General features: G+C 42.8%; 4 protein-coding genes, 1 long non-coding RNA gene and 1 pseudogene across 57 annotated transcripts in view; 2 read left to right on the top strand and 4 right to left on the bottom strand.

The window, feature by feature from the left end:
• The first annotated feature begins 3,383 nt into the window (after positions 1–3,383).
• Positions 3,384–23,829, top strand: LOC144300824 (cytochrome P450 2C41). The gene is made up of 9 exons (XM_077877035.1): positions 3,384–3,608; positions 5,718–5,880; positions 6,050–6,199; positions 10,223–10,383; positions 12,852–13,028; positions 15,897–16,038; positions 16,198–16,385; positions 21,501–21,642; positions 23,459–23,829. Exons 1-9 carry the CDS (start codon positions 3,444–3,446, stop codon positions 23,638–23,640), a joined length of 1,470 nt encoding a protein of 489 aa, XP_077733161.1. The 5' UTR covers positions 3,384–3,443; the 3' UTR covers positions 23,641–23,829.
• Positions 23,830–34,668: 10,839 nt separating this feature from the next.
• LOC144301362 (cytochrome P450 2C21) lies at positions 34,669–68,686 on the bottom strand. 2 transcript variants are annotated; one of them, XM_077878318.1, is made up of 10 exons: positions 68,550–68,686; positions 58,285–58,373; positions 56,231–56,393; positions 54,363–54,512; positions 52,068–52,228; positions 50,086–50,262; positions 48,990–49,131; positions 46,137–46,324; positions 41,876–42,017; positions 34,669–35,325 (listed from the first exon to the last, which is right to left on the bottom strand). In XM_077878318.1, exons 3-10 carry the CDS (start codon positions 56,349–56,351, stop codon positions 35,144–35,146), a joined length of 1,263 nt encoding a protein of 420 aa, XP_077734444.1. In that variant the 5' UTR covers positions 56,352–56,393; positions 58,285–58,373; positions 68,550–68,686; the 3' UTR covers positions 34,669–35,143. The 2 variants fall into 2 exon arrangements, with proteins under 2 accessions (XP_077734444.1, XP_077734443.1); XM_077878317.1 differs by lacking the exon at positions 68,550–68,686 and having other exon boundaries at positions 58,285–58,508.
• LOC144300850 (succinate dehydrogenase cytochrome b560 subunit, mitochondrial pseudogene) lies at positions 64,602–65,698 on the bottom strand (annotated as a pseudogene).
• Positions 68,687–78,654: 9,968 nt separating the features above from the next.
• On the bottom strand, positions 78,655–125,434 carry PDLIM1 (PDZ and LIM domain 1). 3 transcript variants are annotated; one of them, XM_077878314.1, is made up of 7 exons: positions 125,247–125,434; positions 108,582–108,733; positions 106,267–106,351; positions 101,848–102,047; positions 86,272–86,423; positions 79,608–79,725; positions 78,655–79,169 (listed from the first exon to the last, which is right to left on the bottom strand). In XM_077878314.1, the coding sequence occupies exons 1-7, from the start codon at positions 125,340–125,342 to the stop codon at positions 78,983–78,985; spliced, it is 990 nt and encodes a 329-aa protein (XP_077734440.1). In that variant the 5' UTR covers positions 125,343–125,434; the 3' UTR covers positions 78,655–78,982. The 3 variants fall into 3 exon arrangements, with proteins under 3 accessions (XP_077734440.1, XP_077734442.1, XP_077734441.1); XM_077878316.1 differs by lacking the exon at positions 125,247–125,434 and adding an exon at positions 124,778–124,918; XM_077878315.1 differs by lacking the exon at positions 125,247–125,434 and adding an exon at positions 117,511–117,602.
• Positions 125,435–128,814: 3,380 nt separating this feature from the next.
• On the top strand, positions 128,815–132,570 carry LOC144301360 (uncharacterized). Its single transcript, XR_013368188.1, has 3 exons — positions 128,815–129,707; positions 130,301–130,405; positions 132,410–132,570. It is a non-coding gene; the product is annotated as an uncharacterized LOC144301360 (long non-coding RNA).
• Positions 132,571–142,220: 9,650 nt separating this feature from the next.
• SORBS1 (sorbin and SH3 domain containing 1) overlaps positions 142,221–144,179 on the bottom strand; it is a 228,098-nt gene continuing 226,139 nt past the window's right edge. For all 50 annotated transcript variants that reach the window (XM_077878259.1, XM_077878263.1, XM_077878261.1 and 47 more), the window contains one exon: positions 142,221–144,179. This exon is cut by the window's right edge and continues 1,318 nt beyond it. The gene's annotated coding sequence lies outside the window, so the exon portion shown is untranslated.

Genomic DNA, 144,179 nt, shown 5'->3' with positions numbered 1-144,179 from the left:
CAAGGTCTTATACTGGATGAATTGATGACAATTCACCTCACCAAGTCACCAATTCCTCACTCCAAAAATGAATGTAGGGATGACACTAGGGATTTGATTCCTTCCATCTTGAATCATCTGTCACTCTTTTGTTTTATAAAGAGAAAGGGCCAGGCAGGAGCCTCAGCAAGAGGAAGGAGGAGCTAGCAGGGACATCCATCTCCCAAGTAATAAAATGATTGCTATTAAGAGAGCCATGGAAGGGTGCCTGGCTGCATCAGGCAGTAGAACATGCAACTCTCCATCTCAGGGTCGTGGGTCTAGTCCCACATTGGGTGCAGAGCCTACTTTTAAAAAAAGAAAGAAAGAAAGGCTATGGAGTTCATTAAGTAGTGTGGCTCTTGTAGATCTAGGGCTAGGTGAGTGAGTCAGCAAATTAATGCTTCTCTTTTGTCTTTGGTAAATTACAAAATTTCAGCAAGCCCTGGACTCAACTTTTAAAGGTTATAAATCTTTTCTGACCCCTGTTTTAATCAATGCATTCTGCCATTATTGACTCAAATGTTTATTTGAAAGTCACTGACAAAGATAGTTCATGGAATAGTGAATCATACTCAGTGTACATTCAATAAATGTGGAGAAACTTAGTTGAACTGAATGTTTTTCTTGTTGGGAAGCATGCACCGCTCAGGGCATGTGAGCTCTGAACTCTACCACCTGCAATCTGTGTGTCCTTGGCAAAGGTGCTACAGCCCTGAGGCCCAGCTGCCTCATTCTTAAAATGGGAATATTATTTTAGGCAAAGGTAACTGAGAATCAAAAGAGAGATGATAAGAGGCACCTGGGTGGCTCAGTGGGCTAAGCATCTGCCGTTGGCTCAGATCATGATCCTGAGGTCCTGGAATCTAGCCCTGAATCCAACTCCCTGCTCAGCACAAAGTCTGCTTCTCCCTCTACCCCTCTACCACCTCCACTCATGTGCTGTCTCTCTGTCTCTCAAATAAATAAATACAATCTTTAAAAAAAATATGATGATAGGTATGAAAATTCTGTAAATTATCAATATCCCTGTAATCATGAGTGATAAAACGTAACTGGGGTCTTGATAAAACTTGTTTAGTAAAAGAGCTTAGAAATAACTGCAGTAATCAATTTAGAGGAAATATATTTACAGAACATCACTTTGTACAAGCATTACCATTAGTGATCTGATAATGCACATCTATTATTCTAGTGATATCTAGACCTTCAGGACCACTGAATGTCGTCCATTCAGGTCTTCATGTTGTAGTGCTTCTGAGGACTTTTTTTTTTTTTTTTTTAAGATTTTTAAATACTAGGGATCCCTGGGTGGCACAGCGGTTTGGCGCCTGCCTTTGGCCCAAGGCGCGATCCTGGAGACCCGGGATCGAATCCCACGTCAGGCTCCCGGTGCATGGAGCCTGCTTCTCCCTCTGCCTGTGTCTCTGCCTCTCTCTCTCTCTCTCTCTCTGTGACTATCATAAATAAATAAAAATTAAAAAAAAAAAAAAGATTTTTAAATACTCTTTACACACAATGTGGGGCTCAAACTCACACCCTGAATATCAAGAGTCCCATGCTCCACCCACTGAGCCAGCCAGATGTCCCAGTTTTGAGGGTCAATTTAATGAATTCCCTGAATTCCATTCTCTGGCTTTTATTTTAAAATCTTTCCTCTTGGGGGATCCCTGGGTGGCACAGCGGTTTAGCGCCGCCTGCAGCCTGGGGTGTGATCCTGGGGACCTGGGATTGAGTCCCGTGTCAGGCTTCCGGCATGGAGCCTGCTTTTCCCCTTTTCCCCCTCTGCCTGTGTCTTTGCCTCTCTTTCTCTCTCTCTGAATAAATAAATAAATAAATAAATAAATCTTTAAAAAAAAATAAAATCTTCCCTCCTTTGCTGTGCATACTTCATTCCATTATTTTACAATGACAGGCCAAAAAAATCAACAGAAGGTGCTATGTCTAGAGGTCACTGTGAGGTGGAGGAAATATTTTCTCAAACCTCCTAAATTACTGGAGATTGGCTCTTCTGTTATCTGAGCAAGTTTCACTCCACAGTGATGGAAAGGGAAGAATCCCTATCTTTTATTTTTTTTCTCTTGAAAACCTATGGCCCTTTTATCTGTAGACTCACTCTGCTTAGTGAAGCCTGTTATTTTGTGAACAGTGAGGTATACATACATTAGAGGAACTAATGTTTTGGGGGTTTGATTTTGTTTTCCTATAATTGTTGAGGCAACTGTGATATAAGCCATAGTGCATAACAATGGGCATCAAAAGATCTAAGTTCAAATCCCATTTTAGTCATTTATAAACTGTGCAACACTGGTTGAGTCTCCTGTTGTCTCCAGATTTCCCTTTCTCCATTTGTAAAATAAAAATAAAAATCCCTTTTCCCTCTGTTGAGGGATGAGGATGCCAGAGTTTGATATATATAAACTTACTTAGCTAATTACTTGATACATCTTTGGACATTCAAGAGTTACATTACCTAGCTTATGGTTTTGTTTTGTTTTTTAAGATTTATTTATTTATTTATTTAAGAGAGAGCAGGCGCAGAGGGTGGGGCAGAGGGAGAGGGAGAAACAGACTTCCTGCTGAGCAGGGAGCCTGATGCAAGGCTTGATCCCAGGACCCTGAGATCATGACCTGAGCGGAAGGCAGACAACCAACTGAGCCACCCAGGCACCCGTCTAGTTCATTCTTAATGTTAGTACAATACACTAAAATATTTCAAAAGGCTTTCATTTTCTAGGACAAAATATACTGGTGTTCAAGAAAACATCCAAGGATAAACTTTTTTTGTATATAAGGATTTCCCTCAAATCATGAATTCTCAAGTGGTCATTAATCTGAGAATCCAGAATGTTTTAAAATTCTTTTTTTTTTTTTTTAAAGACTTTATTTATTTATTCATGAGAGACACACAGAGAGAGAGAGAGGCAGAGACACAGGCAGAGGGAGAAGCAGGCTCCATGCAGGGAGCCCGACGTGGGACTCGATCCCGGGACTCGAGGATCACACCCTGGGCTGAAGGTAGTGCTAAACCACTGAGCCACCCGGGCTGCCCTGTTTTGCAGTTCTTGTGATCAAATAATTTACCGGCTTTCAATTGGAACCACCTAAAGTGTTAAAAAAAAAAAAAAAAAAAAAAAAAAACCAAACAAACAAAACCCAAAACATTACCAGTACCTGGACTCCATCCCAGACCTGTTAGATCAGAACCTCGGGCATAGTATTAGATAGAAGCAAAAGAAAAGAACACCATAACAAAAAAACAAAACAAAACAAAAGAACACCATAGTTTTATCTTTATCAGTGGGCCAAAGTCCCTTCAAAAGAGAGATTAAAGTAAATCCAGCTGATGGATTATGAGTCACATGTTGCAGGGAGTGTTACAAAAGCTTTAGACTTCAAGCTCACAGTTGTCCAAGAAAGCTTCCATGGATTCAGTTGTGGTTCTGGTGCTTTGTCTCTCCTGTTGCCTTCTCCTTTCACTCTGGAAACAGAGCTCGAGGAAGGGGAAGCTCCCACCTGGCCCCACACCTCTCCCTTTTATTGGAAATATCCTACAGTTAGATAAGGACATCAACAAATCCTTAAGCAATGTAAGTATGTTTTATGCTCCTTCAGCAGTTTGCAAACGGTATGTATGTTAACCTCTACTTTTAAATAAAATGTGTCTATTAAAATTAATATATTAAAAATATTAGGATCCCTGGGTGGCGCAGCGGTTTGGCGCCTGCCTTTGGCCCAGGGCGCGATCCTGGAGACCCGGGATCGAATCCCACGTCGGGCTCCCTGCATGGAGCCTGCTTCTCCCTCTGCCTATGTCTCTGCCTCTCTCTCTCTCTGTGTGACTATCATAAATAAATAAAAATTAAAAATATATATATTAAAAATATTGAGATATATCTGTAAAGCAAATACTCCTTGAGAAGCATAGTCAAGAATAGCAGAAAAAGGAGCATCTGGCTGGTTCAGTAAGTAGAACATGCAACTCTTGATTTCAGGGTCATTATTTCAAGCATTACATCAGGCCTAAAGCTTACTTTAAAAAAAAATTACTGGAATAGGGGTGCCTGGCTGGCTAAGCTCTATGGACTTAGAGCTTGCAACTCTTTTTTTTTTATTTTTATTTATTTATGATAGTCACAGAGAGAGAGAGAGAGAGGCAGAGACATAGGCAGAGGGAGAAGCAGGCTCCATGCACCAGGAGCCCGACGTGGGATTCGATCCCAGGTCTCCAGGATCGCGCCCTGGGCCAAAGGCAGGTGCTAAACCGCTGCGCCACCCAGGGATCCTGAGCTTGCAACTTTTGATCTCATGTTCATGAATTTGAGCCACACATTGGGCATTGAGATTCCTTAAAAACAAACAAACAAACAAAAAGGAATAGTGGAATAACATAATGTGTTCTATGAATAGAGAAATATTTAGGCTGTTCTGGGTAGCTTAGGTGATTGAGCATCTGACTCTTGGTTTCTGCTCAGGTCATGATCTCGGGGATCAAGCTGTCATTGGGCACCGAACTCAGCACAGCTCAAGATTCTCTCCTTTGCCCTATGCCCCTCTGCCACTCCCACTCATGCTCTTTCTCTGTCTAAAAGAGAAAAGCCAGGAATTCTGCCTTTTTTTGTTTGTTTCACAACCTTTTGCTATGATTTCTGCCTGAAGATCAATGGTAAGAGAGGTGTTTTGTGATTAGAGATTTCATTCAAGAAGTCATCTACTAGTCTGTGTGTTTAGTTCAATAGCCATGAAATTGAAGTCTGGAGAAGCAATTGTGCCTGATATCAAGGAGAGAACTCTAGGTTCAGAACTAGCATGAATGAATGAAAAACAGGAAATCATCAGGGTCAGCATCCTCCAATTCTGTACAAAGCTGCTGTCCATATCCTGTGAACGGTGCAGAATAGAAGAAATTGTTCTTCCATGAGATACTGTGTGCCTTTTCATGTTAGTAATACCAGCAGGTCTCAAGCTGGAGTGGGCATTAGCACTATCTGGGGTGATTTAAAACAAACAAACAAACAAACAAACAAACAAACAAACAAACATTTCTAATATCTATCATAAGGCTCCTGAATCAGAATCTCCGGGGGCTAGGGGTTCCTGGCTCAATAGAGCTTGTTACTCTTGATGTTGGAGTTACGAGTTCAAGCTCCATGTTGGGTGTGAACATTACTTAAAAATAAAATCCTTTAAAAAATAAAATAGAATAAAAAAATAATCTCCAGGGGACGAGCTTTACGGGTGATCCTGAAACAGTTCGGTACTGGTCCCAAAGCTAGGCACTGGGGACTCGTAAGTTGCTCAGACATCAGAGGTTGGCCAACCTAAGTAGGGTTGAAATTTGAGTGTTCTGTTATTAGACACTGGAAATATACAGGAAATTCTTTGAGCTTCAACCTCTTTATCTGTATAACAGGGTAAATAAGCCTAGCTCAAGGTGTTGATGTGATGATTAGTTGTAATAATCTGAGTACCAATTGCGCAGGCCATTGCCTGTCACATCAGAGGCCCTCTATATGTGTCAGCTGTAACAATCTTATTCATATATAAGATCCAGAAATATTGAAGCCACGTGCAGAATAAAAACATCGACAATATGATGATATCAGGCTGGCTTAATCATGCACACATACAAAAATCATGCACAAAATATAAATTGTGACTTCTTTTGCTAATATATATTTTTCCTTTGAATTTCTCAGCTCTCAAAAGCCTATGGCCCTGTATTCACTCTGTATTTTGGCATGAAACCCACTGTTGTACTGCATGGGTATGACGCAGTGAAGGAAACCCTGATTGATCTGGGAGAAGAGTTTTCTGCAAGAGGATGTTTCCCAATAGCCGAAAAAGTTAGTGAAGGACACGGTAGGTGTGCATGTACACATGTGTTCAGCACCGGTTATAGGGTTGGGAAGGATGGAAAACAGGAATTTGAAGAACTCAGCAGAACTTGGCCCATCATGAGTCGCCCAAGTATCCGCTTCCTCCTCCTTGCCTATGGCCTTCCCTCCAGCTTCTGTTCCCCCTTTGGTAGGAGTCATTTTCACCAGTGGAAACAGATGGAAGGAGATGCGACGCTTTGCCCTCACGACCCTGCGAAATTTGGGGATGGGGAAGAGTGACCTTGAGAGCCGAGTTCAAGAGGAAGCCTGCTACCTTGTAGAAGAGTTGAGAAAAACCAATGGTGAGTGATTCTATAGCTCTGGCCTTGGCTGATTGTTCTCTTGTCTCCTGATGTCCTTGGAAACATTTCAGCCTCGTATGGCGAAACGGGTGTAGCAGAGAGCCACAGGAGCTTCTATGTATCTAGGCTTGCTGTGTGGGTCCTTTCATGACTTGTGCATACAGTGTGGGTATAAAAGTTCATTTAATCCTTTTCTGTCCCAAGTGTGTTTATTTCCAAATCATTACATCATAAATGTAAAACATTAGGGGACTCATTTAAAAAAAAATTTTTTTTAAGATTTTATTTATTCATTCATGAGAGACACAGAGAATGAGAGAGGCAGAGACACAGGCAGAAGGAGAAGCAGGCTCCATGAGGGGAGCCCGATATGGGACTCGATCCTGGGGCCCGAGGATCACCCTCTGAGCCAAAGGCAGACGCTCAACCGCTGAGCCACCCAGGCATCCCATGGACTCATTTTTTTTTTTACAGAGTTAGAACAGCATTTTTTCCTATACTGTAAATGTGGGTTACCTATTTCAGAACATGTCACCAGGGTATATTTGTCAAGTGGACACAGTGGAAGCTACCTCATCACACCCTTATGGTGCTCATGAAACCAGTGACATGTGCTTTTACTTAATTGGTCTATATGTGTTTAGTCAACTTCATTGATCTTCTGAGGGTTTTTTCTAAGGTCTATGTCTACATTTCTGGCTAGTAATGATACTTTTTATGGTTGTAATTGCTTAGGCATCTTTACTGCTGCCCTCATTAATTTTGATGTCCCTGTCAACAACTATTTTGTTTATTTACTTATTTTTAAAAGATTTTATTTATTTATTTGACAGAGCCAGAGAGCACAAGCAGGGGGAATGGTCGAGGGAGAGGGAGAAGCAGGCTCCCTGCTGAGCAGGGAGCCTGATTCAGGGCTCAATTTCAGGACACCAGGGTCATGACCTGAGCCCAAGGCAGATGCTTAATGGACTGAGCCACCCAGGTAACCCAACAACTATTTTTTTTTAAGTTTTTATTTAAAATTCCAGTTATTTAACATACAGGTTTTTTTTTTTTATTAGTTTCAGGTGTACAATGTAATGATTCAACACTTCCATATGTCACCTGGTGCTCATCACAAGTGCCCTCATAATCCCTATCACTTGCTTAACTCATCCCCCCACCCACCTCCCTTCTAACCATTAGTTTGCTTTCTACAGTTAAAAATCTGTGATCTATGAAGTGCTTGTCACAATGAATCTGTCAGTCTGGATTCCAAATTACTCTGTTTTTAAATTCTTTCTCTCAAATGAAGTGAAAGATTAAAAACCAGATTTTTTTTTAAAACCAGATTTTAGCTGTGAATTTCACAGGCATGCACACACACACACACACACACACAGAAATCTCAAGATCTTCCCAAATTATCCCTAAGGTTTTAAAATAAATTTTTCTGAAAGCTTAGTGTCCTTGCGTGTTTCAGCTAACAAGGGGTCTGGAATAACAGCTAACTAAAATTCCCTCTCCTTCCTCATTTTTTATTCTGGTCACCTTTAATTACATTGATGATATGAAGTTGAAGGCTTTTACAGATAAAGTTTATTGATCATTTGATTATAGAAATTTCATTGAAAGGGCACCTGGGTGGCTCAGTGATAGAGCATCTATCTGCCTTTGGCTCAGGTTGTGATCCCAGGGTCCTGGGATCAAGTCCCACATTGGGCTCCCCGCAGGGAGTCTGCTTCTCCTTCTGCCTATGTCTCTGTACTATTAAGTTTTATATAGTTGTTTGCCTGCTTATTTATGTTCTCTGAGTCTCTCATGAAAGTGTTTATGTGCCTCCTGTGGTAGAATCCTGTTTCTTGGGACGCCTGGGTGGCTTAGTGGTTGAGCGTCTGCCTTTGGCTCGAGTCATGATCCCGGAGACCCTGCATGGAGCCTGCTTCTCCCTCTGCCTATGTCTCTGCCTCCTCGGGTCTCTCATGAATAAATAAATAAAATATTTTTTTAAAAGAAATTTCACTTAAATACTTCTCACTAAAAACAAAACCTTTCCTCTGCTTTCTCTGTAAAATGGCAGAGTTGACCTAAATGATAGTCCAGTTAAAAATTTAGAACTATGGTCTTCTAATGTTTATATATAGAAATACTCCAGAATTCCACAAGAGGGCAGGCTGTCCAAATAAGTCTGGGGCCTGACTGGTGATGATGGACATTATTTCCTAGAGAAGAAAATTATTATTATTTTCTATATTGCAGTAAAGAAATACAAGGACCCTGTTTATTGCCTTTTATTTATTTTTATTTTTTTATCTTTTAAATAAATTCCATGCTGAACGTGAGGCTTGATCTTATGACCATGAAATTAAGAATCAGATGTTCTATCTACTGAGCCAGAGGCAACCAAGGACTCTATTTACCAATTTGTTCTTTTCTTTTTGCCTTGGTAGTGATTTAAGTTTGACATGGAGATTTCTTGTTTTACTTCTATTTTAGGCAAACAAATCTGTACTATAATTTATATTCATTTGTGTTAGTTTTTCTTCTCATGCAACATGGATAGCTTTTGCTTTTTTAAGTTTATTTTGTTCATCAAAATACCTGAATTTTTCCATGATCTTTCTTTCTTTGATCTTTTCCTCTGCTGGTTTTACACATGGTTCACGTCAACTATTCATTATATATAAAAGGTTTCCAGGTCACTAGCTATTTTCTTCCTACTTGAGTCTACAAGCTTAACAGGCAGGTGTGATTCTGCATGGATAACTTGAATTATTAGTTGCTTTTTTTTAAAGGTTTTATTTATTTATTCATGAGAGAACCAGAGAGAGAGGTAGAGACACAGGCAGAAGGAGAAGCAGGCTCCCTGCGTGGAGCCGGATGTGGTATTTGATCTCTACCCCCGGGATCACACCCTGAGCTGAAGGCAGATGCTCAACCACTGAGCCACCCAGGCATCCCCGGTGTTTTGTTTTTTTTTTTAAATTTCTTTTTATTATTATTTTTAAGTAATCTCCACACCCAAATTAGGACTTGAACACTTGACTCCAAGATCAAGAGTCACGTGCTCACTTCACCTACTGAGCCAGCCAGGTGCCCCCATTAGCTGTTTTCATTTTTTTTTTTTTTTAAAGATTTTATTTATTTATTCATGATAGTTACACAGAGAGAGACAGAGAGGCAGAGACACAGGCAGAGGGAGAAGCAGGCTCCACGCAGGGAGCCCAACGTGGGATTCGATCCCGGGTCTCCAGGATTGTGCCCCGGGCCAAAGGCAGGCGCCAAACCGCTGCGCCACTCAGGAATCCCCATTTAGCTGTTTTCAAAAGTGGTTTCTGGGCAGCTGGGTGGTTCAGTGGTTGAGCATTTGCTTTTGGCTCAGGTCGTGATCCCAGGGTCCTAGGATTGGGTCCTGCATTGGGCTCCCTGCATGGAGCCTGCTTCTCCCTTTGCCTCTGCCTCTTTCTGTGTCTCTCATGAATGAATAAATAAAATCTTTAAAAAAATAATAATTGAAAGTGGGTTCTTTATTTTTTTTATTTTTTAAAAAAGATTTCATTTATTTATTCATTCATGAGAGACACACACAGAGAGAGAGACAGAGACACAAGCAGAGGGAGAAACAGGCTCCATGCAGGGAGTCTGACGTGGGACTTGATCCCGGGACTCCAGGATCACGCCCTGGGCCAAAGGCAGGCGCTAAACCACTGAGCCACACAGAGATCCTAAAAGTGACTTCCTTAAAGTTTTTCTTTTGCTTTTCAAAATAATAGTTACCTTGGGTCCGAATCAAGTAAACAAAGATAGTGATCTAATTGGAGTATTTGGAGAACTATTATTAAACAAACTAGGATAGAATGGACATTGCACTTAAGAGAAAAGTGATGTGTTGATTTTAAGCATGCTGAAATTTTTGCTGATAAAGGGGATTGCTAGGTAGATATTGCTTTAGAGATTCTAAAAATTGTCATTACCTATTATCAACAATAAAGACTTTTATATGCGTGTTTTAATGGTATTTTATAAATTTTTCCTATTCTTTAGCCTTACCATGTGATCCCACTTTTGTCTTGGGCTGTGCTTCCTGCAATGTGATCTGCTCCATTATTTTCCAGAATCGTTTTGACTATACAGATCAGACTTTAATTGGTTTCTTGGAAAAACTTAATGAAAACTTCAGGATTTTGAGCTCCCCATGGATCCAGGTGAGGTCAAGATCCTCTCTTTTCTCTGACAAGTCCAAAATTGTGTATGGATCATTCTGTGAAGTGAATGAAAACTGGGCATTTGGATATTATAATGTGGTAACTGTGGAAATGAAATTCTTCATCCTCCCTGAGATTTGTTTTTTTTTAATTTGTTTTGCTTGCTATGGGTTTATTTTGCTTTTTGCTTTCTATAGGCTATAGATGTTTACTTAGTGACTTTTCTGAACCGGTTTGCTAAGTCTCTTCTTTGTCATATATGGTCTCTGAAATCTTTGATTCTTTAACTTGTGTTCAGGTAGTGTTTTGATGGAGTTTTCCTTGAATGGGACAAGTGGAAAAGAAGGGAGGAGGAGGGGGTGTGGGGAGAAAGAGAGGAGAAGGGAGAGGGAGGGAGGAAGAAAGGGAGGGAGGGAGGATGGAGGGAAGGACAGACTAAAGAACTCTTCCAAATTGGTTCTGTGCTGGGGCACTCCCTTCAGTGCTTTTATCAGACTGTTTTCAATTCTTTCTCAATCCTGTTGCTTACACACTGAGCCAATATCAGCCAGAGGTGAAAGCTTAAGGTCTTTTGAGGTCTTTTCTTAGCCTATGTCCTGTTTTCTGAATTTTAAAATGTCTAAATTCCTCAGTATACATGGGTACTTTTGAATGCCCTGATTTCTAGAAGATATTCTCTCCCAAGCTTTTCTTCCCAGCATCTGGTGCTCTATTTTAAATAATCTTTGCCTCAGGAGGCTGTGGATTATTCATTTGCCTTACAGAAGTTTTGAGACATGCCTGTTGCTTTCCCACCCTGAGTTCTAGGTTAGATGAAACAAAGACAAGAGTCTGTGTCAGTCCTTCAGATTGCCCCAGAGAAATTGCAACAGAGTAAAAACACAATATTTTGTAAAAATCTGCTCTAGTCTCTTGAACTAGAAACCAGAGTCCCACACAAGGAGCTGCCCTTGTTAAAACCACTGCTAAACTGAGGAAGGAGGTAGGACAGGAGCAAATTAAATATTCCACAAGCTTCCCCACCATTTTCAAGTTGTCTTTTTCTTGATTCAGCATTCACATGATGGCTATAAGCCTTTGTTTTCTAGAGTTCTGACAAGTTGATTCTTATGGTTTTTGCTAAAACTTTTAAAAAATATTTTATTTATTTATTATGAGAGACACAGAGAGAGAGAGAGAGAGAGAGAGAGAGAGAGAGAGAGAGAGGTAGAGACACAGGCAGAGGGAGAAGCAGGCTCCATGCAGGGAACCTGACGTGGGACTCGATCCAGGGTCTCCAGGATCACACCCTGGGCCATAAGGCAGACGCTTAACCACTGAACTGCCCAGGTATTCTGGTTTTTGCTAAAACTTTTCGGCCTTTTTTTTTCTTTTTAAGAGGTTTTTTTTGTTGTTGTTGTTTTTGTTTTTGTTTTTGTTTTTTGTTTTTGTTTTGAGAGTCCTGCCTTTGAAGGTGTGTACTCTGACATTTTCACTGGTCATACTCAGTGGAGTGAATTTTTGAATACCATACTCCTCTCCTGCCCAGGGCAAGTGTCATGGAGTGTACATCTGGGAAGGATAGTTGAAACCTTTATTTCACAGACAAGAAGACAAATGTCCAAATGTGGAGCTGGTGGAATTCAAGCCCATTGACTCCCTGGCCAGTGGTCTTTCCAAGGCCCAGTTTTGGTAACTGTCAGAAACATGCCCACAGCAGTTAATGGGCATTCAGGTCCTTGCTGAAAGGTTCCTTTTGCCCACAAGGTTTGTCCTCCACTCACACTTAGTGACCTCTTCATCATATTCCTTCACAGAAATATGTTAATTTAGGAAGGAGGAGCATATCTCCTTCGAGCAGAGAAAACCTTTGGGACCATGGATGCCACCAGGGAACACTGATGAGGAGTAGCTTGTACTATGAATTAGGTTTTGCCCAAACTCCCTTAACTTCAGTCTTTTTTTTTTTTAAGATTTTATTTATTTATTCATGAGAGACAGAGAGAGAGGCAGAGACACAGGCAGAGGGGGAAGCAGGCTCCATGCAGGGAGCCTGATGTGGGACTCGATCCCAGGTCTCCAGGATCACATCCTGGGCCGAAGGCAGGGGCTAAACCGCTGAGCCACCCGGGCTGCCCAACTTCAGTCTTCATCTATAAAATATGAATCATAGTAATTCATGGCATTCTATATTTTAAGGTTGTAGGGAAGAATTAATATTAAAAAATGAGAGAATGGATGTAAAGATGCTTTAATACTATAGGGTTGATGTATGATGTATAGGAGAATATCATGTATCATCATCTGGTCAGAGTTTCCCCTCAGGTTCTCTATGAGCACAGAGGATTACTTTATACACACAATGCAAAATGCTCCCCCAGAAGACAGAGACCATTTTGTCTTCATCTCATTTTTTAACCAGGGCTTGGCACGTTTTATATATGCTTTCAAAACTTTTTAACTTTATTAATTTTTTTTTTATCTTTAAGGCCTACAATAGTTTCCCTGCTCTCCTTCATTATCTCCCAGGAAGCCATAACACAATATTTAAAAATTCTGCTTTCATAAAAAGTTACATTTTGGAGAAAATAAAAGAACACCAAGAATCCTTCGATGTTAACAATCCTCGGGATTTCATTGATTATTTCCTGATAAAAATGGAACAGGTAAAATGCAGATCAGTTATTTGTTTACTTGTGGTTTTTGGTTTACTGATTTGTTCTCTCCTTATTGAGGATATTTAAATTGTCAGGTAAGAAATGCTTGACAAGCACTTTAGGTACTTATGTATGCATAGATCTGGATTGAGCATCATAGAATGCGTTGTAAAGAGCTAATTCTAGAGAAGGAAGTTCCTTCATCTGAGGCCATCATTACTTTATCCAATCACTTTGTAGCTCTGCTCAGAAATGAAAAACCAGTGAGTAGCCTAACATGGCAAGATGTCAACGATAATGATGAAGATGATTGTCAAAGAATTGTCCCTGGATTTCAATTGGACTGCTCAAATCACATATTCTAGGTAGAATGAAGTGAAGAAACTGGTCAAGTGGTTTGAAGAAACTAGAAGAGTGAAGAGAATTAACTTCCACTCTCTGCTTTCTCTGCCATTAGGGCAATGATTTTTATCTTTCTAGCGATCAGCTGATTTGAGAATCTGATTAAAAGTATGGTCACCTTCCCAGAAGAATGTACCTATGTGCATGTTTTTGTATTTTGCACATATTTTGAGGGATTTCCGTAATGCTAGTAAGACTCTCCACTGATTCTAGGCTAAGGAAGTTTCTGACATCTCTCATACTTCAATTAGCAGTATTTCCTTAATATTATATTTAAAAACTGCATTGCTCCTCTGGACTTCATGATAGTATTTAGATTCTAGCTTATTATTCCTTTTGTTGTTGTTAATATCTTCACATAGTATAATTCACATACCATACCGTTCCCACATCTCAAGCACAATTCAGTAATTGTGTATTTTCAGATTTGTGCAACCACCACCACAATCAATTACCGGACATTTTCATCACCCTCAAAAGAAGCCCCATAAGATTGAGTACTCATTCCATTATTCTCAAAGCCTTCCAGCTTCAGGATTCACTATTCTACTTTCTGTCTCTATAGATTTACTATTCTGGATGTTTCACAGTAATGGATTTATACAGTATATAGTCTTTTGTTCTAGCTTCTTTCACTTCATTCCTTAGGCATAAAATTAGGCATAAAGTTGATAACCTATGTGTATGGAAGCACTGATTCTTCAAATTTACTTTAACAGATGGAAATGCTAATAATGTTTTATAACTGACCTATTCCTTTTCCTGGCCTTCAGTAATTTGGGGTTGGCAAGGTTAGACAAGTGTGTGATGTTGATGTTACCAATGGGTCTAGCAGTAGAGCCATTGAGGTTAAGCCTGCCTTAATGGAGTTGATGACATGTTAGGCATGCCACAGGTCTTGGGGATTGTAAGAATTTTATTAATGTTGGCCTAGAGGACTAGATAGGAAGAAATTTTTTTGTGTGTATTTTAGTGACTTTCTTAGTCAATATTTCAAATGGCCACATTGTTGTTGTCAATTTCATGTCACCCTTATCTTAAACCAACTTCAGTTGTCCTTGTGAGGTGCTTTTACTCCACTTAAAATTTATGAGATCTCTTTTTTTTTTAATTTTTATTTATTTATGATAGGCACACACAGAGAGAGAGAGAGGCAGAGACACAGGCAGAGGGAGAAGCAGGCTCCATGCACCGGGAGCCCGACGTGGGATTCGATCCCGGGTCTCTAGGATCGCGCCCTGGGTCAAAGGCAGGCGCCAAACCGCTGGGCCACCCAGGGACCCCAAACTTATGAGATCTCTTTGTAGTCAGTCTCTTATCCTCAGCATCTGCCTCACTCTCCTTCATCCACTATGGGTGGTTAATGCTCAAATTTTCTGTCTTCATGTCTGTAATATTCTATTTGTATCCCCATTAATTCCTGCACTTGTTTCCTAAACCAAATTGCCTCCTGCCTCACATCTGGAATACAATAGCAGCTGGCCCCCTTTTGTCTTTGTAAATCCATTCTCACAATAATCTGTTCTCGGATATGCTGCCATGTTAGCTTTTGCATATTTTCAACTATATAATGAGTTTTTAGGCAATATAGAGTCCATAGAAATTCTATAACAGAAGAGGAGAATTGCAAACTCTTGATCATGGTTTATGCCATTTTTCAAGATATGACTCTAATTTACTCATTTCTATCAGTTAAGATTGCATTTGCCTACCAACAAGAGAAAACCCAATTAACAATGTTTTAAAGAAATAGTGGGTTTATTTACCTCATGTAGAGAGGATATCATTTTGAGCAGTCCAGGACTTGTACAGTAGTCCTGAAGTATCATGGACTCAGGTGCTTTCTTCCATTTTTATTTAGCATTCTTTTTTTCTTTTCTTTCTTTTTTTTTTTTTTTAAGATTTTATTTACTTATTTGAGACAGAGACCGAGATAGTGAAGGAGATCGCAAGAGAAAGTGGGGAGGAAAGGGAGAAGCAGGCTTGCGGCTGAGCAGGGATCCCCATTCAGGCCTTGATCCCAGGACTCCGGGATCATGACCTGAGCCAAAAACAGATGCTTAACTGACTGAGCCACCCAGGTGCCCCTTTATTTAGCATTCTTAGTATGTAGGCTTCATGTTCATGTTTCCAGATGATATCTATACTGCCTCCACCTATATGTGTGTGTAGCTCTGCAGTAAGAAGAAGGAAGGAAAGAAAGTGACATCAATAGGCTATTGGTAAGAAATGGATTGCTTGGCCAATTTAGCTGCAAAAGAGGCTAGGAAATGAAATTTGTAGGAAAGCAAAGGATAAGGGAATAGGAAATAAAGATTGGGTCAACTAATCCAGACCATTTTCCATACCACACAGTTGTTATTTTAACACTGCAGTTTCTAAGTTTGCTTAACTTTATAACGATGTGTTACTTTGGATTAGTTGTAATCACATATCCTGGTGAACCAGTAAATACTTATGTCAAATAATTCCTAGGAAAAGCACAACCAGCCATTGGAATTTACTTTCGAAAACTTGAAAACTATTGCCACTGATTTGTTTGGAGCTGGGACAGAGACAACAAGCACAACCCTACGATATGGTCTCCTGCTCCTGCTGAAACATCCAGAAGTCACAGGTATGGCCAGCATGGTGGGCAGAGTGTGCTTTGAGGCATAAAACTGATGTTTATAATGATGTTGGAATACCTTCAAAGAGTTCATATTACCTGAATTGGCATGTAAACGTATGTATGCATTTGTCTCTTCGTTCATCAGTCTCATTTGTATTTTATCAGTGAAAGTCCAGGAAGAGATTGACCGTGTAATTGGCAGACACCAGAGCCCTCGCATGCAGGACAGGAGTCGCATGCCCTACACGAATGCGGTACTGCATGAGATCCAGAGATACATTGACCTTGTCCCAAACAGCCTGCCTCATGCAGTGACCTGTGACGTTAAATTTAGAAACTATGTCATCCCCAAGGTAAGATGTGTTTCTCCTACACCTGACTTCAGCGCTCATGAAGTTCCCATATGCACAGTATGGTTTCAAACCTCTACCAATATTTATGAGAAAAGTGTGTAAATCATACTTGTGGCAGCTTGATGGTTTTTGTGCTGTTTCCAGTTTGAGACTATAAATTTTTTTTTAATATTTTATTTATTTATTCATGAGAGACACACAGAGAGAGGCAGAGACATAGGCAGGGGGAGAAGCAGGCTCCCTAGGGAGCCTGATGCGGGACTTTATCCCAGAACCCCAGCATCACAACCTGAGCCAAAGGCAGACGCTCAACCACTAAGCCACCCAGGTGCCCCAGGCTATAAATTTTTACGACAGGTTTCAGTATCTGGTTGTGTAAATTTTCCAAATTTGTTCTATTTCTTTAATATTGTTTTAGCTACTCTTATCTGTTTACATTTCCAAATAAATTTTAGTATCAGTTTAATCAATTAATCAAAGCTCTTGGCAGTGATTTTTATCAGGGTGATAGTAAATTAATTTGGAAAGAATTGACATGTTGAATCTTTCAATTCATGGATATGGTATATTCTCCAATTTATTTGGGCTTTCTTTAATTTTTTTCAGTATTTTCCGTGCAGTGGCTTGTACATCTATTAGGTTTTTCCTAGATAAATGATATTTTTGATGTTATTATAAATAGTATAATTTTTTAAATGCCTATTCTACTTTTTTGGAAATATAATTGACTTTATTATTTTGAATGCCTTATCTCTAGCAACCTTTATTACTAGACTTAATTGTCTTTATTATTTAATTGGCTTTATTATTTTGAATGCCCTATATCAGCAACCTTTCCAGATACACTTATCGTTGTTAATAATTTGTGGATTTGTAATTTCCATGTACACAGTTCTGTGATGTGGTTTAATATTTGTTTTAGGGACCCCTGGGTGGCGCAGCGGTTTAGCGCCTGCCTTCAGCCCAAGGCGCGATCCTGGAGACCCGGGATCGAATCCCATGTCGGGCTCCCAGTGCATGGAGCCTGCTTCTCCCTCTGCCTGTGTCTCTGCCTCTCTCTCTCTCTGTGTGACTATCATAAATAAATAAAAATTAAAAAAATATTTGTTTTAATAACTACTATTTGAGTTTTAAATTTTATATAGTTACAATTAGATTTAAATTTTTTTTTAAGATTTTTATTTATTCATAGAGACACAGCTAGAGAGAGAGAGGCAGAGACACAGGCAGAGGGAGGAGCAGGCTCCATGCAGGGAGCCCAACGTGGGACTCGATCCAGGGTCTCCACGATCACGCCCTGAGCTGCAGGCGGCGCTAAACCGCTGCGCCACCAGGGCTGCCCTAGATTTAATTTAAAGATAAGTAACCATGGATCACTCACAGCCACTGTGTTGGACAGGATTGTTCTAAGTTTTTTTTTTTTTTTTTTTTTTCTGTAATACTTAAAATCTTATCTTAAAACCATCCTTTTTTTTTTTTTTTTTTAAACCATCCTTAATTCTGCAATACTAAAAACTCAAAAAATTAAAAATAAATATGTTTGCTGCAATTTCATCCAGGGACCAAAACCTAACTTGAACTGAAGTGAATCTATTTATATTCTTGTTGATGCCACTTTGTGTAAATATCATGTTTTGCTAAAGAAATATCAATGTGGGGGCACCTGGCTGGCTCAGTTAGTGAAGCATGTGACTCTTGATCTTGGGGTTGTAAATTCAAGCCCTATGTTGCATTTAGAGATAACTTAAAATAAAATCTTAAAAAAAAAAGGGAATATCAATGTGTTTGATTATATGGTACTACATTATTGGGAGTATTTTACTTTATTTAAAGATTGATTTATTTGAGGGAGAGAGAAAGCAAAAGAGCACAAGTGGAAGGAGAGGTGTAGAGGAAGAGAGTTCCAATTGCTCTAGACACCCTCCACCACTTGCCATTGTTGGTGTTTTTACATTTTAGATACTAAAAGTGCTTGCGTAGTGGTATCACATTTTGTTTTACTTCTATTTTCTGGATGGACAATGATGTTTTGCTTCTTTTCATATGCTGATTGACTATTCATATATATTTTTTGGTAGAATGCGAAGTAATATTCCTATAAGGTAAGGTCATTTACTTATTTAATTATTGCAATCCTTTATATATTTTATATGTAAGTCTTATATGTAGGTGTTGCTAACATTTACTCTCAACCTGTGAGTTGTTTTTTTTTTTTTTCTTTCTTCCTTATGTGTTCAAAGAATGTCTTTCAAAGAGCAGAAGTTTTGGATTTTGTTGGAGTCCAATTTATCAATTGTTTCTCTTTTGACTTGTGCTTTTGTGTCCTACCTTAAAAATTTGTTGCTGACATGTGTTCCCAAATACTTGCCCTTATGTTTTCTTCTACGAGTTTTATACTTTCAGTTTTTATATTTAGGTCTGTGACCCATTTACAGTTCATTTTTACTTATAGTGTAAAGTGGTAATTGTATTTTTTTGTTGTTTTTCTGGATATCCAGAACTTGTCCCAGAATCATTTATTGAAAATATACTTGCTTTTTAAATCTTACAGTAACACTTCTACGTATTACTTGTCTTAAGATATATAAAGCAATAATTTTGAAAACAAAATTATAGATTTTAAATATGAGAAACTTAGAAGATGGAATTTCCTTCTAATTTTTAGTTTAAAAAATTAAAAAAATATAAATAGCATTTAAACACACACAATGGCTCTGTAATGTCTTATGTATATATAAATAATATATATGAAAATGTGTATACATTTATATTTTAAGTGCATATCTACCTATGTCCATCAATCTTTCTCATTCCTAAATACTGCGGTATGTGCCTTCTAAGAACAAGGGCTTCCTTCAGAGTAATAACAGCATTCACAATTAAGGATTTATCATCTATACAATAATTTTATCTAATATATAGTCTATAATTATATTTTTTTCAATTATCCTAAAATATCGTTTATAGCTTTTTTTGAGGGGGCATCTAGTATCTTTTTTTTTTCCTAAAGATTTATTTATTTATTCATGAGAGACACAGAGAGTGAGAGGCAGAGACACAGGCAAAGGGAGAATCAGGCTCCCTGTGGGGAGCCTGATGCGGGACTTTATCCCAGGACCCCAGGATCACGACCTGAGCCAAAGGCAGACACTCAACCACTGAGCCACCCAGGTTCTCGTGGGGGCATCTTCTGTCTAATCAAAGAATAAGTATGTAATTTGATTATCTGTCCCTTTTGGCCCCTTTTGTGAAGATCAGTTCCTCTTCCTTTATTTGTTTCATTTCAGTACGCTTAACAGTTTTGAAGAGTCCAGGACAGTTGTCATGTAGAATATTCCTCAGTCTATTTTGGTGTGGTTTTGGTTTTGTTTTGAGATTAGATTCCAAAGCTGTGTTTTGGAGAAGAAAATTACATAGATGATGTATATGTCCCACTACATCACATTTTGGCTAGAGACATGTAATATCAATTTATACCATTATTGGTGATGCTAAGGCAATCACTTATTAAGGAGGTATCTGCCATAATTCTCTACTGCTGAGATTCTATTTTTCTTTTCTTTTTTTAAAAAGATTTTATTTATTTATTCATGAGAGACACAGAGGGAGAGAGAGAGAGAGAGAGGGAGAAGAAGAGACACAGGCAGAGGGAGAAGCAGGCTCCATGCAGGGAGCCCAACGTGACTCCATCGCAGGTCCCCAGGATCACACCCTGGGCTGAAGGCAGGCATTCAACCACTGAGCCACCCAGGCATCTCAGTAAATACATTTTAAAAATAGAATCTCGGCAGGCTCCCTGTATGGAGCTTGCTTCTCCCTCTGCCCATGTCTCCGCCTCTCTCTCTCTCTCTCTCTCTGTCTCATGAATAAATAAATAAAATCTTTAACAACAACAACAAAACAAAACAAAACCAACAAAAAAGACTCATATGCTGTATCACCTGAGCCAGCCAGGTTGCTCCACCAGAGTCATTTCGAATCAGATCAGACCTCAATTTTTTTTTTTAAGGATTTTATCTATTTATTTGTCAGAAAGAGAGCACAAGCAGGGAGAGTGGCAGGCAGAGAGATAGGGAGAAGCAGGCTCCCCACTGAGAAAGGGTCCCAGGACCACGACCTGAGCCGAGGATAGACACCCAACCAACTGAGCCACCCAGGTGCCCAAGACCTCTATTTTCAAAAGTCCTATGAACAGATTACTAATACTCCCGACTTTTCAAGAGCCAACAGAGGCTTCAGTTTTATTTATTTATTTATTTATTTATTTATTTATTTAATTATTATTTTTTTTAATCTTTTTTATTTATTTATTTTTATTTTTTAACATTGTATTTATTTATTTGAGAGAGAGAGAGCATGAGCAAGGGGAAGAGAAGAGGAAGAGGCAGAGGGAGAGAGAGAATCCCAAGCCAAATTTGTGCTGAGCTTGGAGCCCAACTTGGAGCTTGATCTTATGACCTTGAGATCCCAATCTCAGCTGAAACCAAGAGTTGGACACTCAACCAATTAAGCCACCCAGGCACCCCTAGACACTTCCATTTTAAACCGTAATCCACATGAGGTCCATGAAAACTGAGGCGATGAAATAGAGCAGTGAGTGGACAGACACAAGTGTCCAAACATTGTGATCAGTGGAGGTGATTCAGAGGTCTGGTACCCAAGAAACCAAGTGCTCAGTATTTCAGACCCTACTGGAGGCCATTTTAGCATCCTGACTAGCATGGCCTTAATATCATCCCAGTTTATTACTTGGTCTGTCTAGCTGAAAATGCCATTGCTCTTCTTTGGACCTGGGATTCCTCACATATAGATCAAAATATGGAACTAAGGGATCCCTGGGTGGCGCAGCGGTTTGGCGCCTGCCTTTGGCCCAGGGCGCGATCCTGGAGACCCGGGATCGAATCCCACATCGGGCTCCCGGTGCATGGAGCCTGCTTCTCCCTCTGCCTCTCTCTCTCTCACTCTCTCTGTGACTATCATAAATAAATAAAAATTTAAAGAAAAAAAAACCACCTCTTTAAAAAAAAAAAAAATATGGAACTAAGTGATTTGCCACATTTCTTCCAGTTCCACACCTTCTTTATAACCCAGCTTATCTTCGTCTGTTCATTCCAGGGCACAACTATATTAATATCACTGTCTTCTGTGCTATCTGATGAAAAAGAATTCCCCAGACCAGAGATATTTGACCCTGCCCACTTCCTGGATGATAGCGGCAACTTCAAGAAGAGTGACTACTTCATGGCTTTCTCAGCAGGTAATAAGAATTAATTTCCTTAGGTGCTGAAGGGGAGAAAATATTTTGGGGGAATCAGTTGAAACTTACATGGTACCTGCTCAAGGCTGGATAGAATTGTTCTTTGTCCACGATCAGAAGCATCAGTCCCAATGCCAATGCACTTTCCCCTACTCACCATACATCCTCATTATTGGAACTTTGGCTCGGTGACCCCGTTCTTCCAAAGTGAGAAAGCTAGAGAATTAAGTTCATTGAATTCTGCCTCTAGATATATCACTGAACCACCAAGAGCTCCTCTTAGCAGATGAAACTCATTTAGACTTTACTCTCTGGCCATATATAACTCCTCAACTTTGAATTAAGTATCTTCTATGTGGGATGTCTGTGTCTGACTTCAGCTCAGGTCACGATCTCAGGGTCCTGGGATTAAGTCTTGCCTTGGGCTCCCCACTCAGTAGGGAATCTGCTTGTCCCTCTGCCCTTCCCCACCACTCATACTCTCTCTCTCTCTCTCTCTCTCTCTCTCAAATAAATAGATAAATAAACAAAATCTTTTAAAAAAGATATCTTCTATGCGATATCCCTTACTGCCCAGTTATGTAATATATATAAGTATCCATAAGCACAGAACAGACACCAAAGAGGCTCACACTCTAGTGAGGAAGGCAAATTAGTAAATCTATTAAGACTAGTGTTGTGGGAGAGAAAAACACAGGCTGCTCAGGAGACCAGAAGAGGGGGACGCCTGGGTGGCTCAGTGGTTGAGCATCTGCCTTCACGCCCAGGGTGTGATCCTGGAGTCCCAGGATCGAGTCCCACATCAGGCTCCCTGCAGGGAGCCTGCTTCTCTCTCTGCCTATGTCTCTGCCTCTCTCTGTGTGTCTCTCATGAATAATAAATAAAATATTTTAAAAAAAGGAGACCAGAAGAGGAAGCTGCCTGCTTCCTGCTCATTCATACTCTACAGTGAGGCATAAAGTGGAATAAACAGCATTCTAACAGCAGAAAAGGAATTTGAGGGCAGCCTGGGTGGCTCAGCGGTTTAGCGCCGACTTTGGCCCAGGGCGTGATCCTGGAGTCCCGGGATCGAGTCCCAGGTCAGGCTCCCTGCATGGAGCCTGGTTCTCCCTTTGCTTCTCTCTCTCTCTCTCTCTCTCTCTCTCTCTCTCTCTCGAATAAATAAATAAATAAATAAATAAAATCTTAAAAAAAAAAAAAAAAAGGAGGGCAGCCTAGGTGGCTCAGCGGTTTAGCGCCACCTTCAGCCCAGGGTGTGATCCTGGAGACCTGAGATCGAGTCCCACGTCGGGCTCCCTGTGTGGAGCCTGCTTCTCCCTCTGCCTGTGTCTCTGCCTCTCTCTCTCTCTCTCTGTGTGTCTCTCATGAATAAATAAATACAATATTTCTTAAAAAATGAAATCACATGAAGGGAAAAAATCTTTGTCTAAATTTTATGCCCAAGGTAGAAAGGGAAACACAGATATATGAGTTCCCTTCTCTTAGTCCTCCCTCCAATGCACTTGGACAGGTGGATTATTTCTACAAGAATTTGTGGAAACTGGAAATGTGAAAAGAGCAATTATAATATGGGAATACATAATGAAGTGCTTGATATAGGCCTGATACTCAAGAGATATTTGTTGAATAAAGAGTTCCCGTGAAGATACTCAGTGAATAGCAACCATTTCTCTCCTTCTATCCATCTGTCCCTCTAACCTTCCTTACGGCTATCCATCAGTATAGTCATCCATCAGATAATTTTTGTGACATACTTTTTGGGGCAGTTCAAAACATAGCATTCAAGAAACAAATCCCTTGTGTTTGTTATTTTCAGGAAAACGAATTTGTGTGGGAGAAGGACTGGCCCGCATGGAGCTGTTTTTATTCCTGACCACCATTTTACAAAAATTTACCCTGAAACCTCTGGTCGATCCAAAGGACATTGATACCACCCCACTTACCAGTGGGTTTGGCCATGTCCCACCCACCTACCAGCTCTGCTTCATTCCCGTGTGAGGAAAGGCAGACCACCTGCCTGCTGTTGTGCTATTGTCTGTAGATCCTCTTCCTCTGGGGTATCATTCATCTCCCTCTCACTACTGGGGATGCTTTCCCCGACCTTATCTCATATTTCCCCATTCCTTCCATTCCCAGTGAACATCCAACCTCCATTAAAGGAAAGTCTCCAGAATTTCTTTGCACAAATGCTGTACTGTTTTTTATACTCTGTTACACGTGTATTTGCCACCACATATGCTAATACTTATCTAATATAGAGCTGTTATTATGTTATCCCTGTGAAATGAAACAAAATGATTAGTATAAGCAAACACAGAGCCATTTGTCCTCTGCATGTTCTAAATGGAAACCATTATCATTTGCTGTGCCAGTTCTTAGACTTTCCTTCTTTTGTGCACAATACTGGTAAGAAATGGAAGAAAATAGAGTCCAAAGAGGCCACTCTGTCCTCATGATGATAAGCACAGAGAGGGGCAAAGGGGGAAGGGGGAAAGGGCAGGAAAGCCCTTTTGGCTTTGTGTCATCTACAGTTCCTTAAGCTTGGATTTGAAAGTGAGAAAAGTTGTGTCCAGGAGCCAGGTAATAGTGAGAAGATCAGTGATAGGGAGGAAAAAATAATCAGTGTAGAATTCATTTCTCTGCTTTGGGCCAGTGTGACCACCAAAGATTTGACATTTTCTTAGTTTGTGTTTCAAACTTAGATTTAAGTATTAACATATGCTTTCATATTGCTAATCAAATCTTCTAAGTGTCATTCTTTGCTCCCTGACCTAGAACAGAATCCCTGGGGCAGTGGGTGGGGGACATCACTTCCACCATATTGTTTTATATCTAACACATGAGTGATGCTATGATCCTAAAGTCTTTATTTTTTTTTTATTTTATTTATTTATTCATGAGAGACACAGAGAGAATGAGAGAGGCAGAGACACAGGCAGAGAGAGGAGCAGGCTCCATGCAGGGAGCCCGATGTGGGACTTGATCCGTGACTCCAGAATCACACCCTGAACCAAAGGCAGACGCTCAACTGCTGAACCACCCAGGTGTCCTGCCACGGAAAATTTTAAATGATAAAAACATGGGCAAATGATTTGGATGGACAAATTACAGAAAAGGAAATGAAATGGCGACTAGGTAGATGAAAATATCTGGGAAACAAAAGGTACACTTGACCTTAGCCAAAAAGCTGAGAAGCAATAGAAATAAAAGGTACAAATTAAAACTACATTATATTCCTTTAAACCTTGATTAGTAAATGAAAAGATTTAATGGTGGGCATCCTGGGTGGCTCAGCGGTTTAGTGCCGCCTTCAGCCCAGGGCGTGATCCTGGAGACCTGGGATCAAGTCCCACATCGGGCTCCCTGCTGGAGCCTGCTTCTCCCTCTGCCTGTGTCCCTCTGCCTGTGTCTCTGCCTCTCTCTGTGTGTGTCTCTCATGAATAAGTACTTAAAATCTAAAAAAAAAAAAAAAAAAAAAAAAAAGATTTAATGGAAGTATTAACAAATGTGTGTGCCACTAAGCAGTCTTGTGTATTGTTCTAAAGTTATCTTCTTTGTGAAGCCTATACCCTGAGATTCTTTTTTTTTTTTAATTAATTTGTTTATTTATTTGAGAGACAGAGGTGAGGAGAGCAGAGGGAGAGAGAAACTTTAGCAAACTCTGAACTCACCAGGAGCCCAGCATGGGCTCAATTCCATGACCCAGAGATCATGAGCTGAGCCAAGTGGAAATCAAGAATTGCACGGTCAAATGACTGCACCATCCAGGCATCCCTGCCCTGAGATTATTGTAAACTTGTAAACTCTACTCCATCATAACTTTCCCTCTCTTTTAGCTTTTGAGGCTCCTTATGGTATTTTTTGCCACTTTGCATGTTTCATGTTAATTAACCTTTCTCATAAACCTAAGGGGTGGATAATATTTGTATGTGTTTCCTAATGGTGCTATAACAAATTACCACCGAGTGTCTCCAAACAACACAGATTTACTATCTTATAATTCTAGAGTTCAAAAGTCCAGTATATGTGACCTTGGGCTAAAATCAAGGTGCTGACAGGGCTGCTTCCTTCTGAGACTCTAGGGAAGAATCCATTGCCCTGCCCTTAGCTTTGAGATGTGACCAGCATTCCTTGGCTCATAACTCCTTCCTCCCATCACTCTCATCCTCTTGCTTGTCTTCTCCTCACTCTGATCTTCCTGCCTCCCTCTCCTAAGGATTGGTGTGATTACATTTGGTCCATCTGGCTAATTTAGGATAACTTTCTTATTTTAAAATCCTGAACTTGGGGATTCCTGGGTGGTTCAGCCGTTTAGCGCCTGCCTTGGCTCCAGATGTGATCCTGGGGTCCCGGGATCGAGTTCCGCATAGGGCTCCTTACATGGAGCCTGCTTCTCCCTCTGCCTGTGTCTCTGCCTCTTTCTCTGTGTCTCTGTGTCTCTCATGAATAAGTAAATAAAATCTTGAAAAAAAAAAAAGTTAAAAAAAAAATCCTGAACTTAATCATATTTACACAGTTCCTCTCACCCTTTAAGGTATATAATCACAAGTCCTGGGGATTAGAACATAGACATCTAGACAGGTAAATATAAGATACATTTCCCTTAATTCCTAGCCCAGACTCTGGTATTAAAATGTCCAGTAAATATTTACTGAATAAACATAGATGAAAGAGTAAGCTTAGACCTTTAAAGAGGGTTTTAGGATATAAGAAGTTCCCTCAACTCCTGTGAGAAGTCCTCGTATATCTTTTTTTTTTTTTTTTTTTTAAGATTTTATTTATTCATGAGAGACACAGAGAGAGAAAGAGGCAGAGACACAGGCAGAGGGAGAAGCAGGCTCCATGCAGGGGAGCCCGATGCAGGACTTGATCCCAGGTCTCCAGGATCACACCCTGGGCCGAAAGCAGATGCTCAAACATTGAGCCACCCAGGGGTCCCAAGTCCTTGTATATCCTAATTATTTTTTTTCTATAAGGAAAAATACCCAAATTTCAGTAAGCCTGTTTAAAAAAGAACAAAACACAATAAACCACAGCCGCAAAATGGTGTCACTTAGGCTAAATTCCCAAACTGAGGCTAAATACATAATCTAATTGCAGTTTCAACCTCAGAAATGTAGTCTTCACTAGTCACCCAGAATTTTTCCATCAGCAGCAATGAGTCTGCCACCTGGGGTCCTCTCCACCCCCCTCAAAGAAAGTGAATCCATCTGCATAGTCAGACTTCTTGCTTTTCTCCCTTTAGGAAGCAGCCACATGTTGAAACAATCCTTTTCTGCAGCTAGTAACTCTCTTCCCCCACCCTGCTTCTAAGAAAACCTTCTATTTTGTGTATGTCTTTAGAGAGCCACCTATTTGGTAGATGGGATGCTGCTTGATTCATAAATCATTTAATAGGGGCAGTGGTTTAGCACCATCTTCGGCCCAAGGTGTGATCCTAGAGACCCGGGATCGAGTCCCACGTCGGGTTCCCTGCATGGAGCCTACTTCTCCCTCTGCCTGTGTCTCTGCCTCTCTCTCTGTGTCTCTCATGAATAAATAAATAAATTCTTTTTATTTATTTTATTTTTATTTTTTTAGATTGATTTTTTTTAAAAAATTTATTTATGATAGTCACACAGAGAGAGAGAGAGAGAGGCAGAGACACAGGCAGAGGGAGAAGCAGGCTCCATGCACCGGGAGCCCGACGTGGGACTCGATCCTGGGTCCCCAGGATCGCGCCCTGGGCCAAAGGCAGGCACTCAACCGCTGTGCCACCCAGGGATCCCCTAAATTCTTTTTTAAAAAATCATTTAATAAAGCCAATTAGATAGATCCTCAAATTTCCTCAGTTGGATTTTGTTTTTTAACAAGGCTTGTTTAAACTGATTTTTTTTAAAAAGATTTTATTTATTTATTTATTCATGAGAGACAGAGAGGGGCAGAGACACAGGCAGAGAGAGAAGCAGGCTCCATGCAGGGAGCCTGATGTGGGACTCGATCCCGGGACTCTGGGATCACACCCAGGGTTGAAGGCAGGCCCTAAACCACTAAACCACCCAGGGATCCCCTAAACTGATCTTTTTTGAAGTTGTTCTTTAAAAAGAAACAGATGCAAATCACACCCAGACTTCCCAGTAATTACTTTCCCTAAGTTTATTAGATGTAGGATACCCATATCTTATTCTTCTGTTATATGAATATAATAGCATTTGATGGTTGAGTCATGAGACTAATCTCAGAGTATCTAGGTAGACTTCCAAAACTAGAAGGTTTCGTTCAATCGTTTTTAATTTTATTAAAAACAATTTTAGGGATCCCTGGGTGGCGCAGTGATTTGGCGCCTGCCTTTGGCCCAGGGCGCGATCCTGGAGACCCGGGATCAAATCCCACATCGGGCTCCCGGTGCATGGAGCCTGCTTCTCCCTCTGCCTGTGTCTCTGCCTCTCTCTCTCTCTCTGTGTGACTATCATAAATAATAAATAAAAATTAAAAAAAAAAACAATTTTAAAGACCTCTAATACGGTGTTTGCAAAGATCCAATTTCATCATTCAAGAATCTCTACTACTATGAAGTTCTAAATGAGGTCAAACTAATTTAATAGAGTTAGAAACCAGAGCAGTGTTTGCTTCTGAGAAGGAGGATTGCCATGAAGACATGTGAAAGGAGTTTTCCAGGGGGATAAGATTATTCTATACCTCGATAGGATGTGGTTACTTGGGTGTTGGTGTTTGTGAAAACTAGGCTGTAACATCAGTTCTTATCAGAAGGCCCCAGGGCCCCCCAAAATAAGCAAAATGTTTAAGGCTATTTCAAAAAGGGAAGGTGTTTCAATTCCTTGAAATTAATTTCTTACATCTATTCTAATCTAGTCTGACCCTATGTTTATACTTGTCCTTTGAGACACAGAAATTGAAGGGACCCCATGAAAAAAAGCCATTTTTCCCTCTTAGCTGCTTTCCCTGCTTATACTCTTGCTAAGACCTGCACCCCTACCTTCCACATGCCTTAATGTGTGTCCTCCTTGTAAAGATCAAGGAGTTAATGATTTCCTTGGAGTCTTCCGGCATAATAGGTAACATCTAAGGAGTGATGACACAGGATCATCATAAATGTTCTCTAAGACCACTGACTCCAAACACCTTGACTGCAAAACCCCTGGCTTCAAGGAACAAGTGACATAGGAAGGACTCCTGGACCCTGTCCTTGTTCTGAGCGGTTCTTGGATGCCTGAGAGGACATGTGCACCAGATCACAATCACCAATAAAAACTCCAGACTCCAAACAAGGACAAGACTCCTTCCTTTCCTTTCTGAGTCTCCTAGACACTCAATTTGTATCTGCTCTCTCTATATCGCCAATAAACTCTGCTTTCACCTCCTGTTGCCTCATGTTTGACTTACATCCTGAGTGAAGCCAAGGACCCTCTTGTCTGGTCCTACTGGACCCCCTCTGGGTCTCTGGACCTGGCCTGCTTGTATTACTTTCAAGATATAGTTTGGCTTCAGCTTTGCATTGTGGTTAAAATATTAATCTTGATAAACATGATTTCTGATGCCAAATAATAAAATATTTAAGACAAGATGGTAAGTGCATATGCAGAAACTTTTTTTAAAAAGTCTTTTAAAAAATCAAGCCATTCTTTCCAAGTAACTTACACTATTTTTTTCTTTTCAAATAAACTAATACATGTCCCAAGGGCACCTGACTAGCTCACTAGATAGAGTATGCAACTCTTGATCTCAGAGTTTACATCCAAGCCCCACATTGGGTATAAAATTACTTAAAAGAAATATTAAACTAATACATGTTCTGTGCTGAAAGTGTCAAAACATCAGATACTTAAAAAGAAGAAAAGTATCACACATAATTTCACCACCCAGTGACTTCTTTTAAAAACTTAGAGGAAAATCCCTTTTTCTTTAAAATGGAAGGTGTCTACACATTTGTTTGCAACATGCTTTTTGGCTTTGTACGTTCTGAACATTTTGTTGCTAACAAAAATGTTTCCCTGAGAGGAAAGCAGTGAAGCCAGATTGGGAGCTGCTGGGAAGGGAGTGACAAGACAGGACTGACCCTGTAGCATGTTGCTGTCATTTGGCCTCTCCTTGCCACCATCTACAGAGAGGACTGTCTCCTGAGCTGGGTGCCTGGAGTTCTGTTAGACATGGAGGAAAAGTTGCTTTTTTTTTTTTTTTCATAGAATCCTGGCTGCACTGAGCTATAGGAAGCAAAGGGAGCATATCTATGGGGAGAATCTGTTTGCCTACAGAGTGTTTTAGCCAAATTTAAAATACTTTTTTTAAAACAAATTTAAAATACTTAAAGCCTTTGTCAGAGAGATAAGAAGCTTGAGTTACAAGCTGTTATAATCATCCAATGGGTGATGTTGTTATCTACACGAAATCTCTCTTTTTTTGGTTAAGATTTCATTCATGTATTTGTGAGAGAGAGTGAGCAAGCGAAAGAGCACAAACAAGGGCAGAGGTAGAGGGAGAAGCAGGTTCCCCGCTGAGCAGGGAGCCAGATGCAGGCTCAATTCCAGGACTCTCGGATCATGACCTGAGCTGAAGGCAGATGCTTAACTGACTAAGCCACCCAGGTACCTCTAAGTCTTTAAATATAAATTATTACAAGCCATCTGTGAAGGATAATTCCATGTCAGAGTTCAAGTTACCAATCCAATATGCTTTTATTTCTTTAAAAATCAGAGCATATCAAACAACAGCAGAATGATTCTCTACTACCAGCTTTTACTTTTACGAATTTTAGGGAGTGATGGAGATTGGTGCTGTCTTTTGACAGATTTCTACTTTAATTACTTCCTGATTTTTGTTCACTTTGTCTTCTGTGAATCTGTCCTTAAGTCTTATTTCTTTTAAAGAAATTGCATTGGAGCTGTATAACTGGTCAACCGCTCTGTTTAGGCCTCCAGCTAAGTTGGCTCTTTGCACCAACTCCCCTCCCAGCATCATGACCTCTGTGATTACTGTGCCTGTGACCATCTCTCACTGGCCTGGGCTGAGTTTGGACTAGAGCCACTGAGTGGCTCTAATGGTCAGCTTGGCTTCTGAAGTGTCTCTCAGGCCTTTAATTTTTCACTTGACAATGAAAGGAAACCATTTCTTAGTGACTTTAGTCTTTTTCTCCAAAGAATATAAAATTCTGCTCCAAACTTAGAATGTATAGTATTTCACTTGAAAAGGAACTTTCTTTAGGAGTTGGTTGACTCGGGCAGCCCGGGTGGCTCAGTGGTTTAGCGCCTGCCTTTGGCTCAGGGCTTAATCCTGGAGACCCGGGATCGAGTTCCACATCGGGCTCCCTGTGTGGAGCCTGCTTCTCCCTCTGCCTGTGTCTCTGCCCCTCTCTCTCTCTCTCTCTGTCTCTCATAATGAATAAATAAAATCTTAAAAAAAAAAAAAAAGGAGTTAGTTGACTCAAAAGATTTCCTATTATTGATAGTAGTGGTTCAGTAAATACACTTTATTTTATTTTTTAAAAAGATTTTATTTATTTATTCATGAGAGACACAGAGAGAGAAAGAGAGACAGACAGACAGAGACACAGGCAGAGGAGGAAGCAGGCTCCACACAGGGAGCCCGATGTGGAACTTGATCCCAGGACCCCAGGATCAGGCCCTGGGCAGAAGGCAGGCGTTCAACCACTGAGCCACCCAGGCATCTCAGTAAATATATTTTATTTTATTTTATTTTATTTTATTTTATTTTATTTTATTTTATTTTATTTTATTTTATTATTTTTTAGTAAATACATTTTATTGATGAGTTTTAACCATCCCATTTCATAAACTTTTCTTTGCCTTGGTTAAGTGACATGAAATCAGTGGAGGCCCTCTCAAAGTGTAAGCTGGAAGTTAATCTCAAAAGATAGTACTGAAATGTATACTGAAAACAATTATATATGGCAATATACTAAAGGGGGACACTTGGCTGGCTCAGTCTGTAGGGCATGTGACTCTTAATATCAAGGTTGTGAGTTCAAGCCTCACATTGGACATACTTAAAAAAATTTTTTTTAAATAGCTGAACTTTGGGGTTCTAAATATGATTTCAAGGAATCTTTCCACATTATAGGACAAAAATCTCAATTTATTTTGCCTGTTGAAATTAAGTTGAAAGTTATTCTATAAATTAAGCTGAAAGTTATTCTATAATTTATCTTTGCAATGTCTTACAGCTTCCTGTGTGTCTTTCAAATCATTTCTTAAATTATTTCTAAATCTTCTATTATTTTTGATGCTATTGATAGACGGAATTCTTTTTGAAATTTCATTTTTTTAAAGATTTATTTATTTACTTATTCAGAGAGAGAGAGAGAGAGAGGCAGAGACACAGGCAGAGACACAGGCAGAGGGAGAAAGAAGCAGGCTCCATGCAGGGAGCCCGACGTGGGACTCGATCCCGGGTCTCCAGGATCACACCCTGGGCTGAAGGCGGCACTAAACTGCTGAGCCACCCAGGCTTCCCTAAGCCCACTTTGTTGAGAGCTTTTATCATGAGTGAATGTTGAATTTCATCAAATGCTTTTTCTGAATTTATTGAGATGACCATGTGACTTTTTTTAATCCTTCATTTTATTAATGTAGTGTATCAGATTGATTTCTGGATATTGAACCATCCTTGCCTCCCCCAGAATAAATCCCACTTGATTGTGGTGAATGATTTTTTTAAAAAAGATGACAGATTGATTGATTGATTTGAGATGCACAGAGAGAGGCAGAGACATAAAGAGAGAAGCAGACTCCCTACAGTCAGCCCAATGTGGGACTCCATCCCAGGACACTGGGATCATGCCCTGAGCAGAAGGCAGATGCTCTACCACTGAGCCACCCAGGTGCCACATGAATGATCTTTTCAAGGTATTGTTGAATGCATTTTGCTGGTATTTTGTTGAGGATTCTTACATCTATGTTCATCAGGGGTTTTGGCCTATAGTTTTTGTGTATTTTGTTAGTGTCTTTGACTTTGGAAACAGGGTAACATTGGCCTCATAGACTGAATTTGGGAGTTTTCCTTCTATTTTTTAGGAGTAGTTTGAGAATAGGTATTAACTCTCCTTTAAATATTTGGTAGAGGGATCCCTGGGTGGCGCAGCGGTTTGGCGCCTGCCTTTGGCCCAGGGCGCGATCCTGGAGACCCGGGATCGAATCCCACGTCGGGCTCCCGGTGCATGGAGCCTGCTTCTCCCTCTGCCTGTGTCTCTGCCTCTCTCTCTCTCTGTGACTATCATAAATAAATAAAAATTTAAAAAAAAAAAAAAAATAAATATTTGGTAGAATTCACCAATGAAGCTATCTGGTCCTGGACTTGTGTTTATGAGGAGGTGTTTTTTTTGTTTGTTTGTTTTTGTTTTTTAAGATTTTATTTATTTATTCATGAGAGAGAGAGAGAGAGAGAGACAAGCAGAGGGAGAAGCAGGCTCCATGCAGGGAGCCCGATGTGGGACTCAATCCCGGGTCTCTAGGATCACACCCCGGGCTGAAGGCGGCGCTAAATTGCTGAGCCACCCAGGCTGCCCTATTGGGAATTTTTTGATTACGGATTCAATTTCCTAGTAATCAGTCTGTTCAGCTTCAGGCTTATTCTTGATCCTTGGGTGACTGTCATCAAGACCTTCAGGCCTTCAAATCAAGGGGTTTGCTTGGTTCTTCTTATTTGGCCAGCTCTGAACGCCTCATTTTTTTTTCTTTTAGCCCAGAGAATTTGCAAAAATTCTTTCCAGATTCTAAGGCTCCTAAATGATATTTTATATAGTTAGCCTTTCAGCCTCTCAGCACCTGATTTCTTTTTTTTTTTTAAGATTTTATGTATTTATTCATGAAAGACACACAGAGAGAGAGAGAGAGGCAGAGACACAGGCAGAGGGAAAAGCAGGCTCCATGCAGGGAGCCTGATGTGGGACTCAATCCAGGGACTCCAGGGTCATGCCCTGGGCCGAAGGCAGGTGCTAAACCGCTGAGCCACCCAGGGATCCCCTCAGCACCTGATTTCAAATCAGTAATCACCTCAATGGTAAAATCACACAAATATCAGGCTTCCCAATATGGATTTCCCAAGCCCTCTGTCATTTTGTCCCCACGAATCTTCACAGCTTTCATTGCCTTCCCATGCTGACAAATATATATATGTACATTTGTGTGATAAATCAGAAGGAGACACAGACATAGGTATAGATGTTATATTTGGAAAGTTCTGGTTATTTCAATGAAATGTTAACAGATGATAAGATTTCCTACTTGAAAATCTAAATTTTTAGTTAAAAATTACTAAATCTGTCAAAGAATTCAATCCTCAGTGTACACAAAGGTTTGGTCAAATAGTCTTTTTATTACACTCATGATAGAAAAGTAAGCAGATCCATAACTTTTCTTCTGTTATGCTTCAGTATCTATAAAAAATAAAGTTCACATATATGTGCAGCCACTTCATATCTATTCCTGAAGAATAATGAAAGATATATGCATATGGGACTTTTATATTAACAGAAGTTCAAAAATAATCTATTCTTGAATAAGGAGCCAATTTAAAAAATTATTATAGCCATTGCAACAGGGTATTATATTTATACCACTTGTAAAAATACCTATAATGTTATTATATAAATTTCACCACCAAATCATAGGTATATGATATATAAATATATAGGTATATACACATACATAAAACACATATTTCTGTATATGTATATTCAAATATAATCATATATACATATAATCCTCCCCTCTTCTTTGCCTTACTATGTCTATGTATGTATGTGTCTCCAATTGTGTGTTTAACCAGTAGGGGGAAGCAGGAAGGGCATCCTTGGACAGAGCAACAAATTCATATTTTATCACACATTATTGCCCCTGCCTGGAATGACCTTCCCCTGTTTTCTACCTGCATGGACATACTCATATATACATACCTATACAAATGTGTATCACAATTATTTTTTAATAACCACTGGGAAAAAACAAATTACACATGCTAAACTATCAAGAGATAAGAGGAAGAAATGAGTGAATTTCATGCATTTAAAAAAAATTTGTTTTTAAAGATTTTATTTATTCATGAGAGACACACACACAGAGAGAGGCAGAGATACAGGCAGAGGGAGAAGCAGGCTCCATGCAGGGAGCCCGATATGGGACTTAATTCCAGGACTCCAGGATCAGGCCCTGGGGCCGAAGGCAGGCTCTAAACTGCTGAGCCACCCAGGCGTCCCAATTTTTAATTTTTAATGGAAGAAAATATGACAATAAAGTACCTTACATTGGTATACACTGCATATGAGATACAGCATGAAATCTTAGGACTGGATTACAAAAAAGAATTTTGTTTCATACAGGGAAATTTGAACTGAATCTTAAAGGATAAAGACAATGAAAAGAAAGGGTCAGGAATGTCCTTCCTGATGTGAAAGGAGAGGTGGATGGTGGCTGACACACAAGACAGAAAAGCATCTGGCTTGTTCAGGTGAGGTCAGTGTGGCTTTGCAATCTGGTGGCCTGGCCTTTCTTCAGACTGGAACAAAACAGAGCTTATAGGAAGGTGGTGTAGCACCCAACCCATTGGCAATTGGGGTGGTGTCAATGTCCTTTGGATCAACCAGAGGTTTCAAGGTGAAATGCTGTAAAATATTGGTCAGTAGCAAAAACAGCTCCATGCGGGCCAGGCCTTCTCCAACACAAACTCTCTTCCCTAAAAACAACATATAAATTCAATATTCATTTAATTCTGTTTCTGAATTAGCACACAGGGAAGCTTAAATAAATATGGACTGAGAAAATAAATATGTTAATAGACTAATTAATCCATGGCTTCTTTTATCTACACCGAAATTTGGCTTCCTTCACTTCCTCAGTACGTATTTTTGTGTGCACGTGTAGAGGCAAGGGCAGCTTGCCCCTAGATGGGCCACTTTGGCATAAAGATTATTTTAAATTAAAAGCAATTAAAACCCAGCAAATTCAAAAAAGCTCCTTACCTCTCCTTCAACTGCCTGTCTGTACCAGGAAGAGAGCAATTAACAGATTATTCTTTATCTAAGAGACTTCTCTGTATAACAGGGCAACCTTTGTTTTTGAAACCTCTCCTCTCACCTTCATGCTAATGGCTTCCTCCCCTTTGAATCCCCAGACTCCTGCCACTCTCCTTAGCTCAGAATGTCCCAGAGGCCTATATTGCTCTCTTTGGAATTTCATGTCTTTACGGGTTCCCTATACCTGTGAAACTAAATTTGATTTTCTCCTCTTAATCTGGCTCATGTCAATTTGATTTTTAGTCCCAGTGGGAAGAATCCTGAAAGGCAGAGGAAAATTCCTCTTCCTAGAAAGCTGGCAGAATTGGTAGTATACTTTAACACACTGGACACTGCTTGCCACAGACACAGCTGCAGCCAGAAGATCCTTGGGACATCTGACATACAACTGGCAGAAGGTAAGATTTCCTACCATGTCAGTCTTCTGGAATCTGAGGAGTCTGATGGAGCAAGAATGCCGAGAGTCCTTTTTCTGTCTTTCTGAATTTATTTATTTAAAAGATTTATTTATTCATTCATTCAGAGAAAGCGAAGAGAGAGGCAGAGACACAGGCGGAGAGAAGCAGGCTCCATGCAGGAAGCCCGATGTGGGACTCGATCCCAGGTCTCCAGGATCACACCCCAGGCTGCAGGCGGCGCTAAACCACTGCGCCACTGGGACTGCCCATGTCTTTCCGAATTTAGATTACCAGGAGAAAATACTTGTGGAACTAGTTCCTTGTGTTTAGCAACTCTTGGTGAATTTGGTAGAGTCCTCTTTGTGGGAAACAGATTAACTAGAGATGATCTTCGTTTTCCTTTGTGTCTTTTATGTCGTTTGTAATAAAAAGCAATTACCATAGTGCAGAAAGTAGGCATAGGCCCTATAAGCCTGCTGTTTGAGCCAGCCCCACAGGCTGGTGAGTTCATGGTTCTCATCAGACTGGCACCTGTTTAGATAAAGTTTGCTGTAGGTTAAGGATTGTTGCCAAGGGACATCTTGGAAACCAAAGCTCCACAACTGATAGGCATGAGTGGAACACATAAAAGCTATGATAGCACTCACCACCTCAAGATGGCTCCTGTAATAAGTTGGTCACAGAACAGGTTAGATTGACACTTGATCACTTACCAACCCAAGAAAATGAGGTGTGCAGTGAGGCACACTGTAAAAACACACTGTAAATCGTTAACCCTGTGGCACATCCCTCTTAGGTATTAGTGTGGATCCAAGAGACCCAAAGTTTAGCCAAAAGAAAAACTAGGTAAAGTTTTTCCTTTTGTCTTGTTCTATGTCCCAAGAGCTTGGCTTTGTGACCAGTGAGAATATTCTCTTTGGTCTCCACCATCCAGAGGATGTACTTGCCAGGGTGCACTTTGGTGGCCAGCCAAACAGAATGGGATCTGAGTCTATCTCTCTCTCTCTCTCTCTCTGACCACACCAGCTCTCAAGGGTATTTGTCATGAGAGGTCTCAGCCTATAGGAACCTTTATGTTCTCAATCTTTGTTAGTGCTGGAAAGTTCCATTACAGGAGCACATGCCCGGTGTCGCAGATTTACTGAGTCTGTGACTAGAGGCATCTCATGATTTCACTGGAGACCAGTAATGAAGGCCTCTGCTTTCTTAGACAAATTATGAGAAAAATCTTTAGGATCATAAGGGTTCCGTCATCTATGCCCTCTCACTGGATGCCTCTTGTGTCTTTGGTTAAAGCATTAAAAGCCTTATTAGTTTGAGTTGCTCATAACAGATCCCACTCATGGATTCTTTAAATTGGCTGTTTGAAAAAAGAAAAACTTTCTCTCTCTCTCTCTCTTTTTTTTTTTTTTTTAAGATTTTATTTATTTATTCATGAGAGACACAGAGAGAAAGAGAGAGGCAGAGACACAGGCAGAGGGAGAAGCAGGCTCCATGAGGGGAACCTGACGTGGGACTTGATCATGTCCCAGGCTGAAGGCAGGCGCTAAACCACTGAGCCCACCGGGCTGCCCAAGAAAAACTTTCTTAATAGAGACCTCTCAATTGTCCTACTTTTGTTTGTTGTTGTTTTTTCAATTGTCCTAGTTTAATGGCTAGCCTCAGGGACTCCATTGACAAGATAAAAGAACAGAAATTAGAAATAAGAAAAAGAGGGAGGTATTTGAAAATTGGGCCTATGATGTCCTCCCCACAAATATTAGTAAAAACCTAAGCTATAAAAATATTTTTAGGGCAGCCCGGGTGGCTCAGCGGTTTAGCGCCGCCTCTAGCCCAGGGCGTGATCCTGGGGACCTGGGATATATATATATATAATCTTATTTGTGTGTATGTGTCCCATGTTGCAAATGTGAGATATTTTCTCTCATTTCAATTTGCTAAATTGAATTTGTAAAAGAGTTCCATTTAGTTGAAGGCAGCCCTCGTAAGGATTGGGCATTCTAAGAACTCAGAAAGATAGAAACTAAGATAAATGTTTTTCAAGTTTATGTGATCAGGGAAAATACTCAGTATTAAAACTAACTTAAGGGATGCCTGGGTGGCTCAGCGGTTGAGTCTTTGGCTGCCTTTGGCTCCGGGCGTGATCCTGGAGACCTGGAATCGAGTCCCACGGGCTCCCTGCACGGGGCCTGCTTCTCCCTCTGCCTGTGTCTCTGCCTCCCTCTCTCTGTGTCTCTCATGAATAAATAAATAAAATCTTAAAAAATAAAAATAAAACTAACTTAAAGTTGTTGGTTTAATTAAAATAGCTGTGTCTTTAGAGTTATCAGGATTAAATATAAAACTTGTAGCCTGCCCGTGTTTACTAAAAGTCAAATAAATTCATATTATCTCTCACAAACTTTATGAGAAAAAAATGATGGTTGACTTTGATGCCTCAAAATATTTTATACGTAGTCTAAACTGTTCAGAACAAGTCAGTTAGATGTAGATAAGATAAAAAGGTTTGTAGGCAAACTTTTATTATTATTTTCAAATATTTTATTTATTCATTTGAGAGAGAGCGATCATGAGCAGGGGGCTAAGCAGGGAGCCCAACACAGGGCTCGATCCCAGGACCCTGAGATTATGACCTGAGCCCAAGGCAGATAGATGCTTAACCAACTGAGCCACCCAGGTATCCCCTAAAGATTTTATTTACTTTTTAGAGAGCAAGAGAGCAGGGGAGGGAGGGTGATAAAGAATCTGAAGCAGACTCCACACTGAGCATGGAGCCCAACAAAGGAGCCTGATCCTGCAACTTTGAGATCATGTGTAGGTAAAAATTCAGGTTACCAAAGATTTTGGTAGTTCTGTAAAAGTTTAAAGTTTTGCTAAATGTTAAGCTAAATTAATTGAATATCTAGATCATTTCCAAGTAAGATAAAATAATGAGACATTAAGTACTGAACATAAGTTTATCTCTGTTGGGCGGGTGGGATCAAGAGGGATGGGGAATGGGGGGGCACCAACAAGACAGCGGCGGACCCCCCCCCTTGTGGCCCCCACCTCAGAACCTTCCGGGCAGCACCACCCGCCCGGAGGACACCGGACACGTCATCAGGGGAGCCTGGACCTATGCAGGAAGCCTGAACCGTACTTTACCCAGACCCCATATAAGGGCAGGGGCAGTCGCCCCTGGCCTATCTCACCAGTAATAAATAAGCCTAATACCTGTCACCCCAGCAGACACCAACCCCTTAAAAAGCCCACTTGCCCTCCCAGCCGCCACTTCCCTGCTCTCTCCCCCTCCACTGCGGCTGTGGGGATTATGTGTTGTTTTACAATATATCTTACTGCCCAGAAGTTTTCCTGAGGCTGGCAGGTGACCTCCTGTCAATCCTAGGCAAGCGCTCATAAAGATTGGGCACTCTAAAAACTCAGAAAGATAGAAACTAAGATAAATGTTTTTCAAGTTTATGTTCTCTGACCAACTTATCCTATCACTGGAGCCTTCTTGAGGTGGTGAGTGTTCTAACAGCTTTTTTTTTTTAAGATTTTATTTTTTAAGCAATCTCCACACCTAAAATGGGGCTCGAACCCACAACTCCGAGATTAAGAGTCACACGCTCCACCAACCAAGCCAGCCAGGTGTCCTAGTTCTAGCAGTTTTAAGTGTTCAATCTGTGTCTGCCAGTTCTGCAGCTTTGGCTTCCAAGATGTCCTTAAGCAACAGGCTTTACCTCATGGGCCCATTAACCTATATTAAAGTTTGTATGACAAACAACATAAAAGACACAAAGGAAAACAAAGAGCGTCTCTTGGAGGAAAAGAGATCAGTTACCAAAGAGGACTCTACCAAATTTACCAAGAGTCACTAAGCCCAAGGAACTAGTTCCACAAAAATTTTCTCCTGCTAATCTAAATTTAGAAAGAGAGAGGGATCCCTGGGTGGCGCAGCGGTTTGGCGCCTGCCTTTGGCCCAGGGCGCGATCCTGGAGACCCGGGATCGGGTCCCGCGTCGGGCTCCCGGTGCATGGAGCCTGCTTCTCCCTCTGCCTGTGTCTCTGCCTCATTCTCTCTCTCTCTCTGTGACTATCACAAATAAATAAAAATTAAAAAAAAAATAAATTTAGAAAGAGAGAAATACCATTCTCGCTCCATCAGACTCTAGATATTCTGAGAGACTGACATGGTAGGAAATCTTACATTCTGTCAGCAGAAGGTGTATGGGGTGAGCAGTGTCCAGAGAGTTAAGGTATCCAGCTGACATAGCAATTGTTGGGAGCAAGAATCCCCTGTCCCTTTCAAGGTCCTTTTAGCTGGACTGAGAATCAAATTGACATGAGACAAATTAACAGAAGAAAATCAAATTTAATTTCATATGTAGAGAGAATATACACAGACCTAGAAATTCCAAAGACAGGCAAAATGAGGTATATACATCATCCTAACTAAGGAGGTAGGAAAAAAAGAAATATTACAAATTAGCCACAAGCATATTAACTAATCACTTATCTCCAAACAGACAGTTTCTAATGTTATCTGGATTCCAGTCAGTCCTCCAGCCTTCCTTTCTGCTCTGCCTGTTGATATTTTCCATATCCTTCTAGATCCAGCTCAGATGTCATTTCGTCTACCCAAACTTATTTGATGTGCTCAGAGTATATAACTCCCTTTTCTGTTTTCTACAACACTTGTTAATGCTTCTAAAATAGCACCTTTCAGATGAAATTATAATTATTCATCTGTCTCACATACTGGAGCCTAAGCTCTTAAGGTAAGGCCTCAGATCTTGTAATAATACCCACAGTGTCAGGGCAAACGCAGGTCTACAAGCCCTGTGACTTGAGACTCCTTGAGGTTTCTCTTCATTATACAGTAATGGGCCCAAAATATAGGAAGAAAGATAAGGAGTAGTATAATAGTACCTTGCTTTGTGATCATCTCTGGGCATTGCTCATAATCTTGTGCAAGTGTTGCTTGACACTTATTTTTCTTATATATTCAATCAAAAGGAAATCTGTTTTTGTCTTGGTTTCAATTACTTCTACAGGAAGGGCCCTTTATCCTCCTCCCTCCCCCTTTTATTCTCCTTTGGAATCTGCTGAATATTCTCCTTTCTCCCACTTTCCAGCTCCATTTTGTGTTTAACTTTTGTGCCTACTCTGTTCAGGAAGCTGATTTCTATGGACTGCATAAACCGAAAAGTTAGTTCCCTTCTGGATTCTGAATAAATTCAGAGCATTAGATATTAACAAGGTCAGAGTATTTATTCTCTTATCCCACCCTGCCAGGCTACAATTTAGGCAGTGGCTATATTGCTCTGCTATAGATACATTTCCTGTTGAGGCATCCACTCCTTCTTTCCTAAAGTTCTATTTAGGTTCCAGTAATGCCCTCCTCTCACCCTTTCTGACCTAGGATGGTAACATCTTTCTGCTGATGCTGGTCCTGAATGCTTTATCACACCTTGTCACCTACCTTAATCCTGCCCATACCTCTGAAAATAGTCTCATGATTAAATTCTCTTTAACTTTTGAATATGCCACCTGTTTCCTCCCAGGACTCTGACAAATTAAAGGGAGATACTCAAATTTCCCTTACCTTCTATCTACTCTACCCACTGCCCCTTCTTAGGAACCTCAGTGGTGGGTTCTGGAGCCAAACTTGGCAAGCGCAGCCTCCAATCAAACAAGAAGTAACCTGGGCATTGGGAGTGATGCCTCTAGCCTCATGCAAATGACAATTTATCTAGCCCAGAGTAGCCGCCACGTAAAGCCCTTCCTCATCTCACTACCCCGATACATAGATAAAAATGAAACTTGCTTGCCTGCTGAGAAGGCCATGAAGTAGTCACTCTTCTTAAAGCTGCCATTTTCATCCAGGAAGTGGCCAGGATCAAACTGATCTGGGTTGGGGAATCCTTTCTCATCATGCAGGACAGAAGTCAGAGATGTTAATATGGTTGTGCCCTAATATGAAAAACAAAAACAAACAGATAAACTGAATTATAATGAAGGTCATGGAGCTTGAAATCCTTTTGTTTTATAGATAAGGAGAGAGGTACAAAAAGAACTTATTTACTCCATGTCACAGAACAAACTAATGACCAACTCTAACAGGTTTTAAATCCTGTAATGCTAATCCAAGGCACTATTAACTGATTCCAAAGTCATTCTATTCAGTTTGTGGCCTGACTCTAGCATGCTCTTTTAAGAAAATTAAGGGATCTCCCTAGAATGCATTGTTCCTGACAAATAAATTGCAGTATTATCTAAAAGTGCTCAAGCCACTGAAAGTCAGCTTTCTCTTTGGAACCAAGTATGAGGTCTTCAAAATCATACTTGAGTGGTCATTCCTGAAAACCCTTCACTTTCAAGGATAACAAACTGAGGGTGTCTGGCTGGCTCAGTCAATAGAGCATGCAATTCCTGTTCTTGGGGTCGTGGCTTCAAGCCCCACCATGGGTACATAGCTTACTTAAAAATAATTTTTTTTAAAAAAAGATGACAAATGGTTAAATATCCCCTCCTCCCATTGTGCTCTTTCAGTTGAATTATTGCATATCTTTATTGAAATGAGAGCATTTCTGGTTTCTAGTAGGGTTTTCTTAAGCTCACAGATACGGTGTAACATAACGATTTGGAGTTTAGTTTTCAAAATCAATCCAATCTTTCTATTAAATTAAGCTCTGTGATTATAGGTTACTTGTTTAACATTTCCATGCCACATTTTCATTACTAGTAAAATGTAAACAATAAATTTGCACTAGTAAATAATACATTGCACACATAAAATGAGATAATACAAGAAATACTTTTGCACAAAGATTATTTTACCACATGCTATGGGTGCCTGGATAGCTCAGTCAGTTGGGCATCCTACTCTTGATTTTGGCTTAGGTCATGATCTCAGGGTCATGAGATCGAGCTCTGAATCTGGCTCTGCACTTACATGGAGTCTGCTTGAGATTCTCTCTCCCTCTGTCCCTCCCCCTGCTTATGCCATCTATAAATAAATAAATCAATTAATTAATTTTAAAAAATCCTTAAAAAGAAAAAAAGATTCTCTCTCTCTCTCTGCCCCTCCCCACTGCTCACATGCTTTCACTCAAAAAAGATTACCACTATTCTCTATAAGTCCATGGTTATAGGTTGGGTGACACACACATAGGAGGGAACTCCATGAAGCCTGTCCCTGTATGATTGCTTGAGAACTGAAGCTGGATATCAGATGTTATGCAGAGATGGGGGAGTTGAGATTCCAACCCAGCTAGGGTGAAGAGAACTTTCTTGGCACCTCAGATTTTTTGTGGTAGCCCCCAAACTTGTAAATTGTTAGGTTAAAAGAACCCACAATGGACTAAGGGTCATGCATAAAAACTAAATTCAAAAGTGAAACTAACCCACAATGAAAGAATTATAGTAAGCTTAACAGACTGAAAAACTTTTGTCAGTAATTTAGCTGTCTGCCAAAATAAGTCAATGTCCTTCAAAGGAAGATAGTATAATCAGATTCTCCACAAGGCATCATTCAAAATGTTCAGCATATAATAAATTAGTTTTTTTTTTAAGTAGGCTCCAAACCTAATGTGGGGCTTGAACTCACAACCCTAAAATCAGAGTTGCACACTCCTCTGACTGAGCCAGCTAGGTACCGCAAACATGCGAAAATTTATTAAACATGTGAAAAAGAAGGAAATGTGACCCAAAATTAACAAAAAACAAAAACAGAACAATAACTAAGATTGAATAAACAAAACTCTCTCAACAGACACCATTCCCAGACCAGATGGCTTCACAGGTGAATTCTACCAAACATTTAAAGAATTCTCAACAAAATCTTAGCAAACTAAATTGAATGGTACAATAAAAGGATCATATACTGTAATCAAGTGGGATTGATTCCAGGGATGCAAGGATGGTTCAACATCCACAAATCATTGTGATATGAAGGCTAAAAATCATATGATCTCAGTAGATGCAGAAAAAAAGCATTGAAGAAATGCTCAACAAAGTAGATACAGAGGGAATGTACCTCAACATAATAAAGGCCATATATGATAAGACCACAGCTAACATTATCCTCAGTAGGGAAAAGCTTTAGCTTTTCCTCTAGGATCAGGAACAAAAGAAGGATGCCTACTCTCACCACTTTTATTCAACATAGTATTAAAAGTCCTAGTCTGAGAATTTGTCAGGAAAAAGAAAGAAAAGGCATCCAAATAGGAAAGGAAGTAGAACTGCCACTGTATGAAGATGACATGATACTGTAGATTTGAAAAAACCCTGGGCACCTGGGTGGTTCAGTGGTTGAACGTCTGCTTTTGACTCAGGTTGTGGTCCCGGGATCCTGGGATTGAGTCCTGCCTCAGGCTCCCCACAGGGAGCCTGCCTCTATCTCTGCTTATGTTTCCGCCTCTCTTTGTGTTTCTCATGAATAAATAAATAAAATCTTCTTTAAAAAGTAAAAATAAAAAAACCTTAAAGACTGCACCCAGGGATCCCTGGGTGGTGCAGAGGTTTGGCGCCTGCCTTTGGCCCAGGGCGCGATCCTGGAGACCCGGGATCGAATCCCACATCAGGCTCCCGGTGCATGGAGCCTGCTTCTCCCTCTGCCTGTGTCTCTGCCTCTCTCTCTCTCTCTCTCTCTCTGTGACTATCATAAATAAATTTAAAAAAAAAATTAAAAAAAAAAAAAAGACTGCACCCAAACTGTTAGAATAAATGAATTCAGGATAAAAATCAATATACAAAAATCTGTTGCATTTCTACACATTAATAATAAACCATAAGAGAAATTAAGAAAATAATCCCATTCACAACGGCATAAAAAAGTCTAGTGATAAATTTAACTAAGGTGAAAGATCTGTACACTGAAAACTATAAGACACTGATGAAAGAAATGGAAGACAACACATAATAAGTGGAAAGATATTCTATGCGCATGGTTTGGGAAAATTAATATTGTTAAAATATCTATACCACCCAAAGCCATCTATAGATTCAATGCAATCCCTATGAAGATTCCTATGGCATTTTCACAGAAATGGAACAAACAATTCTAAAATTTGTATGGAACCACAAAAGATCCTAAATAGCTAAAGCAATCATAAGAAAGAAGTACAAAGCTGGGATCCCTGGGTGGCGCAGCGGTTTGGCGCCTGCCTTTGGCCCAGGGCACGATCCTGGAGACCCGGGATCGAATCCCACGTCAGGCTCCCGGTGCATGGAGCCTGCTTCTCCCTCTGCCTGTGTCTCTGCCTCTCTCTCTCTCTCTCTCTGTGACTATCATAAATTAAAAAAAAAAAAAAAAGAAGTACAAAGCTGGAGGAATCACACTTCCTGATTTCCAATTATATTATAGAGTTATAGTCATTAAAACAGCATGATATTGGTATAAAAATAGACACATTAGATAAATGAAAAGGAATAGAGAACCCAGGAATAAACCTCATGCATAAATGGTCAGTTAATTACTAACAAAAAGCCAAGATATACAATCAAGAAAAGACAATCTCTTCAATAAATGGTGTTGGGAAAACTGGACCATATCTTACACTCAAAACTTAACTCAGAATGAATTAAATAATTGAACACAAGACCTAAAACCACAAAACTTTCAGAAGAAAACAGGTAGTAAGCAGTCTTGCTAATGAATATTATGAAGAAAATCCTGTGGGAGTCTAAGCACTATTATTTATAAAATTTTATCAAGAAAGTAAAAGGAAAGGAGCATGTGGCCAGAGGGTAAGATGCCTGGGTTATGACTATGTCATACCTGTACATGGTTAGGTAATCTATAATCCTACTGTTGTGATACTTGATAACCTAACATTCTTAAGGAGGGGGCCCTGGAGGGGCTCAGTGGCTTAAGCCTCCAACTCTTGATTTGGCTCAGGTCATGATCTCATGGTCGTGAGACTGAGCCCCTGGACACGCTCCAGGCTGGGTGTAGAGCCTGGAGATTCTCCCTCTCCCCCTGTCTGCATTCTCAACTATATATATATATATATATATATATATATACATATACATATTTTTAATTTTTTAAAAAAATTCCTTAAGTAGTAGCAATGAAATATCTCTCACCTTGGGAATAAGGTATTCTCTAAACTTGATGTCCTGAGTCACTGAATGGGGCAGATTGTTGGGGACAAGATCAATGTATCTCTGGATCTCATGTACCACAGCATCTGTGTAGGGCATGCAGCTCCTATCTTGCATGCAGGGGCTCCGATGTCTGCCAACTACACGATGAATCTCTTCCTGGACTTTAGCTGGCAAGACAGGAATCAGAATTTATGTGAAATGGAAATGTCTTTTGATTTGGTCTTCCTTTGTGTTTTTTTTTTTTTTTGAAAGATTTTATTTATTTGAGAGAGAGAGAGCTCATGTGCACTTGAGGGGAGGGGCAGAGGGAGGAGAGAACCCCAAGCAGACTCTGCACTCAGTTCAGAGCCTGACAGAAAACCAAATCTCATGACCCTGAAATCATGAGCTGAGCAGAAACCAAGAGTCAGACACTGAACTGACTGAGCCACCCAGGCACCCCTTGATTTGATCTTAATCATGGTTACATTGTGGGAGGATATTGGGAAAGGGGAAAAATCACATATGGCTACTTCCAAAGGGGAGAGAAAAAGAAATCTGTTTCCTGGGCAAATTGGAGTCTCATTAGAGAATTAAATAAATGTACATATAAAACAAACTATACCATGAGATCCAACTCTGATTTCTCTATTTTGTGTACTTTTGTTTGATAAACTTATGGATATTGGGTCTTAAAAGCGCACTACAAACCATACTGTTTAACCACTTTGTATATGCCAGTTTTTGTTTTAAATAGGTAAGTTCCAAGAGGGTAAGAACTACCCAGTGCAATAAATGTTTAATAAATAGAACAACTAAGATGTTTGACTCAGCACATAGGAAGTTAACATTTATTTAGAATGCAAAATATGACAGGCATGCTGTACAATGTATTACATTACTTTATAATTCCTCAAAACAGTCCTGTGTGTTGGGTATTATCTTATGTGTCTCAAAAATAAGGGAACAGACTCATACAAGTAAATATATTCCTTAAGGCCACCCAGGTGTTATGTGGTCTTTCTCATTCCCAAACCCACAATGTTAGCAATTGAGTAAGATTACTGAAAGTAATTTTGTTAGCAAATTACAATTTTTCCTTTATTTGCAAAATATTGCAAAATATGCTCTTTTACTAGGACTGTTCAGTAGTTAACCATTTATTAGCTTTCTCCTATGAGGGAAAGATTCTGTGAATGTATCATCTCCCCTAAACAGATGAGAGACCAAGATATGCAGAGTAGTCATGAGTCAGAGATCACATAGCTACCTACTAATAAAGTCAGAATCTGAAGTCACTGTAGTCAGTCTAGAACCCATTTTCTCCAGTATCATGTTGCTATTTGGTCAAATGGTATTTATCTACTACCTGAAGAGATGTCTTTATTAATGGAGCATGTGACAATTCTGTGGTTTGATAGCTATAAGGAAGACAGGAATTCTAGAGAAGTGTTAAACTTCTCGGATTGAGAAGCTGGAGTTTCATCTAGAAGAGAGTGACTATGTAAAGTGGTTTGGAACCTACTTATAAAATCAGAATGCTTAGAGAATGGCGAAGGGAGGGATGAAAATGGGAAGAAAGAAAAAATATAAATGGATATGATGCAAGAAGAAATGAACATGGAAGCAATAGGGAGCTAGGACACAAAACGGGCTTTTGCAATGTACACAAGATGTAAAGATCTAGAGACAACTGTCATACGGTATTTGTAGTCATAATCAACATGGATCTAATAAGAGGGAAGTTACTTGACTTGAAAGAGTCTGTGTCACCTAAGGGAAACACAGTATTATATCCCATGAGTGAGAGCAAAGGAATTTCAAAGCTATGCTTCCAAATCGCACCATTTGGAGAGCACTTCTTACTTACCTTGGGAGGACAGGAGGACCTTACACAAAGGAGAGTAATGTGGTGCCGATGTCACAGGGATAAGCCTCCTGAGATGTAACTGTGTTAAAGTGTCTCGGGGCAGCCCGGGTGGCTCAGCGGTTTAGCGCCGCCTTCAGCCCAGGGCCTGATCCTGGAGACCCGGGATTGAGTCCCACGTCGGGCTCCCTGCATGGAGCCTGCTTCTCCCTCTGCCTGTGTCTCTGCCTCTCTCTCTCTCTCTCTCTCTCTCTCTCTCTCTCTGTGTCTCTCATGAATAAATACATAAATTTTTTTTAAAAAAGTGTCTCGGTGTGCCAAAGCACAGAACATGATATAGTAGGGAAGGAAATATCTCCTTAGATGAGTACTCAATAAAAAAAAAAAAAAAAAATGAGTACTCAATAAAAAAGAGAAGCAAAAGGGGAAAGGTTGCATTTGCAAGAGAAGTTATGTTTGTGAGGAAGAATTTATTTGCCCAAAAGGATATATTTGAAAATAATTTATTTGTATATAACTTTTTTTAGAGAGTGAGTCTCTTTGATAAAGACACTGTAATTTTTGTTGAGTCAATCCTTACATTGCAAGTGAATTTGAGTAGAAATATCTTCTGACAAAAATATACTTATCTGACCATGCAAAGTGTATCAAATGGTATCTTCTTAGAGCAAGTGGAAGACTGATTCTTCCAGGTCCTAAGACAACTCTGCTATTTGCATCTGTTAGGAAGTAAATCAGGGACATTCCACCACAGCAGGGAAAATGGTGAGCTGTGCCCTTCAAATCTCTGCTGCTGCTTGAATATTTCATTTCCTTTTATGTACTATAAACGAATTTGAATTGATTTATCCAATGATGGGAAGATGTACCAAAGATAGAAAATTTTTTGTGTGTATTGTCAAGGCAGGTGAAGAGTGGGACAATTGTCAGTGTCACCTGTCACTTTCTACGTGGAATTGCACCCTGCCCAACACTTGTGACCATACCTGTGACATCTGGGTGCTTTAATAGCACCAATAGTCCGTATCTCAGGGTGGTGCTCGTTGTCTCTGTTCCCGCACTAAACACATCCCATATGGTAATGATCAAGTTGTCCATGGTAAATTCAGACTGTTTGTTGTGTTTTTCCTACAAACAATGTGTTACAATTACTTGGTAAATAAAAGAGTCTCAGAGGTGACTTAACTCAATATGACATAGTTATTTGGTGTGAGTGCTACAGCTGCAGGTCAATTAGAAAGTTGTTAGGGTTCCTTCCAACAGTTAAAATATAATCAGAGTTATAAACTTTCAACAAGTCCTTTCCGATTCTTCACTTTCTCATCCCCTAGAATTGATCAGTTGCTCTACAATTTCTTTGAAACACAATTTTTATCAACTCCTCACTGCTACTCGTTGTCACTTCTAGCATCTATTGCCTATTTAATAATGTCTAATTTTCCCATTCAAGCCATCTGAACCACTCACCCCGCCAGTGCATCGTTATTCCCAACTCATCAATCATTAAACCCGTGACAATTCGTCAGTTACAATTAAGATCACCTCTCTGAAAATTCCACACACTTGATCACTGCGCTTATTGATCCCTGGACCTACTATGTTGTCTCTGTTCATCTAAGCTAAAGTTTCTTCAGAACCTACCTCATCTGTGAAGATTTCCTACTGCCTTTCCAAAGTAAGCCTTTGTAGATCCCTATCCATTCCTGTGTTCCCTCTCTGGTTACATCTTCCAGTTGCTGAGCTTATTCAATGAAGGATGATGTGTTGTGTATCATTAATCTTGAAGTGTGTGAGTGTATATTTCAATCTGCCCTCAAATAAAGAACCAGCTTTAACATGATAAATATAAAACCTGCAAAGCCATTTTCAGTGAGAATTTAGCTATATCTCAAGATACCCAATATCGTTTGCACAAGCAAGAGGTCAGACAAGCAATTAATACATCTTTCGGAAGGACCATTTGTTTTATTTATTTATTTATTTTTTGGACCATTTGTTTTAATATCGCAGTTTCACTGGGAAGAACAAATCTAATCCATGAATCACACACACCACCCACAAAGATAAAGGGTCACATTTTACCTTTTCTATTTTGATCAGGAAGTAGTCAATAAAGTCCCGAGGGTTACTAAAGTTTAGAGATTCTTCGTGTTCTTTTATTTTTTCCGAAATAAACTTAAATTGGTTAGCAATGTTTTTAAATAACACATGATGACTTCCTGGAAGGTAATGTATTAAAAGAGGGAAAGCATTGTAGAGCTGAAAGAGGAAAGAATCATTCATTAATTCACTCGGCAAAGTTTTACAGGCCTATGTTATGAATCAGACACTTAGTTTATGCTGAGGATATAAAGAGGAGTAAGATATGCTTCCTGTACTATGACGTACTTGGAGTTTGAAGGACAGGGAACTGACACAATCTCTGGACCTACAGGATGCACGAGTCACAAAGTGATTTCAAAACCATTTAAATTTCTTTCCTAGCCATAACTCTGTGAAGGAATCCAGGAGCATACCATCTTTTCCCAAAGGTGAATATTGAGGTTCAGAAAGGTCAGTCAACCTTCTGAGACATCAATCTCGTAATAGAGCTAGAACCTAGTGTTCATCCCAGTTTACCTACATGTATTTCTACAGAGTCACCTAAAAAAGTTTACAAGGCTTACAACCTTTTTTTTTTGTAATGAAGAAACTGCACCAGAGAGATTAAAGAAATGCCCAAATTACTTAGTTATTTAGGGATTTTATACTCTCAGGAATATGCACACTGCCCTTATTCATCAGCCCATGGCCAGTCCTAGAATTTACAGATTCTACTTTATTTTTTTTTATTTAATTTTTATTTATTTATGATAGTCACACACAGAGAGAGAGAGAGAGAGAGAGAGAGAGGCAGAGACACAGGCAGAGGGAGAAGAAGCAGGCTCCATGCACCAGGAGCCCGATGTGGGATTCGATCCCGAGTCTCCAGGATCGCGCCCTGGGCCAAAGGCAGGCGCTAAACTGCTGCACCACCCAGGGATCCCTACAGATTCTACTTTAGACAGTACCTCATGAGTTAATGCTCTTGGTGACACTGAAGCAATTTATTCTTTCCAGTAGCTTGTATCAAACTACGTAGAGAACTGAGAACTCTAGATTCCAGGTCTATCTCATTCCTTGTCTTGGCTAGGCTATTTTAGTGATAGTTTCTTGTTCCAAAAAATGAGTAGACTCTTTGTTCTCTAGAGTCCTTTCCAGGGGGAACACATCATGACCTTATGGTTCACACATAATTTTAGTTCTTAGTAACATAAGTTACTAACATTTTCTGAGACTGTACTGTAGTAAGAAACACATTTCATATCATCACCCTCTTCATCTATTGGATATAGAAAAGGTTTCTCAAAAAAACACTTTGCTATAATTGATGTACTATACTACATTTCTCTATCACTATATTTCATGGTTTTTAAAATAATTTTTTAAAGATTTGTTTTAGAGAGTGAGAGAGCAAGTGAGCATCAGGTGGGAGGGAGAATCTCAAGCAGACTCCCTGCTAAGCATGGACCCTGATGCCAGGGCTCAATCCCATGACCCTTGAGATTATGACCTGAGCCAGTATCACCAGTCAGATGCTTAACTTGAGCCACCCAGGTGCCCCACTATATTTCATGTTTTAAATATCATTTCAATACATTAAATTGATTTGATAACTCACTCACTAATTGGTTGCAAATGATAGTCTGGTAAACATTATTTTAGCCATTTGGAAACAGGACAAAGGGATGAGGTAAGCATGAGCAACAGATTAGCTAGAAAATTATTTTCCATTTATTTATTTATTTTAAAAGATTTTATTTATTTATTCATGATAGACACACAGAGAGAGACACACAGAGGGGCAGAGACACAGGCAGAGACACAGGCAGAGGGAGAAGCAGGCTTCATGCAGGGAGCCTGATGCAGGACTTGATCCCGGGACTCCAGGATCATGATCATGCCCTGGGCCAAAGGCAGGCGCTAAACCACTGAGCCACCCAGGGATCCCCTTATTTCCCATTTAAAGAGAATCTTGACCTTACCTGTATCCAGGAGGTGCTTGAAATTAGAAGGTTTTCATGAAAATACTCTAACAAGGTTAAAAAATCTTTATCATCATACTCAAAACGATTCTGGAAAATAATGGAGCAAATCACATTGCAGGGAGCACAGCCCAGAAGGAAAGTAGGATCACAGGGAGATGCTAAAACAATATAATTTAAAAGAGCACAATTTTAATATTAATCTCAAGTTGATTGTTTAAAATGATTGGAGAAGGGCTGACTTTGGATATTCATTTAAATATCGGAATTACCTGGATGTGTCATCATTGCCATAAACTCAACATGCCTAAAATTGATGGTTTGCCCAAACAAAGCTATCTAATCCAGCTAGCCCATTTATTAATTTTCTCCAAGTGTTCTATTTATGTTATTCTCCAAATAAGAACCACTGGATAATTCAAAGGAAGTCACTTTAAAATATCTTGAAAGCTGTAAAGTTTAGCTTTTGGTGTGGATATTTCTTCATGATACCTGGAGGAAGCTGAGCAACCAAATAAGAAAATCAGGAGCCTGGAGATACTTGAAACCATATTTTATAAAACATAGTTGAAAAAAGTTGGGTGTGCATTTCTTGTAGAAGAGAAGATCAGGAAGTAGTCAATAAAGTCCCGAGGGTTACTAAAGTTTAGAGATTCTTCGTGTTCTTTTATTTTTTTCTGAAATAAACTTAAATTGGTTAGCAATGTTTTTAAATAACACATGATGACTTCCTGGAAGGTAATGTATTAAAAGAGGGAAAGCATTGTAGAGCTGAAAGAGGAAGAGAAAAATAATTAGAGAAATTGGAGTTCCATTTGGATATTTGAAGAAATACGTTATATAGTATTGGAACCTGGCTTCCTATATACAAAACATGACTCCATTTTTTTTTTTTTAAGATTTCATTTATTTACTCATGAGGGACAGAGAGAGAGAGAGAGAGAGAGAGAGAGAGGCAGAGACACAGGCAGAGGGAGAAGCAGGCTCCCTGCAGGGAGCCCGACATGAGACTCCATCCCCGGTCTACAGGATCACGCCCTGGGCTGAAAGCTGTGCTAAACCGCTGGGCCACCCGGGCTGCCCAACATGACTCCATTTTTTGATGTTTGGCTGCCAATAAATTTTGAACCACACCTTTTCTTCTTCTACTCACATCTGGACAAACTGATAAAAAAGCTCAAGTGTTCCTTCCTTTGGAAATAAGACATTTAAACTATACAACCACTTACTTGCACACAGAAACTCTCATTCCCTACCCCATCCCTTAACCACCATAAAAACATCAAGCCACGGCAGCCTGGGTGGCTCAGTGGTTTAACGCCACCTGCAGCCCAGGGCGTGATCCTGGAGACCCGGAATCGAGTCCCACATCAGGCTCCCTGCATGGAGCTTGCCTCTCCCTCTGCCTGTGTCTCTACCTCTCTCTCTATGTCTCTCATGAATAAATAAATAAAATCTTAAAAAAAATTAAAAATATTGATAACTCACTCACTAATTGGTTGCACCTCCTCTCACACTCCTGCATACACACACACACACACACACACACGCATGCACGCACGCACCAAGCCAGCTCGTGCTACTGAAGCTCCCTCCATTCACACTCACACTCCTCCAGGTGAGCTATAATGCAGCCCTAAGCACTGAGTTGGATTTGGCGTGAATCCTACCCCTGAACCACCAGTGCTTTCTTTTTCCCCCAGTTTTACGAATGTAACATTGACAGCCCTGAGTAAGTTTACAGTGCTCAGCATAATGACCTGACATACAGCTATAGTGAAATGTTTGTGATGTTCCCGAGAACTTACTAGAGAAATTACTTCATTTTGCAAGGTGTGGTGGCAAAAACTATTAGCTCATTACCAAAATCCATGTTCTCCTCATTGTCCTATGCACACAGATAACCACATTTCCCAGTTCCTCTTAGAGTTGGTGTGGCCCTGTGACTGAGTTAGAGCCCATGGGATGGGAATGGAGTTTGGTGTCCCATGGCCATACCTAGCCTACTGAAAACACAATTTACCCTTTTCTTGGGTCTTTGCTTCTTCTGCTACCATGCAAGGAGATAAATTCTGGATGACACTGGAATGCACATGTTGAAGAAAGACATCAGGTCTCTTATCAAGCTAGTGCCTGAAAAGGCTATCATGCCAACCACTTCACCTCTTAATACTGCTATGGGAGCAAAATAGAAACTTCTTTTGTGCTTGAACTGTCAGGTCGCTCTGTAACCTATCTGAAACAGCATATAGTCTTCCCAAACTATTACTGTTAACTACATAAAGAAATACACACCGTTGGTTTTTTTTAATGCTTCCACTAGATACAAGGCCTCTTCTTGAATTCTGTCTTCAACAGTCTTCTTTCCCATCCCCATATTCCGCAAAACTGTCAGGGAAAAACGCCGGGTTTGCTTCCATTTTTCTCCGTTGCTGAAAACAATTCCTATCAGAAGAAAAATTGGGGGGGTGGGCACCTGAGTAGCTCAGTGGTTTAGCGTCTCCTTTTGGCTCAGGTCATGATCCTGGGGTCCTGGGATTGAGTACTGCATCAGGCTCCCCACAGAGAGCCTGCTTCTCCCTCTGCCTTTGTCCCTGCCTCTCTCTGTGTGTATCTCATGAGTAAATAAGTATTTTAAAAAATAAAAAAAAATTTTTAAAAGAGAATGACTTCCATTACCATGAATTCCAGCTGAGAGTCTTTATCTCAGCAAATAATAATCACACGTAAACAGGGATGTAAATACAGTGGTGCCAGCCACAGGATTTTCCAATGAGCCCTGCTTTACCAGCCTCCTGTTAACCCAGCCTAGGATCTGTCAAGACTCTGGGTTTGACATATTGCTCAACCCTTCTTCATCTGTTGGCTCCTTCAAACCTCAGAATAACTGTGAACCAAATGTTTTGTCTGCATTTTACTGATGATCATGGAGACAAAATGCTCTGTGATCACACAGGTCATTGTGAATCCAAGTCATAGGGAAAATTTTCAGGGCTGGTTTCTGTATGTTGTAAATGAATTGTAGGCGAGGCAACAAAAAGAGTCAGTTCTCAAGAGGAGGGGAGAACGCACTGGAAAGAAGTTCATGAAAATATATTCCTCCTCATTTTCACATTTCCTCTCTCTGTGTTAAGTCTTTTTCATGAAATATGGTTTCTTTTTTTTTTTTTTAGATTTTATTTATTTATTCATGAGAGATACAGAGACATAGGCAGAGGGAGAAGCAGGCTCCATGCAGGGAGCCCGATGTGGGACTTTATCCCGGGATTCCAGGATCCAAAGGCAGATGCTCAACTGCTGAGCCACCCAGGTGCCCCCATGAAATATGGTCTTAATACCATGGAAGTTCAGTCAGACTTCCAGAGCCATGACAAAATCAGGAGAAAAAACAATTTTCATAGGAAACTTGTCCATAAAGATTTTAAAGAACAATGTGGAAGAGGAAGTGACCCCATTCAGGCCTTATCTCTTTTTGCAGAACCCAGTGACCCACCAGAGGGCCGGACAGCATAAGGCCAGCTCCAAAAACAAATGGAAGACAGTTCAATTACTTCAATTTAAAAAGGTTTTCCTATTATCACTTGCAATCCATATGTACTCACTATGCTGTTTTCCCTAAACCTCTTTTCAGAGCATATTTGTACTTTATGCATTGTATTCTATTGGATTCAAATATATCTTATGCTTTTTTTAGAAAAATAAAAGATTGAAGGCAAAGCTGAAAATATCTTAAACCTATGTTGGCTCCATGCATACTATATGAATTTCCTAAAATAGCCTCTTGGCCACCATGACTCAGGCCAGAAAGCAAAATGTTTCGTGACTAGGATAACTGAGTCATTTCCCTCTCTTCTCTTTTCTCTCAGTCTCTTATTATCTTAACTGAAATTAACATTAGCTTAACTGGCCATAATTTAAAATGAACACAAATTCATACAACACTAACAGTGAGATGATTTGCTTCCATTGCATCTACTGTTTCACGGAGACTTTGAGTCCCCTTCATAATCTAAAATATGGATTAATGATCCTTTACTGAAAAATGTTGGAATTATGACATTTTCATAAATTTCTCTAAATATTTACAATGTCTCAATCCCTTAGCCTGTTTCAGAGTCTTTGCGACATACAAACCCACATACGTTCCCCAAATTGAGACATACCTAATCCCTGTATGGTCCAGTCCAACAATGGGAAATGGCCTCTGCCTGAAAACTCTTCACTCCGATCAATTAGAGCTTCCTTCACCGCTTCATACCCGTACAACACCACGGTAGGCTTCATGCCAAAATACACAGTGAACACAGGGCCATAATTCTCTGCTAGCTGGGAAAGGAATAGGAGGTACAAGAGTAGTAGAATTTCAAAATTAGAAATGTAGATAAGTGAGGGAAATAGCTTTAATCTTACCAAAGAGGCATTTTAATATTCATTCACCCATTACAAAAGATTTCAACTTCTAGAAATAGTAATTTAATAAATCATATTAAGTGGTAATTATCATATTGTTAGAATGTTGCTATTATTATTATCATTACCAACAGTTATCCTTTATTCAGCTTCTACTATGTGACAGGGACTATATTATGGATTTTATTCATACTATTTTATTAGCTTTTATCTGCCAAACCTATAACTGCATCAAATTTCTCCTTCCTTCCTATAGTTACAATAAATGATGTATTTTTTGTCCTGTTTAAGGGAAATCCCTCCTCTTGCCCCTGTGTAGACACATAATCATCCCTCATTATCCCCTCTCCACATCTTTTTAGTACACAGACTGCTACATAATAATACATAAGGATCTGACAATATAGTCATAGACATTTCCCAGCTTCCCTATGTGGCCATATGACTAAGTTTGCATGAACCGCTATTAACAGAAATGATGTGTGCAAATCCTACACTGGGTGTAGGGCATGCATTTAATGGTAAATGCATGCCCTCCATTTCTCCCCCTACCCATGGACTGAAATTTGACAGCAAGGAGATAGCTCCACTGTGTCCATACACATGAGAACAATAGCCTAGGCGCCCAGGATGGTAAACTACAAGACTGAGAAAAACTGGTTCTCTGAATGACCTCAAGGAAGAGAGGCACTCACCTCTATATCATTCTGTGAGACAGAAATAAGTTCCTGTTTTCTTTAAAGCCATTGTGTTATTGGGATCTCTCTGACATGGCAGCTTATTTGGTACACTAAATGATGTAGGACCTATACTTTTTCAACTTACCTTACAATTCATTCTCTATAAAGCAACCAGAGCGATATTTTCACAAGGCAAACGCTAACATGAGAGTCGATGACATCACATTGCTCTAATGCTAACGACCAATATTCTTCTTTTTTTCTTTTTTTTTTTTAAGTAGGCTCCAAGCCCACTGTGGAGCACAACACAGGGTTTGAACTCACGACCTTGAAATCAGACCTGGGCTGAGGGATGCCTGGGTGGCTTAATGGTTGAGCATCTGCCTTCGGCTCAGGTTGTGATCCTAGAGTCTGGGATTCAGTACTGCATTGGGCTCTTTGTGGGAGCCTGCTTCTCCCTCTGCCTATGTCTCTACCTCTCTGTGTGTGTCTTTTATGAATAAATAAATAAAATCTTTAAAAAAATCAATGTGCGCTTTTAGGAAAATTTAGTGTTGTGACTCTGTAAATCAGTAGAACTTTGTTTTTTTTTTTTTTTTTTAACTGAAAGCAGTTTCGTTGCCATTAGAGTTTACCAAAGAATAATTATTAAATAATAATTACTAGTCACATTACAGACAGGGAATTCCTTCTTTTGGAAATTTCAACAATTATCTCACGGATTTATTTTCTGGCAGCCTTCCAGCTGTATACCACTTAAAGTCACATCTGAATATACAATGGACACTTGCCTTTCTTTCTTTCTTTCTTTCTTTCTTTCTTTCTTTCTTTCTTTCTTTCTCTTTATTTCTTTTTCTTTCTTTCTTTTTTAAGATTTTACTTATTTATTCATGAGACACACAGAGAGAGGCAGAGACATAGGCAGAGGGAGAAACAGTCTCCTCATGAGCTCCCAGGACCCTGGGATCACGACCTGCGCCAAAGGCAGATGCTCATCCACTGAGCCACCCAGACATCCTGATACTTCCCTTTCAAACCACTTCTTTAAAACATGGTGTCTGGGATCATATTTTATTTAGATATTGGGCTGTAACTGCAAACAACTGGAAGGAAAGTATCATACCTACCTTGCTTAGGGATTTGCTGACATTCTTAGTATTTATCTGTAGAATATTTCCAATGATTGGGAGAGGAGTGGGGCCAGGTGGCAGCTTCCCTTTGGCACGATTTTGATTCCACAGAAAGAAAGAAATCAAACAAGAAAGACATATCACCAGAACTATGAAGAGATCCATTGCTGTGCTTTGTGTAAATGCAGTTGAAAGCTTGGAATCCAAAGATTTTATAAATACTAAGTTCAAGTTGATTATCAAATACGCACAAAGTCTTTGAACTTTTGGGTAAATAATTATTTTATCTTCAGTGGACTCTGACCCATTGGTAGAAATTAAAACAAAAACAGTCATCTTAATGTTGATAAATATCTAGGTTTTCAGTAGTAATTTCAATTAAAACAATAACACTTCAGAGATGGTCATATTTTAATAGTGAAATTGAAAGCTATCAGATTTTCAAAGGGCTGGAATTCATGATTTTGACAAATGATGAAAGAATATCTTACGTCAAAATTTATCATTACATGAGCAGAAGAAAGAAGCACTCCTAGTGCCTTTTCCCAGAAAATCCAGGAAAAATGAGAATTAAGAGACAGAAAGGAGGAGGCAGGGTAAAAAAAAGAAAGGTATAGTGAGGTAGTCTCTTCTAGAGAAAAGGAGAGATATCCCAACTTTCTTGGCAGAGCCCTTTTCTGTATGTCAAGAGTTTTGACACTTAACTCCCAAAGGGGCTGCAGGATCCACAGATGGTAGATAGGAGACAGAAATCTACCACGTCAAGGAAAGAAATCACTCAAACAGTGGCAAGTCCCTTCGGTGATATTATCCATCCTTCCCCCTGCACATCCATTTCCAGTGAGAGTCCTATAACCAGAGCCTACAATGCTGGTTCTCAGTTAGGCAAGGAAATATACTCTAGCGTTCAATACTATATTTGAAAGTGTCTAGAAACTTAGAGATATGAACAAAACTTCAGGACTCAAAAAAGTATTTGAGAAAATCCAATGAGGCATAACAAACATCACACTTAGAAATCAGAACACTAACTCCTGAAGAAGCTAACTTTGAGAAAACAGAAAAAAATATTAAAATAATTTTAACATCGGAGGTATTAAAACTGTGCCTTCAGGGAGGAGTTAAGATGGCAGAGTATAAAAGGGCCCTGACCTTGCCTCATCCCTCAAACACAGATCAACATCAAATCAGTTTGAACAACTAGGGAATTGATCTGAGGATTAAGAAAACAAATATACACGATTGGAGGGAGAGGATGTGGCAGATGCAAGGCTTATCTTAACAAATCAAAGCACAACTAGTTAAAGTTCCAAACCCTCCCCACTGCAAACAAGGAGGAACACTGTGGAGGACTGAACTGTGGGAAAAAGCCGTTAAAACACAACAACGGGGTGCACACAGCATATACCAGAACACTTCCTGAAGCCCCAGGCCCCGGACAGTGTATGACTCCTTCTTAACACAGTATTACTCTCAGGAGCAGGTAACATGATAAGCTTTCTTTCTTTTTTTTTTTTAAAGATTTTATTTATTTATTCATGAAAGACACACAGAGAGAGGCAGAGACACAGGCAGAGGGAGAAGCAGGCTCCCTACAGGGAGCCCAACGTGGGACTCGATCCCGGGACTCCAGGATCACGCCCTGAGCCAAAGGTGGCACTAAACCACTGAGCCACCCAGGGATTCCCCATGATAAGCTTTCTTAATATACAAAAGACAGAAACTTAGACATATGAAAAGATGGAAGAATTCTCCCCAAAAATAAGATCAAGAAAAAAATCACAGCTAAGGATTTGCTCAAAACAGATATAAGCAAGATATCTGACCAAAAATTTAGAACTACATGGGCATCTGGACGGCTCACATGGTTAAGCATCTGCCTTCAGCTCAGGTCAAGGTCTCTGGGTCCTGGGATCGAGACCCACATTGGGCTCCCTGCGCAGTGGGGAGTCTGCTTCTCCTTCTCCTTCTGCCTCTCCCCCTACTCATGATCATGCTCTGTGTATGTGTGTGTGTGTTTCTGTTTCAACTGAATAAATAAAATATTAAAAAAAAATGTAGAACTATAGTCGGAGGAATACTAGCTGGGCTTGAAAGAAGCACAAAAGTCACCAGAGAAACCCTGGCTGCAGAGGTAAAAGACTTAAAAACTAGTCAGGCTGAAATTTAAAAAATGGTATAACTAAGATGTAAAACTGACCAGATGTAATCACAATGAGGATGGAAGAAGAAGATCAAATACGTGATAGAGAAGATAAAATTATGGAAAATAATGAAGCTGAAGAGGGAAAGAAAACTATTAGATCATGAATATAGACTTAAGGAACTTAGCAATTCCATAAAGCACAATAGTAGCCATATCATGGGAATCCCGGGTGGGGAGGGTGGGGAGAAGGTTTATTTGAACACATTATAGCTGAAAACTTCCCTAATCTAGGGAAGGAAACAGATATTCAAGTCCAAGAGGTATAGAGAACTCCCCTCAAATTCAACAAAAACAAATCAACACCAAGATATATCAGAGTGAAACTTACAAAACACAAAGATAGAATTCTGAAAGCAGCACAGGACAATGGTCCTTAACCTACAAGGGTAGACACATAGGGTTAGCAGCAGATCTGTCTACAGAAACTTAGCAGGCCAGAAAAGAGTGACATGATATATTCAATGTGCTAAATGGGAAAAACAGGCAGCCAAGGGGGCGGCCCGGGTGGCTCAGTGGTTTAGCACCACCTTCGGTCCAGGGCCTAACCGTGGAGACCCAGGATCGAGTCCCACATCGGGCTCCCTGCATGGAGCCTGCTTCTCCCTCTGCCTGTGTCTCTGCCTCTCTCTCTCTCTCTGTGTCTCTCATGAATAAGTAAATAAAATCTTAACAAAAACAAACAAACAAACAAACAGGCAGCCAAGAATACTTTATCCAGCAAGGCTATCATTCAGAATAGAAAGAGAGATAAAGAGTTTCCAAGACAAGTGAAAACTGAAGGAGTTTATCAACACTAAACCAGCTCTCCAAGAAATACTAAATGGGACCCTTTGAGCAGGAAAGAGAGATCAAAAGCAACAAAGACTGGAAAGGAACAGAGACAATCTACAGGAACAGCAACTTTACAGTAATACAATGGCACTAAATTTATACCTGTCAATAATTACTTGGAATGTAAATGGACTCAATGTTCCAATAAAAAAAAATAGGGTATCAGGGCACCTTGGTGGCTCAGTGGTTGAGTGTCTGCCTTTGGCTCAGGTCATGTTCCCGGGGTCCTGGGACCGAGTCCTGCTTCTTCCCCTGCCTGTGTCTCTGCCTCTCTCTCTCTGTGTCTCTCATGAATAAATAAATAAATAAATCACTTAAAAAAAAAGCCAAAGTAATGTTGAAAAGAAAAGCAAAGTGAAAAAAAAAAAAAAGAAAGAAAAGGAAAGTGGGAGGAATCACAATTCTGGACTTCAAGTTGTATTACAAAGCTATAATCATCAAGACTGTATGGTACCAGCACAAAAACAGATACATAAATCAATGGAACAGAATAGAGAACCTAGAAATGGACCCTCAACTCTATGGTCAATTAATCTTCAACAAAGCAGGAAAGAATATCCAATGGAAAAAAAGTCTCCACAACAAATGGTGTTGGAAAAACTGGACAGCCACATGCAGAAGAATGAAACTGGACCACCATAAACAAAAATAAATTCAAAATGGATGAAATACCTAAATGTGAGACAGGAAACCATCAAAATCCTAGAGAAGAAAGAAGGCAGCAACCTCTTTGACTTTGGCCACAGTAGACACATCTCCAGAGGCAAGGGGAACAATGGCAAAAATGAACTATTGGGACTTCATCAAGAGAAAAAGCTTCTGCAAGTAAGGAAACACTCAACAATACTAAAAGGCAACCACCAGAAAGGGAAAAGATATTTGAAAATGACTTACTGGATAAAGAAAGGGTTAGTATCTAAAATCTATAAAGAACTTACCAAATTCAACACCCCAAAACCAGATAATCCAGTTAAGAAATGGGCAGAAGACATGAATAGACACTTTTCCAAAGAAGATATCCAGATGGCTAACAGACACATGAAAAGATGCTCAACATCACTCATCATCAGGGAAATACAAATCAAAACTACTATGAAATACCACCTCACATCTGTCAGAATGGCTAATATTAACTCAGGAAACAATAGATGTTGGCAAGGATGCAAAGAAGGGAAACCCTCTTACACTGTTGGTGGGAATGCAAATTGGTGCAGCCACTCTGGAAAACAGTATAGAGGTTTCTCAAAAAGTCAAAAAATAGAGCTACTCAACAATCCAGCAACTGCATTACTATTTATCCAAAGGATACAAAAATGCCGATTTGGAGGGGCACATGTACCCCAATGTTTACAGCAGTATTATCAGCAATAGCCAAATTATGGAAAGAGCCCAAATGTCCACCACCCGATGAATAGATAAAGAAGATATGGTATATATATACACAATGGAATATTACTCAGCAGTCCAAAAGAATGAAATCTTGCCATTTGCAACAATGTGGGTGGAACTAGAGTGTATTATGCTAAGTGAAATTAGAGAAAGGCAAGTATTATGAGTTCACTCATACATAACATTTAAGAAACAAAACAAATGAACATAGGGGAAGGGAAGGAAAATAAAATAAAAACAGGGAGGGAAGCAAACCATAAGAGACTCTTAAATATAGAGAACAAATAGGGTTGCTTGAAGGGAGGTGGGTGGAGGGATAGGCTAAATGAGTGATGGGCATTAAGGAGAGTACTTGATAGGATGAGCACTGGGTGTTATATGTAAGTGATGAATCACTAAATTCTACTCCTGAAACCAATATACTACACTCTATGTTAACTAACTTCAATTTAAATAAATAAATTTTGGAAATAAAAAAATAAGATTAATATCATAAAATAAAATTTAGCAGTATAAAATAGTTATTAGAAAAGAAAAAGTTATTAGAAAAAGAAAAGATCTTGGAATTAATATGATTTCAAAAACATTTTTTCAAGTAAATAAATATGCTGAGTAACTAACTAGAGTTAGCTGCAGTTCAATTTACTTAGCAGAAAGACATTGGGAAACCAGGGGTTTTCCAGGAATAGAGTACAAAATAATAATAATGAAAACTATAAACAAAGTTGGACAATAGTTGTAGAAGTACAAGTGAATTTATGACAGGAGTTTCAAGGACAGAAAATATAGTCAAATATAAAAATAAGCAAAGGAAATCAAGGAAAAATTTCCTAAACTTGTGAAAAATCCAAAGGATCCACCAAGTTGGTAGCAGGATTAAAGTAAGACTCATGTTCCCATAATCTTTTGAGACCTTAGAACATTAAGAAATAAAAACAAAACCCTAAAAAAATTCTGGAGCAGAAAAGAAGTTATAAAGGATAGCACTCAGTTTAGAATAAGGCTTCCCATATATGATGCTTCTACATGACAGTTTACAGTGCGGTAAGGTCTTTGAAGATTCAATAGGAAATGATTTTCAAAATTATTATTCTATGCCAAACTAGAATTCAAATATGAGGCACACCTGGGTAGCTCGGTGGCTGAGCATCTGCCTTTGGCTTAGGGCTGATCCTGAGACCTGGGATCTAGTCCCACATCGGGCTCCCTTCATGGAGCCTGCTTCTCCCTCTGCCTGTCTCTGCCTCTCTCTCTCTGTGTCTCTCATGAATAAATAAATAAAATCTATTAAAAAAATAAATAAAAATAAAAATAGGCTTGTTTTTCCAGAAATGCAGGGAAAAGAAATAACCATTAATAGGTTCAATGGTAATTTTCTGGCTTTTCCTTTTGCATCAAAAGCTATGTATCTTTTCTTCAAAGCACCTTCTAGCTAGGACAAGCTAATTCCCCTCCACCCCCATCCCTCCTACTTTCAGCCATACTGTTTGCGTGCTGAGGACCCCTGAACTCTGACCAGTGAGTAGAATTGTCCTGTAAGCTAGTGACCCCAGGCAGTGGAACCCAAAGGCCCACTCCCAGTCCCCATGGCAGAGGCCAAAGAACTGGCCTTGTTTTCACTGTCTCAAAAAGAAGGAGCCGAAAGCTGACTGCACAAATGAAGGCCCCATATGGAGAGAGAACGAGGCTCCTAGGCCCAAAGGAGACTGTAAACTAGGGGCAGGGAAAGAGAAGTTTTGAGTCATTCCATCTTTAGAAACAAAGGGGAAACTGGACCTTTGTCCACTGCTCTCATTCTATAAGGTACTTTATTGCTCCTGAGCTCCAAGGGGAAGTGCAAACACAAAAGGGTCTAAATTAATCAGGAGATGCTAGGAACTTCAGCTCTTCACATGGCTGCCAGCCCTACAGGGGACAACACAGTGAGAACCAAGATAGCCACTCCAGACTGGTACAGCTGGGGAACCTTCAGTCCTCTCCCTGGGTCTCGCATCAAGTGTCGGATCTCATTGCTGATATGATACGTGAGAGGGAAGAAAGTGCAAACTTGGCTGTGCAGATCGGTGACGGCCCTAGACACAGGAACTTCACAAATGAGACTCAAAGTTCCCAGGGGCCCTCAGGGATGACAAACCAAAAAGAGAGACCCCTGTACCCAAGGCCATCCCAGTATCACAATGACAAACAGATACTACTATGTGAAGAGACCAACTGTAGACAGTGATATGGGGAGACAGAGGAGTTTTTTTAACCTAAATATTGACTCATAATGTGGTAGTAAAGCTTAAAGAAATTATTTTTTATTAAAAAGGAAGGGGCTACAATTCTAGATGTTTTAAATAAAATATTTAAGATAATACAGAATGAAGGGAGTGTCAGCATTCTGAGAGCTGTGTCCTGCCCTCAAAGTCAAGTTATATGTGGATTTCCAGCTATACAGGGGTTGACCTCCCTTGCCCCTGTGTTGTTCAAGGGTCAAACTCTATGACTTTATGAACTCTGCATTGGAAAGTATTTCAACTAAATTACCAAACATCTGTCGAGTAAATACCATGTATCTTGCAATCTGATTTTGACATTAAACCATTTGTTTAAATAGTTACAGAGCTGACAGTTTCACAGTGGGTAAATAAAAAGGAGAGTTCAGAAAAGTTTGTCCCTTTGCAATCTTTAGAACTCTCCCCCTCCTCCCAAGGCCGAGCATGAAGCCATGTGGGCACGTGCTGACAGCCAAGGCCTCTGCAGCTGCCCAGGTCAGCCCTGTCTCGTCCCAGGCTGCAACACCATGTGCACCTGTAGCTAGCCCCTCCAGCCGTGCACCCAGCTTCACTGCAGCGTGCACACCTGGTAGGAGAGTGGGCAGCCCTGGGACAGCACACCAACAGCCAGGGGCCCTGCAACAGCCAACGAGCCCTTCGTTGGCCTGATCCTTGCTGCCAGACCTTGGTAAGTGAGATAAACCAGTCATGGAAGGCCGTACCGCATGATTTAACTGAAATGAAATATCTAAAATAGTCAAAACTCAAAAAAAAAAAAAATAAATAAAAATAAAATAAAATAAAATAAAATAAAATAGTCAAAACTCCTAGAAGCAGAGTAGAATGGTCTTTGCCAGGGGCTCGGGGGAAGAGGAAATAGGGAGTTGCTATTCAATGAGCAAAGAGTTTCAGTTACATAAGATGTAAAGTTCTAGAGATCTGCTGTACAACATGGTGCCTATAGTTAACAATACTGTATTGTGCACTTAAAATTTTGAGCAGACAGATCTCATTTCAAGTGTTCTCACCACAAGGAAGGAAAGGTGTTGTGCCTAAGATTGCGAATCCGAGAAACCACCAAGGAGCCGACACCGATGCAAACACACGAGGGTTTATTACAAGCTCGAGCTTGGGTCCAAGTATACCCGACACAGCGGAGCAGGGACTTGGGCCCCGAGACTAAGAGGCGTAGCAGCTTTATAGGGGCCAGTGGCCCATGGGATACGCAGAAAGATGCACAGTCATGTCGGTCCACACGCAGGTGGCCAATTGAATTACATCTTACCCTACAGTATCCACTTGAGCTGGCCTATTACTTTGGTCAGAATCGGGCGCAGTTTTGGCGGGCACAAGGCAGGGTTACATTTTTATGAGCCGATTTCCGATTAGGGTGTGCCCAGTGGCTTGCCTAGGGTGGGGCAGCGCCTTAAGCAATAAGCAGGTCATGTGGCGGTCATACAGGAGGTGGCGGGTGTAGCGCAAAATGGAGTTAGTCCTGCTCTGCTTGTCCAGGGGTAGGGGATTTTTGTTAAATTTCCTGGGTCCCACAAAGGAAGGAGGGATTGAGGGAGGGAGGGAGGGAGAGGGGAAGGAAGGAAGGAAGAAAAGAGGAAGGAAGGAAAGAGGAAAGGAAGGAAGAAATTAGCTATAATCAAATGACCAGTTGCAGAATCAAGGACTGTAGTTATTATGAACAGCTACACTTTGTTATAAGTGTGTGTGTGTGATCTTTGTTAGGATATCAATGAGAAGAATAAACATCACCCAAGGACTTGACATCTTCTTTTGTCTAAAGGGTTAGTTTTTGGTTTTGGGGTTTTTTGTTTTTTGTTTTGTTTTGTTTTGTTTTAGTATGCAGGATAGTTGTATCATGTTAGATAGAAGTATGACTTTGTTATTTCTTTATTTAGAGATTACGTATGATTTAAGGAGATGTGTATGGGTGCCAAATTTATAAGAGGTGTATTGTGATGGTTAGTATTGTGTACCAACTTGGCTAGGCTATAGTACTCAATTATTTAATTGAATACTAATTTAATATTACTGTAAAGGTACTTTGGAGGTGTGGTTAATATGGACAATCACCTGACTTTAGGTTGACACACTGATTCACTCTAGACACATAAACTCCCAATGAAGTAAATACTGTAATAATTCATTTCCTTGAAGAGATGAAAACATGGTATTCCAGATACTAACCAGTATACCAATATCACATGGTTAGTAGGCCCCAGAGCTGGAATTTGAACTGATGCACTGGCTCCAGGGTCTGAGCTCTTAACCACCATACTATCCTGCCTCTGACTGAGGTAGATCTATGTGAACAGATGTGAAACAGTTTCCAAGTTATCCTAGTAACTGGAAAATCAAGGTGCAGATCAGGACATACAAGGTATTAACATTTATCATCAAAGATACCTAATTTAGTTTGACCATTATTCTCTCGGAATTTTATGCAGCTATGGCTGCACAGTTGATATACCCAGTGATGATTATACATTCTGAAAGCACTCTGACTCCAAAAAGATGATTGGATGTCTCTTTCTCTCTCTGGGAGCTTTTAAGATTTATTTAATCTAAGCAATCAAAAGTTTTATGATCGTTGTGTCTTGAGATTTTTCTTTCACTGTGCTGTGAGCTTTATAGTCTCTTTCTATCTAGGTATCAGTATATGGAAGTTTTTTCTCTGGGGATATTTAGTTTCCCTAGAAAAGAATCCTATAGTCTTCTGTTACCTGGCTGCTGGGTTACTGGGAGCAGAATGGAAGAAGGACCTAGGGATCCCAGAAATCAATATGTGAACCATTGTCCAATGCCCAGGTTTTCATCCCTGTACCTCATTCTGACTTCACTATGCCAGCTGTTCCAGGTCCAGGGGGTCTCGTTTTAGTTTCTCTAGAATAGGTTTTAACCTGGGGTGATTTTTGTCCACCCCCAACCCAAAGGACAATTTGGCAATGTCTTAAGATGTTATTTGTTGCCATTAATTTTGGCATCTGGAGGGTAGAGGCCAGGAATGCTGCTAAACATAGTACAATGCACAAAACAGCTCCCCACTACAGATATTTGTCCAAAATATCAAGTACTGAGGTAGAGAATCCCTACTCTAGAGAGTGAACATCCTATATCCTATAGGAACAAACATGATGTGATTGCAAAGGATAGTGGAAAAATGGAGGTAGCAACAGCTATGAATGCAGAATTTCTTTTTTTTTTTTTTTTTTTTTAAGATTTCATTTATTTATTCATGAGAGACACTTAGAGAGGCAGAGACACAGGCAGAGGAAGAAGCAGGCTCGTTGTGGGGAACCTGATGTGAGACTCGATCCCAGAACCCCAGGATCACACCCTGAGCCAAAGGCAGAAGCTCAACCGCTGAGCCACCAAGGTGCCCCAGAACACAGAATCTTAATACACTGTACTCTTTTAGCTTCATCTATGCTTTCTTCCTTGAGAACTGGCACTTTCAAATCTTGAATCTCTGAAGGATTCTGTATAGGTAATTTGACTTCTTTCTCATGGGTAAACTTCATGAGAGGTTTGGGTTGTAAATTCCTTCACTCTGCTAAATTACTTACGGTTCCAGGGCACCTGGGTGGCTCAGCTGGTTCAGCATCTGTCTGGCTTGGGCTCAGGTCATGATCCCATGATCCTGGAATCAGGTTCCGTTTTGGGCTCCCTGTTCACTGGGGAGCCTGCTTCTCCCTCTGCCTGCCATCCCCCTGCTTGTGCATGCTTTCTCTGACAAATAAATAAAATTAAATTAAAAATTCAAAAATAAATTCAAAAATAAAAGTTACCATTCCTCCAACTGCTTTTTTTAAAAGAAGTCATCATGACTTCTTTAAGAAAAAAAAAAAAAAAAAGATTATTTATTTATTTAATTTGAGAGAGAGAGAGAGAGATAGGGAGAGAGAGCATGAGCCAGGGCAGGGGAGAGAGAGAAGCAGGTTCCCTGCTGAGCTTGATCCCAGGACCCTGAGATCATGACTTGAGCCAAAGGCAGACACTTAACTGACTGAGCCACCCAGGTGCCTCAACCTCCATCTGCTTTTTTTTGTCTTTCACAAATAGATTGAAATCTTTCTTTAAAAGATTTTCTCAGGATGCCTGGGTGGCTCAGCAGTTGAGCATTTGCCTTTGGCTCTGGGTGTGATCCCGGAGTCTCAGGATCGAGTCACGTATCAGGGTCCCTGCACAGAGCCTGCTTCTTCCTCTGCCTGTGTCTCTGGCTCTCTCTCTGTGTCTCTCATGAATAAATAAAATCTTAAAAAAAATAAAAGATTTTCTCATTATTTTTAAGTAATCTCTACCCCCAACATGGGGCTGGAACTCACAACCTTGAGGTCAAGAGTTGCAGGCTCCACTGACTTAGCCAGCCAGATGCCCCTAGATTGAAATCTTTTATTGGCTAATCATTCTAAGTCCTTTGTTTGAAAAGTGGTACTTGTTTCCAAGTCCCTTAGAGTCTTCTTAGTGTGATTTTGGAAGGAGCAGATACAGATTTATATATCAACCTGTCATACTTCATCAGCATTCCCTCAAGGATGGACTTTTTTTTTTTAAAGATTTATTTTTTTATTTATTTATGATAGACAGAGAGAGGCAGAGAGAGAGAGAGAGAGGCAGAGACACAGGCAGAGGGAGAAGCAGGCTCCATGCCGGGAGCCCGATGCAGAACTCGATCCCGGGACTCCAGGATCGTGCCCCGGGCCAAAGGCAGGTGCGAAACCACTGAGCCACCCAGGGATCCCCAAGGATGAACTTTTATAAAGAATTTACTTATAGGGCCTCTGGGTGGCTCAGTGATTGAGCGTCTGCCTTTGGCTCAGGGCATGATCCTGGGGTCCTGGGATCAAATCCCATATCAGGCTCTTCACAGGGAGCCTGCTTCTCCTTCTACCTATGTCTCTGTGTCTCTCATGAATAAGTAAATAAAAATCTTTTTTTAAAAAAAGGATTTACTTATATATTATTACAATATTGACTCAGGGCACCAGGGTGGCTCAGTCAGCTAAGTGTCTGTTCATCTTAGCTCAGGTCTTGATCACAGGGTCGTGAGGATCCACTCAGCGTGTGGCCCACTTACAAAAAAAGTGAACTTATATAGATAGGGATGCCTGGTTGGTACAGCATGCTACTCTTCATCTTGGGGTCGTTGTGAGTTCACGTCCCACACGTTGGGCACACAGTTTAAATTTTTTTTTTTAAATAAAAATATTGACTCAGATATTCTCTGTACTTGCTACTCTTCTAGATATAGCTTTCTTCTGGAATAGTAAGTTTCCTTTAGCTACCTCTTTTGTCCTTCATAGCAATTCCCTTCTCCTGAAGCTAACTTTTTAGAATGCTTCTCAGACTGCAAAATCATCTGAGACCATTTCTCACAAAATTCCAGAATTTCTTTCATTCTTCAGTAATAGAAAAAAGTAGGGTATCCATGTTCCCACTCCCAACGCTGGAACATGATTCTGGACATTTTCGCTATGAAGAATGAATTGTGAAAAAATGCACACCCATCAAGAAAGTGGCCACCTTAGGGGAAAAAAAAAAAAAAAAAAAAACCACCTAAGACAATTTGAGCCGGCTGTGCCTGCCCCAAACCACTACTATAAGGCTGGGATTCTGAACATGGTTTAGAGAATGATCACATCTCCTGTCCGCTCTGCCCTCCAGTTTTCTCTGACATTCTCCTTTTGATGTTATTTACTCTCTCCAGTCCCACCAGGCAATCTGAACAAAAGATGGCCATGGGCTCATCAATATAAATAATAATGAAAATTTTTTAAGAAAAAGAATCAAGAAAAAAAAAAAAGAAAAAGAAAAAGAATCAAGGCAAAGACTACTCATGGCTTTCTAACTTCTATTAATTCTAATCTATTCCAAAAATTCACCTTTATTATTATTTTTTTAATCAAATCTGTGCTCTTAGGATATTTCAACAGAAGAAAGCGTCTGTATCTCAGGATGACGTTCTTTATTTCTATCTCAGCACAAGTCAGATATAATCATTTCATGTTGTCATAGCTAAAGTTTTTAGCATTTAGTGCTTCCTTGGTGTGACTAGATGCAATTACTTAACAAAATCATTGCCCAATATATGACCCAATATAAAGAAACAGTAGTACAAGGTCCCCCTGGATATACCCATCTGTTCAAATGCATCAGAAGATTCAGTGGTTCTTACACCTGGCCTATCAAAATTATGCTAGACTCAAGATAAGATAATGTTTCCTAGAACAATGAAGTTCTATTTAAATATAGTACTGGGAAGATACCTTAGTAATTCAGATTCCAGATGACTTGGAGCCCTCCTTACCCTGGGAGTAGTGCAGAGGCTTCATAGCACCCATGACACCCATAGAAATGTCTACAAAAAATAAGTGGTAAATACAAGTAAATTCTTCCCAGAAAGAACTATGGCCTCCAAAAGGTTAGGAATCATTCCTTAGGGATACAAAAAAGGGCGGATACTGGAAGAAATTTGTTTCTTCCTACAGCTCCTGAAACCACATGCTTAACCCAAATCACTGCACCTCGTCCAGACTTCATGAAACTGGTGGTTCAGACCAAATTCAACAGAAAATTACTTGAATGTCACTCCTTCTGATCTTCTTGACTCTATCCATTTAGGGTCCTAGGTCCTGCCCACTAACCAATTTCTCCATTTCACCCAGTGTTACAAAAAGTAGTTGGTTAAAGCAACTATAATTTCAGAGGAAGAAGTGTCCTTTTGTCCTCGGAGAGTACCACTTCTCTAAGTGTTCTAGAATCTTCCCTTCAGTGGAAACTTTGCACCCAAACTTATGTCTTTATTTCCTTCCTATGCAATCTTTCCACCTGACCCAACCAACATTTAAATCTGTCATCCAGCTCTTTCCCACTTCTGTTTAACTTCTCGGATAGAACATCTCTCATTACTGAAATTTCTCCCACTGTCTCCTTCCTTCTAAACTGCTCTTTTTAATTAGGACTTCCCAGAAAATTCTCTTTACCCATCCAAAGGCCACCTGGGTGTCCACCTTCCTAACTAAAAATCGGATTTTTAAATGTTTTTCATTTCCTTTGGCTTCTTTAGACCTGCCCAAATGATTATCTTCCTAGATCCATGAGAACACAGAGAGACAATCTTCATGTTAATTTTGACTCCTTTATCATCAAACTTCTCTGTATTTCCATGGCTATAATGATTATCCAGACTCTTAGATGCTAGGTCTAGAAATTAGAGATCTTCAGCAAGGAACCCCATCTCAATGTATTCTCAAACACTTCAAGGAACTCCTGCTTAATTTCCCTCAAATATCACCTGCAAGCACATCTTTATTCTTGCTCAAATTTCTTTTTAAGATTTTATTTATTTATTCATTAGACGCACACACACACACACACACACACAGAGAGAGAGAGAGAGAGAGAGAGAGGGAGAAGCAGGCTCCATGCAGTGAGCCTGACGTGGGACTTGATTCCGGGTCTCCAGGATCAGGCCCTAGGCTGAAAGCGGCGCTAAACCACTGAGCCACCCGGGCTGCCCTCTTGCTCAAATTTCTATCTAATCAAATTAAAAATTTCTTTTTTTTAAAGATTTTTTTTAAAAAATTTATTTATTCATAGAGACACAGAGAGAGAGGCAGAGACACAGGCAGAGGGAGAAGCAGGCTCCATGCAGGGAGCCCGATGTGGGACTCAATCCCAGGTCTCCAGGATCACACCCTGAGCTGCAGGCGGCGCCAAACCGCTGTGCCACCGGGGCTGCCCTCAAATTAAAAATTTCTAACTCAGTATTAAGGTCAGACCGTAAATACCAAACTCCAATTCCTTGTCAGTCCAAAGCCCTCTTTCTCTCTACCCAGTCTCCTTCCCAGTCCACTTGTCCAGAGTTGAGCTTGTCTTTACCCCATCTGAAATTACCTTCCTTATCCTTTCTGGCCTATTTATGCCATCCCTAATTTCCTCTTAAGATCTATTTATTTATTTGGGGAGTAGACAGAGCAGAGGGAAAGAGAATCCTAAGCAGACTCCGAGCTGAGCACACAGCCTGATGTGGGGCTTGATCTCACAACCCTAAGATCACGACCTGAGCCAACCAAGAGTCCGATGTTTCACCAAACGCACCACCCCAGTGCCACTCTGCCATCATTTCTTTTAAGTACACTATGATTGCACTCTGGTCAGTCATCAATCACAGCTTCACCTTAGAACATGGTATTTTGTGTGTGCTGCTCCTTAAAAAAGACGATTATTTCATCCAAGATGTAAGAATGTATATATTCTGCCTTTCTTCAGTTACACCTTTACCACTTACCAAACAAGGACCATGTTTTCTCTCTCTCTCCCCTTACAAGACTGAAAGTCCCCCATGATGCTTAGTGTAAGTCCCTGCACGAGGTCCCTGCTGCCACGAATGCTTTTCAAGTAGTAATATTTGCCCACTCACCTCAGTGACACCAGAAAGAACAAAAGGATGAACCTCATAACCCAGTTCACATTTCCTTACACTCCTATATCATTTTGGTGTTTATAATCAATTCACAATTGATTTTTTAAAACTACATAAAATTATATATCGAAAATATGCCTCAATAAAAATGGCTATATAAAAAGATTTTCAGACATTCCAAAATGAAGTAAATTCATCACAGCAGACCACACTCATAAGATTATGACTAAAATAAATTGTTCATGCTAAAGGAAAATGATCCCAGATGGAAGCATAGATCTGTAGGAAGGAATGAAGACCACTGGAAAGGGTCATGAAGGAATTACTTACATAAAATTGTTTAGAGTATTATAGACTAACTTTTAAATTTCTTTTAAAGACTATTGTTGGGTTTAAACACAGGTAGAAATAAAATATATAACAATATAAAAGATGGGAGGCAAGAAATGACTATGCTACTGTAAGGTTTATATACCATGCTTGATAGAGTATGATGATATAAATTATAAGCCAATAAAAACAACAGAAAGAATAGATGGAGCTTATAAATAATTGAGATAAAATGGAACCATAAAAAATCAACAATTGATCCAAAAAATGCAGGTTAAAAAAAGAAAAGAAAAAAATGACTCTGAGAAAATCAGTAGCAAGATGACATTTACCCAATGACATCAAAAAATTCAATGAAATAGGGGTGCCTGGGGGGCTCAGATGGTTAAGCATCTGTCTTTGGCTCAGATTAAGATCTCAACGTCCTGGGATCAGTCCACATTGGGCTTCCGGCTCAGCAGGGAGTCTGCTTCTCCCTCTCCCTCTGCCTCCCCAACCTACTAATGCTCTCTCTCTCTCTTTCAAATGAATAAAATCTTTAAAAAAAGAAAAAGTAAAAAGTAAATGAAATAAAAATAGTCAAAACTAAAAAGTAGAGATCGTCAGGCTGAATGAAAAAGCAAGACTCAATCAAATGCTTTCTACAGAAAATCAATTCTAAATACAAAGACTAGAAAAATTAAAAGGATGTGATATTCAAACACTGATCAAAGAAAGCTGGGACGGCTTTTTAATATCAAAGTAATTTCAGAAGAGGGAATACTACCTGAGATAAAGATGTTCACCTCATAAGCACAAAGCAGTTACCTCATTACAAAATAGAAGAATCTTAAATGTATATGCACCTAAAAAAGAGCTTTAAAAGATATAAAACAAAACTGACAGAACCAAAAGACATGATCATAGCTATAGATTTCCAGTATCCCCTCTCAGTAAATGACTAAACGAGTAGACAGAAAATCAGTAAGAAGATAGAAGACTTGAGCCTAATTACCCTGAACCTATCAACCAATTTGACCTAATTAATGTAGTTTATAAAACACTTCATCCTAAATAGCAGAGTACACATCCTCTTCAAGTACACATAGAACAGTCACCGGTTTAGAGCATGATCTAGGCTATAAAAGAAACTGAGAGTTGATCAACTGAAAAGGATTTAGTTCCAATTCACGGTGGAATTGAATTCGATATCAGTAACAGAAAGACAGAAAACCACCAAGTATTTAAATATTAAACACAATATTCCAGAGGTCAGAAAAGAAATCACAAGAGAAATATTCCAGGGGTCAGAGAAGAAATCACAAGAGAAATTGGGAAACTATTTTGAAATGAATGAAAATGAAAACACAGCCTATCAAATTTGTGGCATGCAGCCAAAGGAGTGCATAAAGGGAAATATATACCACTAAACACTTGTGTGAGGAAAGAAAAAAAGTCTCAAACCACTGACCTAAATGTCTACCTCAAAATAACCGGAAAAAGAAGATCATACTAACCCAAGGCAAAGAGAAAGAAGGAGATAATAAAGATGACTACAGAAGTCAAATAGAAACGAAAAAGAAGACTGATCCAGAGGACAGAAGACACAAATTACAATACAGGGTCCCTACGTCAAGAAGGGGTAAGTGACTTGGCTAAGTTCTCACAGCTAGGAGTGGTGGAACTGGTTGCCCTGGGAGAAAAGCTTGGTTCCTTTCAGAGTGGGGTGAGTCCAGGGGAGTGAAAGTCTGGCAGAGGCAGGTCTCTCCCCATGAATCCCCAGGTCTCCAGATCCCTCTCAGGAGGGAGGACTCTCCCATGGCAGACAGGTATAGTGGGAGAGGGGAGAGCAATAGAAACAGGACTCCAAAGTGCCCAACACACTGGAGCACAAAAAGAACACGTCATCTTTTCAGCCACAAGGTGGAGCCTACAGCCCGGATTCATTCTGCTGGTGGCTCGCTGTGCTTCAGTCCCTCCACTGCCCTTGGCCTTTGCTATCTGCACCCACCAACTACTGCAGGAAGGATAGACAGGCTCAAATCCAATCAAAGAGGGCCTCAGGGACAAACCAACAGAATCCCACCACAAAATAATTTACCTCATAATTTATGGTACACACACCACAGGAAACAGCCAGATGTGCAGCTCCTGTAACAGGCCAAGGCAAGGAGAACAGACCAAGATTACTTTATTTATCAGTGTTTAATGGCCCACATGGCTTTCTTCCTTCCCACTGCTAGGCTTTGCCCACCTGTGTTTCAGCAATGACTGACCCACATGCCAGGCCTTGACCAGCAGCCTCCGACCACATGCAGACTGGTTGCCCTTTCTCCTTGGACTCCAGGCCTTCCTGCAGAAGCTGGAATGAGGTGGACTACTTTTTAAGCTCCTGTTTCTCTTGTAGCATCTCACAAACCTCAGATTCTTGGCCTACACCAAGGTTGCCAAGAGTGTAATGCTTTCATCTGTGAAGAGTGTATGGAAATTCATGATGTGTCAGAAGTTAGAAACAATTCACCATGCATCTCCCTTCAGAAAACATTAAACACAAATCTCAGGATATATACATGTAGCCACAATGGAATAAACTTTCTCTTAATTCAACAGATGTTTTTGCCAAGGTTTTGAAGTATTTTTATCACCAGAACTGGCTGTTGCTTCAATGCAGTGTCTTCTGCCAAATTGTTTCAGCAATTCAATTCCTTGTTGGCTTAATCCCATTGGCTAGAAAAGCTCTAATTCTTTTCCAATTGATTCAATGACATGGCACCAAGAGAATATTTAGAGGGAGGAGGGTAGTGGGCCACAACCTAACCACCGCAACATCCCCTGAAGCTCCCAGTCCTTGGCCACAGGCATTCTTCCAGAGCAGAAACCTCAGCGTTTGCTGTAACTTCCAGCACATGCTCATTCATGACTCAATACATTCTAATTCTCATTTGCACAGAGACCCTGGTTCCCCACCCATGAAATCGCCTGTTAGTAGGGTTTATCATGTTCTCACAGCAACACAACAAATATAAGTGCATTTTGTAAAGTACCATCAGTATAAGGGACCATCATACATGATGTAATTTCTAGATGCTACTCTTTCCTCTAGAGCAGCGCTCCCGGAGGTGGATGATGGGGCAGCTGAGGGAGCGAACTCAGCTCATGCCTGAGGGATGGGGGACACCAGGCTGCACCTGCTACACTTCCTCCTGCCATTGTGCACTCCTGGCATAGAGGAGTGGGGCTAGCAGAGTTGACAGGTCTCCTGCTCTAGGGGCCCACTGCAGAGGGAGACACTCTCTGTTGTCTGGCTGAGGAAGGAGACAGGAGGAGGGCAGCCCGAGCCAGCCTGCTCTGTGTTAAAAATCTGCCTCAGATCCAGTGATTTCTCCCCACTCCCGCCTCCACTACCCTGTGCCAGTCTTTCCATTCCCCACCTGGACCAAGGCAGTAGTCTGGGCCTAGTTTGTTTCCCTCTTGCCCATGATGGTGAGTTTTTGACATGGAATAAAACCAGCCATTTGAATGGGTCAGTTTAAAGTATGTCCTTGTGAAAAAAAAAAACCTCCAAATAAATCCCATCAAAGAAAAAAAAATTCAAAGTTTCTGTCATGGTTGTCACAAGTTGATTTTCCTAGGAAGCAAACTGTGACCTGGTGGTTAGTGTGAGGAAAGTTTAGGAGGGGTGCCCTTGGGACCACGACCTGGGGTGGTGGGGGTGGGGGAGGGAGGGAAGTAGAATTGGGCAGGGGGAGAAGTTGGCTATGAGCAATACAGCCTGCATGAAGGCCTCAGCTGACCCTTTCAAAGCTCTCCAGGGCTGGGGCAGGGGGCCAGGCCCAGATATGCCTGCTTCCCCAAGCACTGGACCACCTGAGAAAGGCGATATGCAGAGCCTCTTCAGCTCAGACACTCTGGAAGAAGGCTGATGGACGTGCCCTCTGCCAGCAACTCTCCTGGCAGCTCAAGAACAGAGTCCTTGGGTTCTGAGATGGTATCTGAGTGATGCAGCAGGTGTCAACTTTCAGTGTCATGCAACTTCTGAAGGCAGCCCCGCCTACGTTCTGGTGGGCCAGCTTCTCCTGTGGGAAGCTTAGAAAAGGAAGGTCACTGAGATACAGCCTCTGCCCCTTAAGACAGTTGATAACTCAGGCTCGTTAACTCCAGTTTCCATCACACATTCTAAATTCCCTTCACCCTCACCCCGTGCCTGTGTGTCTGAGGCTTACTTGACAGTATGACCCAGAGCCTCATCCTTGCAGGTCCCTAACCACTGGTCCCATGTCCTCCTTAAGCTGTGACTGCTGAACTTGTCTATTTGCCATTAAAATGCCACAAGGGACTACCAAGAGGTGTCTGGTATCATGTAGGTGATATCCATCCTCAGTTTGCTTCCCTTCATAAAGGAGAGGGGCCACGGTGGCAGCAACCAGCCCGGAGAGGGACTCATTAGGGAATATATATTTTTTTACATATTTTATTTATTCACTCATGAGAAACACAGAGAGAGACATAGGCAGAGGGAGAAGCAGGCTCCTGGCAGACAGCCCGATGTGGGACTCGATCCCAGAACCCAGGGATCACACCCTGAGCCCAAGGCAGACGCTCAACCGCTGAGCCACCCAGGTGCCCCTCATTAGGGAACATTCTAAGGCCAGCTGGTAAAACTCCCGACCCAGAACAACCAGATAAAAAAGACATTGTTTCATTAAAACATAATGAGGTTGATCTTATGTTAGCACCAGAGAAAGATCATCTGGAGCAAGCTTCTAAGAAAGGTGAGAATATGGCTCATTCAGATGTCAATCTTTTCACACCTGGAGAAGGCCTGTGAGGCTCAGAGAAGCGCAGAACCCAAAACAAGAGGGGAGGCCTCGGGAATCTCACCTGGCTTGAGACAGGAAAGAGGACGCATGGGGAAATGACAGAGACACCACACCGCCTTGGAGTCTATAAATTTATTGAGTAAAAACGAATCAATGTCAAACATATTCAGTTCGGTTTGGTTCAAATGTGGCTGATGTCCATCTGCAGCAGAAATGAACTGAGGTAAAGAGAAGACCCAGGGATGCTGGCAAGGGGGCCACTGAACAAAACAATCCTCTGTTAATTGTAAAAGCAGGCGTCACACAGCCAGTGAGTCAGTTAGCAGAGGCAGGGAGACGTGGTGTTTAATGAGCAGGGATAAAACCAGAGTCAGCAAGAACTTTCAAGAGAGGAGAGGGCCAGAGCATTTAGAGATCGAGTTGCAACAGGTGTGGACCTGCCGGTTCACTTGGGGAACACTGTGACCACGTCGTAGCCTTCAGGGGGTGTGACCCGCTCCCGGGCGTGCTTTTCACAATAGATCTGATCCTCTACGAAGAAGTGGCCCTTCTGTTTCAGATTTGTGCCACAGTCAGTGCACACATAACACTCAGGGTGACGGTGGCGGTCCCGGAGCTTCACGAACACGCCGCTGTAGGGGGGAGGGGGGAGGCAGGAAAGGGCTCCGTTAGTGACAAGCACCTGCGAGAAGCATCATGGCCTTGGGGGCACGGGGTGGGGGTCCTTCCAAGAGGCCCATCCACAAGTGGATCAGGGCCTCAGACCCGGCCTCCAGTCACAAAGCAGCTGCTCACTCCTGGGCTCCACAGACATTGCTCCCGAAGCCCTCCTGCTTCCACAGAGCAGCCCTTATTCTGGCGTCACATCATTCAACCCTTAAGGTTCCAGGGCCAAGGAAAACCTTCACACCTGGCTCTGGACAGAGGGCCTACGTGGCCTCCCTGCTCCATTTTCCAGGCAGGAACTCTTCCCCATCACACCCAAAATGTACAGCATCTGGCACTTTCCACATCAGCATGGTTTACCAAGCCTGCAGGGCCTCCAATGCCTGGGCGAGGCTGATACTCACACAATGCCGGTGCCACATTTGTCACACATGGGCAACTTCTGGGCGTTTCCAATAGACGCAGCCACTTTGGTGACCGGAGCCTTAACACTTCTGAAACCTGATGGCTTGTTGGGATCCCCTATAACAAGGAAAACACTTGGGTTGGCCAGGAAGGGTGGGATTGCACAAATTTCATTTAGCTTTTTCAGAGTCACTTATACTATATTCCAGCAAGTTCCTGGAATCCAACAGACCTGACTCTGCTGCGTGATCCTGAAAAAGTTACGTAACCTCTCTGGTCCCCAGATTCCTTTTATATAGAGGAGATTATTTTTCCCTTCACAGTGGCACAAAAAGATTAAAAAATACACAGAAAGCCCTCCCACAGTACCTGGCAAAAAGTCAGCCCTCAAAACACAAATTACATTTCATTCTAATTAGATGCACGCACATACAGATTTGGGAGCTTAAAAATGACTTATACAGTTGGAATAAATAAATAAATTCTCTGATGATCAAAAGACAATGTATTAAAAAAAATGACAGTGTATTTAGATGCTGAAAGAAACCATATCACAAGAAGTACAAAATCATTACAGTTGAGCATCTACAAGCAGCCAGATAAAACTCCCCTGCTCCACAGTAGAGAAAGCAACCTTCCTGCCATCAGCCTTGTATGCATAAAATAAGCTCCTAGTCGCTGGGTGCTGAACCAAAGCCCAGTCCAGCACGTCTTCAGAGCCCTATATCATGGTAGCTATTAACAACAGCAGGCTATTAAAATTATTGTATTTATTCAGCTGGTTAGCAGTACTGTTGTCAGCTATTTACACGTCTCTGTGACTGGACTGCTAATTCCCGGGACACCAGAACCCTGTTTTATATACTTCATAATACTGCACAGAGCCTAGCATGAGACTGATGAGTGAATAATAGAGGCTAAATGAACAGTAAAATGCCGTGACAGATACTTGAGGGTCCCTACCTTAGTCCAACATACTGTGGCCCCAGAAGCCAGAGAAGTCTCTACACCAGTGGTTCTGAACAGGCATCTGTGAGCATGCCAGGCACCAGGAAAGATTTCCTAAAATTCAGAGACCAGGCTCTTCCCCAACGCTGCAGAAGGCACATCTCCAGGTACAGGGCCTCAGGAGACCCTGCTCTATGTCCCTGGTTAAAACCCACTTCTTCAAACTGAAGCAGCAGTTCTAAAATTCATTCTGTGCATCAGAATGATGTGGAAGGCTGACTCAAGGCCCTGCAGCTTGCTGGGCCTCCCCACCAGTTTCTAATTCAGTGGGCCTGAGGTAGGGTCCATGAATTTGCATTTCTAACAAGTTCTCAGGTGCCACTGATGCTACTGGCCCAGGAAACACATTGAGAACCACTGGACAAGAGCAAGAAAATGGTCTTCTGTATAAGGTGAGGGGGTGAAGAAAGTCATCCTGTAGCTGCAGCCAGGCTGGGCAATCCTGGGGCTGACAAATGAGGGGTCTGGTTCTCTTGTTCTTTTAGAAAATAAGTCCCCATATGTTGACCTAAAATTGATATGAATTCAAATAAGGGGCATTTATAATTGGTTAAGATGGTAAATTGTATATTTTGTCCACAATTACGTATACCGTCCCTACCCTTGCCACACATCCCAGTAGGATCGGTGATTCTCTACTGGGGGTGATTTTGCCCCTCAGGGAAGTTTTGGTTGTCACAACTAAAGAGCAGTGCTTCTGGCCACTGGGTGGAGGCCAGGGGTGCTGCTCAATGTCCTAAAATGCACAGAACAGCCCCACAACAAGGACTTATGTGGCCCCAAATGCCTATAGCACCAAGCTGAGAAACCTTGTTTGGTCCTGTCCCCATGTAGCTTCCAACCTCTGCCTAAAAACAGCAAGGCCCCAAGAGTGACACCTCCCTCTGCTGGGCTCCTGGAATGGGAAGACTCATGGAGCTACGCCCAGCCTTGCCAAACTGGGCCAATCCATAGCCCGATTGGCAGCCCCCATAGAACATGAACAAGAAATGCATCCTGCAGCCCACTGCTGGCTAATGCAAGCTGACAGCTGGCTGGGGATATTTTGATGCCTTATGGAGACTGGTAAGAGGGAATATTTAAAAGCAGCCCATTTTAAATGTCCTATCATGGATGTTGATGGCATGGTCTCTCAGGGTTCCCCCATTAATGCAGGGATGCATCCTGCGCCAAGAAACTGATCGACACAGATGTCCATCTGGAGACACAGGAGAATGGGCAGATGTCAGGAGGCTCCAGAGTTTCCATTGTTTTCAGCCAGAAGCTCTACAGTTAGGCTTAGGCTTGGGGCCCAGTCCCCATCCCGCCTCCCCCCGTCAGGTGTCTTTGGTGCTTTGGTAATCCCCAAGTCCAAGTACGTTTTTGCCTTCCCAAACCTTCCTCCCTTCCTTAGCCACAGTCCCAACTTTGTTACAGACTTTTTTGTGTTGTAATTTTAAAAAATACTGCATTGAAGTATCATTTTTGTCTTGATTATTGAGGTTTTTGGTGACTCCTTAAATTCTATACCCAAGGCAAATGCCTCCCTCTTTGTCACCCTAATCCTGGCTCCCTACAGGGATCTCAGAAAGGCCTGGGTGGCCAACATCATGACTCAGGCATCCCAAACAGTCTCATCCTCATGTGCGGGCTCCTGCTGCTGGAGCCACCCGGGCTGCCTACCCTGGGAAAGAAGGAAATGCAGCATCTCTGTGGCATCTCTGCATACCCAGATGGCTTGGAAGGGAAACTGACTGCCCAGGGAACCAGCTCAGTGAGGTTGTGGTCTCAGATGATGGGGCTGTTTTTCACATAATTCATTTGATCAGCAGAAAATTTACCAGAAAAGCGTTGCATTTGCAAGAGGGCAGGAGAGAAGGAAGGAAGAATATGAGAGCCCAACTTGGTAGGAGAATCCATATCTCTTTTTCAAATAAAGAGAAGTAACTGGATGAAACCGGAGCCAGAGGGCAGCCCCGGTGGCGCAGCGGTTTAGCGCCATGCCACCTGCAGCCCGGGGTGTGATCCTGGAGACCTGGGATCGAGTCCCACGTCGGGCTTCCTGCAAGGAGCCTGTTTCTCCCTCTGCCTGTGTCTCTGCCTCTCTCTCTCTGAATAAATAAATAAATATTTGAAAAAAAATTAAAAATGACACACACACACACAAAAACGGAGCCAGAGCGTGGTGGTGGTGGGGGGCCACCTGGTTGGCTCAGTCAGTAGAGCATAGACTCTTGATCTCAGGTCATGAGTTTAAGCCCCAGGATAGGTGTAGATATGTTTTTTTAACAAAGAAAGAAAAACAAACAAACTGGGCACAGCTTGAGAAGAGGCAGCTGTGTGCAGGACATAGCCAACCAGCAGCAGTGTGTTCAGCCCCGCAGCTCCACCTGCTGGCTCCATTTTCTTTTCTCACTTATAGACAATACTGCAAACCCAAAGAAATTTCATTTTGTCCTTCTGAACAAGCTTACAGTAAAAATATTAGCCCCCTTTAGACTCCGGGAAGCTACAAAAATTTCCAAATTTCTCTTTTTTCTGTGGAAACTTGCACGTCAAAGCTTTCTGGGAAAAAAAAGTGAAAATGCCTTCAGTAAAGCCCCTTTTTAATCCACTTTTTCTCTATCCACTTCACTGCTCAACCACCTTCCGTTGGTCCACATTATCAAAGAACCCAATTCATGGTCCTTAAGCAGCTGGTGGTCTTCCAGGATGGGACTCCAGGATGTGAGGATTCTCCTGCAGCCCTGGATACCTTGATACTTCCTGAGCATGTCATCTCAGAGCCCCTGGTGCCCACTGTGTTTTCTCAGTCCTTGATGCCTCCTTCTAAGTTTCCTCTTGTTAAAAGTCCCCTTAAATGGACGAACGGATGATAAACAAGATGTGCTATAGGCACATTGTAGAATATTCAGCCTTCAAAAGGAAGGAAATGCTGACACCTGTTACCACATGGATGAGCCTCCAGGACATGATGCTTAGTGAAACAAGCCAGTCATCAAAGGCAAATGCCATAAGATTCTACTCCCAGGAAGTGCCTGAAGTAGTCAAATTCATGGAAACAAAGTAGAATAGTTGTTTCCACAGGCTGGGGGTAGGGGCTCTGAGGAGCTAGTGTTCAATGGGTACAGAACTTCAGTTCTGCAAGACAGAGTTCTGTGGGTGGGCAGTGCTCATGACTGCACAATGGTATGGATGTAACTACTGCCACCAAACTTACACTTAAATATGTTCAAGACAGTCAATCTTATGTTAGCTATAGGTCACCACAATTTAAAGAAAAAAAAAGTATCCTTGTTCCCTGCAAATTTGGCATTTCATCCAGAGCAAGATAAAGTTTGAGAAACCTCGGGCCCTTTCACCTAGTCCAGAGGCTGAATTTCACCCAAAATAAGAAGACCCACGTTTTCGGAGGTTTGTTGGCAAACCCTGCTGCAGCCAAGCCTCCCATGTGGGCCTCACTGACAGTGGGCCTGGCGCTTTCCATGCACCATTTCCCTTAACACTCTAAACTGTCTGTAAAGTAGCCATTTATTAACCTCCCTCCTGGGACATGTGCAGAAATTAGGGCTAAGAGAGATGGGCAGCCTGCTTGGGGTCTCTACGTCACAGGCAGAGACCAGATGCCGGTGCTGCTGGAGCACTGCTGCTTCATGAACCTGAGGCCTTCCTGAAATACGGTAGCCCTCACTGAGCGCTTTGTTACGGACCAGACACTGCTCTGAACTTCGACCATTTCATCTCAAATAAAAATAGGCATTTGCGCTCCTTCCCCCGAGAGCCTTCTGCATGTATGTGATGGATGTATGGACTGGAACTTATACTGTTCTATTCAGTAAAAATTTACTGCAACTACATATTAAGAGATATGGAAGAGACTATAAAATCCATTATCTCCTTTCTTTTTAGCAAAATTTTTATTTTCTTTGGAACAAGAAGATATCCATCCCAAGGAGGAAAGAACTATAATTCCCAGACTCTCCTGCAACTAGATGTGGCCATGTGACCAAATTCTGGTCATGTGAAATGGAATGCTAGTGTGGGACTTCTGGGAAAGAAGCAGCTGGCGTGTCTGAAAGGAGGAATCCCTGCTTAGCTTCTTCCTTCCCAGTGCCTGGATGTGGTCATGATGGCTGGAGCACCAGCTGCCAACCAGGGCCGTGAGATAATTTTGAGAATGGAAGCCATGGGTTTGGTAGATGGAGAACAAGATGGAATGAGTTCAGATCTTGATGAGCATGGAACTGCCATATCAGGGCAGCTTGGTGAGTCTGGGCTTTAGGTCCTTCTCTACGATATGAGGGCATTTGACTAGATGTGTTCTGCACTGTCTATGTCTGAGTTTGGGCTAGAATGGACTGACTTTTCCTCCCTTAATTGAAGGGTTTTGCACCCACTGAATCAGAGTAGAATAAGTTGTGGTTTCTCATGTTTGATAAAACTGTCATCCTCCAGGGTTGGTCCCGAAATCACTTGACAGCCCTAATACTGGAACTTAATACAGACTATGACTCATTCCTTCCAAAATGCACAGGTACAACAAGCAAAGGGGGGAAATTGCTGGTAAAACAATATCCATTTAGCATAAAAAGAGAACTTTTCCTGTAACTTCCTGTGCTTATAAATTGCCAATTTTTCTAAGGTACACCCACCCAAGTGGGGAGGAAGCCTGGGTCTGGGTTTGTTCAGTAGGGAACTCTCAGCTCATGAAGAACTCCCAGGAAGCCAAACCTGGAGCTGGGGGTCAGGGAGAAGGAGGTTCCTCTGGCAGGGGGTGCTGGGCTGTGGCTCCCACTGGCAGCTCAGAGCAAGCAAGTTGCTCCTTTCCTTGGGGTGGGGTGAAGCAGGTTTCACTGCACGCCTTGGGAAAGGGGGAGAGAACAGGGAAGGGAGGCCTCTGGGGAAGCACCTGAGCCTCAGGGAAGGCCAGAGACACAGGGGGGAGGGTGGTGCTGTGGGCCATGCAGAGCCGTACATCAGAGTGCACACTTGGGACAAGCTGAGGCTGGCCTAGTGCCTCTTGACAAGGTCTGAAAACAAAATCAGAGGCATGAAGCACCTCCTGCGTGCTGGTCACGCTGGCAGGTGTTGGTGCTGTGCAGGACCTGGATCCTCATGCCAACTTTAGAGGACAGTACTTCTGCCCCTGACTGACCAAAGAGAAAACAGGCCCAGAAAGGTCACACAAGGAGGATGTGGCCAAAATGGGGGTTCTCTGGCTCTCATCAGTCCATCTACCCAAGAGCAAGAACAAATGCACCACCCAGCAGCTTCACTGTGTTGCTGATTCCTTTTCGTTCTGCTTGCCACGGCCACGGCCTTCGCCCAGTCACACACATCAGCCACCACAGAATCATGGGGTATGGGCTCAAATCAAACCAATGGACAACAGACAGACGAACAGAATCCCACCACAGGCAAGCTCACCCTGATGTCAGCCTCCTAAACTCATGTAATAGGAAACAGCTGGCCAGGTGTATTTGGAAGCTCATGCTCTCTCTCTCTCTCTCTCTCTCTCTCTCTCTCTCAGAGCTTTTAGCATTTTAAAAGCCATGCTTTCCAACATGCTTCTTCCACCCACTCAGGACTGTATTCACCTTTGTTTCAGCTACGAATGACCCTGACCTGGGTCTTGCCCAAGTCTCTGACCTCATGCATGCATGCAGGGCTGATTACCTTTCTCCTCAGACTCTAAGATTTCCTGCAATACCAGGAATGAAGTGGATTGCTTGGGGGGCTCATTTAACTCCTGTTTCTCTTGAAGCATCTTGTAAACTTCAGATTCTTTGTCGATGACGAGTCCACTTGGAGGCTGAGAATGGTCTAAGCTGTAAAGAATGTTTGGAAATTCATTAGGACATGTCAGAAGTTAGAAAAATTTCACCCCCTTCCATGAAGACACCCCTGAATCAAAGGGGGGGCTAGAAATGATCCCATTGGACAAAGCCCTCTCTGAACGTAGCCACAGACCGCCTGCCACTATTATGAGGTGTCCGTAGTCTGGGCTGGCTGTTGCTTCAATGTAGTAAGAGGCCATTTTCCCCAAATAGTTTCAGTAATTTGATTACTTTTTGGCCTAATCCCATGGAATGGGAATGCTGTGCTTCTTTCTTAATTACATAAACAACATTACGTCAAAAGAAGATTTAGAAGAGGAAAAATGTTAGCCACAACCTGACCACTAAAAGTTCGGCTGGGTCCCCTCGGTATGGGCCGCACGCATTCTTCTCACGGAGCAGAAATCAGTGTTCTTTCTTCCTGATGATATCAACGTGTTTCGACGTGATACCAGTGGGTTTCTATCTCCACAAACTCTCACAGAAACTCTCTGGGCACCTCACCGACAACTCAGAGAGCAGCTCCCAGGGTGGCGGCAAGGATGAAAAACACAAGTGCCCGGAAGCAGTAAGTGCTGTCCGATGGAAGGGAGGGGCCGAGGCCTGAGCTCAAGACCCCAGGCCAGGACAAGGCAGGCCGAGCGAGGGCCACTTGCCCCCAGAGCCCATTTTCCAGGCCACGGGCCTCTGCTGCGTGCTCTCAGAAGGGGTAAAAGGGAAGGAGACTCCAGTCAACTACTTGCACAGTGTGTCCTGAACCCCCCGGGGCTCAGCACCACCACCTCCACCACGTGGCCAAGCTGCTACTGCTGACCAGCACAACGGACCACCTTTGTCACCTGTCCCTGAGCTGCCATTCTTAGCGCCGAGACAGTCTTATTTCCAAACAGTGATCTATTAAACACAAGAATTGCACAGTGTCGTGATGGGCTTCCAAGGGTTCTCATCTGACTTAGAATCAAATACTTACAGTTTTAATAACAAAATGCAAGTTTAATCAATTTCATCTCCTTTGGAGTAAATACTCATTACAGAATGTAGAAAGGCCCTGAAGAATGTGGCTTCCCTCTCCAAACACATGGCCTGCCAGCCCTTGCTTGCTTGGCTCTAGTCACATCAACCTCTGTGCTGTTTCCAGAACACAGGCAGCCTCAGAGCCTCTGCACTTACTGCTCCTTGTGCTTGGAGGGCTCTCTCTCCAGATTGCCCCAGGGCAGCCGCATTCCCCTCCCCATCTCTGTTCAGATGTCCCTCCTCAGAGAGGCCCCCCCTTCCCATCCCACCCCTGCCCTCACTCTATGGCACCTTCCCCTGTTGTCTCTCACCCCTGTCCCACTGACTCTACATGCATCTGACGGTTTCTTCACTGCCTTTCTCCCTTCAGACAGTGAGCCCCATGAGGACAGGTCTTGGTCTGTCTTGTTCACCAGCACAGTCCCATTCCTGGATCAGTGCCTGGCACAGGGCCAGGGCTTAGCAGGTACGAGGGGAGTAAAGGGAAAAGGCCAAATATATCAATTTGCTCCACCCTATCCCTACTCCTATGGCATCACAGGGGAGCCTATAGGGCAGCAGGACCTCCTAGGGGTATGCCGGGGCTGGAGGGTAGGGTGGTGGGGATTGGCAGCCCGGCCTCCTGGGCCCAGATCCCTCCTGCTTCTCAGCCTCAGCTGCTTTTTCAGAAGCTGCCACTCTCTAGGGAAGAGAAACAGTAGGCCTGATGGGGCCAAAGAGCAAACGTCAGGGGGCGATGCAGTGTACCGATGCAGATGCAGATGGTAGGTTTGTGCCCAAGCACATGGTAATCTGTGGGCAACAGAGCTCTGTGCTGCCCAGCCCGCCAGGCCACCTCCCAGGTTTAAGGAGCAGGAGGCAGCGGCCCCAGCAGTCTTCCTCAGCAAGCCTAACTACTCTGTCTTTGGAGCTGAAGCCACTTTTACAAGTGCAAGTGAATTACGCCACTGACATTTACTCACTCGCTGCCCACCCACCCGCCCATTGTGTCATTTGTTCACGTTCCCTTTTAAAAAGAAAACAGGTATATGGATAATTATAGAGATAATTCTCCTCAGGTTACTTCTCCTTCTCTCTCTCTCTCTCTCTCTCTCTGTCTGTCTCTTTCCCGGTCAGCCTCCCTGGGACACTTGGGGTACTCAGGTCCCAGCTGGAAGCAGAGTCAGCTGCATCAGTGAAAGCTCGAAGAGTGAAAATGCTATGCTGCTGCCAGGGAAGGTCAGATGGAAGTAGGGAGACTCATCAGCGGGTCACTCATGCTGGCTGCGGTGGGGGGAAGGGAAGCCAGCCACCAGCCCCGTCCACTGCTGCTGGTTGGTCCCTGCCTTTGTCTCTCTCCCTCCTACCCACAGGGGCCTGTGGGAGCCCCCCCTCCCCCAGGCAGGTGATGGGCCACCTGGACGAGCGGTCTGAGGTGGACTCGAGTAGAGTCCAGTGTCCCCACTCTGCCTCTGAGACACATGAGGTTACTCGAGGCTACTCCTCAGCGCTGGACGGGGGAGAGGTCTGGCTGCCCACGTGGCCCCCACCGCCGTCGCTGGGGCTGAGTGGTAGCCTTGTTACTGCTCAGTGGTGGGCCGGGTCCTCTCTTCCTACCAGGCTTTTTCTTTTTCAAGATTTTATTTATTTATTCATGAGAGACACAAAGAGAGAGGGAGAGGCAGAGACACAGGCAGAGGGAGGAGCAGGCTCCATGGGCAGCCCGGGTGGCTCAGCAGTTTAGCGCCGCCTTCAGCCCAGGTTGTGATCCTGGAGACCCGGGATCGAGTCCCGCGTCGGGGTTCCTGCATGAAGCCTGCTTCTCCCTCTGCTTGTGTCTCTGCCTCTCTCTCTCTCTCTCTGTGTCTCTCATGAATAAATAAATAAAATCTTTTTAAAAAGCTTTAAAAAAAAAAAAAAAAAGCAGGCTCCATGCAGGGAGCCCAACATGGGGCTCGATCTCAGGTCCCCAGGATCAGATCCAGGGCTAAAGGCAACGCTAAACCGCTGAGCCACCAGGGCTGCCCAGGCCACCAGGATTTTTCCGTCTCGGCTGCATAGGGCTGAAACTTGGACCTTTTCCGATGCCACCCTGGCAGGTCCTCATGATCCTGGTCACAGCCTGGTGAGGGTGGAAGTCTGGACGGCCTGCTTGTCTTAGTTGGGATTTATAGACACATCATCGAGTTGCTGCACAGGTGCTGGCTCAAGTTTTAGAAAAATTAAAGAGCCCCTCCCATCTCCATTCTGGCCACCTCATTGTTTCAACGGAATGGATTTTCATCCCAGGGTTGTTGTGTGGATCCTGTCCCAGAGCCAGGAGTCTGAGTCACCCAGGCATCCTGGAGCTGTCTGTCTTTTGAAGGAGTTTTGTTTGATTAAAAGCTTGTATCTTATTAAATGGTGAAGACTGGGGATGCCTGGGTGGCTCAGTGGTTGAGCATCTGCCTTTAGCTCCGGTTGTGATCCCTGAGGTCTCGGGATCAAGTCTCATGTCAGGCATCCCTTGAGGAGCCTGCTTCCCCCTCTGCCTCTCTCTTTGTGTCTCTCATGAATAAATAAAATCTTTTTTAAAAATGGTGAAGACTGAGTTCAGAAGAATGTGGTAACTTTCAGCGACCCCCTCTCCTTTTTTCCTGGTGACTCAGTCACATCCATTATATTTTTGAACCCTTATCACGAGAATCCTTTCTTCCATTGTTCTCACCATATGTGAAAAATGAGAATGATTTTCTTTTTCCTCCATTTCTTAGGCATGTTTTGTTCTGGAATTACTTTTTAACATATTCAGGATATTATTTTTATTTTTGTTTTGTTTTTAAAGAAGATATTGATTTTTTTTAATCCCAGTATATTTAAGTGTCCCCTTAATCCCCATCACTTGTTTCCCCCATCCTCTCACTCCCCCACCTCCTCCCCTCTGGTAACCATCAGTTCCTTCTCTCTAAGTTATGAGTTTTTTGGTTTGTCCTTTTTATTCTTTGTTTTGTTAATGATACTATTTTTTTTTAAAGATTTTTTTTAATTTATTCACGAGAGAGAGAGAAAGAGAGAGAGAGGGAGGCAGAGACACAGGCAGAGGGAGAAGCAGGCTCCATGCAGGGAGCCTGACGTGGGACTTGATCCTGGGTCTCCAGGATCAGGTCCTGGGCTGAAGGTGGCGCCACACCACTGAGCCACCCAGGTTGCCCAAGGAATGGATATTGAATGTGCTTTATAAATTGTCAAATGGTAGAGTAATATAATCAGTACTTCAAAATAAATAGTAAATTGTTTTCCTTTTTTTTTTTAATCACAGAAACATATTATAGGATTATTTGTTGGAAGAGTACATGATGACCTTGTGGTTTGAGTTTTGTCATTTTTAGTGTTCCCCTGGTGGCTTCCAGACATAACAACATACACCAAAGGGGAAGAATTCTCCCAAGAACATTCCAGGGTCTGATCTTGATTTTAAAATAGTTCTAAGTGTAATAGGAAAAATGATTTATCAAAAAGAATGTAATATATTTACATAGGGCAAGCTCAGAACTCAGGACCCACAGAGAGAGACATACAAATCAAATAACAGGGCTGAACAGGTGGTCCAAGAGGAAGACCATGGCCCTTGGTGGAGACCGCTCGTCCAGGTAGCCCATCACCTGCCTGGGGGAGGGGGGGCTCCCACAGGCCCCTGTGGGTAGGAGGGAGAGAGACAAAGGCAGGGACCAACCAGCAGCAGTGGACGGGGCTGGTGGCTGGCTTCCCTTCCCCCCACCGCAGCCAGCATGAGTGACCCGCTGATGAGTCTCCCTACTTCCATTTGACCTTCCCTGGCAGAAGCATAGCATTTTCACTCTTCGAGCTTTCACTGATGCAGCTGACTCTGCTTCCAGCTGGGACCTGAGTACCCCAAGTGTCCCAGGGAGGCTGACCGGGAAAGAGACAGAGAGAGAGAGAGAGAGAGAGAGAAGGAGAAGTAACCTGAGGAGAATTATCTCTATAATTATCCATATACCTGTTTTCTTTTTAAAAGGGAACGTGAACAAATGGCACAATGGGCGGGTGGGTGGGCAGCGAGTGAGTAAATGTCAGTGGCGTAATTCACTTGCACTTGTAAAAGTGGCTTCAGCTCCAAAGACAGAGTAGTTAGGCTTGCTGAGGAAGACTGCTGGGGCCGCTGCCTCCTGCTCCTTAAACCTGGGAGGTGGCCTGGCGGGCTGGGCAGCACAGAGCTCTGTTGCCCACAGATTACCATGTGCTTGGGCACAAACCTACCATCTGCATCTGCATCGGTACACTGCATCGCCCCCTGACGTTTGCTCTTTGGCCCCATCAGGCCTACTGTTTCTCTTCCCTAGAGAGTGGCAGCTTCTGAAAAAGCAGCTGAGGCTGAGAAGCTACAACTGAAACAAGATATTCAAAAAAGGACTAGAAGATATGCCGATGACAAATAAACACATGAAGATGTTTGACATCTTTACCTACTAGGGAAGTGCAAATGAAAACCACAATAAGGGATCCCTGGGTGGCACAGTGGTTTGGCGCCTGCCTTTGGCCCAGGGCGCGATCCTGGAGACCCGGGATCGAATCCCACATCGGGCTCCCGGTGCATGGAGCCTGCTTCTCCCTCTGCCTATGTCTCTGCCTCTCTCTCTCTCTGTGTGACTATCATAAATAAATAAAAATTAAAAAAAAAAGAAAAAGAAAACCAAAATAAGATAATTACTATACTACTATTCAAGAATGGTTAAAATAAAAAATAGTGACAACACCAAATGTTAGAGAGGATATGGAAAAACTTGATTATGCAGACACTGTGGTAGGAATGTAAAATGGTACACTCTGCAAAACAGTTTAGCAGTTTTACAAAATTGAACATGTAACTATCTTATGACCCAGCAATTGCACTCCTGGGCACTTATCCCAAAGAGATAAAAATTTATGGTTGCACAAAAACCTATTCATAAATGTTTATAGCAGCTTTATTTATAAAAGCTGAAAACAAGACACAATCCAGATGTCTTTCAGTGGGTGAATGGTTAAACAAACTGTGGTACATCCATACCGTGGAATAAAGACAAATGGGGATAGAACAGCTAGACAGAAGATCAATAAGGAAACACAGGTATTGAACCACATTGCAGATCAATTGGATCTAACGGACATATAGAACACTATACCTCAGAACAGCAGAGTATACATTCTTCTCAAGTGCATATGGAGTATTCTCCAAGACAGATTACATGTTAGGCCACAAAAGAATCCTAAATTTATGAAGACTAAAATCACCAAGTATCTTTTCTGGCCATAATGGAATGAAGCAAAAAATCAACAGCAGAAAGAAAACTGGAAAATTCACAAAAATTAGAAATTAAACAATGCACTCCTGAACAAACAATGGGACAAAGAAGGAATCACAAGGGAAATTACAAAATATTTTGACACCAATAAAAATGAAAAAAACAACATACTAAGACTTACGGGATGTGGCAAAAGCAAAGAGGGGACTTTATAGCAATAAATACCTAATTAAAAAAGAAGAGAGATCTCAAATAAGCAAATTTTATACCTCAAGAGAAAAGAAAAAGAAGAACTACATCGAAAGTTAGCAGAAGGAAGAAAGTAATAAAGATCAGAGCAGAATGGGGATCCCTGGGTGGCTCAGGAGTTTAGCGCCTGCCTTTGGTCCAGGGCATGATCCTGGAGTCCCGGGATTGAGTCCCACTTCAGGCTCCCTGCATGAGGCCTGCTTCTCCCTCTGCCTCTGTCTCTGCCGCTCTCTCTGTCTCTCATGAATAAATAAATAAAATCTTAAAAAAAAAAAAAAAGATCAGAGCAGAAATAAAATAGTGAAGAGAAAAATAATAGGAAACCATCAACAAAACTAAGAGTTTTTTTTCAAGATCAACAAAATTGATTAACTCTTAGCTAGACTAAGAAAAAGAGGGAAGACCCAAATAACAAAAAACAGAAATGAAAGAAGAGACATTATAGTGGAGATGACAGAAATAAAAAGAGTCAAAAGAGATTATTATGAACAATATACACAAATCGGATAATCTAGAAGAAACAGATCAATCTCTAGAAACACACAACCTGCCAAAATCAAATTATGAAAGAAAAAAATCTGAACAGACCTATAATAATTAACAAGATTGACTCAGTAATCAAAAGTCTCCCAACAACAACAACAACAACAACAACAACAACAACACCAGGACCAGATGGCTTTATGGGAGAATTCTACCAAACAATTAAAGAAGAATTGACACCAGGGCACCTGGGTGGCTCAGTCAGTTGGGCATCTGACTCTTCATTTCAGCTCAGGTCATGATCCTAGGGTTGTGGGATTGAGCCCTGTGTCAGGCTCCCCATTCGGTGGGGAATCTGCTTGGGATTCTCTCTCTTCCTCCTCCCTCTCCCTTTGCCTCTCCCTTCCCCATGCTCATTCATGCTCCCTCTCTCTCCCCCGTCAAAAAATCTTTAAAAAGGAATTGACACCAATCCTTCTCAAAGTCTTCAAAATAACAGAAGAGGAGGGAATACTTTCAAACTCATTCTAAGAGGCCAACATTACCCTGATACCAAAACCAGGCAAAGATACCACAGGAATATAAAACTACAGACCAGTATCTCTAATAGTATTGATGCAAAAATCCTCAGCAAATGGAATCCAACATCACATTAAAATGATTATACACCATGACTAAGTAGGATTTATTCCTAGAATGCAAAGATGACTCAACATAAAAAAAAATCAATTAATGTAATACACTTCATTAGCAGAATGGAAGATAAAAACCACAAGATCATCTCAGTTAATCAAGAAAACACATCCCACAAAATTCAACACACTCTCATGATAAAAACCCTAAGCAAATCAGGAATAGAAGGAAATTATTTCAACATAATAAAGGTCATGCATGACAAGACCACAGCTAACATCATACTTAACAGTGAAAATCTGAAAGCTTTCCCTCTAGGCTCAGGAAAAAGACAAGGATCACTCTCATTACTTCTGTTCAACATAATATTGAAATCCTAGCCTATGCAATTAGGCAAGAAACGGAATAAAAATCATCGAAATTGGAAAAGAAGAAGTAAATTTATCTCTGTTTACAGATGGCATGATCTAATATGTGGAAAATCCTAAAGATCCACAAACAAAACAATTGTTAGAATAAAGGGATTCAGCAAAGCTGCAGAATCAATTCTGATATCAACACATGAAAATCAATTGTGTTTCTATATATTGACAATGAACAATCCACAAAGAAAATTATGAAAACAATCCCATTTCCTTTTTTTTTTTAACAATCCCATTTACAATAGCATCAAATGAGTAAAATCTGTGAGAATAAACTTAACCAAGGAGATGAAAAATCTGTACAATGAAAACTAAAAAACACTAATGAAATAAATTAAAGAGACACAAATAAATGGAAAGACATCCATGTTTATAGACTGGAAGAAATAATAATGTTAAAATATATATATTACTGAAAGCATCTCCAGAGTCAATGCTATCCCTATCAAAAACTCAATGGTGCTTTTTGCAGAAATAGAAAAAAGCATCCTAAAATTCATATGACATCTCTAAAGGACCCCAAATAGCCAAAACAATCTTGAGAAAGCAAAGCAAAACTAGGGATATCATATTTTCTAATGTCAAGACATATTACAAAGCTATAGTAACCAAAATGGTGTGGTACCTGCATAAAGACAGGCATATAGACCATGGAAGAAAATACAGAGCCCAGAAAAAAACCTGGTAAAAACCTGGTAAATATAGTCAAATGACCTTTGAAAAGGATGCCAAAAATACACAATGCAGAAAGGATAGTCTCTTCACAAAATGGTGTTGAGAAAACTGGGTATCTGTATATAAAATAATGAAAATGGACATTTATCTCATCAGATACAAAAATCAATTAAAATATGGATTAAAGACTTACTGTAAGACCTGAAACCATAAAAATGCTAGAAAAAAACAGAGGTAAAGCTTTGTGACATCAGTCTTGGTAATGATTTCTTGAACATGATACCAAAGGCACAGGCAATAAAATCAAAATTAGACAAATGGGAGTATATCAAACTAAAAAGCTTCTACATAGCAAAAGAAACGACAGGGTAAAGAGGCAATCTATGGAATAGGAAAAAATATTTACAAACATATATTTGATAAGGGGTTAATATTCAGAGTATATAAAGAGTTCCTACAACTTCAGGACAAAAAAAAAAAAAAAAACCAACCAAATCCAAATAACCTGATTTTAAAAATGGACAAAGGACTTGGACAGACATTTTTCCAAAAAGACACACATTGGCCAGCAACCATATGAAAGGATATAGAACACCTGTGACAAATAAATAAATAATCCCCAAACCAAAACAAAATACCAATAAACCACAAATGTTGGTGAGGATGAAGAAATTGGAACCCAGTGTACTGTTGGTAGGAATGTAAAATAGCACAGTGCTATAGAAAACACTATGTTGGGTTTTTTTTGTTAAGATTTTATCTATTTATTCGTAGAGACACACACACACACACAGAGAAGCAGGCTCCATGCAGGGAGCCCGACGTGGGACTCCAGGATCACACCCCAGGCTGCAGGTGGCGCTAAACCTCTGCGCCATGGGGGCTGCCCTATATATAGAAAACACTATGAAAGTTCTTCAAAAAATAAAAAATAAAGTTACTATGTGATCCAGCAATCCCATTTTTGGTATCTACACAGAATAATTTAAGTCAGGATCTCAAAAAGATATTTGCACACTCATGTTCAACGCAGTATTAGTCACAATACCTGAGGTGTGGAAGCAGCCTACATGTCCACTGACAGATGAAAGGATAAAGAAAATGTGGTACATACAGAGGATGGAATATTGCTGAGCCTTAAAAAAAATATCTTGTCACATGCTGCAATGTGGATGAACCTCGATGACATTATGCCAAGAGAAATAAACCCTTCACAACACACCAAATACCATATGATTCTACCTATATGAGGTACCTAAAGTGGTCACTCTTACTAGCAGAGTGGAAGGGGTGCCTGGGTGCCTCAGTTAGCATCAGACTCTTGATTTCAGCTCAGGTCATGATCTCAGGGTTGTGAGATGGAGCCCACACTGTGCTCCTCCCTGGGTAAGGAGCCTCCTTAAGATTCTCTCTCCCTCTCCCTCTGCCCCCTCCCTTAAGAAAAAAAAAAAAAGAGGGGAAGGGCAAAGGGGAGCTGTTCAGTGGATACAAAATTTCTGTTTTGCAAGATGAAAAAGTTCTAGAGATCTGTTGCATAATGATGTGCATATAGTTACCAGTCCTGTACACTTAAAAATGGTTAAGATGGGGCACCTGGGTGGCTCAGGGGGTTAAATGTCTGCCTTCGGCTCAGGTCATGATCCCAGGGTCCTGGGATGGAATCCCGAATTGGGCTCCCTGTTCAGCAGGAGTCTGCTTCTCTCTCTCCCCCCCTCCCCATTTGTGTTCTCTCTTTCTCTCTAGCTCTCTCTCTCTCTAATAAATAAAATCTTTAAGAAAATAAAAATAAATAAAAATGGTTAAGATCACATATTTTATGTTAAGTATTTTTTACCACAATGAAAAATATCCTTAGAACAGGAAAAAGAGAGAACTATTGGTACATGAAACAATCTGAATAAATCAAACAAATTTCCAGTGGATTATGCTGAGTAAAAAAAAGCCAATTCCAAAAGGTCAACTCTTGTATGATTCCATTAATAGGACATTCTTGAAATAACAAAATTATAGAAATGAGGAGCAAATTAGTGGCTGCCAGGGGTTAAGGTGGGTGCGAGGATGGGGAGAGTTGGGTGTGGCTATAAAAGGACAACATGAGGGCCCCTGTGGTGAAGGAAATCTCTGTCTTGGCCTTACTGACCTCAGTATTCTGCTTTTGATATTGTGCTATAATTTTCAAGGTGGTACCATGAGCAAAGGGCATGGGGGACCTCTATTATTTCCTACAGCTGCACGTAAATCTACAATTACTTTATTTTTTTTATTTTTTTTTTTTATTATTATTTATGATAGTCACAGAGAGAGAGAGAGGCAGAGACACAGGCAGAGGGAGAAGCAGGCTCCATGCACCGGGAGCCTGACGTGGGATTCGATCCCGGGTCTCCAGGATCGCGCCCTGGGCCAAAGGCAGGCGCCAAACCGCTGCGCCACCCAGGGATCCCTACAATTACTTTAAAATAAAAAGTTTAGGGCATCTGGGTGGCTCAGTCAGTTAAGTGTCTGCCTTCGGCTCAGGTCATGATCCCGGGGGTCCTGGGATGGAGCCCCATGTGAGAGCTCCCTGCTCAGTGAAGAGCCTGCTTCTCCTTCTGCTTCTCCCCCTGCTTATGCTCTCTTGCTCTCTGTCAAATAAATAAATAAAAATCTTTTTAAAGTTTAATTAAGCTTAAGAAATCTTTTCCCCACACGAGGGACATTAAGTGCTAACTGGAAATAATGGAGAGATTTTGGTCCTTGATTGTTAGGTCAGCGGGGATGAAGGATGCAGGCTGACTCAGAAAACCTCTTCATGTTGGAGGTGCCTCAACACGGTTACCCCATTGTTCACCAAAACACACAGCACTGAGAAACCCTAGCTAATCCTTTTTGGGAAAGGAGCCTAGCTAGAAGTCTCCCTAAATTTCAGTCTTCAAAGGCCTAGATGAGGGACCTGTAATAAGAAACCAGAGGAGTGATTATGGGCACCAGGAGAGGAGGGAGGAACACCCAGACTCCAGAGCCAGTTCTCTGGGGGCCGTGAGCAAGTTTAGCTAGGGGGTAAACAGTCACCATCATGATGGAGATTTTCTTCTGATCCAGCTCTGAATGAGTCAGGGTTAATATAATCCCTCTGGTATCATTTGAATGGAGAACAATGCATCCCTTTATTCCCACTGCACCTGCTTAGCAGTATGCCTCCTGAGTATATGGGGGAGAGGGGAGGGTTCAGCCTGAGAACACAAGCCGGAAGAGCTGGTATCCTTGGACTACTGTGTTGGTGAAGGGAGCCCACTCTTTCCACGCGAGGCCACCACTCCATCAGGAAGGCGATAGACTGTGCTGGTTAGCTGGACTTAAGCTACGATGCTGAAAAGAAGGCAGTCTACCATAAGTCATAGCAAAATCTTCCCCAGAACATTAATCTACGTGCTTCTAGCCTTCCAGAGCCCCCAGTACTCAGAAGTGATGGGTATGGAGTCCTCACAAGCAGTGAAATCAGTAATAACCGGCATTCACTGAGCACCTGCCAGAGGCCAGAGGCTGTGCTGGGTGCTTTTTTTGCACACCTCACTGCATTCCTTAAATGACCTGCTGATGAGGTAGAAAGTATTAGGTGTATGTCAGAGATGGGGAGGCTGAGTCTCAGAGAAGTTACATGGTCTGCCCCAGGTCTGAGGCCTACCCGGAATTCACCTGCCCTCTGTCTACGAAGCCTGTCCCTTTAGGATAGTATAAAGCAGCATCACATCTACAAGGAAATCCAGGCCCTGAATTATCAGAAAATGACTAGAGCCCTTAAAGTCAGTTAGTTCAAAGAGGTCAGAGGGCAGGTAAAAGCTTTCGGCTGACCAGAGCAATATTTCCTCCAGCCACGTGGTACACAGTAGGTACTCAATAGATGACTGTTAAGCTGAACTGCCCCCAAGGCCCTCCCACTCATCTGTGTGTGTGTGTGTGTGTGTGTGTGTGCGCGCACGCGCGAGCGTGCCCACGCGCTGGGAGGACAGGCGACAGATGGTGCCCTCTTGCCTGCCATCCCAGTTTAATTAATTTGGAAACAGCAATGCTGTCTGTATTGTCACATGGGGACGCCCAATGAGACAGGGAGCCACACACACCCTAGGCTGCTTTGAAGTGTATGGGACAAAGAAACTCAGAGTGAGCCCCAGGGAATCGGTGATGACCTCAGATGCAAAGTATGAAGTGAGCCAATTCTGGAACCTCAGTGAATTTTACAGACTAAACAGTGGGAGTTGAGTGAGCGCTTGGGACTTCTGCTGACTGAGCAAGCAAGCTACCCAGGGGCTGCTGGCTGCGCAGGAGTCTCTCTCTGCTGAGAACACACCAGTGGCCTCTCTAAAGTGAGCTGGTAAGCAGAGCCCCACGACGGGCAGCATGGCCCTTTCAGGTTCTGTCTCTGCCATGGGCTGCTGGTATTCTGTTTCTAGATTTATCCTCAGAGTCTGGAATGAGGCAGAAGCTCGGCCCCCTGTGCTGAGAAAATCTGGAAAGAAAGCCGTGATACCAAGAAGACTCAGAGCCTGCTGTAGCCAGAAAGTCCATGACAGGAGGGGACAGGGGCTACAGGAAAGGCTTGCAAGTGCTCAGACAGTTTCAGACTTAATTGTTTCAGATTGGAAGGGGGGAGCAGGTGGGGAGCATGAGAGAAGAAAGAAGACATTAAGAAAGGAATAGCCACCAAAGCCAGACTAAAGTACGCCCCAGCTTCATATTTCTCCCAATGCATAGCAGCTCTTTCAATTAAGGATGTGTCATTTCCTGGGTTATTAAACCCAGATCATGGAACATTCCACTGCGGGACAGTAAAAGAGGGTCATGTTCTCAGCTTCCCCTGGCCCCAAAGCAGCAAAGAACAGGGATCATAGCCCTTGGAGTTTTGGCCATTTGACTCCCCAACGGAGCTGCCTAAGAGAAAGCTTCCCTTCAGGTCATGTTCATGGAAAGCCCAGGGTGGGGGGCAGCATGATGCTCTCTCTCAAGTACTACGTCACCTCGAAGGGTATCATCATCTTAAGCCACTAAGGCCCTGCGGAAATCAGAATTTGGGGGAAGAAGCACCCAAAAGCAAGGTAAGCCATTCTGCCTCGCTTACTACAATGTCAGTAACCTTGAACAGAGATCAGACAAGGTTTGGACCACATGGTATTTTCCAACAAATCTGTCACCTACATTTAAAAATTAGGAGGTCTTAGATTAAAAAAAAAAAAAAAAAAAGGTTTTCTAGCTTCCGTTTCAGTGAAATTAAATCAGCAGAAACTAACTGAGCAGAGCTGCGGGAGCCACTCTGGGCGTGTTGCACGTTCAGCTGCTTATAGGCCACTCTGTGCCCCCTTGTCTGCACTCTGAGCTCTGCCCTCAGGTCCTTATCTTCCCTCTCACCTTTGGGCACCTGAGGGGGCAACTCATGACCTAGTCCATCATCTTTTCACTCACAGAGAACTGGTCCCACCTCCTATTTATTCTCCATCCTCAAGCCCAGATCCTTTGCTATGGGCTGTGGTATCCCCAGTATTCCTGGGTTCATTTTCAAAGAGTCTGGGAAGGGGCGCCTGGGTGGCTCAGTCAGTTAAGTACCTGACTCTTCATCTCAGCTCAAGTCTGGATCTCAGGGTTGTGGGTTCAAGCCCCGCACTGGGCTCCATGCTTGGTGTGGAGCCTACTTAAAAAACAAACCAACCAGGACACCTGGGTGGTTCAGTGGTTGAGCGTCTCCCTTTGGCTCAGGGCGTGATCCCGGGGACCTAGGACCGAGTCCCGCATCCGGCTCCCCACGGGGAGCCTGCTTCTACCTCTACCTATGTCTTTGCCTCTCTCTCTGTGTCTCTCATGAATAAATAAAATATAAAAACAAACAAACAAACAAAAAACAACCAACCAAAGAGACTGGGATGGAGTGGAGACTGGGATGGAGCAGACACTGGGCCCTCTCTGCTGGGAAGCCAGAGGATACTTCGGATAAAGAGTCGGAGGCAACTATGGCCACATGGCTGGTGACAGGAGGGGACAGGCCTCCCGAGCCCTGAGAAAGATACTTCCTTAAACCTCTCTACCCTGTCCACCTGCAGCTCCCCCAACCCCACCTCTGCCCCAGATCAGAACCCATTCCGACTGACACACATTTATATCCTCACAAACTTCTCTTCTATTGTTTCCACTGGGCCACTCTGGAGAAGAAAGCAAACACTCGTTCACAAAAACTGCATCATGAAGTACTTGTCCCTTGCTTAGATCAGATGGTGAACACAAGCAGAAGCCCCAAACTATAAATACTAACGAATTTTCAAGAAATCAGTAGGGCTGTCAAAGAAGGAATACGATCACTGAGAAGATGGTAATGACCAGAGAAATCCAGAAAAGAACAACACAGGTCTCAGTGAATAACTGATTAGTTCGTGCCAGGCACAGTACTAGGTGTTTTCACACATTACTTCTTACGTTCACAGCAGACCTACAAGGCAGTGGTATTTGCCCCTTTATAGAAATAAGGAAAATGAAAAAAAATACAAATAAAAGAAATAAGGAAAATGAATGCAGAGACAACAGCACTAAAGGAGACTTTTTTTTTTTCCTCTCTGGACTGGAGGCTCAACCTCCCTCTATCTGTCTGGACAAACCTGGTCCTGCTGCGAACAGCTTTTTCCAGGACTGGTCTGTGGGGGATTTCAGGGGCCTACTTACGCTCTGCCATTTGTCTCCTGCCCACTGGCTGCTGTCTTTGACTCCAAGGCGTTGTTGAAGTTGGATATGTTTTCAGAGGAATAGAGGCCAGCTGGGTTGTTGTACTGGTTTGTGATGACCCTGGGGGCAGAGCTGGAGGCCGGCGAGGCGGTAAAGGGCATGGCACTCCGGTTGTGGGCGCTTCCTATGTGCAGGACCTCCTGTCGGCAGAGATCAGAAGAGAAATCAAGGAGGCGCTTGGTGCACACCCCTCGAGGGACAGTGCAGGCTGAATGCAGAAAGAAAGAAAGGTGTTCTGATGAGCTACAGTGGCCCTGGGTCGCACACCAGCTCCGGCTTCTCCTTTTTCCCTGGGGCCCAGTCAGGCCTGATCTGCAGCTGGGCACCCCTGGGCACGACACCCCCAGGTGCCTTGGGCTGTCATGATTCAAGCTGGAGCTGATACACCCTTTCAGGGCACATTCCAGAGGGATTACGGTACAAGGAGGAGAAGAACAGGCAGTCGCTTGGGTCAGTGTGGAGCAGGAAACGATAAAATGTGGAAACAAATTAGCTAGGATCCAGTGGGTCAGACAAGCAAGATAAGAAGCCTGTGAGGCCACCGGGCAAAGCAGCTGCTGAGATGACAGAGGTGGCTTGGTGCTCTGGCAGGAAGGGGTAGAAAGAGCTCAGGGTCTGTGGTTGCTTGCAGGAGAAGGCCACGGCTCGGCTGGGCAGGCAGAGGCTGGAGCTAGAGGCTGGAGCTACCGGTTAGAGGGGCACGTCCAGGAGCTCCTTGCACCCGGCCCCTCCCTGAACGTGAGCCCGTGCCCTCCACCCCTCCCCGCGCTGCCAGGAGCCCTGGGTAATTCCTGCCACTACAACAGCCCAGAGCTTCTTTGCAAACACTTACACACACACTTTTTAAACTAACATTCCTGTTCTTAAAAATCATGGCTTTTCTGACAATCCAACTGGAAAGATGCTTTCCGCACAAATATTCTGGACCAACCCGACTACACGGACGGTGCAGCTATTAAACTCAACATGCACCATGTTTTCTGTGTTCCCCGATACAGAACTTTCCTGAACCCTGTTCTCTTTCTTAACACCGAGGCCCATAACAACTGGCCCCCAAAGAGTTCTGGTCTTCTGTTGCTCTTCCTTTTTTTTCCCTCTCTCTTTTTTGCCAAAACTTCAAGTCTTTTGTACCTTCTTAAAAACACTATGATGAAAAGTAATGGCCTACTTCACAATGTACTGATTTAAAATAAAAGACCACAAGAAAATATTTTGATTGCAATCTCTTTTTCACTAGTCAGATAGGCTTCCTTTTTAACCAGTTGGAAACAGTGAGGTTTTAATGTAGAAATGAAGGCTGAGTTCACTTTGTCCACCTTGGACAAAAGCAAAGTACACATAGATCCTTCATAAAGGGGGAGGTCTAATTAGTTAGGAGAGTAACTTCAGCAGTAATCAAAGCATGGTTAAGTGAATTTTACGGAATGACAACCCCTGAGGAATAGTCATTAACAGCAGGGGATTTGTAGATCAGCGGTGGATTTGTAGATTGGTGGTGGCTTCGGGACTTTGGTGCATGCACGTCAGGGCAGCGTGGGATAGACACACAGACACAGCCATAGTCGCAGTTCTATTCTCTCTCTCTGCAGCAGTTCCTCAGAGCAGGATGCTGAGCACCAAGGAAGATTCCAAGGAAGATTCCTATTTTTCTGTCTCCACTCAATTTTCCCATCACTTCCTGTTTGGCTTTGGGCAAGTTCTAGCTCTCTGAACCCATTTCTCATCTTTACAATGAAGTAAATAAAACCTTGTCCATAAGGACTTGGTGTGACATACTAGCATACCAAGCACAGTGACTGGCACGTAGCAGACATTCAACCAGTGTTGGGTCCCTTCTCCCTCCCTAGAAACACCTTTTCAATTAGAACGGACGTCAACAGAAAATTATCCCGGTTGGAAATTCTGAGTTTTCACTTTATAGAGAATCTTCTGAGAATGTATCTGTTTTGTACATAAAAGGAATATCTCTAACCCCATGTGAATACTGGTCTGTCCAGAAGTCAGGCGGTTAATTCAGGGCCTGCCTTTGGGAAGGATGATGTAATTGTTTGGGCTTTGTATTTATCAGTCTCCAAGGAAACTCAATAATGAGGAAATATAAACTAGGTGTGTAACTACTCTGACCTCAGATAAGCTGGGGTGGTGGTTGGCATTACATGAACTAACAGATCTTTTAATTATAGATGAACTCTGCTCTTACTCATTCCTTTATTTTAGAATGACTGGAAGTGGAAGGTTTTGGAAAAAGGAGAGTGGGAAGTTTTTCATAGGAATGAAGAATTACTGGAATCAAAAGAAAAATATACTCAAGTTAGATGCTAAAGTATTTGTAAAGAATTTTTTAAATTCTTTTTTTTTTAAAGAAGGGAAATACCTTTCAAAATATGAATACAGGGACCAGATTATATGTTTATGATGAAAACTCAAGCATAAGACATATAAAAAGTATTAACTGAAACATTAAGTATTACCTTATTTAAGCGAAGATAAGATTTTAGGTAGACCAAATTAAAACAAAATCATTCCTTATGTATTATAAAATGTATGAGAACATAACACATTAAAACTTAACATTTACAGTAAATTCAGTGAAGTAGCTAAGAAAGAACTCCTTGGGAAATTGGAATTAATGGTGACATGTTTAAAATCAGTTTGCATGAGGTATGCCTGGCTGGCTCAGTTGTAAAAGTGTGTGACTCTTGATCTCGGGGTTGTGAGTTTGAGCCCCACGTTGGGTGTAGACCTTATTATAAAATAAATAAACTTTCAAAAAATAATAAAAAAATAAAATTAGTTTGTACAACTGCTGGTTTATAGGCTGAGTGCCATTCTATCAGCTTTCCTTACAGAGCTATACGGAAAAACATGTTTATGCCAGTTTTGAAATGCCAGATGCAAAATGGTCCTTAATATAACTCTTAGGATTTCCTGAGTATGACTTTTATGTATTACTGAAAAAAATTTTGTGTAACTACATTTCAGAAATTTTAACAGATACCTTTGAGAAAACTGGACAACTACTCAATTTATTCACACAATACACTCCATGATTTCATTTTCTTTTTTTTCATGAGTTCATTTTTTTTTAATTTTACTTATTCATTCATGAGGTACACAGAGAGAGAAGAAAGGCAGAGAGACAGGCAGAGGGAGAAGCAGGCCCCATGCAGGGAGCCTGACATGGGACTCAATCCTGGGTCTCCAGGATCAGGCCCTGGGCCGAAGGCGGCACTAAACTGCTGAGCCACCCGGGCTACCCATGAGTTCATTTTCATAGAAGTTTCCGTCATGTATAAAGGATAGCTAGCTATGTGTTATCTTTTTATTTTATCTTGACTTACCATAAAAAGTCATATCCCAAATTTAGAAAAAAAAGTTAAAATTCAAATCTTCAAATGGGGTTAAATGTATAACAATCACAAACCACCCTAAGAGTAGTTTTTAAAAGCCATTATCAATTTATTAACTTTAACTTTTTGTTTGTTTTTAAATAATCTCTACACCCAACATGGGGCTTGAACTCATAGCCCTGAGGTCAAGAGTCAAGTGCTCCACTGACTGAGTCAGCTAGGCTCTCCTCTTTATTGACTTATCATTAACAATTCATTCATGTATCCAAGATACACTTTGTAAAAGGGAGACAGGTCAGACATGAGGAATTTTGCAAAAATGTTCTAAACATTCTGAAGTTTCTTTCCCCCTTACTTCAAAAGAATACCCATTCGTTGTAGATAATGTAGAAGATACAATTAAGGAAGAAAGAAAGAAAATCACTTTTGATCTAACTACTGAGATTTGTTTACAAATACGGGATCTTCAGATAGTCTACTTTGCTCAGAAATTCTATCTGGCTGACAAGCCGTACACTGACTGCCTACCGCATTGTCAGTCTGAACTGCCACTTTATTTTGTGATTTTAGGGTCTCGCTTCTACAAAGAGGAGAGAGTCCACTGGAAGGCTCAGGACAACCAGAGAGTGGGGCCCAGGGAGGAGAGGCAGGCCTCAGGACCTACCCTGGTCTTCTCCCTGGTATGATGGGCAGGTCGCTGAAGCCCACCGGGAGCCGAGCCAGCTCCTTTATTTCACTGCTGTCCTGCCACCCTGTTCGGCGCAGGAAGGCTTCGGCCCACTTCCTGTATCACTTCCTACACTCAGGCGTCACTGCCCTGGGGCTTTCCAGCGCCATCCTCCCGCTCCTTACGGGAAGAAGGGAGGGAACCGGAGCCAGGTCCCTGCGGCGTCAGCGGGGGGCTCTCCGGGCCTCAGCCTCGCCCAGGCCTTCAGGGCAGGAGACATGGGAGCGCGCTAAGCCGTGTCAAAGGGGAGACGGCAGGCTGGGCGGGCGATCGAGTACTTACTTGGGGTTCCGAGGCCAAATTCATCTTGTACGGATGACGTTTCCCTTCCTCTGTCACCAGGGGAGACCAGATTTTTTGTTCAGATCTGTGACAGATTGACAACGTGCTTGTTTCATCCATGTTAAATAACATATCCTGAAGTCAAGAAAATGTGCCCTCTTGCCTGACCCCCGCCTCCAAACCAGCACTCGGCCGCCCCCCCTCCACGCGCCCCCAGCAGGTCTTTCCAAAGCACCAACCTGATGACATCTCGTCTGACGGCTGCCCGGCTGCCCGCACCAGCCCCCAAGGACTTTCCCTGTGGCCCGGACCTCTCCCAGCTCACCTGCTCTTACTACCCTCCGCCTTGCTCCTGGGCAGCCTCGTGCCGTCCCACCTCTATCAGGACGAAACGAGCTTCTCCTCTACCTCTCCCAGGGTTCTTGAGCCATACCACATAACCAACTTATTTGTGAATAACAGGTCACCACGCTGGCCCAAATAAAAGCAATGCCTCCCATCTTGAGCCGGAAAGGGTTTTTTTGTACTGATCACACAGCAACAACCTTAGTCTGGTCCCGGCTTTCAATAGTGTAGTTCTTTCCTCTCTGAGAAAAAGAACATTTATCCTGTATGGTCAGAGTGCCAAGCACGGTGCTGGACCGATACAAGATATACCTGTTGAATTCACTGGCAAATGAAAAAAAAAAAAGAATGAATGAATGAATGTCTTGGAAAGCACTTGGACTGAGGTAGAAAGGGAGATGAGAATGAGGGACAAATGTGCTTTTGAGGGGACAGGAAAAAAATGGTGCAAGGCAACTGGCTGGCTCAGTAGGTAGAGCACGTGACTCTTGATCTCAGGGTCATGAGTTCAAGTCCCACGTTGGGTGTAGAGCCTACTTATTTTAAAAAAAAAAAAAAAAAAAAAAAAGGTGCACCTTCTATGGGACCAGGGCTCTGAAGTATACAAAATATCCTGACCTCCTCCCCTACATTTGGTCTCCCTGTCAGTCCTGTGGCACAAGGTAGAAAAAGCGATAAAACCTATTTCATAGATAACCTGAGCAAATGTTCACAATGAAGAACAGTAGAAGCAGGGATCCCTGGGTGGCTCAGCGGTTTCGCACCTGCCTTTGGCCCAGGGCACGATCCTGGGGTCCCGGGATCGAGTGCCGCATCGGGTTCCCTGCATGGAGCCTGCTTTTCCCTCTGCCTGTCTCTGCCTCTTTTTCTCTCTCTATGTCTATCATAAATAAATAAAAACAAATCTTTAAAAAAAAAACAAACAGTAGAAGTTAAGGTTAATGCCATTAAGCAGCAGGTTAACAGCACTCTTAGATGGCTCAGTTGGATGAGCATCTGCCTTCACATCAGGTCATGATCCCAGGGGCCTAGGATCAAACCTCACATTGGGTTCCCCCTTAGCAGAGAATCTGCTTCTCTCTCTGCCCTTCCTCCTGCTCAGGCTTTCTCTTAAATAAATAAATAAAGTCTTTTTTTAAAAACCCACAACCAAACAGCAGGTTAACAGAAGATCAGAATGAAGAGTATGGACTTGATTCAACAGGAAAGAGGGAGCCAGTAAGGGTTAAACCGAAGCTCTCCTGAAATCATGCCCGTGTAGGACCCCTCCCAAGACCTCACCCCGTCACAATTCCCAGGGCCCTCTCCTCACATGGCAACCCCCTGAGAACATCCAACTCTCCCTCTCTGTAGCACACAGAAGCTCACAGGCAGCATTTTGTGTAAGCTGTTGCTGACATCTTTCTCTGCGACTATAACCTCTTGGCATGGTACCCCTGCTTGGTGTGGGGTGGCATAGGCAGCACCCTCAGGAGATTCCCAATGGTTTCCAGGAAGAAATTTTCATTTATTTAAGCTAATACTTTTTAAAAAAGATTTTATTCATTTATTCATGAAAGACACACAGAGAGAGAGAGGCAAAGACATAGGCAGAAGGAGAAGCAAGGAGCCCGATGCAAGACTCGATCCCAGGATCCCGGGATCACGTCCTTCGCCAAAGGCAGACACTCAACTGCTGAGCCACCCACACATCCCTCACCTAACAATACTTAACTGATTTTACTTCCCCAAAGCTTTGGCTGGTTGTGTTGAAGCAAGTGAAAATGCAGAGCTCCTAGAGAACGACACCCACTCTTGGTCCAACTAGAAGCAGCACTGGGAAAATGTGAGAGGAAAATGAGCAACCTGAGGAAATTCCACTCCTACAGACCTGCCAGCCTGTCCGAGGCACACATGGCACTGGACTGGGGGTGGCAACCTTGCCCATACACAGCCTCCAGCGGGTGGCTGAGCACTTCCATGGGCCTCACCTGGTGACTGTGAGGGTCATGTTGTCCGTGCAGCCCTTGATTTTGTTCTGAGCTTCCAGGTGTGTCATACCACTGGTATTTTCCCCATCGATGGCTGTGATTACATCTCCGATACATAAGTTAGCTGCCGCAGCCTTGCTTCCGGGAGTGACCTGGAAAAAACGAAAGAGCAGGTTAGTGCCTCTTTGCCACCAAGGAAACCACTGAGGAAGTCACTACTGGGTGAAGTATTCGCTCATGTGGATCAGAGCATTTGAAAAACAAGAGGGCTGAAATCATACGTTTCAATAATAACAACCCTTTACATCCACATCATTATGGGTCACAGAGCCCCATATACCCTGTCTATATATCCTGTCATCAGATCCTCAGGACAACCTTCTAAGAAAGGACACATACATTAGAGACTAGGACACTGAGGCTCAGAAAAATCTGTGATGTACCTGGGATCATCCAACTAGTACATCACTGTATTACTAGCCATCCAACTAGTATATTTACAGAGCCAGAACCCAACCCTGAAGCCAGACCCAAAGTTCTTCTGGCTGAACTTCACTGCTTCCTTAAAATAAGTTACCAAGTACATTAAAGACACACATACATATAGAGAACATTATGTACAGCAACAGCCTATTTCTAGAAAAATCTTAATACATTATTTATGCACAGAAAAAATTGGAACACTGCAAACTGTTCACAGTTATATATTTCTGTAATGTTTTTGTTTTTTACAATAATCTTGGATTACTCTTGTAATTAAAAAAAGGAACAGAAGGATGCCTGGATGGCTCAGTTAGTTGAGCCTTTGACTCTTGATCTCACGGTCATGAGTTTAAGCCCCATGTTGACCTCCACACTGGGCCTGCAGCCTCCTTAAAAAAAAAAAAGCGATAAAGAATATTTTAAAAGGTGGTAATATGGTCCATTTCCTCTCACCCAAGAGGTTGATTATGACTAGGATCATCCCCTATAGGTGGCTGGTTTTCTGCAGGCCAAATCTTCCAAACTAGCCATTCCAAATTTATGGGCTACCAATGCTTGGGGAAAGCCAGTCCATTACTACAGTGAGCCATCAAATCCATCTGCCAGCTGAGCATGACACATGGATGGAATAAATATCATGCTTCACACACAGATGTGCAGCTATTTTTCAAGTGAATTACAGAGGATATTGTAATGAATGAGGCACAAACTCATTCTGCAGTAGTACTAACCACAGAGCAATATTTTGAGACTAGGTATTTTCTAAACCAAGGTATACTAAAAATACTACTATTGTCCCAGTATTGGTCCATGACTTTGATATTAAAAGACCTTCCTTGGGATGCCTGGGTGGCTCAGGGGTTGAGCATCTGTGCCTTTAGCTCAGGGCATGATCCTGGGATCGAGTCTTGCATAGGGATCCTCATGGGGAGCCTGCTTCTTCCTCTGCCTATGTCTCTGCCTCTCTGTCTCTCATGAATAAATAAAATCTAAAAAAAAAAAAAACTTAAAAAAAAAAAAAAAAAAGACCTTCCTTGATGGCACTGCAAGAACTCCAGGTGCAGAATGGTGGCAACACACACATACAGACCCCCAGCACTCACAGGGTCCTAGTCCCCGCCCCTACACCCCCACATCCCCACCCAATGCCTATCCCCACCCCACCCCCACCTCCACTCTGGAGTCAACTGTGGAAGATCTTGTGAACACCTGAGTGTCTCCACAAGGCTGAACCATGAGTAAGAAGCCCCCTGAGGCACCAAACTAGAACACAAGGTTTACACCCTAGGCCTCCATATCTGATGCAGTTTTCAGCAGCCATGGTTTCTAATCAGCCCTTGTGAATCTGAAAATTTGTCTGCCCTTTGCGCTGTGGTATCTCCAGGGACTGGCCCCTTCTGAGGCAGCTGCTGTGATGCTGCTGTCATGGTCCATACCCCCTTCCCCCACCACCAGCTCCTTGACCCCATAAAGTAAAGGGTGGATGGCTTGATACTTGGGGGTCTCTTCCGGTTCACATATGCTATGACTTTATCAGGCAAAATTCTTCTGGAATGTAGCAGGATGTGGAAGCCAGAGCAGAGATCTTGACCTCCTAACCTCCCTTTCTGGCTTTCCCATCATCTGTTTACCAGAGATCTGTCTTTGCAAAAAGCCCTTGGGGTGCCTGGCTGGCTCAGCTGGTGGAACATGTGACTCTTAATCTCAGGGCTGTGAGTTCAAGCCCCACGTTGGGTGTAGAGATTACTTAAAAATGAAATCTTTAAAGAGGCGCTGGGGTGGCTCAGTTGGTTAAGCGTCTGCCTTCAGCTCAGGTCATGATCCCAGGGTCGTGGGATCCAGCCTTGTGTCTGACTCCATGTTCAGCAGGGAGTCTGCTTTTCCCTCCCCCTCTGCCCCTTCCCTCCCTGTGCTCTCTTTCCCTCAAATAAATAAAATCTTAAAAATAAAATAAAAAATAAAATCTTTAAAATACACAATATATAAACAAAAAGCAAGAGCCCCTGATCCAAGGTTCAGACATTCTTCTCATCCAGCCACGGGGAAAAGCTCTTCTATCTAGGCAAGGGCAGGCTGCTCTCCCCAAGTCCATATGGCAGAGTCGGTCCCTGGATGAACCTGAAAACAAATTCATTTTCTGCCCCTCTTCCTGAGAAGACTGATCTGGTGCAACTTCATGTTTATTTCACTTTTTTAAAAATCAAGAACCATATATACCCTCTTGTTTTAAAAATGGTCCTAGATGGGGCACCTGGCTGGCTCAGTTGGTAGAGCATGCAAGCCCTGATCTCAAGGTCATGAGTTCAAGCCCCATGTTGGGCGTAGAGCTTTACTTAAAAAATAAAATATAGGGATCCCTGGGTGGCGCAGCGGTTTAGCGCCTGCCTTTGGCCCAGGGCGCGATCCTGGAGACCCGGGATCAAATCCCACGTCGGGCTCCCGGTGCATGGAGCCTGCTTCTCCCTCTGCCTATGTCTCTGCCTCTCTCTCTCTCACTGTGTGCCTATCATAAATAAATAAAAATTAAAAAAATTATTTAAAAAAATAATAATAAAATAAAATATAAGTAAATAAAATTTTAAAAAGACCTTGAAGCATTACTCTGGGACTTTAATAATTCTGTTGGCAAATTCTGTCTCCGGAGACAGCAGCCTGATGGAATCCATCTATCATGAAATCTAATAGTGTGAAATCGATTAGTATGAAATCTAATAGCATTAAAAAGTCCCCTTAGGATAAAATCCAAAATCATTAACAAGCCCATGCTTCCTTCCTCACCTTCCTCATGCCACCATCCTCCCCATCTTCTAACAAAGCTCTAGCTATAGCCCTCCTTAGTTCTTTCCCACTGCAGGGTCTTAGCACCTACTATAACTTCTGCCTCATTAACCTTGACTCTTCCTCCAGGTCACATGTAAATGACCATTCTCAGGCCTTTCCTGACCTCCAATCCAAGGTAGATCCTCGCCTTCCTTTTAACACACTGTTCTTCTTCATGACACTTGTCACATTATGTTTACAAATCTATTTTGTGGGTTTATTTATTTAATGTCTCAGGGCCCATTTACTAAACAGTACGGTGTGGGAGGGCAGGACTTTGCCCTTTGCACTGTGTTATCGATAGTAGATGCTCAATAAATATTTGTCCAATGAATGACTGAATCTAAAATATCTAGTGTTGTTAAATATATTATCATGCTGCTTCATTATACTCTTTCAGGAATGACTATTTCAAAAGGAATCAAATAATCATTTCCCTCAACATCACTATCCTGGAAGGTGACCACCCACAAAACTAAAATGATGAGACAAGGGTAGTGGGGGAGGGAAAAGCTTGAGAAAATAAAAATAGAAGTTTCTTTTCCTTTCATATGCTCAGCTGCTAAGAACTCTGAAATTTCCAGCATTGATTCAAACTGTCTTGTGTGAGACGCAATTCTGTTAAGTACATCATCCTGACATGTCCTAGACAAGCTAGAACCAGCCTTAAGAGTCCCAAGCTGGAGTAACCGAAGCCTGGCCATCCCATTTTTTGGTCTCATTTTTTCTTTCTTTCTTTCTTTTCTTTCTTCCTTCCTTTTCTTTTTCTTCCTTCCTTCCTTCCTTCCTTCCTTCCTTCCTTCCTTCCTTCCTTCCTTTCTTTCTTTGACAAAAGGATGGGAAGTCAAAGTTAGTCTCAGAAAGTTACAAGACAATATCATCAGCTGGGACTCAAATGGAATGACACAGAAACAGATGAAGTTCACATTCTCTGAGCCATCTACTATTGGGGGAAAAATGAATTTAAACAATCCTAAAGCTCTTTTCCATACAATCTCATTTTGATGACCTTACCACCAACATATAAGATAACTTCACAGATAAGGAAACAGATTCAGAGAAGCTGTGACTGGTTCAAGTGCTCACAGCTAAAGACTTGAGCCTGAACTTGAAACCACATGCCCTCATTCCAAATCCCTTTCCCTTTCTGTTTACCAAGCAGATGCTCCCAATCTAACTGACAGAGCCAAAGAGAAATCCAAATTTAAAGCCACACCTCTGTCTCCTCTGCTGTGGCCTTCCACTGGAGGAACTGGCGTCACAACCCCCTGCCGCTGGCTAGGTGTCTCCGCATAGCAGGACAATCATCTCAACTGGCCTCTACAGGGCGGGGCCCAGTAACCCCACCCTACTAAAATACCCAAATCAGAACACAACCCTGGAAGGGTCTCTAAGAAAGAGAAGAGCCCTGGTTCTCCAACACTGGTTAGTCCCTATCCTGAACAGTGGGCTCTGAGCCTCATGACATATAACTGTTATAATCATAATCAATCATAATCACGGCTGTCAGTTACAAAGTGCTTCTTACGTGCCAGGCACAGTTTAAGTATTTAAAGGCGAGGCTTCACTTACCACTCCTCACACGGTGCTGGCGAGGGCCTGTATCATTACAGATGAGGCAGTGAAGCAGCAGAGGTTAAAGCCCTCTGCATGAGGCTACACAGCTGGGGGGCTCCATCCACTTAACCCAGGATCCCACACTGTCTGGTTTAATGTCCTCCCGACCGTCAAGTGCCATTAGAACCAGCTCATAATGGAGCCAGCTTCAGTTCTGGATGTCCCTCCAAAGAAATAGATCCATTAGATCAATGAACATCCTTGAAAACTCTCTCGTTTGGCTCTATTCCCCAGAGACCATACAACATAACTCTTGCTGCGTGAGAAAAAATGGGTTTAGGCATGATAATTTCCACTAACGAACAACCTGCCATTTTCTGCAGAATTGACTCAGGTCTCTCTCGCCCTTCCAGGCCCCCAAGGCAGACACTTTGCTCAGTGGCCAACCTGGACAACCACCCTGTACTGCAGAACTGAATGTACTGCATACCCTCTGGCCATAAGTGAACCGATACTCTTGCTCCTCTGTGATAACGGCAGGTTTCTATTTTATCCCTCCTCTGTTCCTTCTTGTTCTTCCTCATTTTCTCTTTCTTGTTCTTTCATTCACCAGCCATTCCTTAAGTACATTCTGAAAGAGAATGTAGCTTGTTGATTAAGATGTGGCTTCTGGGGCAGCCTGGGTGGCTCAGCAGTTTAGCGCCACCTGCAGCCCGGGGTTTGATCCTAGAGTCCTGGGATTGAGTCCCACGTCGGGCTCCCCGCATGGAGCCCGCTTCTCCCTCTGCCTGTGTCTCTGCCTCTCTCTCTCGGTGTCTCTTATGAATAAATAAACATTTTAAAAAATTATTTTAAAAAAGATGTGGCTTCTGGAGACAGACGGCCAGGGTTCGAGTCCTGTCTCTGCCAGTTGTGAGCTAAGTGTCCCTGGGCAGGATGTTTCACCTCTTCTCATCTAGGAAACAGGAGTGATAACAGTCCTGGCATCGGAAGGCTGTTAGGAGGATTACATGAAATGATTCAGGCAGAGTACAATGTCAAGCTCTAGAAACACAAGCTACTGTTTATAGATTCTGGGAACCACACAAGGCACTGAAACAAAGGCCTGAAAAGGATGGTGCCTACCATCAAGGTGTGCACAATCTCCTAGGGGAGACAGGCATGTACCATGGCTGGTAAGTGCTGTGATGGCAAAAGCAAGAGGCTGTGGGAACCTAAAGATAGAATCAGGGAAGACTCCCAAGAGAAGGTGTTGCTTAAAACCGTGTAAAGGCACTAGAGGATGTGGGGAATAGTGTGCCCTGTGTGGATAAAACACAGGAAGTAAAGGGAGAGAAGGGATGAGGCTGTAAGGACTCTGCAAGATTGTACTTTGACAAACAATGGAAAACTTGCCAATATTTACATTGGTAAATTTCACTGAAACCCTTACGTTCTCAGCTTCTTGTGAAAAATCAGGCAATTCTGCACCCAAATAATCAGCACAGGCTGAGGAGCCTCTGCCCTCTTAGGTAAGGCATAGGCTCTTCATTTAGCACAGTCCCCACCACATTGTACTGCCCCTGACAGTACGGGAACGGGAACGTTGTACCAGTTGGCATTGATCATCAGAAAATTCACAGCTGGATGTAGTGTGCAATTACAGAAACCGCTAACCACTCCTGCAGCTATTAATTTAATTTTCTTATGACCTCACCCTCCAGCCAAAACTCATTTGTATTGCTTTCTGACCCCTTCATGCAAATGTCCCTGTGACCACTGGCTTAGTTTTAAAATTATGTAAAGCAAAATTAAATGGAGAAATGTTTTATAACTAGGACCATGAGATATCCTGGTATGCCCAGGACACTAACCTATTTTCCCAGCTTCATTATGAAAGGCACCCCATTTCACTTTTACCAATCTTCCAGTCTGGATGATAAACTGAATTATAGGCCCTTTTGACAGAGAGGGGATTTTAGCCAACTATTTGTCAAATAGTTTAAACAGTTTTGTGCAGAGCCTTTTTTCCCTAAGGGAAAAATTATCTCTATTCAGGTTTTTACCCGTGGACAGGAATATAGGGCAACTTCCTGAATGTTCACAGGACACTGTTAACCTTGCCCCCTTGGAATTGGCCTCTACACTTCAAGCTAGAAATGGACCCAACTCACCAGTAATTCAGGAGAACTCTGATATTTGCAAGGATGAAGCAACTGTTCCCAAGCGGGTCAGTCATCAGATCCCCTGGAGTTTTTAAAAATATAAATAGATCTCTCCATCCCACCTCAAATCTGCTGAAGAGGTTCTACACAGATGCCAGGAACCTATCTATTTTGTAAAGCTTCCCAGAAAATGCTGAAGCTCTCCAGGTTTGGAAACATTCAGAAGGATGGTGACTACCCTGAAGCTCTCTCCCTGAATGAAGTTGTAAGATAAAAATACTTAGACTCTAAAATCTTAGCTCCTCCAGAAACAACCTCAAGGGCTTACACTCCTATTAAGTGATGTAGAAGGCCCTTGAAAGAAACATTAGAATAGTATTTCTGTATCTTACTAAAATAGAGTAAAAAAAAAAAGTATATATATATATATGTGTGTATGTGTGTGTGTGTGTGTGTGTGTGAACAATATGATAGGGGCTGACATATATATATATGAATATATATGTATATTATGTGTATATGCCCCCTATATATACATATATATGTTGTATGTATATGGCCCCATACATATACATGTGTGTGTATATATATATGCACATGTGTATATATATGATCAATATCCTTGAAGGTGATATAGAAACTGCAAAGTAGGGCAGCCCCAGTGGCTCAGTGGTTTAGCTCTGCCTTCAGTCCAGGGCGTGATCCTAGAGACCTTGGATCGAGTCCCACGTCAGGGTCCCTGCATGGGGCCTGCTTCTCCCTCTGCCTGTGTCTCTGCCTCTCTCTCTGTGTCTCTCATGAATAAATAAATAAAATTAAAAAAAAAAAAAAAAGAAACTGCAAAGTGTAAAAAGCAATTTCATTCCAGATGTTGAATCACTCAACATGGTTGCTATTTTGCCTTGGTTAGAACCTAACAGCTCAACATGCAATTACAGAAACCACCTGATTTAAAGGTCCTGGCACATTTCTTTCCTTTATTATGTTCCAACTTTTAAAAAATATTATTATGTGTGTTTTTGTGTTGAAATATTGTAAATACGTGTTGTAAATCACCTTAAATTCCTCTTAGGTGCAATAGTATAAATACTGCTACAATTCACCATTATATAAAACAAGACTGGTATAAGGAAAATTGGAATTCAAATTCAATCTCAGTGCCATGTGTCTTTAGGGTCAACCTCCATTGATTTAATGACTGTATCAAAGTAGAAGATAAATTTCTAAATTTCTTTTAGAAATTTAAAAGATTCTGAGCTGGCCAACAGCATAGCACCCAACCCTGCAGTATGCCATTTAGATATGGAATTTGAACTCTCCTGAGTCAGACTTCTGGCTCAATTTGTTTGTGGGCCCAGGCTATGGCACGACTTTGAAGCTACATTATAGCCACAGAAGCTGTATAAGTTTATACAAGTTCCCCTGAAAATCCCCAAGAATGTTTCAAAACAGTCTTGGTTACTCTATAACCATTTAATTAACAAAAAAAACGGGGTAACAGAGTAGGGATCAGGTGCCTGTAGATGAGCTGTGCCTTAGTCCTGCTGAAGCTCACTGTAAAAGGAAGCTACTCACACTAAGGAATGGTGGCAGTTGAGAGTGACTGCTGTCCTAGTCTGAAAGATCAAACATCATTTCTTAGGTAGGAATATAATTAAAAATGACTTTAAAAAAAATGGAACACCCTAATTTGTCAAGAAATCACCAAATCTCTAAAACAAGCCCTTATGAACCCATGTGTTTTTTATTTATTAAGATTTTTAAGTAATCTCTATACCCAACATAGGGCTCAAACTCACAACCCTGAGATCACGAGTCACATGCTCTACCAACTAAGTCAGCCAGGTGCCCCACCCCATGTTTTTAAATTGCTCCAATAATTAGCACCCATAACCCAAAGCCCAACCATTGACCAAACACATAACCTTGGGCAAGTTGCACTCTATACTTCAGTTTCTTCATTTATCAAATGAAATTCATAATTAGAATCAACCTCATTAGGTTGTTGGGAGGATTAAGTGACATCATAGGTGTCAAGAATTTAGAACAGTGTCTGGCATGTAATAAGCACTCAATGCACAGATCGCCACTGGTGTTTTTTTTTAATAATACCACTGTATCCTGATGCCTTCTAGATGTTAGCCACAGCACTAGGCTCTCCGTATACGTCATCTTAGTCCTCACCACAGCCTTTGAAAACAAGTACTATTATCCCCACCCTACAAGGGAGGGTGCTAACACAGAGCTAAGAAATGGACAAGACAGTATCTGAACCCGGAGCAAGCTGATTCTGAGATTGCATTTCTCCAAGACATCAAGAGATCTTTAACTCTTGATTTGCTTCAGTAAAAATAAGGCAGAAAGTACAAAACAGGGGCGCCTGGGTGGTTCAGTCAGTTGGGTGTCTGTCTTCAGCTCAGGTCATGACCTCAGGGTCCTGGAATCAAGTCCCGCATCAGGCTCCCCACAGGAACCTGCTTCTCCCTCTCCCTGTGTCTCTGCCTCTGTGTGTCTCTCATGAATAAATACATAAAATCTTAAGAAAAAAAAAAAAAAAGCAAAAAAACTGAACTTCCGAAGCCCCCTCCTGCTTTCTTCCCTTCACTAACCTCTGACCCTGACTTCTAACACATGGGTTAATTTTGCCAGTTTCATTTTATACAAGTGGAATCACATAATATGTACCCTTTTATGTTTGACCTCTTTCAACACAGTGTCTGTCTCATTCATGACATTGTGCATGGTTGCAATTCCTGCAATTGCTGTTGGTGTCTTATACCCTATAACTATACTACCATTTATTTTTCCCTTCTACTGTTGTTAGACACTGAAATTATTTGAGTTTGGGGCTACTGTGAATAGTGCTGGTTTGGAAATTCTTGCCATGTCTTTTGGTGCCCATGTGGACACATTTCTATGGAGTATTTAGCAGAATTGTTGGTCCTAGGACATGGGTATGTTCAGCTTTAGGAGCATGAGTATCCTTTATAATTTGTTTAAAAAAGAAATGGATATAAATCATTGTAGCACCATCTGAATTTGATCCATCTGATTACCTTTCAGACATCTTTATCTTCTATACGTCATATCTATGTCCTTATCATCTCATGTGGTATATGAGCAGTTATATCTGTAAGAACTAGGTCCTGAGTCCATGGTCAAGTACGCGGGCTCCTTCAAGACTAGAGTTCTTCAGGAAATCATTTTTAATGTTTATCGCATTTACCAAGAAGGCGGTGTACAACACCCATGAAAGTACACTGCAGGCCTCAGTACAGAGGAGTGTTCCAGCTCACCCACGATAAGGCTAACAACAATATCAACAATCACACAGGGTGCTAAGTGCCATACAGAAATTACCTTCTTTTCCCTTAGGGGTTCATGGTATATTTCATTCTGACTTTGGCTTGGCTGAAACTTTCCAGGCCCACTGGCTGGGCAGGCTGGATCTGTCTATCCCTAGTCATCTTCATTTGACACAAAAATTGTCCCCAAATCCCCTCTTACCCACCCTGGCAGCCTTCTCTCTAATCCTTCCAATCCTCTGCACTTCTGTTCTCCACTGTCCACGTGGGCATGGAATCCCACAGCTGGACTGTCAATTCTCGCAGGTGAGGCAATGGCTTCTGGCTTTTCAGGGGATTGGGGAGCAGAGGTACTCTCTGAGATGCTCTGAGCTCCAGGAGCCCCAGGACTGAGGCCACAAAGCAGGTGGAAGGCCACCACGGCTAACCCTCATGGGTACAGCAGGCTCTGGGGTGAGGAGCCCAAGAGAGTCCTCTCTACCTCTCATATTATACCTGCACCATCATTAGCACTTCTTGGAGCAGAGCTGTGTGCCAAGATATCACCAATGAAATACCAACAGTTATGGGTTGTCAAGAGGCAGAATATAGTGGTTAAAGCTGGCCTGGGATCCAGTCTGTCTCACTTCAAATCCCAGCTTGGCAATTTACTGATTGCCCTGTGTATCTGAGTCATGGGTTGTGAGGAGCACAGAAGACAATGCGAGTGCACACATAGCACAGGGAGAGCATTCAAGAAATGTTAGCCGCTAATAAAATGGTTATTACGGGGATAACCTGGGTGGCTCAGCGGTTAACCATCTGCCTTTGGCTCAGGGCATGATCCCGGAGTCTGGGATCGAGTCCCGCATCAGGCTCCCTGTGAGGAACCTGCTTGTCCCCCTGTGTCTCGGCCTCTGTCTCTCATGAATAAATGAGTAAAATCTTAATAAAGAAAGAAAGAGAAAGAAAGAAAAGAAAGGAAAGAAAGGAAAGAAAGGAAAGAAAGGAAAGAAAGAAAGGAAAGAAAGAAAGGAAAGAAAGAAAGAAAAGAAAGAAAGAAAGAAAGAAAGGAAAGAAAGAAAGAAAGAAAGAAAGAAAGAAAGAAAGAAAGAAAGAAAGAAAGAAAGATTATGAAATAGAGATTAAAGCCATGGGTTTTGAAGCCAGACCAGTCAGCCAATTCCAGCTCCATCACTTACTACTGTATGAAGCAGGCCTAGTACTGAACACTTGCATCCTTCAGTTTCCTCATCTGCAAAATGGGTATCTTAATAATTATATCTGCTTCATAAGATATGTGTAAAGATCACTAAGGGAATATACTGAGCACACAGAACAGTGCCTGGCATATAAAAAGTCCTATATTTTAACTATGACCATTTTAACTATGGTCATTATCACAAGCTGGTCAAAAAATATTTCTCACACAATCAAGTATAAATCAAGACTCTTGTGATTAACATGAGAATCTTTTTTTTTTTTTTTTCTTAAGATTTTGCTTATTTGACAGAGAGAGTGAGCACTAGGAGGGGGAGTGTCAGAAGCAGACTCCCACTGAGCAAGGAGCTCAATGCAGGACTCAATCCCAGGACCCTGGGATCATGACCTGAGCCTAAGCAGACACTTAACCGACTGAGCCACCCAGGCACCCATAATACAAGAGTCATCTTAACACGGATATTCACAGATGAGTAACGTAAGGTAAATCCATCTGAAAACATTCCTGAATTCATAATACGTTTTCTTAATCAACTTCTTAATAGTTGAAGGCACAACCAATGCCATATGCTGGAACATTTTTTTAACAAGAATCAGCCCGCATATGCAAAGGGTAAAAACCAGTGGGCTTGTTTATTATTTTATCTTTACAGAGAACTGACCCCTAAAGAAGGTGTGCAACTTGCCCAGGGTCACCCGGTGTGGTGCTTAGGACTGGACTGGAGCTCAGCTTGACTCCTGGCCCTGGACACGTTACCAGGCACCATACAGATGTTCTGGCAGCTTCCCCAGGCTTTCCTCTGAGACACACCGAAGTCAAATCATCCTTTAAAAATTAATTTTCTGGGGATCCCTGTGTGGCTCAGCGGTTTAGCGCCTGCCTTCGGCCCAGGGTGTGATCCTGGAGTCCCGGGATCGAGTCCCATGTCGGGCTCCCTGCGTGGAGCCTGCTTCTCCCTCTGCCTGTGTCTCTGCCTCTCTCTCTCTGTGTGTGTCTCATGAATAAATAAATAAAAATCTTTAAAAAAAAATAATTTTCTGACATAGCTGCTTTTGCTCATTTTTAATCAATTTCTACCCTTTCCTTTATAAGGAAGTAGTTCAGTCAATGAAAAATTATGTAAATTCAAGCAAATTTCCTAACCTATGGGCACCGAGCTTCCCCTCTTTTCCTCTCCAGGAGTAAGGAGATGGTGTAGGCAATGAGCACAACTTGGAAGCCAGTCCCAGCCTGCCCCGTGCGCAAGAGTAACTGTTCGGTGCTCTCCCAAGTCCTGATCAGCTGAGGAGAGTGTGACCTCAGCAGTTAGGTGATAATCTCCTCTTGGTCATCTGCCTTGCTATAATACCGGAGAGCCATTTTTCTCCCCTCTCCTCAAAGACAAACCCTGACATCTGGGAGGTTGGGTAAGAGGAGAGTATTTGTCCACAAAGTCCCAACACAGCTTGGTGGATGTCATGCCAGCAGGCTCAAGTATTCACTTAAGTGCTATTCCAGGGGCACCCACTACATTTGGCATAGAGATTACTGAAAAAAAAAAAAAATTCTTTGGAAGCACTTAAGGGCTATTCCCTTTGATTGACCCTCTTCCTCCTCTGTTCATAGATCAACCACAATCAGCGGGAGCAGCTAATATTTCCCAGGTGAAAAAGTGCAGGGCAAGGGCTATTAATACATAATCCGCCTTTATGGACGTGTCTTGCCTTTCACAATTTGACACACAAGCCCCGCTCTTTCCACCTTTAGGACATAAGTCTACTTGAGTATGAAAATAACACTCTTAAAAATCTGAAAAGACCCTCTGGCTACAAAGTGTCCATTATTGAGCTTCCCTTAGGATGCCAGAACAAAGGGTAAGGCATTCCCCCATAAAACCACACTGCTCTTAGCAAAGGCTTACTCAAGAGGCAAATGACAGCTCCTCCCTCGAAGAGCACCCCCTTATCTCTGGCCCCACCCCTTCCTGTCTTTTGTCAGTTGCCGAGAGAGAAAAACAGTCAACATAAACTGAGCACCAATTTTGGCCTGGGTGTGGATTCTCTGAAGGCTTCCCTTGAAAGCAACTAGAGGAAATAAGAAATTGATATGGGGAAAAAAAAAAAAAAAACCCACACACAACCTCAAGGAGATGGACAACTGTAGATCTGGAGCAAGAAGCGACAGAAAAAAAATCTCAGGGGACAGAAACAATGTGTGGCTAGATCATCAGGGAATCCAAGGTAGGGGCTCCAAGTGAAAAACTGGGAAAAGGAAGAAAGTTGGCTCATGTCCATTTAAAGTTGAAAACCTGGATCGAAATTTTAAGCTTATCACAATAGCACACATGAAAACAATGAGTGAAAGCAGCTCTTCTCACAAACACAGCATATGCTCCATAGGATTCTGCTCAGAAACAGGTCAAAATTAAGCTATGGTGTTCAGGATGCATATTTAGGTGGTAAAACTATAAAGAAAAACAAGAAAGTTGGTTACCGTAAGTCAGGATCGGATTATGTCTGGTGTGCTTGTTCTATTTCTTATTGGGGTGCTGGCAACGTTCTATTTCTTGATCTGGGTGGAAGATTATACAGGTATTTACAAGTGTTTGCCATGCAGCTATATTTTATGACTTTTTTATTTCAAAAAAGAAAAAGAAAACAATCTCAAGTACACACAAGATTACAGTTACATTCAGGAGCTTTAGCAGTTTAACAGAAGATTGGAGCCAGAACCAGAATAATTCATGCAAGAGAAAGCAAACATTGTTACCTAAATGAAAGGCACTCCTTTCCTCCCCTAATTTTAGCATTTGCTTTGGTGTGGAGACTCACAGGCTACACACATAATACCATACTAACAAAGTGTATCTGCCCACAATGATAAGTGTAGCACACCTACCAACCAAAAGGTGTGTGTACCTCTTTGTCACTGCTCACACCTCCTCACTCCTGTCCGTTGCTTCCAAAGCACTTTCATCAAACAACAACAACAACAACAACAACAACGCACTTTCATCTTGTTTAACTCACAGCCAGTGGTTGGGGTCATCCCCATTTCAGAGACCTAGGGCGGGGGGAAGCCTCAGCTAGTAGAATGCTCACATCCAGCTACGGCTCAAGTAAGCAGCAGAAAGCAGACCACCATCAGATCCCGACGACCACCACAGGCCCCTCTATGACAACGTTCCTGTCCCCAAGAGGTGAGGAGGCACACATTCCTTCCGTGTGGAAATAATGAGATGAAAAAACAAGTGAATTACCTTGAGCACGAGTGTCACCTCCACTGAGTCACTTTCACTTTTTAATTAAAGCAACTGCCAAGGGCATTATAAAGATTAGCTTCCCTCACTTCCCCATGAACACCTTGAAAATGGAGCTGTGTCCTCTCATATCTGGGGACCCCTCCCCTGGCTTTGCACAGTATATGCTCATTAAACATGTGCTCATAAAGAAATGAAGAAATACATGAAGGTACAAACCAATGAATTCAGTGCTGTGCTTTCCACGCCATTGCACAGTGCCACTCGCACTGACTTTTTAAAGCACTTAAAAAGATAGGCGGTAACTGCCCTTTTAACAGATTGGCAATCTATCCTCCACCTCTTAAAAAAGGGTTTCGTGTCCTATATAAATTCAGAAGTGGAAAGGGCTGACAGGTTAATTATAGACACAAAGAGCAAGGACAAATGGACTATGAGGTAAGCAAGTTTAAATGTGCCTTCCCTGGACAACACTTATTAATAAGCCTGCCAGCGTTTACTGGGGACTGCCAGGTTCAGCTCTATGCCAGGCTTGGGGGGCAGGGGGTGGGTCTAGATAAGGGGAAGGCACAGTATCTACGCTTGAGTAATTTGCCTGGTGGCTGAGCAGACAGCATGTACCTGCAAGGATTATCAAAGAAGTCTCCTCAGGACAGCAGGTGGAAGAGATGCGGAATACGGCCTAAGAACCCAGGCATCTGCCCCTTAGGGGATGGGATGGTCAGAGAAGACCTGCTTACTGGGCTAGACCCACTTGGAAGGAAATGTGGCCAGGACTGTGGCTGGCAGGGAAGCCAAGTCTTTGCCTCCTGCACCCCCCACCATATTCCTTCAGCTACTGGAGGCAGGGATTCAAGCAAAAAAAACAAAAAGGAAAACAAAACAAAACCCCACAGGGATCTTCCCCTTCCCACTCCATCCTCCCTACTAAGAATAAAGAGATGTTCAGATAGCGGAGGAGGCAAGTTTAGGGTCAGCTTCACCAAGCAGATGGCCCCAAGAATGGAACAGGAGGCTTCTAGGCAGGGCGTGAACACCACAGAATGCTTTTTGCTGTCCTTCTTCTTTAGGTCGGAAAGTATTTATTGGCCACTTTGTAGGCGCAGGCAGTGATTAGGGCAACCCCACCTGGACAGCACAGTTAGTCCAGCCCAGGTGACCAAAGCCTGGGCCTCCAAACCCTGAGTCTGAGTCTCCCTGGGGTTTCTGCTTTATGGAGGGGGTAATGGGCCTGGTGGTCTCAGATGGAACCTGGGCCCTCCCAAAGCAAGGGGGCCCGGCCAAAAAAGTTTTCAGGTACCCGTCCCCTGGTCCCCTCGGGCGGCAGGGTAGGAGCCCCTCCCCACGCAGTATTCCGGGGAAAGGCGGCTCTCCGCTTGCGACCCGGGAACGCCGGGCAGAACGCGGCGGCCACCTCCCCGGGAGGAAGGGAATGCCCGAGCGCTTACCTGAGCTGGTCTCAAAAATCTGGGCTTTTCCGCAAAACCTATGAGGGAGGTGAGATCTGGCCACAGAGCGAGCTAAGCGTTTACCAGTGGTTTCGGGAATTCACCACCTGCCCCGGGCCCCTTCCCGCCCACTCCACCCGCTTCGGGGCTGTCCAGCCGCTTCCAGTCCGCCCCGCGCCACCGGGCGACTCGCGGAGAAGCGCGGCGGGTAGGGGGGCGCGGGGTCTGCGGGGACCCTCCTGCCCCGCGGCTGACGAGGCGCGTCCACAGCCCGGGCCGCGCTTCCGGGGCGAACCAACGAGCGCAGCGGCGGGGAGCGGGGAGCGGGGAGCGGGGAGCGGGCTCGGGCCGAGGCGCACCTGGACGCGCGCCGCCGCCGCCGCCGCCTCCGCCCGGCCTCCCCGCCGCCCCCGCGCGCCGCCGCCCAGCCCGGTGCGCCCCGCGCCCTGCGCGCCCCGCTCGCCCTTACCCGGGAAACGGCCAGGGGTTGTTCGAAGTCTTTGCCCCCCACGAGGCGGAAGCCCCACGGCCCCGGGCCCTGGAGCACGATCTGCTGGGTGGCCATGGCGCGGCGACCCGCGGGAACCGACGCGGCAGGACGCGCGGCGCTGGGCTCCCCGGCAGCGGTCGGACCAGGAGCGCGCGGCGCGGGCCCGGGGAGCCTGGGCGGGCGGGCGGGAGGAGGGAGCGCGGGGGCGGGGGCGGCTCCGCCTCGACCGCCCCGCCCGCCCTCCCGCCCTCCCGCAGCGGGCGCGCCCGGGGCGGGGCGGGGCGGGGCGGGGTGGGGTGGGGGGTCCTGGGTTCGCCGCGGCCCGGCCCCAGGCGCCCCCCCGGCCGCCCCTCCGCTCCCCTCCCCGCCGCCGCCGCGGGTGCTAGGGGACAGCCCGCCGGCCCGGCTCGGCGCTCTCCGGAGGGAGCCGGGAAGTGCCGTGCCAGCGCGACCCCCTGAGGCCAGTGCATTTTCACGTTTGCTGCCTGTAAGGGGCAACGATGTTTAAAAGGTACTTTGGAATGGTCTCGTTTGATGCGATGTAGCAGTCAGGGCATTTAGCCCCATTTTACAGATGAAGTAACTGAGCCCGCCAAGTTAGAAGACTGGTCGGTCGGGGCCACACGGCTGGTCCGGGGTGTAACCGTACCGCGGCCTACCACTGCCGGGGCTCCGCGTGCTGGAGAACCTCAGCCTGGAACTTTTCTAATGCTAATAAGACCATCCCACGCCGTCGGAACTGGACTTCAAAACTTTCCTAGAAACTGTCCCTCCGGGCTGGAGTTCCCTGCAGGTTCTGACCTTCCCAACAAATCAGACCTCGGGTCTGGGGTGGGCCAAAAGCTAAGTGCATGGAAAGACCCCTGGGTTGAGGACAAAAACCTGAGTTCCCAGCTTGCTACCAGCCTTGTAACTGGGCTCCCTGCCATCCTGGCCCTTGAGTGCATTCCCCACACCAGACCAGCCAGACCAGACCCCCCCGCTGTCCCCTGGGTCTCCCCACTCCAAGTAAAGCTGAAGTCCTTAAAATGCTTATAGGGCCACCCACAGAATGGCCCAGCCCCCTCTCTGATCTCATATCCTCCTGCTGCCCCCCACCCCACACTGGCCTGGCTCCTGCCTCCAGGCCGTGGCCCTCCCAGTAGGGCCTCTGTCTGGAATGCTCTTCTCCCAGCCGTCCATGGCTTTCTCTTTGTTCAGACGTCATCACACCAGTGAGGCCATTTCTGAGCACTGTATTTGAAACCTTCTCTCTAGACTGCCCTCTCACCTTCTCTACATTATTTTTCTCCACTGTATTTATTACCACGTGACATATTTAATATTTTACTTGTTTGTCCCATTCCCATCCCTAAGCATTACTTCCGTGAGGGTAGCAGTATTTAACTGTTTTGATCACTGCTGTATCCCAGTGTCTAGAATAGTGCCTGACACCTAGTATCTAACGAATGCAATACACTGGCCAACCTTATGATCACTGGCCCTCTGTGGGGCCAGGGTCTTCATAGATTTCTTGGCACTCATTCATAGTGGCACCCAGGCCCCAGCACGATGCTTGGCACAGACCCCATGCTCGACGCATTTTGTGTCTCCCTGTAATCCTGGCATACCTGCCAAGGAGTCCTATGCACAGATTTACACATAAATGGATTACCTCCCTTGTCCAATTGTGTCATGGCACAAATGCATATATCTGGGAGTGGTTTGCTTGTTTTTAGAAATCAGAGTGGATTTATGTTATCTACACATCCCTCTCATTCCCTTGCACCCTGGAATTCTTTCTTGAATCTGAGAAAAAGGAATGGAGGTACAGCCAGGAACCAGTCCCCTGCTTTGTCAAAGCCAAAAAGACACCTTCTTTGATTGGATTCTATTGATTAGAAAACATGTTGGTGTTTTGAGTCCGTGCAGACTTTTGGAGAATCCCTAAATTCTGAGTCTGCCCTGAGATGTGCAGCCAATTTGAATATTTTGTATCCTAGGAGGAGAAGAAGGTTGAAAAGCCACAGCTTCTGTGCTCCCCAAAGGTGGGGGCTGCCTCTTATTCCCAGGTATTATGCTAGCACGAACTTGATACATCATAGGTGCCAATAAGTGCTTATTCTATATAATATTCTTTACAAATATAGGGCACTAGTACTTCTGTGAGCACTTGGGAGTCAAGTTGCTTCATTTAGCTGTTAAATGTTCTCAGTTGCAGACTGGCTTTCCATAGTGAGAGCTATAAACGTCAACCCTTTGACCCACTCATCCTCTTTCTGGGCACTGATTCCCAGGACATAACTTAAAAAGAAGAAAAAAAGCTATATGTACAAAGATATTTATAGCCACATTATTTATAATGACAAAAAACTGGAATCAAGCAATAGCAGAAAGTGGCTAAATATGGTATTACCATGAGAGAATAGTACACAGCATGAAAATGAGAACAGTGAAGACTATGCACAGGCAAGGAAATGTGCTTTCAAAATAGGTAAAAAAAAAAAAAAAAAAAAAAAAAAGTTTACAAAATTACTTGTAAACCCAATATTATGATTTATAAACAAAATTATTTGTAAATTTTATGTTAAAAAATAAAATCCAAAAAATAAAATAAAATAAAATAAAATCCATGGGGGCATCTGCCTTTGGCTCGGGTTGTGATCCTGGGGTCCTGGGATTGAGTTCTGCATCAGACTCCCCGCAGGGATCCTCCTTCTCCCTCTGCCTGTGTCTCTGCCTCTCTCTCTATGTCTCTCATGAATAAAGAAATAAAATCTTTTTAAAAAATAAAAATAAATAAAAACCATGTCTACCTGTTGTTAAAAATTAGGAGAAAGTACAAAAACTAACTTTGTATTGGGGGGTGGAACTGGGGAAATGTTTAAAAGATCATTTCCTCTAATGATGATGTAAAGTTTTCAAAATAAAAATCAAGGTCCTTAGATGGAGACTAAATGCTAATCTAATCTTTGTGTCGGGGCTAGGGACTTCATCTGCTCTTTTTGATCTTTCTTCCTGTGCCCCAGAAGGAGCTCTGAGCTGGGCACACAGCTTGTATTCAGAAAATACCCCCTAACAGACTGACAGCTCTGACCCCAAATGCAAGCAAACTTGTCTTAACTTCAACACTATTACTTATTTATCTATACCCTCTAGTTCCCTCTGACCCTTAACTCCTGCCCAATACTAAATGAATGGCCTTAAGCAATCTCTGAAATTCAGTTGCCTGGTGGTTGTTATTATTATTATGCATTCCATAAACGTTTGTTGACCTAAAGAGCCTCCATCAAATATCTGAGTGGGGGGGGGGGGGGGGCGGCAGGGTTGCAGAAGAATTCAGGAGAAATGGAAGCAAGGAGGGTAGGAAGAAGTGGGCTAGGAAGTCGGGGGGACAGTGGGCCTTCCCAGCTCTCAATTTTACAATGTGGACCCGGTGGAAGGTCACTGCGGTGGGGTCCCGGCTGCCTTCTGCAGAGCTAGCACCCCCCATCCAGGGTGCCCCTGCTAGGACCCTCCAGAGCCGCTCTGCGGAGATTTTGCTTCCTGGAACAACAGCCCTAGGTCTTAAGGACTGGGAGTCCAGGACTGTGCCCTTCGGCTTGACAGACGATGATTTTATTTAACCTCCGGGACAAGTCCTGTACTTGGCCAGAGGATGCAGAGCTGCCGTTCCTGGGGTGGCCGCGGGCCCGCCCCGGGCCGAGCGGTTCTTGCAGGCTGGAGGGGCAGCGTGCGCGGGGACCTGAGGCCGGCCCGGCCTGGGGCAGCCGAGGGGGACGCAGCAGCTCCCGGGTCCCCCGACAGGGGCAGCTGCCTGGGGCTCCCTGGTCAACCACAACCCCGCGACTAGCTCCTCTGTCCTTTCAAAAGATCCGAAACCCCCGCTCACGGGCTTGACAAAGGCAGCTTTCCCTGCCCCGTCCGAGCCCGGCAGTCGGTCTCCTTCAGTCCCCAGCCCTGCTCCGAGGGTCAGCGGGACCTTTCCCTGCGATGCGCGCTCCGCTCCGGGCGCTCCGGGACCCCGGGGAACCCGCGGGGAGGGCGCCCGACTGGGCCAGCGGCTCCTAACGCTCGCTCTTCTCCCACTTCCTGCTGCAGCCCCGAGGGAAACCCTGAAGTGGCCGCTTGGGATTGGGCGCCCCGGGATTCCAGCCCGCTCTGAGCATGCCCCGTGGCGCCTCCGGCCGTAAGGACACCTCCGCAGCACCCGGCGGCAGCCTCCGCGGCCTGGGGGGTGTAGACAGATGGGCTGGTGTCGGGGTTGGCCTTGCGCAGAGCAGACGAGCAGCTCTTTTGTCCACCCGCCTCCTGGCTCCCTTGACATGTGGCACAAAAGTTGCCAAAGGCAGAGAAGATGCCTGGACCACTACCAGTTTTCGAGCAACCCTGCATAGTAAAAGAAGAAATTCCAGGGGCGCCTGGGTGACTCTGTCGGTTTCATCATCTGCCATTGCTCAGGTCAGGATCCAAGGGTCCTGGGATGGAGCCCCTCGTTGGGCTCCCAGTTCAGCAGGGAGTCTGCTTCTCCTTCTCCTTCCAGCTCCTGTCTCTCTCACCATTTCTGTCCCTCTCTCTCAAATAAGTAAATAAAATCTTAAAAAAGAGAAGAAATTCCAAAACTGGATCATAGATAGGTGATTCACATTAAATTCTTATATTGAAGAAGTTAAAACAAAAAGACAATGTCATGTAATAGTGTTGTTCACAAGATAATTAATGGATTAATAATGTAATTTATCTGCTAATGGGACCTGAATTTATAGGTCCCATTTATGTGTGATGAACATATTTCATTGCTGTGTTCTGTATTTCTGTGGCTTTATATGTAACCTCATCTAGACAAATTTCCTGTCTGAATTTGAGTCTTTAGCTCACCTGGAGCCACCTTTCTGCTCCTCCCCCTTGCCAAAGAGGAAAGGTAGCTTGGGGTCAGAGTTACCCAACGGACTCTAGCCCTATACCCAGACAATAAACATTGTCCTCGTTACTAAATAGTGACTATGAGTCAGAGTGTGCGCTAGAACTTGACATACATCCTTTCATTTCATCAGGACAAGAGAAGTGTCTTGATGCCCTTATTATGGGAGGAAGCAGAGGCACTGGGCCACTGCCCAGACCCCCTTCATCGGAGGACTTGTTGTTCCAGCTCTTGGGAGGTGAGCGGCCTCAGGCCTCCAGCCCTGTCAAGGACTGCCTCCAACTGTCAAGAGCAGCCTTGCCCAACGGCATGCCCAGCCCCAGGCAGCCTGTGTCTGGTGACTGATCTAGGTGGGGATGATGAAGTGACCGTTTGGCCCAAGATGGGACAACTCTGATGGATCATTTGGCCCCAGAGCTCCCTGTGGAATAGGTCGAGCCTGTCAGGTCTAGGTGGCAGCTCATACTCCGTCTGCTCGATCCAGTTTCCTCCCCACTCTCTTCCACAGACATATAAGGACACTTCTTCTTCTTTTTTTTAAAAAGATTTTATTTATTTATTCATGAGAGACACAGAGAGAGGCAGAGACACAGGCAGATCAAAAAGCAGGCTTCGTGCAAGGAGCCCAATGTGGGATTCAATCTCGGGACTCCGGGATCACACCCTGAGCTGAAGACAGATGCTCAACAGCTAAGCCACCCAGGTGTCCCTATAAGGACCCTTCTTAATAAATATCCTGCATGCTACACACTGTCTCTGGGACCAGTGAACCCAGCCTACAATAGGCCCAGAGAAGTTAAGAGACTTTCCTAAAATTACTCAGTAACCAAGTAACAAGGCAGAGTCTGGGCTGGAGAAGTAGAGAGGAGCAATAGGGTCTGAGGGCTTTGTGTTAGAAGAGGGAGGGGCAGGAGGCTATTCAGAGGTTCCTAGGATCCCAGAAAGATGCCTCAGGCCCAGAATTCATGAAGGGCCAGATCTTCCTGTTTTACCAGCAAGGACTCCCATAGCCCAAATGCCCGCAAATCAACTAGACTAGATCCTTAGGAATGGCTTTTTGGACTTCCTCCACGGAGGAAGTGGAAATTGCAATAAGCTTTTTCTTCTTTTCTTTTTTTTAAGATTTTATTTATTATTTGAGAGAGAGAGAAGGAAAGAATGAGCAGTGAGGAGGGGCACTGAGAGAGAGAGAGAGAGAAAGAGAGAGAGAGAGAGAGAAGCAGACTCCCCAGTGAGTAGGAAACCTGATGTGGGGGTTCATCCCAGGACTCCAGGATCATGACCCAAGCCAAAGGCAGACACTTAACCGGCTGAGCCACTCAGGTACTCCTGCAATAAACTTTAAAAGTATGAACACATATGGAAGTAGAGAGTCCATACCAAGTGGCGGAAACAGGACAAGGTAGTAGGAGGGGCAGGAGACAGTCAGCTGGAGTGACGTTATTGGATGTCAGGCAGGCTGGAAAATTCTGTGGGGAGGGCTCTGAATGTCAGTGACCTGATGTGTTGTGTAATGGGGACAGGCAAAGGCATTCCCTTAGCCTCATCTCATTCCAACCATTCTCTCTCTCTCTCTCTGTGATATCCTCCCCCAAATCCATTTCCTCTCAGGGCTGGCCTGTGCTGCTGGCGTGGTCTGGCAGTGGCTGATACTGAAATCAACTATTTATAGTATTTGAGGACAGACGGAATGGCAGGGCCAGTTTCCATGACGCCAGGGCTCCTACAGGGTGGCTTCCTCCCTGCTGAGTCCCCACCACCAGCTCTGGGTCCATCTACTTTTCTATAACCTCTAGCTCTCTACTTCCACGTAGTCGTTCCTTAGGCAGCATCAGGGATGGTGCCACGTGAGAACAGAGGAAGAGGCCAACAAGTGATGATAATGCCACCACCTGTCACCCTACTCCCTGTGTTAGACCACATTCCAGGCTGAGGAGAGGTCTCAGCTCTCACCACTGGGTGATGTGGGCCTGGGGTCTTCTCCTCCCAAGTCTAGCCACCTAGCCTCTGCCTTCACTTCCCACCTGTTGACCACCTGAAGTTATAAATCTCCAGACAGAAGTCTGGAGGTAGAAGAGTACAGAAAAAATTAAGGTGAGAAAATGAAGATAACTGCTCCCCTAGTCAGATGTTCAGCTTCTATTTTGTGTCCTCCAAGCACCATGAAAAGAGAGTTCTGCCATTTGTCAGCTGTGACAATTTGACAAGTCATGTAGCCTATTGTTTCTCTCTTCTCTTTCAGTTAACAACGATTTATCCCATTTGCTACGCACCACCACCGTTCTATGTGCTAGAAAATCAACAGCAAACTAAACAGCCACAGACTTTCTCTCTTGTGGAGCTTACTGCATTTTAGTGTAATGGACAAACAAAATAAGTAAACTATATGGTATGTTTTGTGTACGTATGTTTATGTAGGTGTACATGTATTTAAATAAGTATATGTATGTGTATTTACATGCATATGTTTTTTCCGGCCAAAAGGGCCTATAAACAAAGATACTCCAGAGCAATGAGCATACCTGGCATCCTGATCTTGGTTTCTAAATACCATAAAAGGAATCCAGGACTTCTCAAAGAAATTCTAGAGCTGCAGCAGGAGAGCTACATGTTTAACCTGGGATAGATTGTTATATTGTAAGGAAGGGTGAGAACATGGAGGGCGCACAGAAGCCTGTGAAAGGGCTCTCCCTGGCCAAGTCTGAGACAATTTATTAAATAATAAGGCATTCTAGCCTATTGGGAAAAATAAGAATCTAAAAGTCCATACAGTAGATAAATAGCTAGAGAGATTAGACAGACAGAAAAAGGCAGGTAGGGAGGCAGGAAGGAAGGGGAAGGAAAGGTTCTCGCTTACAGTAGAATTTTGAGTTCCAACCAGTAAATGTAGAGGGCGTAACAGAGTTTGAGAATCATCATTGTGAAGCTATCATAATAAAGATCAATTTGGGCACAAATCATTGCTGAAGGCAAAATCGAGGATGAGAGTGTGATGAGAAGCAGGATATTTGCATAGTCTTTTTTTTTTAAGATTTATTTCTTCATTTTAGAGAGAGAGAGAGTATGGGAGGGAGGGGCAGAGAAAGAGGGAGAGAGAGAGAGAATTGCAAGCAGACTCTGCACTGAGCGTGGAGCCCAACACGGGGCTCGATCCCACAACCCTGAGATCATACCCTAAAACCAAGAGTTGAACACTTAATAGACTGTGCCACTGAGGTGTCCCTACATAATCTTAAAGTAGCTCCCCAACAGACTGCTTATTAGATGCAAAGGGAAAAATAACAACAGGTGGCAAAATCTAACACCATCTTGCCAGAAGGTCAAAATTAACATCACTGATAAGGGGCAAAAGTACATTGTGTGGCTCAAATATGGAATCCAGAGAAGGACATGATATTATTCATGTACATTCCATGTATACTCTAACTCTAATCATAAGGAAACATCATACCACCACCTTTGAAATCTAAAGGGATGGGGGAGGAACCATATTCTTCAAAAATGGTAATGTCATAAAGACAAAGTTTCTAGAAATATTCCAGACTAAAGGAGAATAAAGAGTCAGACCATATAAATGCAATGTATCTTGGAGGACACTTGACCTGGACTGGAGGGGAAAAATGGATACAGGTGGGAGGTTAGATTAAAGTATTGTATCGGTGTTCAATTTATGGGTAGAGAACTAGATTATGGCTGTGTAAGAGAATATCCCTATCTTTAGGAAATGAATGAACACTGAAGCATTTAGGGGTAAAGGGCAATGTGTATGTAACTTATTCTCAAATAGTTCAGGAAAAAGTTGCGTGTGAGTACATCTTATGTGTGTGTGTGTGTTTGTGTGAAGGGAGGGAGGGTGCAAATGAGACAGGTAAAGGATAGATGGATATTCTTTGTATTGTCCTTATTCTTGGAACTTTTCTGTAATCTTTTTTTAAAAGATTTTATTTATTCATGAGAGACACACAGAGAGAGACAGAGACATAGGAAGAGGGAGAAGCAGGCTCCATGCAGGAGCCTGACTTGGGACTCGATCTATGGACCAGGATCACACCCTGAGCCGAAGGCAGACACCCAACCACTGAACCACCCAGGTGTCCCCTTTTCTGTGATCTTGAACTGATCTCCAAATAAAATTTTTTTTAAGGAAATCATATAGAATGACAGATGGTATTATACTCTATGGAAAGGTATTATACTCTATGGAGAAAAGTATGGATTGCAAATGTTAATAATGAAAATGATGAGGGAGGATTTCTCCAGGAAAGTGATCTGAGTCAAGACCTGAACAGGTGAGTGAGTATGTAGCTCTCTGGGGGGGGGGGGGGGGGGAAGAGCATTCCAGGCGGAGGAAATAGCACGAAGATAATGGGAACCAGCCTGGCAAGGTGGCAGGGGGCTGGAGCAGAGCGCAGGCAGGTGTAGAGGTGAGGTCAGAGGAATGCTGGCACCTGGCTGGGCAGTGTGCTTCCTGCGTGGGGCTGTCTAAGAACTGCCTAAGAACCGCCAAGAGGAAGGTCTGAGAGCTTTGTGCTGTGGATTCACATGATCTGCCTTTCATTTCCCTCACCCTGCTGTGCTGAAACAAATGGAAGAGGAGGCAAGAGCAGCAGCAGGGGACCAGTAAGTGGGTTGTTACAATAATCTAGGCGAGAGGTGTTTATTGGCAGGGACTCAGGGTGGGAGCAGAGTCTGTGAGCGGTGCTTGGATTCTGGCTCTATTTTAAAGCATTTGCTGATGGATGGGAAGTGCTGTACAGGAGGGGGGTCACGGATGGCTCATGTGTTCTGGCCTGAACAGCAGCTACAAGGATGGAATTGCCATTCACTGAAATGGGGAAGCCTGTGGGAGAAGCAGCTTTGAGGGTGTGCTGAGGAATTTGGTTCTGGACATATCTAAGTATCAGATGCCTGGTAGAGATTTCCATGGAGATGTGGAACAGGCAGTTGTAGGTAGGAGTCTGGGGTGCCTGGGAGAGACCCAGGCAAGAGATGGGCACAGGGAGGATTTTAGACCTAGGAGTGGATGAAGGCATTGGGGAGGGGGGCAAGAAGCAAGGGCCAGGGATTGGGCATTGGAGCCCCAACTGTGAATGCTGGCCCGGGGAATGGGTAATGAGGAGGAGCTGCCAATGCAGATGGGGAAGGATCCAGCTATGAGGTGGACCAAGACTGAGAGAGAGAGAGCGTGGTGTCCTGGGAGCCAAGGGGAGAGTATTTCAAAGAAGAAGGAGTAGTCAGGTGTGTTGGTGTGTTGGGAAAGTCCAAGGAGTTGAGAATTGAGAACCGTCCATGGGATTAATGCTGTTAAAGTCATTTCAATGACTAAGAGCTTTGGTAGGCTAGCAAAGTCCTAACACTTGTACTATGACTGCTTGCCTTGATCCCAATGCTCTGTGTTAAGGAGCCCCACTTTAATTCTTTGGAAATTTTCAAGAATACTAAAGCCATTCATCTACAATTGGACTCCCAAGCTGAAGGTGATGAGGGCACTTCTAAACCCACGATCATTTTGTGGGTATAAAGCAAGAAGTTTTCAGGAAGTGGTATCAGTTGAGGGAGGGTGTAAGATGATGAATTCTTAATGACTAAGAGGTAAAGACAAATCCAAGAGAAGTGCCAAGGAAGAACTGACAGGTCTTGTCAACAGTTATATATGATAATGTGTATGTGTTGAAAGCCCTAAACATGATGTGCCCTTTGATCTAGCCATTCCACTACTAGGAATTTGCCTAGAAAAAAAAAGTAGGCATTCAAAGTACTAAGAGTATGTAAAGGGTTGTTCATCATAGAATTGTCCATAATTGCAAAATATTGGAAACATCCTAAGTGTCAATAATAGAGGACTGCAAGGTATATCATGGCACATTTATACCATGGAATACCATGTACCAGTTAAATTAAGGTGTAGGGGTGAATATATCTTGTCAAGAAAGGTGTTTTTGTTAAGTGAGAAGAGCAGGTTACACACACACACACACACACACACATATGTGTAGAACGCAGGAGGTTATATCTCAGTGGTAATGATAAGTGTTTGGCTTTGATAACTTTGTACTATTTAATTTAAAAAGTAGGAAAACAAGTAACATAGAAAAAGGGGGTAATGTTAAAGTTAGGAGAATAGATAAAATTGCCCAGGCAACAGATTATGGGAAGAAGCTTGGGGAACAGCCATATTGAAGGAGTGAGTAGAGGAGGAAAAACTGAGAAAGAATTTGAAGAACCAGTGAGGGGAAAGGCAGGAAGATCTGATGGAAGCCAAAGACCAGGTGAATGCCAGGAATGGCTTGCTTGTGATCTTCACTGCTGGTTAGCTACCCAAAGTCATTCCCAACTGTCTTCCACCTTGCCCATCGCCCTCTGGCAATTTCTTTACAGGTAGGAGTAGCCATGGGATCAGCACCAGCCAATGAGATGTGGGAAAATATGTACTGGGGGTTTTCGGAAAAGATTTTCCTTCCTCCAGGAAGGCGTGAACAGACCAAACCTCTGTCCTGTGTTGCTTCCTGTTTCCTGCCTTCAAATGCAGTTGTATGGGATGCGATGCTTGGGGCTGCCACCTGGCCAGCTTGTAATCACGAGAGAAAGGCCGGGGGGGTCAGATATACTAACCCAGAGCCTGTCTTCTTTTCTTTTTCTTTTTTTTTTTTAATTTTTATTTATTTATGATAGTCACAGAGAGAGAGAGAGAGAGGCAGAGACACAGGCAGAGGGAGAAGCAGGCTCCATGCACCGGGAGCCCGACGTGGGATTCGATCCCGGGTCTCCAGGATCGCGCCCTGGGCCAAAGGCAGGCGCCAAACCGCTGCGCCACCCAGGGATCCCCTGTCTTCTTTTCTGTGAGATAATGAGACACATCTGTTACCATAAACTGTCACTTTTGGGGGCCATCTGCTATTGTGCTTGAAGTCATTCACTGGCAGATAATAGGGAGAGTACAAACTTCTGGGGCCCCTCTGAGCTTTGCAGATCTATAAACGATACATACAGGAGCCACTATGCAGGTGACAAAGGGTTGGTGTGGTGAGGAAGTACAGGCCACGAGGCTGGACCACACTTCTGAGAGGCTTGTGAGTGGTAGGAGATATGATGACATGTAGTCAGCAGGGATACCTGAAGACTTCTTCTGTGCCTTTGCTGCGATCTTGACTCTGGCAGGAGACTGAGGAAACAAACCTGTTTTTGAACTTTTAATGTTTAAGCACACAGTAAGTGTTCATCAAATGGTGATCACTATTGTCATTATTCCATGAGATCATTCTTGGAGACGTTATAATCTCTAGGTGAAGTTTAGGTGTTCCGAGGTGTACTGGTCGGCAGATCCCTCTCTGCTCTCTGCCCCTTGGAGGCAGTGCGGTGTGATCCAGTTACTTGCTGGGTATCCTTGGGCCAAACCCCTCCGTCTCAGGTGCCTCCCCTGTTATTGGAGATCAGAATGCCTACCTTGTAGGGTCAGCATGAGAAATTAATGAAAAAATGCATGAGAAATGCTGGTACGGGGTAGACACTGGAGGGACAGGAATGCTCCATGGTGGGCACTGCAGGTTGCCTTTCAAACATCACATTGTTTTCCTCCTTCTTAACAGAACCAACCTTGGTTCAGGTATCTCCTCCTCCACCCTAGCTCAGAGAGCTGACGTGGAGTTTCTGAGGTCTCACAACCTAAGTACCAGAGGCAGCACTTGAACCCAGGCCTTCTGACTTTCAGCCCATTGTTCTAATTTTTTTATTTTTTTATTTTTTTATTTATGATAGGCACACAGTGAGAGAGAGAGAGAGGCAGAGACACAGGCAGATGGAGAAGCAGGCTCCATGCACCGGGAGCCTGACGTGGGATTCGATCCTGGGTCTCCAGGATCGCGCCCTGGGCCAAAGGCAGGCGCTAAACCGCTGCGCCACCCAGGGATCCCAGCCCATTGTTCTAATACCTCTTCTTCCAGGAAGAATTAGCACATTTATCCAGTAAGATTACTAGGTTTTAGAACTTCTAAAGTGTGGTCCGCTTGTCCCCATGAACAAGAGACAGCAGCCACAATGGCTTTTATGATCTAGTCTTAGGAGTGACACACCATTTCTTCTGTCACATTCTACTGGTTCCACGATTAGCCCTGACAATGTGAATTGTGTGAATACTGGGAGGTGGGGTTTGCCAAAGGCATTTTTGGAAGCTGGTTACCACGAGCCTCTTAACATTATTGTGAAGACAGTTTTGACTTTTAAAGCTGCTGAAAGGGCCTGGGAACTCCAACAGGTCCACAGGCCATACTTGGGGATTCGGTGACCTTGATGATACAAGCTCATGTCAATCTACCTGTTTTCTGCTACTCTTTGAAAGATGATTCTCAGCTCTATTTCATTTTTGCAGATTCATCTAAGTTTGTCAGTCTCATTTTTTAAAAAAGTCATCTCTACGCCCAACTTAGGGTTTGAACTCATGTGATCAGGAGTCACATGTTCCACCCACTGAGCCAGCCAGGAGCCCTGGTCAGTCTCACTTCAAAACCAGTAAGCCAGAGGGCCAGACTCCTAATCTGCCCAGTATTTTGCCTCTGATGACACCAGGGTGAGAGTGCTGGAGGAGCAGAGTGGTTGTCCTCCAGGACAGACATCATAAACCAGTGTTACACAGTTATGAGATATCTCATAAAGGGCTTTTTCCATCTATTGGGTTCCTCTTAAATTTTCTTGAATATTTTCAATCTGAACCATCTGCCTGGCTAATCCATTCCACAGATGACTTGTATCAAGCAGTAACTTCTTTCATTTGTCTTAAAGGCCTCAGCTAACTGTTCCTGAGACAGGTTTGATCTCTACATGCAAAGACTTAGCAAATATACTTATGTACAACTCACACGAACATTCTTTATGACTTTTGGGATGCTAATCCTTTTTCCTTCAGAAGAGTGCTAATATTTTTAGCATGTGATACAGTTGTGTTGTGCCCTCATGATCACATCAAACCACTTGTCTGGGTGGCCATCCTGTGCCATGTTCTTCTCAAGACTTTGGCCAGCAGAGCCTCAGTATGTGGCCTACATAGAGCTCACTGACATTTGTATTGATAGGCTATAGTATTCCACTTTCCAAAGCTTGTCACCAAAGCTTGTTAGAGTCTAGCTTGCAGTGTGGACCACTGGGTTATCGATCCAGCTGCCTTCTTTTTTCTTAGAGCAGCACACCCCTCCCCTGGCCTCCTACTCTGTCCCAGTCCACATGGTGCTGGTGAGGCTGACATTCACACTGCATCCGCTTTAGCAAATGATTATCAAAGGAAGGATAACTATCCAAGTTGGACATGGCAGGGTCTGGAATTGTTTTCAGGGAAGCGCAACAGGAAGGCCCTTTTGCCTGGAAAAAGGAGTCAGAGATCTGTAAGAATGAGTCCAGAGCTGCCTACAGCTCATGTTTCCTATTGCTGCACTCAGTAGGTGAAAACGTAGCCAAATAAGACCAACAGTGCCAAGAATAAGACAAATACCAGAGTTTGAGAATCTGGATTCACTCCTGCCTAAGGCTGGTTCCAACTCCCTTCTTTCCGGTGATTTCACCCAAGAAGGGCCAGTAGTGTTAGGTTCCTACCACTTATCATTGACAGGAGCCTTCATACAACTGATTCTTTCTGCCAAATTACATCGTGAGGGATCTCCCTGAAGGAGGATGTGTTAGGAGAAAATAACAGATGGCTGGAAATACAAGTGAAGATCTAGAGAGAGGGCTGGCCAGTGAAAAGGCAGGCGAACCATGCGTTCCATGGAAGCAGATAATTGGGTGGTGTGGAAACAGACACTCCCATGGGCCTGGCGGGAATAGAAATTGGTGTGCAATCTATTTTGGAAGGCATTTTGGCAGTATCTCAAGATTTGAAAGGTTATCGCTTTCTGAGCCAATGATTGTATTCAATGCAGCATTGTTTGTTGTGGGGAATAAAAGCTGGCAGTATTTGCATCATCAATAGGGGATTGGTTAAGTAAATTATGGAATCATGTCCAAGTTCTATTATTAAGGGGAAAAAAATGTAAGACTATGTGAAGCATTTGTTTACAGACGTGTGTGCTTACTGTGCAAAGTAAGCTCAGAGGACGGTATAGCGGGTAGTCAGCCACAGTAATATGTGGGGAGGGGACTGTCATTACAGAAAATTCTCACCTATTTGTACGAGCCCAGAATAATTTGAGATTAATTGCTGTTCTATTTCTGCTGCTGTAAGGAAAAGGACTAATAACATATCCCTTCTTTCACTATTAGTATTGTGAGTTCTCAGATCTCCGGCCCCAGGGGTTCATTCATTTATTTACTCATTTACTCAATCAAGTGACTGAGTGCTATCTATGTTAGGCACGCCTCTTGGTGCTGGGTATATGAAAGCCAAATGGAATCATTATCCTCATGGGTTCTATAGGATTGTGAAACAAAGAGCAGATGCTGACGAGTTATGAAGCCCAGAGGAAGAGAAGGGGGAGAGGATGCTGCATGGAACAGTAGGGTTCTGTTATATATAATGTGGTCAGAGAAAGCCTCGTTGAGAAGGCAACATAAAGATGTAAAAGGAGGGAGGAAGAAAGCCATGCAGCTCCAGCAGAAAGGGTCTTCTGGATACACACAGAAGATCCTGAAGTGTGCTTGATGATTCTGAGGCCATAAGGACTGTGTGGGTGGAAGGAACAAGGAGAAATGAAGCCAGAGGTAAGGGACAGGGGTCGGACAGCATAATAATGGACCTGAGGACACGGTACTACTTAGTGATGTGAGAAGCCACTAGAGGATTTTGGATACACTTTCAAATGATCACTCTGGTTGCTCTGTTAAGACCAGAGTAGAGGGAGGAAGGGGATGGGTGGTGGGTGGGAGAAGCAGGAAGGTGAGTTAGAAAGTGAGCGCAAGGATCCAGAAAGAAAATGACTTGTTATGATTGGATTCTAAATGTACTCTGAGAGTACAGCTGATGCATTTGTTGTAAGGGATGAACAGCATGAAAGTAGTGCTCCCAGGCTCAGTCCTGGGGCTGTCAGACCCCGAGAAGACAACCCTTCTACTACTTGAGGCCTAAGCCTACTAAAAGGGATGCCACTGAGTCACCACCAGAGGTGGCAGTGCTCTGAGTTGACAGAGATGGAGGACAGAACCAGGGGAAGGTGGAGGTTTGGTTTATGCACAGCAGGCCCTGCCCTACACTGAGATGGATGGGGTCCTTGCCTTGGGATGCCAGGGGAGGCTGGAGGCCTATGCCACCATCTTGACACACTTGGTTTGGGAGGGGACAGACTGCATTTTGACCCACCACAGCAAGAGAAGGCTCACAGCCAATTTAGCTCAATTTAGCAAAACCAGTGGTTTAGCACCTGCCTTCAGCCCAGGGTGTGATCCTGGAGACCCGGGATTGAGTCCCGCATCAGACTCCCAGCATGGAGCCTGCTTCTTCCTCTGCCTGTGTCTCTGCCTCTCAATCTCTCTCTCTCTCTCTAAAAAAAAAAAAAAGAAAAAAAGAAAAAAAAAACCAAATTCTATATCATCTCCTATGCCCATGTCTTGTGGAGCAAATCAAAACCCATTACACATCTTTTCACTTTTGCTTTTAAAGACATATGCATTATTTTTGTAATCAGAATAGAAAGAATGGTGAGATGGTCAATAGCAGTCAATTTAGAGAAGGTCACAGAGTTAGCTTATTGAGAAAGTAGTAAGGTAAGAAGCGGGGTCTTCCAAGAGCAGGATGGAAGCCAGATGGTATGTGATTGAGAATGGAAAAGGAGAGGATGGGGATCCCTGGGTGGCGCAGCGGTTTGGCGCCTGCCTTTGGCCCAGGGCGCGATCCTGGAGACCTGGGATCGAATCCCACGTCGGGCTCCCGGTGCATGGAGCCTGCTTCTCCCTCTGCCTGTGTCTCTGCCTCTCTCTCTCTTTCTCTCTCTGTGACTATCATAAATAAAATAAAAAAACTTAAAAAAAAAAAAAAAGGAGAGGATGCGATACTGAAGCAGTGAATATAAGCCTCCCTTGAGAAACTTGGTGAAGGAAGGAAACAAGAATGTTAAGAACAAACATATGCCACCCAATTCTGAATAAAGTTTATTAAATAATATGTACAGCAAATGTAGTAACTCAACACCTTCATTTATCAAATCAATCCACGGCAATAAAGAAAAATAAATGAATAGAACAATCTGTGTCGGCATAGTACATGCTCTCCGTGTGTAAAATGGCAACACTTTAACTGGTTATATATAATGTTATTTTTCTTTCAGCATATAATCATCTTTGTAGTAACCTATTCTAGCAAAAGAACTTAATACCTACTGTAGATAAATAGGACTGAAAAAAAAAAACCCCAAAAAAATAAAAAAAAAAACCCCTATAACTGAGATAACAATTACCTTCTCTCCCAGAATGATTATTTGAAATTTTAACACTTTACAATACAATGGCTATTTTTGTGCTAAAAATCTGCAGGTGAGTTATTTGGAATTCCTTCATTTAAATAAAAATGCAAAAAACTTCATGACTTCCTTATTTTACCCCCCTTCAGTTCAAATTTTTAAAATTATTTTTCTATACAAAGTAGGTACATGGGCTATACAAAGTTAAATATACATATTTACAGTCCTACCTCTTAGGCATGTGATTTTTTCTTTTACTGATCCGAGAGAGACTGCAAAAGATAAGTAGTTGGGGGCTTGTTATTACCCAGAAGCATGGCGAATATATCAAAATGTGTTGCAAGGCATGGTGCCAGTTAGTTGCACTTGCTATTAATAAACTTGTATAAATATTTCAGCATAAAAATAGGTATTTTATATTACTAAATGTCTGAAGACAAAAAGAGCAATTGGAAACCTTTGTTCCTTGTTTTGTCATACATAGGAAGCTGAAGTTTGATGCAAGTTTTAACATGATTTTGTTAAAGACGGGCAAATTGGTGAGGCATACCTGGGTATTTGGAGATCTACAAATGCATGAGGCTGGCATCATATGCAAATGTGGCTTTACAAATTGGTTTTATTTTCTAGCTGTATTTAAAGAGGTGTTCAAAATTACCTACTTAATTAAGAAGCACCCCTCAAAAAAACTATTAGGATAAAGTCGTTATTAATGGTTTGTATCTAAGAAAGACCAGGAAACACGTTAGCCAATATAGGAATTACATTCCAAAAATGAGTGAGATGCTGTAGTGCAAAACGCACGTGCATATGCACTTGCACTATGTTCCTTCAGGGAGAGTCAAATAGTGCCCTGGGATGGTGAAGTGGACTTTCCAAAACAATGAGTCTTAGTCAAAGACTATCAAAAAGGCTCCTTCTACCCAGGAAGCGCCTCCACCGCCACCTGCACTCCCTTATCACAGTTAGTTCCACAGCCTCATTTTTTGAGGTTAAGGCTCTGCTCTGTCCTAGTTAAAAAACAAATGTCTCTGGGAAGAAGTAACACATTCCTCTTATCACTCATTTCCACCCCAGTGTCAAGGACTCAGTGGCAGTTTCTTTCCTGAGACTGGGACTGGAAGGGAGGACAGGGAGAGAATGAGGCTGTCTGATGTGGGGTGGGGGTGGTGCACAGCTGATGGGTAGCAGATGGATGGCAGAGGCACTGAAGACAAACTCTCCACCTACTTGTAAAGACTCCAGACTTTGGGACAATGGTCCTGGGGCAATTATGAGCTATATGCAGACGGCCAGGGTTCCTGTATACACCCTACCACCTACAACTGCTGTTCCTATTTGTGACCTTGGATGTGTATTTGTGGGGAGGACGAGAGTTTGAAGACTCTGGAAACAGTTCCGAGAATTTCCAGCCATAAACTACCCTCAGATAAAGGTTCTTCTCACAGCCCAGTTGTTCAAGAGTGAGCTAATGGAGAAATACGAGAATGCTTTCTAGAGTCTCTCCAGGGAAAGGTAATCACCTCCTCTCTCATACCCTTCTTAGCACGTATCACAGTCTCTCTTAATCCAGTATCTTTGTATGTCTGCCTCTCCAATCACCTCGGAGTTCCTGGCAGGTGGGTGGGTCATTCTCTA

This window comes from Canis aureus, chromosome 29, assembly GCF_053574225.1.
Source record: "Canis aureus isolate CA01 chromosome 29, VMU_Caureus_v.1.0, whole genome shotgun sequence".
Classification (NCBI taxonomy): domain Eukaryota; kingdom Metazoa; phylum Chordata; class Mammalia; order Carnivora; family Canidae; genus Canis; species Canis aureus.
The sequence above is the reverse complement of the archived record's forward strand: the minus strand, read 5'-3'. Positions and strand labels throughout refer to the sequence as shown.

Excerpts from the sequence above, each read along its gene's own strand:
- LOC144300824 (XM_077877035.1), top strand. The coding sequence starts at position 3,444 with ATGGATTCAGTTGTGGTTCTGGTGCTTTGTCTCTCCTGTTGCCTTCTC. Across the intron at positions 16,039-16,197 it reads GAAACATCCAGAAGTCACAG|TGAAAGTCCAGGAAGAGATT; the intron begins GTATGGCCAGCA and ends GTATTTTATCAG. Across the intron at positions 16,386-21,500 it reads GAAACTATGTCATCCCCAAG|GGCACAACTATATTAATATC; the intron begins GTAAGATGTGTT and ends TGTTCATTCCAG.
- LOC144301362 (XM_077878317.1), bottom strand. The coding sequence starts at position 58,452 with ATGGATCTCTTCATAGTTCTGGTGATATGTCTTTCTTGTTTGATTTCT. Across the intron at positions 46,325-48,989 it reads AAAGCACCCAGATGTCACAG|CTAAAGTCCAGGAAGAGATT; the intron begins GTATGGTCACAA and ends CTGTCTTGCCAG. Across the intron at positions 35,326-41,875 it reads CTTCATGGCCTTCTCAGCAG|GGAAGAGAGTTTGTGTTGGA; the intron begins GCAAGCAAGTTT and ends TGTTGTTTTTAG.
- PDLIM1 (XM_077878314.1), bottom strand. The coding sequence starts at position 125,342 with ATGGCCACCCAGCAGATCGTGCTCCAGGGCCCGGGGCCGTGGGGCTTC. Across the intron at positions 102,048-106,266 it reads ATTTGGCCTCGGAACCCCAA|GAGGTCCTGCACATAGGAAG; the intron begins GTAAGTACTCGA and ends CTCTGCCGACAG. Across the intron at positions 86,424-101,847 it reads CAGGAGACAAATGGCAGAGC|CTTAGACCATTCTCAGCCTC; the intron begins GTAAGTAGGCCC and ends CATTCTTTACAG.